Genomic DNA, 110,313 nt, shown 5'->3' with positions numbered 1-110,313 from the left:
GTCTAAACTATGAATATTTATATATGAATATCAAAAACTCGATTTATTGTCTACCAGTTGATCGGCTACGAATTGGATACGCAGGCATGCCATTTGATTTGGTCAACTGCTTAACAATTATAAGATTGTGTTATCATCAATCATGTTATGTAGCGTTAATTCAGAATTTTGTGCAAAATATGGCATCTTATCCGTTTAGTTGTCGGAAACGTAGCTTGGGGACACGTACTGAAATTTATTATTGCATATAAATCGAGCATTCCCCTTGAAAGGAACGACAACTCTTGGTAACAGTAGTTGCAACCGCCATTGATGCTGTGAGCAGTAAGAACAAACGATGGAAAATATGACGATCTATTGTGATTGACCACTCAAAGTAAGTAAGTGAATTTAATAATAGGAAACAAATGCTTGTGTTTTACATTGTATGTACCAACAATGCAGTATGTATTCTGCAAAACCATTGTACTATTGTCCTAGATACTGTTAGGCGTTGCCTTTTGCCACTTTTCGGGACTTATTGGAATGTTAGCGTGAACATACCTGTCATCGCAGCCTGTCTCCTGTGGTCAGACAGCTCTGATTTACCCTTCATATGAAGATTGTGCCACATTTTCTCCACGTCTTCCACCGAACGCCTTGACACATGACGAGGCGTTTATTTCGTCTGTGATTTTTCGCCATGTCTCCCTCTTCCTCAGGGTAGTTACCCCGGCCCCAAACTTTGCCCGTAGCACACCCTTGTTATCCTCAACAAGTTTAGTCAAATAGAGGCACTCGTCCGCACTCCAGTTTGTTTTTCTCTTTTTGCTTAGTGTCTGTAGCCATTTTCAATTAGTTTTAGTACACTTTGTAACAAGTGGTTTACAATCAGCGTACTTGAGTTTTAAGGATTTTGGTTTGTGGGTTAATTGCTGCATTTTAGACTTTATAGTTTGTTGGGTTTTTTTGTGTTTTTTTGTTGTTGTTTTTTTTATTTTTTTTTTAATTTATTTATTTAACACAAACTTCTCCGAGACACAAAGATTATGGTTCTTTGTATATGAATGAAGTTTGATCAAAGGTATGAAACTGAAATAAAGGTTTTTTTCTAAAGCAATAACAGTGACATTGACCTTGACCCTACAACCATGAAACACAACCTGGTCCGATATGTCATGATCCTTTATATTTGAATGTCGTTTCATTAAAACCCCTTCAGGAATGAAGCCGTCAGAGTACTGAGTTACGTATGTACAGACGCACAAGACGAACGAAGAGGAAACATTTTGTAAGTAATTAATATATACATGGAGTTATTAATGACAAAGATTTTATTGAATAAACAATATAACAATGAATAATTTTGGCAAAGAAACATTGCGATGTGGTTGTGTTTATTTCCCAGATGTCGCACAGTTGACGTGCGATGGATAGTCACAGTTGAGGGAGTTGGGGTTGAACAAGGTACCTGGAGAACAGCGCTCGTGGAATGCCAAACCTGCTGCGCACTCGTAGAAAAAGGAACAGCTATCGGGATCGGCGTGAAGACCAAGTGATTTCCCGGCACAGAACTTCACTGAAAGGCAATAATGTAAGCGATTTAAGCAAACATAAAATTGTATGGTTTATCACTTGATATCGAACATTTAACAGAGCTGGACATACAAATTTATATAATGATTAATATGTGTATTCAATGTTTTACATATACAGTGTTTTATAGGCGAAGTATTTAACAAGCGAAAGTCTTGTAGATATATCGATGCGTGTTTGACATAGCATGCAGTGTTTAACAGGCTTATACAGAGCTTTTATTGTTTCATAAGAGAAAAATACTTTAAAGTCGATAACTTGTTAAGCAGACACTTGCACGGCAATGCAAAATACACAAGAAGCAGAAAGCGAAATTTATGCCAGTTAAACAAGGAGCTGTGTATTCTTCAGGCATTACCTGGCGGAATGGGTTGGTGGTGGTGGTGGTGGTGGTGACCTTGTGTCGTCTGGGCTTGAGTTGGTACTGCTGTGGTAGGTGCTGTGTGGAGCAGATTAAGCAAAATGTTTATGGAGCACAAAGCAGAAGCTAGTTAAGCTTTGGTTTAGGTAAAGTATTGCTTTACGTCCTATAAAGAGCTAAGGTCATTTAACGACGGTTTTGTCTGAATGAGAGACTCTTATTTGTGGTGAATGTGTTTGTTTGTGGAGGCTGTGGCATGTTTGTGATTGCCTCCTTTTGATAGCGTGACACTGATATCACTTTATAATGCTAACTGACTGAAAACTACTGCTATAGACACCCAATAGAACCCAACACCCGGTCACATTATACTGAAAACAAGTCGTGCTAAACGCTGAACAGGAAAAACAGCTACCATTAATAAACGCTGGTATGCCCCGAGGATAGAACCTAAAGCCTACCTCACAGGAGCGAACAACTGCTGTCAGTATGATGTGACCTGATTGGTTGTTCTGCTGGATGTCTGTGAGGTAGCACTGTAAAGTCGATATCATTTGTTGTGCTATCACAAAGGAAACAAACGTGAACATACCGCAGCCTCTCCAAAACACATACATGTATCTCGATCACACGGGAGCCCGTTAGAATGGCTGTTGATAAGACGTTAAACAATACAAATCATTCGCGGGATCACTAAACTTCATGTTGTCTTCTTCGATTCTAAAAACAGTGGCTTCCAACACCTTTCTTTGATATAATCACCATATTATTAAACCAGCGAAGATCGAGAGATTTACATGCTAACACATAATATCTTATTTCTTTATATATAATGTATGATTTAAAAAAGAAAGAAAAAATGTAAACTTGATCTACTTTACAACAATTGCGAAACAAGTTATATCAACTTGTATTAATCACGCTTGTTAGCCCGGATGGAAACGCGTGAGAGGTCTTGCTGTGGAAAGAAACCGGAGTAACCGGGGAAAACCCAATTGGTCAGGCAGATGACCCAATACATTTTCGATGAAAGGCAATTGTGTTACGAGGGCTGATTGATACGGTGTGAGCCTCATATTGAAGGATTTGAATTTTGCCGGGCATATTGTATTATATTTAACATAATCCCCTTCAGTATCTATAAACTTTTCCCAGCGGTGTTTAAGGGTCTCAATACCACTTTTATAGAACTCCTTTTCTTGGCTGTTCAGAAAGTCATCCACTGCATGTATGACGTCATCATCGGACTTATATATAGTCAGAGAATAATAGGACTTAAAAAGAGTATCCTTGAGTACCACTTTCAAAACGAGGCTCACAAAATATCAATGATCCCTCGTACCACTGTGCCACACGACCATTAATAAAGAATATGTTTGAACATTTGCACAAAGTAACATGCGTCTAGATCGTTCTCCTACGTTTGAAGTTAGTTAATGTTATTACTTAGATGATGGTGGCTGTTCGAATCGCTCTGCATCCGTCCGTATAAACCGCTATTATTGACCATGGCCATTCAAGTTTCAGTCTTATAGGAAAGGCAAAATGGCCGACAGGCGGCCACCTTGGATATTGAAATTAAAGTTTAGTATCGCTACTTCTTTTAAGGTACTTGAGGTTCATTTCTCAATGTTCAATATAGGTTTTCCTCTGTATCTATTTGTGTCTATAAAACCAAATGACCGAAAGGCGACTATCTTGTATTTTGACAATTGAAGATTTCTATCGCTATTTATTGAAATGTACAGGACTGATACCTCTTAACATCACATGTATGTTCTCCTTGGTAATTAGTTGTGCACAGTCAGTTTTTAGTCTGATTAGAAAAAAACGAAATGGCCAACATGCAGCCGTCTTGGATTTTGACGGTTTATGTTTTTATATCTTTCCTAGATCATACTAAGATAAAAAGAGTAAAGCGGAGAAAAGCTCGGTCTTACATATAACCTGTCAAGATAATTTAATGATGAGGGCCTATATCCCTTTGGGATCACTAGTAATAATATACATTGGATACAAGGTTGTTTACATTATTGTATGCTATACAAGGAATGTATGGAGCGCTTACCTGGCGTGGAGGTCGACTGAGAACTAGTTGCCGGCGGATTGGTAGGCTGAAGTGTTACAACTGGTTGTGAGGTTTGGGACGGCTGTGTGGACGCCTGATTTACATTGCATTGTACATTGCTTGGTGTATCGCAAAACAGTGTAGAAGGATTAAACTGGAGACCGGGTGTACATGCAACTTCAAATGCAGCGCCACCGGCACATATGAAGTACTTCGAACAGTCGGTGGGACTGGGGTAAAACCCGGTGCCCTGAGAAGCACAGTTGAAGTGATTTGTAGTAGATATTGTGTGATGAACGCTAGGACCTGTTGATATAGCATCAAAAGCAAACAGTTGATTGTGATTCGAAAAACATTGCAAATCAGGTGTTGTGTTTGTGTCCAGTCGCATTATCTGATATATATATTCGAACTCGCAACACCAAAGTTCATATCAGGACGGACTTTTGGTCACTTACGCTATGCAATGAGTTACAAATTCTTTTCCTGTTAATGTACGTGTAATAAATGGATTATTTTGTTAATATATCGTCAGCCATTGTATATACATACCGGATGTCACTGGGGCGTTAGTTTGGGGTGCTGACGTTTGCGGTGCTGGCGTTTGGGGGGCCGGTGTTTGTGGCGCTGGCGTTTGCGGTGCTGGTGTTTGCGGCGCAGGCGTTTGCGGTGCTGGCGTTTGCGGTGCTGACGTTTGCGGTGCTGGCGTTTGCGGTGCAGACGTTTGCGGTGCTGGCGTTTTCGGTGCTGGAGTATGCGATGCAGGAGTTTGTGATGATGACGTTTGCGGCGCAGCCGTTTGCGGTGATGGCGTTTGCGGTGCAGGAGTTTGCGGTGCTGGCGTTTGTGGTGCTGGAGTTTGCGGTGATGGCGTTTGCGGTGCAGCAGTTTGCGGTGCTGGAGTTTGTGATGATGACGTTTGCGGCGCAGCCGTTTGCGGTGATGGCGTTTGCGGTGCAGGAGTTTGCGGTGCTGGCGTTTGTGGTGCTGGCGTTTGTGGTGATGGCGTTTGCGGTGATGGCGTTTGCGGTGCAGCAGTTTGCGGTGATGGCGTTTGTGGTGCTGGAGTTTGCGGTGCAGGTGTTTGCGGTGATGGCGTTTGCGGTGCAGGAGTTTGTGGCGATTGCGTTTGTGGTGCTGGAGTCTGGGGTTTTGGCGTTTGGGGTGCTGGAGTTTGCGGTGCAGGAGTCTGCGGTGCAGGCGTTTGCGGTGCTGCCGTTTGCGGTGCTGGCGTTTGAGGTGCAGGCGTTTGAGGTGCAAGAGTTTGGGGTACTGGACTTGATGGGGCTGGCGGTGCAGCAGTTGACATCAGAGGATTAGGAGAGTTAGTTACAAAAGCCGGTTGTGTGCTCAAAGGAGCAATTGTTGGTGCAGGACTGTGGAAATTGCAAGACATAAATCGGGTTAACATTCTTGTATGCCGGTTAATATTTGATATCTGGTAAAGTTTCATTTCATTACAGGTCCATGTCACTCAAGGTTTGTCATAAAGATATGTCGATAGGAACTAATCAATTTTCTTTCAATGTTATGGCTTTCATGCCAAGATGACTTACTTGGTTACCACCGCTCCTGGGACGGCCCTTGTCAACTCATCGTTAATGGCGTTCATAAGCGGATATTTGCCTTCTCCGCATGATCCCATGAAATCGTCAAGGTCCAGATCCCACACCATAATTCCACCATAGTGCTCTTGTTTCACTAAATCTACCTGTTATACATGTCAAAGAAACCCGTAAACTCCTGAAGTATTTATTACTCAACAACGATACAACTAGGTACATGTCATATTTGCAGAGGATCAATTCATATGTTGAATAAAACATTATTATAACATAAACATAATCCATGTCGCCTGTCATCGAAGGACTGTGACGGCGGATTCGTCGAGCGGATCCGCAGCGAACTCGCTGCTAGCACCCCGCGAACACCCTGCGAACATCCCAGGGCTTAAAATGTTCCGCTCCCGCACGGTTTGAGTACCAAATCACCCTCCCAGTACTGTAAGAGTTGTAAATATAGTCATTACCTTCTTACGGAGACTTTCCTGGTCATCAAAGGCTATCCACTGGTTGCCCTGGACGATGTATGGCACTTCCTGTCCTTGTATTATGTGTTTCTGTGTTTGGTTGATCAATTTACAGACCTGAAGGAAACACAAAAGCAAAGTAACACAGAATTGAAATTGCAATCAAAGCGGAAGTCAAACAGATCCCTACAAGAAGATTAGCCGTGGACAAAAAAACGGCGGAAATCTTTTTGCTAAAGAAGAATAACAATAGGTCACCCGATTTTGTAGGGGCTGCCTAATAGTTCACCCCACATAGTTTGAGCAGCCTTATATATATAAATTGGGTTTTTTTTAAGGAGTAGTCTGAAGCGCGTTATCCATTATTTTGTCGCTACTTTTAAGAATTGTTCTTCCCTTCATCTTTGTTGTAGATTATCAACTTTGACACTTATCGAAGATCAATATGAGTGGCATGTGGTCATTTCAAATTTATTATCGTTATCACATTTTCTCGAAAGTGCTTTATGATCCTTCACAAATTTGTGTTGGTTTTCTCTTTGGTCTCTTGTCTTTTTTAATGAATTATGAGGCAGATCGGGAACCAAATGGGCCGCCATTTTGAATTTTAACCGTTGGAGTTTGTTATTACTAATTCTTAAGACGCATCTGAATGATTTTCTCAAAATCCATAGGTAGGTTCTCATAAAAGGTCTCTTGATCAAAGCATGATCGATCTTTAGGCTGCCTTAGAAAACAAAAGTCGCCTTTAGGTCATGATGAGTTTTGATTTTAAGATTGGGTTTGGCATCGCTATTTCGGTATATTCTCCATGTTACCTTCTCATTTTTATGTCGACTCCCCTGGAATCCTGCTTTGCAAAGTGATATTGACACTGATCAGAAGACAATATAGGACAGGACAACATTAAAAATTTTAAATTAAGTTCTTCGTGAATCTTTCTGAAATTTCATATGAACATTCTCCTCATTTTCAAAAGTTTAAGAGGAAAGAAGAGAAAAAATATGTCGTATAGATAACTCATAGTGGGCGCAAAGATCCCTCTCTGATCTCTTGTTGAAAAAAAATCGATATATGAAATGCCTCCACTATGCCTTAAAATCAAAATAATGTCTGCAAACTATATTTCATTTAACGTATGCCTACTTTGTTTTTAATTGAAATATTTCATGTTTGACTAACCACAAATTCCATGACCTTATGTCTACTCTAAATTACCAGATGAGTTGTATGAAACGTTCCCAGATGTTCATAAGATTGAATTTTTCCAACCACTTTTCATTAGCAATAAAAATAAAAACTTCAATAAAGTTAACTGCTTGACGTTACAAAAATAATGTTACCAGAGTCGAAATGTCCTTATTTTAATTTGTTTTAAGACATGTCTGAAGGAAAAATGTTGAGAAATTTTATACCGTTAGTTTTAAATATATATATGTAATGTTGTACAAGTATACGATTCTCTTGTAAATGTTTGGTATATGTTGGACTTTCACCTCATAGTATGCCAGGGTGCCTCTCGTTATGGTATACCTCCCACCGTTTCCTGGTCCCTGAATTGGAGCGTTCACGCCAGTGTTACTAGTGTTACTCAGTGTGAAGGTACGAGCATACAGAGGCATTCCGATGTTAAGCATACTCCTCGGTGTTCCTCTTCTCACATATTCATTGGCAGCCCATTCCTGATAAAACAAATCTTAATTATTGTCACGTGAAGTTTTTGTGCGCAACAACATATCATACTACCGTCCATACTATATTTTTATCACATCAAAGTTGAATGTAAATCTTTATTTTGAGGATCATGTTCGATGGTATTTTGACCACCATTTAATCCAACATACCACATTTAGGGTGGCGTCATTTCCAGTATCCATTGGGCCTGCCTTTAGTGGACTGTTGTGACCGGTGTGGTTCTCAAACGGACCATGGAAGTCGTATGCCATTAAGTTGATCATATCGAGATACCTACATAAAGGAGTAAGCATTTTATTTCTGCTGTGTGAGTGCATATAAACGATAAATAAATTTAGCTGTATACACATGTACTTCTTCTTTGTTTGTCTATTTTACAAGTCCAGAAATGTGGGAAGAGATCAATAATGATCCCATTTGATAGTTCTATTCGACACATAATAACACACAGACACCCCGCCGCTCAGATAATGTTTTTTGATAAATGATTACATACAAATTAATTGGAGCATGGAATGAGGGGTTTCACTTACTTCACGAGCTGGGGCAGGTCGTACGCCTTTTCAATTTTGTCCTTGCCCGCTGCTGTAGCTGCCGAGAGAATCAAACGAGGCTTGCCACTTGCTTGCGCGTCAGCGTCGAATGCTTCGCGTGTTGCCTGAATAGAGAAAAGCAATACAAGAAGAAAACGTTGAGTTGGGATTCTGAGCCTTACCTTAACTTCTCTTCACCATGGATGAGAACTCTACGCGACTAAATGTCTAATTCAAAAATAAGGGATAAACAACTCAAATCGGGTTTTTTTTATTAATTTTTTTGTCTTAATAATATTAATAAATTGATGCAAAAATTGCATTGAATTGAGATTTGTTTGTTTATATTGTGTATAGTCCTATCAAAAGGTAGGACAATACAACTCATTTTATGTGCGAGGTGCTTGCGTGTGAGAAACGTGTGTTTTGGAAAGCTGTAGAATATTTTGTCCCCTTTGTGATAGCGCAGAATTGATTCCGATTCAATAGTGCTACCTCACTTAATTATACTGCCAAAAACACCTAGCAGGACACCCCACCTGGATATGTTTTGCTGACAACGGGCGAACCAGTTATTCTATTCCATTTTATAGACTCTGGTATGTTTCGATCAGGGAAGAGAATCCACAGCCTTCATGGTCATATGAGGACGGATGTCAAGGAGAAACTTACAGTAAGAAAACAAAGCACAGAAAGACATAGCAGTCAGGAGAGAAAAGAAGGATTTCAGATCCCAAGTGTTACCATTGGGACAGAATATTTATTTTGGCCTCCTCTACAACGTCCCCTTAATGTTTCTTTCATACAAAATGGCCTAACCTTAACGAGGGAGACAAAATTTTGTTTGTCATGAGGAGGGCTCCCTCTAAATGTCGGATACTCCCAGTCGAAATCAAGGCCGTCAAAATCATGTGTTCGGAGGAATTTGACTGCATCAGTAGCAAAGTCCTGACGAGTTCGATCAGAGGCTGCTATGCTTGAGAAAGGTCTAGATCCAAGTTTCCAGCCTCCGACCGATAGCATAGTTTTGACGGTCGGGTTCAGTTTCTTCATGTCATTAAACCTCTCGTACCTGCAAATACATATAAACATGTGCTATCAGTTGGGTCAGGAAAGGGTATAGAGTACGAAAACAGAATCATTATGAACATTTTTTCTGGTAACTTGAACTCGGATTTTGACCTTCCAATACTTTCCAAAATGTATAACCATCGGGGTGTCGTTTTTTACTTACATGCCTGTAGACCAGGGTGTACTCTCATCGTTCCATTCGAATGCTTTCAAGTGATTATTGTTGAGAGTTGCAAACGCATAAATGATATGAGTACAGAGACTGGAATTGATGTTCTCTGGGAAAAATTTAGCAGGTTTTTGTCTGTACTGTGCCCAGTTAGCATGATAACATACTCGGCGGTATCCGTTGGTGACCGCTGAAATACAAAACAAAATGCTTATTATCTATCGGAAGACTTCTCGTCGACGGTGGGTGATATGATGGTGGACTTTTAATAGCAAAACAAATGAGTGTTAAACCGAAGACCAGTTGTGCACGCAACTTTGCCACGTCGTCATTTCTATGTCTTTATATCAAATAGCGCAGCCTTGCTGATCGTTGAAAAGATGTGCGACTGACCATGCTCTATTAGATATGTCATAGCAAAGTTGCCATCAACCCTTAACATCTGGTCCCCACCAAAAGATTATCAAGACACTGTCATCAAAATTCTTTCTAAACTATCCTCTGTAGAAAATCTTTGAGAAAAGAATAATTCTTATTCCCAAGCTTCTAGGTAAACACCATGAGCTTTAACATGCAAAAAGCTGCAGTCATTCATCATCTAAGCAACTATCATTAAATAATGTTCATATCATTTTCTTTTAAGAGGAGTATTATCATAAATTGGGTATACTTTCATGCTTCTTATAAATTATTATTTTCCCTCTGATTAACGCATACCTTATTGACATAGTGTCACACAAATGCTGATAGATCGCGCCACAATCACAACTGATTTTAAACTTCTGCAACTAAAGTTTTATTATCACAGTGCCAAAATCAAGGGAATCAATATGAGGACAAAAACTCAATTAAAGCCACTATCAGTGAATGGACCCCTTGGTACAGAGACATTATCCAACAGAGTTGTCCCTGCCCGTCTAAGGGAGGTCGATACCTAATAAGGCATTATTTATTATCGAAGCGTGAAGGACCACCATCAGTGTAACGCATATAATGAACCATTTACCGTCAAAACACTTTTTATTAGATTGTATTGATTTACAAACTAGAGAATTTCTATATCAGCATAGCAAGACTAAAACTTTTCGAAACTGTTAACATATACAAAATTTTGAATTATCTAAAAGCTGTTGGTGTCTACCACAATATATTAGTAACAATAGCCACAATTATGCTTTTTATAAAACATTAATGCAAGTATTTATTTGCGGCAAAGTCTTGGTTTTTTTTTTTTTTTTTTTTTGTTATTTTTATCTATACATACTTTGTTTGATCGTTCGTTTTATGCTTATTTCTACTCAGTACTTTTGGCCCTTATAACCTTTATTGTGGATAAGAATGTATAACTAAAACTAATATTTTTTTAGGAGGCCTCCAACCATGCATTTAATATTCTACTCGCCCTTTATGGATTTTCAGTTGTTGTTGTTGTTGTTGTTATATGTCCGTATTCTCTATTGTTTTCGGGGTTTTTATTATTATTATTATTACAAGCTAACCGGTAATAGGTATGTATATATAAAAGTATTTAAAATGTTGCCACATCCATCCACTTAAAGAATAAATATAAAAAGATATTGTGTGACCAGTAGCATCAGATTCTAATACATTTTCATCTAGGGAAGGCATGGTCTTACGTTGATATGTGCAGTATTTTTCAATCTATAGTTATATTATCTTTAACATTATAATATCACTGCAAGAAGGTAGAAAATTGTAGTAATCAAGACTAATCTGCCGTGGATAATATAAACATTTATTATGAAGTGTTTACGAAAGGATATGATCGTAACGTGGACCTGTGGTAAGGGTCAGCTAATCATGAGGAAAGTCGGATCAGACCAGTCAATTTTAAACAAAGTTGCACTGTACATGAGAAGTACAAATATTCTTAATAGAAAAATCCCGCGGATAAGCAATTAGATCCACTATGGTTGAAAAGATGAATTATTCATACGACCATATCTGTAACAATCTGTAAAACGAAAGTAGGTCTATCTCAACTAGGTAAAGCAAATACTGCTTTTTTCGCAATAACTGTCCGTTTTACTTGATACGATAGCTATGAACAAAATCAGCGTTACCTTCCGTTGCATCTAAGCACTTTAGTGTCTCAAAAAATGCGAACAAAATCCGGTATAATGTTCAATCATCTTCTGTTCTTATTATCGTCATGCATATTTTCCGGGTCACGTTCTAATAGCATGTGGGCTTCCGGTTACGTCATCAAATTCATTTCCCGCGAATTTATTGGGAACTCTAAATTACCACTTAAAATGAACTGAAGTGAAAGAAATAAAAAATGTAAAGATAAAAATATTGTTATCAGTATTTAGTGCAACATTAAATGTTCATTATAAATAATTGCTACGATTCGCTAACCAAAAGCACAAATAATTGAATTCAAATCATTTTAAAATCCGTATTTCGTTTCTATTATGAACCTAAATTTTTTATCACAAGATCGTTTAGAAGCTTTGCAATACTGACTCTTTCAAACGCACAGATGCTTTGATTTGAGCAAAGATGGCGACCTGAAGGTGTGAGGCGGTTTGGATTGGAATTAAAATGCGTATAATTCGGCAAGTAAACATCGTACAATGTCCCCGTGTGGTCAGATCATCTAATTTTGTCATTATGTATTCAGAACTGTTGTTGTTTAGTCGCTACGGTCATTAACATAAACATTCGGATTATTATATAAATACTTATTTTATTGTATTTGATATTTTGTACGGCCAATTGACCTTGGCAGTCATCAACGAATTCACAAAAACAACTAACTTCAGCAATAGCTTCACACCTTCCCATCGACATTTTCGAATACTAAATCTATACATACCGGATGTAGTAGGCACAGATGCTGCAATCGCTGTAGTGTTTGTATTGGTCACAGCTGTCGCCACTGGAGGACCATTACTTACAGCCGGCTGTGTGCTCACAGGTGTAAGTGTAGTGGCAGTAGAGTTTGTTGCCGGGCTAAGGAAATTTCCAAATCAGAAACATATCTTGGTTTGCATAAAGTTGATTCATGGATTTAAGGATGTCAAGATTAAAACAAATAATTACAGGTGCATGTCAATTAAAAAAAATAGTTTTGAATGTCATTCGCCAAAGTGACTTACCTGCTCGGTTTTGTTAACTCGTCATTAATGGCATTCAAAAGTGGGTATTTGCCTTCTCCACATGATCCACTAAAATCATCGAGGGCAAGATCCCAGACCATAACACCGCCATAGTGCTCTTGTTTTACAAAATCAACCTGTTATAAAAATAAATATGTGTCATAACCCAAAGTAGTAGTTAATCAACCAATTTGATATAGCCAGATTCAGATTCCAGTATTTTTGGGTGGATCGAACCAGGTTAAATAAATTAATACTGTCATTACCTTCTTACGCAGACTTTCCTTGTCGTCGTAGCCAACCCACTGGTTACCCTCTACGAGGTAAGGTACTTCCTCTCCTTGTATCATATTTTCTGTGACTTAGCAATCATTTTACATATCTGAAGGAAATAAATATTAACTTTGAAATGGATAATTTGCTAGTTTGTTGGAAACTCTCGTTGATCATTCAATGTAACTTGTAAATAATAACGATGATCTATGTTCGAGACAAACATGAATTAAGGAATTCCATTCTTGGTGAGCAAAAAGCCTGAGGGTGCAAGACATTTTGCTATTAAGTAGAGCCTATCGTCGAGACGATGCCCTTTTGTCACCAATCGCGTTTGAAATAACTAAACATGAATCGCACAAAGTTTTATCTCCGAAAGATCCTCTTCTAAAATTATGCAAGAACTATTACTTAATATATGGTTGAAGTTCACCTCATAGTATGCCAAAAATCCACTCTCTCCGGTATACCTCCCAGCAGTGCCTCCTCCTCGGACGGGAGCGTTCAGACCTGTGTTACTAGTGCTACTCAATGTGAAGGAGCGACCGTATAGAGGCATTCCGATGTTGAGCATACTCTTCGGTGTTCCTCTTCTCACATATTCATGGGCAGCCCATTCCTAATAAGGAAGAATTGCTTCAATTATTAAAACATTCAGATTGTATTCGCAACAATATAGAGTATATTACTATCGAATAAAAATATGTTCATCAGACGTCGAATGTTCATATTTAATTTTAAGGACACCATGTAAGAACATACTTCTGCCGAATAATACTCCAGTGGTCAAATTGTCTTTATATTTGAGAACACCATGTTAAATGTTTTCGCTTTTTCATCCACCGATTAATGTTACATACCACATTAAGGGTGGCGTCCTCTCCTGTATCCATTGGGCCTGCCTTTAGTGGACTGTTGTGACCGGTGTGGTTCTCAAACGAACCGTGGAGGTCGTAAGTCATCAGGTTGATCATATCCAGATACCTATGGAATTGTGGAATAAACACAAATAAACTAGAACTGTCGCCAGGATGGCTGACTAATACCCCTGCAATCTGCAATGGTGAAATGGAACTGTTCATTAGAGGCTTACTAAGATAACCCAGTAATATAGTGACCAGTTGCCATAGCAACCATAATTTAAAAAAAGAAGAAAGTGGCATGCACATCTACACATGATCCTCTATATTGGTGTGAGGTTTCATTGGAATCGGCCCTTCGGTTTAGGAGAAGTTGTCCGGACAAACTTAAAGTTATGGTTCTTATCGGAAAACCTGTTTATAGTGACCAGTTGCCATAGCAACCATAGTTTTGAGAAAAATAAAGTGGCATGCACATCTAAACATGGTCCTCTATATTTATGTGAAGTTTCATTGAAATCGGCCCATCGGTTTAGGAGGAGTTGTCCGGACAAAATGCGTCTACAGACAGACGGACGGACGGACAGACAACCTGATTCCAATTAACCCCCCAAACTTCGTTGCGGGGGTATAACATCTTAATGAATAAGGTACAGCATATTATTTTTAAACTGCACCGTTTTTTCCCTTCTTGACTTTTTCGCCAAACGATAAGCAACAAGAAAGGAAGTCGAGAAAATCTGGATTTGGTATTAGTTTCTGCTGTTTAACGTCCTATCAACAGCTATGGTTATTTAAGGAGGACTGTCTGTGAGATTGACGCGTGTGTGTTTTTGGAAGCTACGCTATCTTCGCGTTTGTCTCTTTGTGATTATGCGAAACTCATGTCTACTTTGAAGTGATTCCTCTTTGAATCATACTGCCTGAAAAGTCCAGCAGCACAACTAAAAAAGTCAGATTGTAATGGAGCAAATATTAAAATGTTACATTCATTCTTTCATCAGTAACATAACGCTTGCCATCTTGCGATCTCAAAGGATTCCACAAAAGAGAAAAGTGCACCACACCTTTTAATGCTATGAATCGAGAAATATTTTTTGCTTTGTGAATTCTAATGTTTGTTATTTTGTATATTGACTAGGAGTATCGCGATAATTTTCAGAAAAATGCATAATGAAGTTATGTTCTCTTATTTGGATTAGAAAACAACACATAACAGATACAAAGAAAGTAAAGGCAGGACTTACTTCACGAGCTGGGGAAGATCGTATGCAGTTTCGATTTTTGACTTGCCTGCTCCTGTAGCTGCTGAGAGAATCAAACGGGGCTTTCCACTAGTTTGTGCGTCTGTATCGAATAGTTCACGTGTTGTCTGTACAAAGAAAAACAATAGAATGTAATACGTAATATTTTTAAAAAAAAAGTGACAAAAAACAAGAAACCAAAATTCAGAATTGAAAAAATACAAAATCGAATCTCTACTATAGAAAATAGTACTTCCTCCCCAACCATAATGGTAGAGAAGACGAATCGACATCACGGCAGTGGATGCTAGAGCCTCTGTTACAAACTTTATATTGTCACTTCATCAATAAACCATGCATGAAAATAGTGATATGATTTGTGCATGTAGGATGGCCTGACCTTAACGAGAGATACAAAGTTTTGTTTGTCTTCAGGAGGGCTCCCTCTATTAGCCGGATATTCCCAGTCGAAATCAAGTCCATCAAAGTCGTGAGTTCGGAGAAATTTGACTGCATCAGTGGCGAAATCCCGGCGAGTGTGATCAGAGGCTGCTATTCTTGTGAAAGGTGCAGATCCAAGGTTCCACCCTCCTACAGCTAGTAAAGTCTTTACGGTTGGGTTCTGTTTCTTCAGTGCATTGAATCGTTCATACCTGCAAGTGCAATTAGATATTTCATACCTGCAAGTACACATACTATTGACAGCTGATTACATTTGGTCAGATGATTCTAAACCAAATCCGTCGAATTCCATATAGTGCTGTAAACTGTCTTACACTGAAACAAGATTTGCATTGCCTTATGAGTGGTTTGTTGGCATTCGATACAGTAAATGTTTAATTTAGGGGACAGTCTTTGTTATGTTTATATTTGCTTTATTATGGTAGCGTGTAACTTAGGCGGCTTAAAAGTGCTATCACTCTGAAATAGACAGCCTAAGTCACCTAAGTATATTACTTCGTTAGCGCACAAAATTCAACGAACAGATCTTAAATCGCTGTCAAGAGCAAAGCAAAGCAAAAACTGCATCTAGGACTGTTATTCGTACAAACCATATGCAAGAGAGCAATCGTTTTCAAACAGGACACCGACAATGTACACGTTCAATATTAATTTGGTTGATTTATGTATCAAAATGTGGAATTGGGGGAGCCAAAAAAGAATTTTACGTCAAGAATAGTACCTCCAGCAATATGGGAAACACGTTGCGGATGTGGACAAAACTATTAAGTAAAATTGGGTGTGCATCGGACCGTATGGTTTGCTGCCTACTACTTACATGCCCGTAGACCATGGTGTGCTCTCGTCGTTCCATTCGAATGCTTTGAGATGATTATTGTTGAGAGTTGCAAAAGCATAGATGACATGGGTACAGAGACTGGCGTTGATGCTCTCGGGGTAGAACTTAGCTGGGTTGTTTCTGTACTGTGACCAATTAGAATGGTAACAAACACGGCGATAGGAGTTGTTTGTCCCTGAAATACAAACAAATCCATCTCAGTGGTATTTTGTTGGTTAACATGAAGAAGGAAACGACACTAAGAACGACATCATAGAGTAGCCTGAGTAAGAGCCGGTACTTTGAGAGACACAGTTGAAAAGATTTGTAGTGGTTATCGCACGACGAATGATATGACCCGTTAATATCTAAAAATGTGGTACAAGCCATTAATATAAAAACTGGTTTTAAGAATGAACTACATAACACGAGGAAATGGTTAATTTATTAGCAGATACTTGAACTTTTAAAAGTGTCGTTTGAATATTTTTAAATATAATATAATGATTTTTTAATTAGGTAACATTATCATATTTGAGTAAGTTATAGAGAATAATATTATCCTGTACCAGAACACTGTCATTTTATATCATTAATTACAAAAAAAAGTTAAGCCGGGATTTGAAAGACACACATTATGTCTTAGATCTTAGGTTTCAAATCAATATTGCTTTTTTTATAAGATTATTACGCGGAAAAGTGTGTAAGAGGGAAATGAAAAGTTGAGAAATATTATTATCGCATGCTTCACAGGGTAATCTGGTGTTTTCTAGGGAAAAATAAATAGAATCTTTCACCCCTTGGGGTGAGACAGGAGAATCTCAACCCGAGGGGAAGATTCTTAAGTTGCCAAACACGAGGCTTACCCTCTTATGCATCTAATATTGACGTTACATCAATGCAAGGGAAAGTTGACGTGACGTGATTGAATTTTCGACGTGACGTCTTGGCATGGTTGACGTGACGAAATACAATTGTTAAGAACGTGAAAGTAGTACATGTAGCTTGTCGTTTCCCTAGGATTAGATAAGAAATTCTCATACCCTGGACAGGGATATCCGCAGTTTTACCGGGGTGAAATTTTCTTATCTCACCCTAGGGAAAAGACAAGCTACACGTGCTCTTTGAACGTGCTCTTGTTCTCGATAGGGTGATGTCACTATGACCTGACCCGGAAACATTTGAATGTTAAATATCAATATTATTCGGAAAAGAAATTGAAATAAGTATTTATTATTAGAGTTAACTGAGTGTTTGGTGTTCTTTTTGACACGCTTATCGGAACTGTATTTTGTATGAAACAACATCGTAAGGTGTAAAGCGTCTGCTGTAGCCTTAAATCACAAGTCATCCGCCGTCTATGTGTTGTTGTTGTTTACATATACGTTTGGATTTGGTTCACTATACGATTGGGCAACAAGGTAAGAGAAAACTAATCACTCAAACAATTTTGGGATGAGATAGGGGGGGATCTCACCCCAAAAGGATAAAAGATTATATTAGCCTCACCCTGGGAAAAATGCGGATATCCCTGTCAAGGATAAAAGAAAAAAAATCTCGACCCGGTAAAACTGCAGCTATCTCTGTCAAGGGTAGGCTAAGAGAAAAATCGATCTCACACAGGGGTACAGATAGTCGGCTATATGATGCACACTTACGTAACGTCCTCATCTCACGTTGAGTAATTAATTTGTAGATGATGACATCATTAATTTTGACACACATTCCAAGGAGGATTGAAGATGGCGCGATAAACCTGTCTCGATATTGGCTAGTGGCAACTAACCAAAGAAGATATAACCTGATCCGAAATAAAGTACAATATCAGTTGCCTCTGTTTTTCATTGGCTATCAACTACCCATAATTATAGGAATGTTTTAAAGGCTTTAACGCCCTCGAAAAAACCAGGGTCAAATGAGGAAGAAAGTCAAAGCGATCCTATAGAAGAAAACGAAGACAGCAAGGAGGAAATAAAGAAAAGTTTTAAGTTTCAAGTTGTTGCAATGGTGTAAGAAGATCAATCTTGGTCTCTTTAATGTACTCTTAATAGAACACACAAAACAGTTACAAAATAGAAAAATCATCACTGCATTTGAAGCAGCATTATGAAGTCAACATCAGTTTCGTATCACAAGGAGACAAATGCATATCAAAGCCTCTCAAAATCACGCACATGTCATGCAAGCATGTCGCACAAGGGAAGGCCGTTATTGAATGACAATACCAATAGGTAAATGATGATAACATGTTGAACAAGCAAAATATCACACCTTCGGAATCTTATCTTACATCAATATGAGTATAACATCAGTCACCGTAAAAGAGCAAGAAATTAATGGTATACGCATCAATTTTTCATAGAGCTTAATTCGAAAATGTACTAATTTGAGCATAAACATTTGATATGAACATGAAGTTCAGATGAGATTATATCAGTCATTGCATATACATACCGGAATTGGGTTGTAACTGTGAAGAAGTCACAGTGGCGTTTGCTTGGGGTGAAGCAGTTGTCACATTAATGCCCGGTTGACCCACAGGTGCAATTGCAGTGACGGAAACGTTTGTCGCGGGGCTGAGGAATTTCATAAAATAGAAACGTTATAATATTATGAGTGAATACATAATATCGATCGATCAATTACAAAAATATTACTATGGGGAAATAGTGTGACTTACGTGGTTACCGCTGCTACTGGTAAAGCCCTTGTCAACTCGTCATTAATGGCGTTCAAAAGCGGGTATTTGCCTTCTCCACATGATCCACTGAAATCGTCGAGGGCCAGATCCCAGACCATAACACCGCCGTATTGCTCTTGTTTCACAAAATCTACCTGTTGTAAATGATACTCGTTAGTTCCCACAGGGGTAGCAATTCAAGTAATGTTGAAGATAATTCTTGTTTAAAATGCCACAGACTTTGCGAAGTACAATATGACCGCATATGGTCTCTTTGGCAGTATGCTTCATTGAGGTAACACTATAAATTACCCTCAAACATCGGTGAATGGTCTCCTTGCTAGATATTCAATCGCAGAAACGAGGTTGCCCTTACATAACGAATTCCTACTTATTGAAACGTGGTTACGTACCCCAGCCTCAATACATCGCATGCAATAATTAACCATTTACCTTTCAAAACTTTTTATCTATGGAAAAGTTTCAATCACAAAATTCGAGTAACCATAGCCATTTTTTTCTTTCAAACGATACGTGAATGTTCCAATATATATTTACGAATTTACGTTCCGTTGAATTAATATTTTGTTTTGACCATTTTAACTTTTCGGGGACTTTCCTTACTTACATTGATAGGAGTCAAATGGGAGTTGAATATTACATTGATTGAGAATATTACAATTATTACATTACCTTCTTACGGAGACTTTCCTTGTCGTCGTAGCCAACCCACTGGTTACCATCTACGAGGTATGGTACTTCCTCTCCTTGTATCATATTTTTCTGTGACTTAGCAATCATTTTACAAATCTGAAGTGAAGAAATATTACCTTTGAGATTGATAATTAGCTATACATGTAGTAAGTAAGGGGGTAAATAACGTTAGATTTATCTAAGGAAGCAAGATAAACACTTTAGGAAGAGACCAAAAATTATAAGAAAAAAAAACAAAAAAAAACAACTTGTTAGCAATGTAAAAGTGATAAATTTCGTAAGTATGATCAATTTTTCGGGAGTGTTTTATCTCCTCGCGACGAACTCGAGGAGGGAATATATGTTCCAATCGTACATATGTGATTTTGTATGTACCTTTGTATGTAACTCTTATCTACCTAATTTTGAAAAGGATTTTGACCATACTTCATATAATGGTAAGTAAAGACTTTAATTCAAACGAGTTAGGATAGGGCTTATTAATTGCAGGATAATTAAGCAAGTGTAAACGAGGAGATTTGTATCGCTTGCTATAAAGGCCCCTTATCATATTATTTACAGAACGAAGGAATAGTTTACCTCGTAGTATGCAAGGAATCCACTCTCTCCGGTATACCTCCCAGCAGTGCCTCCTCCTCGGACGGGAGCGTTCAGACCTGTGTTACTAGTGCTACTCAATGTGAAGGAGCGACCGTATAGAGGCATTCCGATGTTGAGCATACTCTTCGGTGTTCCTCTTCTCACATATTCACGAGCAGCCCATTCCTAATAACGAATAATTGCTTCAAATATTGATACATGTAGTTTAGAAACAACATAGTGTTTGTGACTGTTGAATAGTATGGGAAAAAATCATATTTATTTCACTGGCGTCAAATATTAATCTTCATTTTTTAGGGCACTATGTAAGGTTTTTTTTCACCGATTAATGCAACATACCACGTTTAAGGTAGCGTCATCTCCCGTATCCATTGGGCCTGCCTTTAGTGGACTGTTGTGACCGGTGTGGTTCTCAAACGAACCGTGGAGGTCGTATGTCATCAGGTTGATCATATCCAGATACCTATATAATTGCGGAATAAAAAAAATAAAATTATACCTTGATTAATAAAATACAGTATAAATAAGTATTCTAAAACTGCACCATACAGGTGTTTTGTCCTTCTTGACTCATCAGTGATTGTCGTGTTTGCGCCAAAATATATGAACCAAGATTGGAAGTCGAGATAGTCAGGATTTGGATTTGAATGGGAATGTTCCACGTACTGGCAACAGTTATACTGTTATCAATTTCATTGCGCTTGCCATTTAGCAAGATCAAAGAATTCCAAAAAAGACGAAAATGCACCGCACCCTTTAATACCAGGAATAATGATTTTTTTTATTTTTAATTTTTTTTTTGTCCGTGTGTATTCCCACCTTTGTTCTTTTGTATATTAACTGGGAGTATCCCCGAGGCGAGAACGGTATAATTTTCAAATGTTGTGTGTTAAACAGGGGGTTCGGACCAAAGGTAAACTCACAAATACGAGTTCGTTGCGAATTACGGTTTTAATCTACACCTTAAGCGATCACAAACGTAAAACCATATACATATAGTTGTAATATTGATGAAATTATCGCGTAAAGCCGAAAACATCTCTCGGCATTAAATCCATAGTCTTCTCCAAAATAACAATTTTTATGAAAATGCATAAAAAGTTGGATTTTTTTCGGTTAAGAGAATAAAGGCAGGACTTACTTCACGAGCTGGGGAAGATCGTATGCAGTTTCAATTTTTGATTTTCCTGCTCCTGTAGCTGCTGAGAGAATCAAACGGGGTTTTCCACTAGTTTGTGCGTCTGTATCGAATAGTTCACGTGTTGTCTGTACAAAGAAAAACAATAGAATGTCTTTATATAAAAAGTGACAGAAAATAAGAAACCAGATTTCAGATTTAAGAAATAGCAAATCGCATATCTATTGTAGATATAAAAGAGCTTCCTCCCAAACCATAATTGTAGAGGAACGTCTGTCAGACAATGGTAGAAAAGAAGAATATACATCATGAGAGTGGATGCTAGAGCCTATGATACAAACTTTTATATTGTCACTTCATCAATAATTCATGCATGGAAATAGTGATATGATGTGTGCATGTAGGATGGCCTGACCTTAACGAGAGATACAAAGTTTTGTTTGTCTTCAGGGGGGCTCCCTCTATTAGCCGGATATTCCCAGTCGAAATCAAGTCCATCAAAGTCGTGAGTTCGGAGAAATTTGACTGCATCGGTGGCGAAATCCCGGCGAGTGTGATCAGAGGCTGCTATTCTTGTGAAAGGTGCAGATCCAAGGTTCCACCCTCCTACAGCTAGTAAAGTCTTTACGGTTGGGTTCTGTTTCTTCATTGCATTAAATCGTTCATACCTGCAATTACAATTATTTTTTCATACTTGCAAGTACACATACTATGGACAGCTGATTTATGTCGGTCAGATGATGATATTCTATACCAAATCATTCGAATACGATATAGTGCTGTATACTATCTTACATTGAAACAAGATGTTCATCGCCTTATGAGTGGCTAGTTGGCATGCGATAAGGTCAATGTTTAATTATCAGGAGTTCCTTAAGTAGTCTCCATAATGTAGGATCTACGGACACAACAAAATACGGACAAACCAAGTTCCAAATAAGTTGTTCAAAATGTATGTGGAGACAAAAATCGAATACCGAAATAAAAAAAAAAAGCCCCATAACTTTTTTCAAAAATAGTCAAATTCAATTTCTTTCAAAGAAATGCAATTTAATATCGTGGCTATAAAGCCTACCGAGTTTCAAAGAACTCGTTTGAAACATGTAGATCTCCCGACAAATAAATCCAATCCTGAAATAAACAAGGAGCAATAACTTTTGCAAAATTAGTCGAATCAAAAGTTTTTTCGTGAAAACACAACTATATATATACATTGGTCGATAAAGGTACATCTCCGGACAAACGAAAGTTTACGACGTGTCATGATAATCCCGTCAAACTTGACGGCGTACAAAAAAGAATGTATAAATGTAACAAGAATGTTACAGAGCAGCTAGGGGTTCTTCGCCGCTAACAGGCAAAATTCACAAAGCAATTATATACTGTAAACAGGTATGTGTAGATGCAATACGAATAGCATCTTATTCATAGTGAATGGGACTAGTTTAATTTGCATTGTTTAACGTACTATCAACAGTAATGGTCATTTACAAATGATGTGTTTGGCGAGTGTGTACGTATTTTGGGGACAGACTTTGTTATGTTTACATTTGCTTACTTATGGTAGCGTGTAACTAGGGCGACTTAAAGTGCTACCACTCTGAAATAGACCGCCTAAGTCACCCAAGTATATTACTTCGTTAATGCACAAATTTCAACTAATGGATCTTAAAGCACCATCAAGAGCCATGCAAAGAAAAGACTGCATCAAGGGCTGTAACTCTAACAAGACATATGCAAGAGAGCCATCCAGCATTTTCAAACAGGACACCGACAATGTACCCGTTTCAAATTTATTTGGTTGATTTCTGTATCAAAATGTGGAATTGGGAGCGCAAAAAAAGAATTTGACGTCAAGAACAGTACCTCCACCAATATGGAAACACGTTGCGGCTGTTAACAAAAATATTAAGTATAACGTTGGTGTGCATTTGACCGTATAGTTTGCTGTCTACTACTTACATGCCTGTGGACCATGGTGTGCTCTCGTCGTTCCATTCGAATGCTTTCAGGTGATTGTTATTGAGAGTTGCAAATGCATAGATGATATGGGTACAGAGACTGGCGTTGATGCTCTCGGGGTAGAACTTAGCTGGGTTGTTTCTGTACTGTGACCAGTTAGAATGGTAACAAACACGGCGATAGGAGTTGTTTGTCCCTGAAATACAAACAAATCCATCTCAGTGGTATTGTGTTGGTTAACATGAAGAAGGAAACGACACTGAGAACGACATCATAGAGTAGCCTGAGTAAGAGCCGGTACTTTGAGAGACACAGTTGAAAAGATTTGTAGTGGTTATCGCACAATGAATGATAAGACCCGTTAATACCTAAAAATGTGGTACAAGCCATTAATCTAAAAACTGGTTTTAAGAATGAACTACATAACACGAGGAAATGGTTAATTTATTAGCAGATACTTGAACTTTTAAAAGTGTGGTTTGAATATTTTTAAATAGAATATAATGATTTTTTAATTAGATAACATTATCATATTTGAGTATGTTATAGAGAATAATATTATCCTGTACCAGAACACTGTCATTTTATATCATTAATTACAAAAAAAAAGTTAAGCCGGGATTTGAAAAGACACACATTATGTCTTAGATCTTAGATTTCAAACCAATATTGCTTTTTTTATAAGATTATTACGCGGAAACGTGTGTAAGAGGGAAATGAAAAGTTGAGAAATATTATTATCGCATGCTTCACAGGGTAATCTGGCGTTTGCTAGGGAAAAATAAATAGAATCTTTCACCCCTTGGGGTGAGACAGGAGAATCTCAACCCGAGTGGAAGATTCTTAAGTTGCCAAACACGAGGCTTACCCTCTTATGTATCAAATATTCACGTTACATCAATGCAAGGAAAAGTTGACGTGACGTGATTATATTGTCGACGTGACGTCTTGGTGTGGTTGACGTGACGAAATACAATTGTTAAGAACGTGAAAGTAGTACATGTAGCTTGTCGTTTCCCTAGGATTAGATAAGAAATTCTCATACCCTGGACAGGGATATCCGCAGTTTTACCGGGGTGAAATTTTCTTATCTCACCCTAGGGAAAAGACAAGCTACACGTGCTCTTTGAACGTGCTCTTGTTCTCGATAGGGTGATGTCACTATGACCGGACCCGGAACATTTGAATGTTAAATATCAATATTATTCGGAAAAGAAATTGAAATAAGTATTTATTATTAGAGTTAACTGAGTGTTTGGTGTTTGACACGCTTATCGGAACTGTATTTTGTATGAAACAACATCGTAAGGTGTAAAGCGTCAGCTGTAGCCTTAAATCACAAGTCATCCGCCGTCTATGTGTTGTTGTTGTTTACATATACGTTTGGATTTGGTTCACTATACGATTGGGCAACAAGGTAAGAGAAAAAAATCACTCAAACAATTTTGGGATGAGATAGGGGGGATCTCACCCCAAAAGGATAAAAGATTATATTAGCCTCACCCCGGTAAAGCTGCAGCTATCTCTGTCAAGGGTAGGCTAAGAGAAAAATCGATCTCACACAGGGGTACAGACAGCCGGCTATATGATGCATACTTACGTAACGTCATCATCTCACGTTGAGTAATTAATTTGTAGATGATGACATCATTAATTTTGACACACATTCCAAGGAGGATTGAAGATGGCGCGATAAACCTGTCTCGATATTGGCAAGTGGCAACTAACCAAAGAAGACATAACCTTATCCGAAATAAAGTACAATATCAGTTGCCTCTGTTTTTTATTGGCTATCAACTACCCATAATTATAGGAATGTTTTAAAGGGTTTAGCGCCCTCGCAAAAACCAGGGTCATATGAAGAAGAGAGTCAAAGCGATCCTATTGAAGAAAACGAAGACAGCAAGGAGGAAATAAAGAAAAGTTTTAAGTTTCAAGTTGTTGCAATGGGGTAAGAAGATCAATCTTGGTCTCTTTAATGTACTCTTAATAGAACACACACAAAAGTTACAAAATAGAAAAATCATCACTGCATTTGAAGTAGCATTATGAAGTCAACATCAGTTTCGTATCACAAGGAGACAAATGCATATCAAAGCCTCTCAAAATCACGCACATGTCATGCAAGCATGTCGCACAAGGGAAGGCCGTTATTGAATGACAATACCAATAGGTAAATGATGGTAAAATGTTAAACAAGCAAAATATCACACCTTCGGAATCTTATCTTACATCAATATGAGTATAACATCAGTCACCGTAAAAGAGCAAGAAATTAATGGTATACGCATCAATTTTTCATAGAGCTTAATTCGAAAATGTACTAATTTGAGCATAAACATTTGATATAAACATGAAGTTCAGATGAGATTATATCAGTCATTGTATATACATACCGGAATTGGGTTGTAACTGTGAAGAAGTCACTGTGGCGTTTGCTTGGGGTGAAGCAGTTGTCACATTAATGCCCGGTTGACCCACAGGTGCAATTGCAGTGACGGAAACGTTTGTCGCGGGGCTGAGGAATTTCATCAAATAGAAACGTTATAATATTATGAGTGAATACATAATATCGATCGATCAATTACAAAAATATTACTATTGGAAAATAGTGTGACTTACGTGGTTACCGCTGCTACTGGTAAAGCCCTTGTCAACTCGTCATTAATGGCGTTCAAAAGCGGGTATTTGCCTTCTCCACATGATCCACTGAAATCGTCGAGGGCTAGATCCCAGACCATAACACCGCCGTATTGCTCTTGTTTCACAAAATCTACCTGTTGTAAATGATACTCGTTAGTTCCCACAGTAGTAGCAATTCAAGTAATGTTGAAGATAACTCTTGTTTAAAATGCCACAGACTTTGCGAAGTACAATATGACCGCATATGGTCTATTTGGCAGTATGCTTCATTGAGGTAACACTATAAATTACCCTCAAACATCGGTGAATGGTCTCCTTGCTAGATATTCAATCGCAGAAACGAGGTTGCCCTTACATAACGAATTCCTACTTATTGAAACGTGGGTACACCAGCCTCAATACATCGCATGCAATAATTAACCATTTACCTTTCAAAACTTTTTATCTATCGAAAAGTTTTAATCACAAAATTCGAGTAACCATAGCCACATTTTTCGTTTCAAACGATACGTGAATGTTCCAATATATATTTACGAATTTACGTTCCGTTGAATTAATATTTTGTTTTGACCATTTTAACTTTTCGGGGACTTATAACCTTTTTATTGTTACTAGGAATAATCCTTAACTAACTTACATTGTTAGGACTCAAATGGGAGTTGAATATTAAATTGATTGAAAATATTACAAGTATTACATTACCTTCTTGCGCAGACTTTCCTTGTCGTCGTAGCCTACCCACTGGTTACCATCTACGAGGTATGGTACTTCCTCTCCTTGTATCATATTTTTCTGTGACTTAGCAATCATTTTACAAATCTGAAGTGAAGCAATATTACCTTTGAGATTGATAATTAGCTATACATGTAGTAAGTAAGGGGGTAAATAACGTTAGATTTATCTAAGGAAGCAAGATAAACAGTTTAGGAAGAGACCAAAAATTATAAGAAAAAAAAACAAAAACAAAAAACTTGTTAGCAATGTGAAAGTGATAAATTTCGTAAGTATGATCAATTTTTCGGGAGTGTTTTATCTCCTCGCGACGAACTCGAGGAGGGAATAGATGTTCCGATCGTACATATGTGATTTTGTATGTACCTTTGTATGTAACTCTTAACTACCTAATTTTAAATGATTTTGACCATACTTCATATAATGGTAAGTAAAGACTTTAATTCAAACGAGTTAGGATAGGGCTTATTAATTGCAGGATAATTAAGCAAGTGTAAACGAGGAGATTTGTATCGCTTGCTATAAAGGCCCCTTATCATATTATTTACATAACGAAAGAATAGTTTACCTCGTAGTATGCAAGGAATCCACTCTCTCCGGTATACCTCCCAGCAGTGCCTCCTCCTCGGACGGGAGCGTTCAGACCTGTGTTACTAGTGCTACTCAATGTGAAGGAGCGACCGTATAGAGGCATTCCGATGTTGAGCATACTCTTCGGTGTTCCTCTTCTCACATATTCACGAGCAGCCCATTCCTAATAACGAATAATTGCTTCAAATATTGATACATGTAGTTTACATGCGAAACAACATAGTGTTTGTGACTGTTGAAAAGCATGGGAAAAAATCATATATATTTCACTGGCGTCAAATATTAATCTTCATTTTTTAGGGCACCATGTAAGGTTTTTTTTCACCGATTAATGCAACATACCACGTTTAAGGTGGCGTCATCTCCCGTATCCATTGGGCCTGCCTTTAGTGGACTGTTGTGACCGGTGTGGTTCTCAAACGAACCGTGGAGGTCGTATGTCATCAGGTTGATCATATCCAGATACCTATATAATTGCGGAATAAAAAAAAATAGAATTATATCTTGATAAATAAAATACAGTATAAATAAGTATTCTAAAACTGCACCATACAGGTGTTTTGTTCTTCTTGACTCATCAGTGATTGTCGTGTTTGCGCCAAAATATATGAACCAAGATTGGAAGTCGAGACAGTCAGGATTTGGATTTGAATGGGAATGTTCAACGTACTGGCAACAGTTATACTGTTATCAATTTCATTGCGCTTGCCATTTAGCAAGATCAAAGAATTCCACAAAAGACGAAAATGCACCGCACCTTTTAATACCAGGAATCATGATTTTTTTTTGATTTTTTTTTTTTTTTTGTCCGTGTGTATTCTCACCTTTGTTCTTTTGTATATTTACTGGGAGTATCCCCGAGGCGAGAACGGTATAATTTTTCAAATGTTGTGTGTTAAACAGGGGGTTCGGACCAAAGGTAAACTCACAAATACGAGTTCGTTGCGAATTACGGTTTTAATCTACACCTTAAGCGATCACAAACGTAAAACCATATACATATAGTTGTAATATTGATGAAATTATCGCGTAAAGCCGAAATCATCTCTCGGCATTAAATCCATAGTCTTCTCCAAAATAACAATTTTTATGAAAATGCATAAAAAGTTGGATTTTTTTCGGTTAAGAGAATAAAGGCAGGACTTACTTAACGAGCTGGGGAAGATCGTATGCAGTTTCAATTTTTGATTTTCCTGCTCCTGTAGCTGCTGAGAGAATCAAACGGGGTTTTCCACTAGTTTGTGCGTCTGTATCGAATAGTTCACGTGTTGTCTGTACAAAGAAAAACAATAGAATGTCTTTATATAAAAAGTGACAGAAAATAAGAAACCAGATTTCAGATTTAAAAAATAGCAAATCGAATATCTATTGTAGATATAAAAAGAGCTTCCTCCCAAACCATAATTGTAGAGGAACGTCTGTCACACAATGGTAGAAAAGAAGAATATACATCATGAGAGTGGATGCTAGAGCCTATGATACAAACTTTTATATTGTCACTTCATCAATAATTCATGCATGGAAATAGTGATATGATGTGTGCATGTAGGATGGACTGACCTTAACGAGAGATACAAAGTTTTGTTTGTCTTCAGGGGGGCTCCCTCTATTAGCCGGATATTCCCAGTCGAAATCAAGTCCATCAAAGTCGTGAGTTCGGAGAAATTTGACTGCATCGGTGGCGAAATCCCGGCGAGTGTGATCAGAGGCTGCTATTCTTGTGAAAGGTGCAGATCCAAGGTTCCACCCTCCTACAGCTAGTAAGGTCTTTACGGTTGGGTTCTGTTTCTTCATTGCATTGAATCGTTCATACCTACAAGTACAATTGAAGCTTTCATACCTGCAAGTACACATACTATGGACAGCTGATTTATGTTGGTCAGATGATGATATTTTAAACCATTTATGTCGAATGCCATATAGTGCTGTATACTTTCTTAAATTGAAACAAGATGTTCATCGCCTTATGCGAGGTAAGTTTGCATGCGATAAAGTCAATGTTTAATTATCCGGAGTTCCTAAAGTAGTCTCCATAATGTAGGATCTACGGACAAAACAAAATACGGACATACCAAGTTCCAAATAAATTGTTCAAAATGTAGGTGGGGACAAAAATCGAATACCGAAATAAAAACCAAGCCCCATGACTTTTTTCAAAAATAGTCGAATTAAATTTCTTTCAAAGAAACGCAATTGAATATTGTGGCTATCAAGCCTACCGAGTTTCAAAGAACTCGTTTGAAACATGTAGATCTCCCGACAAATAAAGCCAATCCCGAAATAAACAAGAACCAATTACGTTTGCATCAAAAGTCGAATCAAACAAAAGTTTTCGACATTGGTCGATGAAGGTACATCTCCGGACAAACGAAAGTTTACGACGTGTCATAATAATCCCGTCAAACTTGACGGCGTACAAAAAAGAATGTATCAATGTAACAAGAATGTTACAGAGCAGCTAGGGGTTCTTCGCCGCTAACAGGCAAAATTGACAAAGCAAATCTATATTGTAAACAGGTATGTGTAGATGCAATACGAATAGCATCTTATTCATAGTGAATGGGACTAGTTTAATTTGCATTGTTTAACGTACTATCAACAGACTTTGTTATGTTTACATTTGCTTACTTAAGGTAGCGTGTAACTAGGGCGACTTAAAAGTGCTACCACTCTGAAATAGACCGCCTAAGTCACCCAAGTATATTACTTCGTTAATGCACAAATTTCAACTAATGGATCTTAAAGCATCATCAAGAGCCATGCAAAGAAAAGACTGCATCAAGGGCTGTAACTCTAACAAGACATATGCAAGAGAGCCATCCAGCATTTTCAAACAGGACACCGACAATGTACCCGTTTCAAATTTATTTGGTTGATTTCTGTATCAAAATGTGGAATTGGGAGCGCAAAAAAAGAATTTGACGTCAAGAACAGTACCTCCACCAATATGGGAAACACGTTGCGGCTGTGGACAAAAATATTAAGTATAACGTTGGTGTGCATTTGACCGTATAGTTTGCTGTCTACTACTTACATGCCTGTGGACCATGGTGTGCTCTCGTCGTTCCATTCGAATGCTTTCAGGTGATTGTTGTTGAGAGTTGCAAAAGCATAGATGATATGGGTACAAAGACTGGCGTTGATGCTCTCGGGGTAGAACTTAGCTGGGTTGTTTCTGTACTGTGACCAATTAGAATGGTAACAAACACGGCGATAGGAGTTGTTTGTCCCTGAAATACAAACAAATCCATCTCAGTGGTATTTTCTTATTTTGTTGGTTAACCTGAAGAAGGGTTGTAAACGACACTTCGAACGACAGCATAGAGCAGTTGGGTCCTGATTTAAAGCCAGTACTCTGAGAGGCACAGTTGAAAAGATTTGTAGTGGTTATCGCACGATGAATGATAAGACCCGTTAATACCTGAAAATGTGATGCGAGCCATTAATCTAAAAAATAAACTACATATGATTTATTAGCAGATACACGAACTTTTAAAAGTGTCGTTTGAATAATTTTAAATGGAATATAATGATTTTTTCCCATTGGAATACATTATAATATTTTAGTCTGCTCTAGAAGATAATATTATCCTGTACCAGGACACTGGCATTTAATATCATTACATTTTTTTTTAATCTTATTTTTTTTTTATTTTTGAAGATTTTTTAATAATTTTTCATAATTAGTTAAAATTCAGCAGTATCTTGAAGATGATATATAAATGATCTACAATGTAGCTTTAAAAAAACTGGTATGTACTGTATTGATGAAAGAAAGAGCGAGAGATTGAAGAAATTAAACAAAAGAAATAAGAAAGTCAGTGTGGAGAAAGAATTGTTGAGTAAGAGGAAGAAGGGTAAATGAGGATTTGACAATGGACTTGATGTATTAAATAAGAAATAAGTGAATCTGTATCTCAGAGTTCATTGGTAATATCTTTAACTTTTATTGTTGTATTAACGCCGATCATCATATTTCCAGGGACTTTGATGAGATAAGTCAACTATAGAAATACCAAAGGGTAATAACCCTTCCTTAAAAGCACCACTAAGTCATAAAAATTTTTACTAAGTTTTTACCAGTTAAAATAGAAAATTATTCATTTAATATTAGTTTTTTTTGTGATACTTTTTACTTGTGAAAAATAATCCAAACATTTACCATGATAAGAAACCATGTGGAGGAACCAGCTACATTAGTATCTCATAGAATTCCGAAAATAGAATGAAACTTCTAAACATTTTTATAATTAATGTAGCAACAAATAGTTTTCCCCATTTTTTCCAGCCCTCATTAAAGATGTAAAGATAACTTTCCCCTTTACTGGTTGCAATATATCGAAGAGTGTAGTATGCTTCTTTAATGTAATTTTTCAAACCTGATATAGACGGACTCTTTTCCTAACATCTTGTGCTATATAAATATTGCTTGATAATTAAGATAATTAAATCATCAACATTGTGTTTTCCTTCATAAATCAAAAGATAAAAGACTATTTATTAAAATTAAAGGGAATGAATAATAAATCTAACAAAAATTCAAAATTTGTCAAAAATAGCTGTACTTTTTCACATTCCCATAACGCATGAACTACTGTTTCATTCTCAGTATTACAATGGTAACAGAATGGACTATCAACTAGGCCTTTTTTATAGAGATATGAATTTGTAGTTAGACTATATTGATTTATTCTTAACTGAAGCCTTTGTAATTTTGTATTTTTAGAAATTTTGAAAGGTGTTGAATATATCTTTCTCCATATCTTTTCATCAAAATCAAACAATGCTTCCCATTTCCTTTTCCCAGTAGATATATCATTATTTTTACACAGACAGTTATAAAATACTCTTGCTCCTCTTTTCTGTTTGAAAAAAAATCTAAGTTGGCAGGTATGTAAGGTCATTTTATGAATTCAGTAGATATATCTTCTTTGGATAAATTCTTTTTATAGCACTTATGACACCTTGATAAAGTTGAGAAAGTTGGTACGAATATTGAATTTCTCCATAAATTCTGTATAGCTGTTAAATCTAAAATTGCTATTTTCTTTGATTAAATCATTAATTATTAACACTCCTTTCCTATAGCAATCCATATAGAAAATGCTCCTATTTTATATTGTTACTGAATTATGATACCAAATAGGTTACATTCTATCTTCTTAGAAAGCTTACTCCAACTTAATAGAACATCTTCCTAAAATAAATTCTTACTTTTGACATTTGAAAAACCACAACTTGCTAAAATATCTGTATTACTGAATGTATTTAAAATTGCCTGCTATTTCCCTTTACTTGCAAACAATCGTCGAATCCATGTAAGCTTTAATGAATCAATAAAAGATTGTAAGTGTATCATTTTCAGACCCCCATTTATTATAATTAATTACAAAAAAGGTTAAGCGGTGATTTGAAAAGGCACACATGATTTATTAGATCTCAGCTTTCAAATTAATATTGCCTTTTCATCAGATTATTAGGGGAAAGAGTGTAAAAGGGGAATGAAATGTACAGAAATATTATTCTCACATACTTCACAGGGATATCCGGCGGTTACTAGGGAAAAGATACATTGATCTCGTACAGTGGGGTAAAGACAGCCAGCATGCGCTATATGTCGTCATCATTTCAATAACCAATTCGTAGATGATGACGTCATCAATTTTGACACACATTTCAAGGAGGATTGAAGATGGCGCGATGAAAAACTTTCAGAAAAAACTTACATTTGCTTGCAAGTATGTAAGAAAATAATCAAACATCGGTCTGTTCCGCGAACAAGGATATCACAACCCTCTGAAAGAGTTTGGCTGCCCAACACTCGGCAAGTTTCGTACTGACTGTGCTATATATATCCACGGAACAGACCCATGTTAGATTATATTAGTCTTACTTATAACCAATAAAAACTTCAATAGTGGTCGCCGAGATCCCTCTGGGGGACCTCTTGATACGAATTGTGATAAGTTTAAAGAAATAGATACTAAATAATTCTTGATACTGATGCAATAGTCCGTACACAATGAACCTGTCTTCATATTGCCAAGTTGTAACTAATCAAACAGGACATACATAATGTAAACCTGGTCCGACATAAAGTACAATATCAGTTGCCTCTGTTTTTTATTTGTTATCAACTGTCCACAATTAGAGGCATTTTTTAAAGGCTTTAACGTCCTCGAAACAACCAGAGTCCTATCAGGAAGAGTGTCAAGGTGATCTTATAGAAGAAAATAAAGACCGGAAGGGGGAAATAAAGAACAAATCTAAGTTTCAAGGTTGCAATGTGGTTAGAAGATCAATCTTGGTATCTTCAATGTCCTCTAAAAAGAACACAAAAAAGTTACAAAATAGAATGTCCATCACTGCATTTGAGGTAGCATTATAAAGTCAACATCAGTTACGTATCAAGAGGAGACAAACGAATATCAAAGCTTCACAAAATCACACACACACACACCATACATGCATGTCGCACAGGGAGACCGTCCTTATATGACCATAGATGATGATAAAACGTTGAACAAGCAAAAAATCACACTTTCCCAATCTCATTCTACATCAATATGAGTATAATATCTGTAACCTTAAAGGGCAGGCAATTGTATGTGGTTCCTAGACACATTATAAAATTAATGGTAGATGTCATTATATGCATTAATTTTTCATAGAACATAATTCGAAAATTTATAAATTTGAACGTAAACATTTCATATAAACATGAAGTTCGGATGAGATATTATCAGTCATTTTATCTACATACCGGAATTGGGTTGTACATTTGAAGAAGTCACTGTGGCGTTTCCTTGGGGTGACGCAGTTGTCACACCAACGGCCGGTTGACCCACAGGTGCAAGTGTAGTGACGGAAACGTTTGTTGCGGGGCTGAGGAATTCCATAAAATAGAAACGTTATCATATCATAAGGGAATAAAAACGACCGATTACAGAAATATATCGATCGGAAAATAGTGTGACTTACGTGGTTACCGCCGCAACTGGTAAAGCCCTTGTCAACTCGTCATTAATGGCGTTCAAAAGCGGGTATTTGCCTTCTCCACATGATCCACTGAAATCGTCGAGGGCCAGATCCCAGACCATAACACCGCCATATTGCTCTTGTTTCACAAAATCTACCTGTTATAAATGATACTCGTTAGTTCCCACAGTAGTAGCAATTCAAGTAATGTTGACGATAACTCTTGTTTAAAATGCCACACACTTTGCTAAGTGCTCCTGCTTAGCACTCAGCATTTTGGGAGTTGGGACAACTGGTTCGCTCTTCGTCAGTATAATAAGGTGTCTTTGGCATTATGCTTCAGTTATTAACACTATAAAGTCGGCATGGGTTCCTTGCTATCACCAGGAAACAATAAATTACCCTCAAACATCGATGAATGGTCTCCTTGCTATAGATACAATCACAGAGACGAGGTTGTCCTTATAAAGCGAATTCCTACTTACTGAAACGTGAGTTCACTTATCTATCGAAAACTCTTAATCACAAAATTCGAGTAACCATTGCCACGTTTTTCGTTTCAAACTATACCTGAGTATTCCAATTTATATATTTAGGCTTTTACTATCCGTTGAATGAATGTTTTGTTTTTGATCATTTTTACTTAGCCTTTTTCAGGGACCAATAACCTTTTTTTTGTTGATAGGCAGAAATTTAAATAACTTTAATTGCTGGGAATCAAATAGGGAGTTGAATATAACATTGGCTACAATTATTACATTACCTTCTTACGGAGACTTTCCTTGTCGTCGTAGCCTACCCACTGGTTACCATCTACGAGGTAAGGTACTTCCTCTCCTTGTATCATATTTTTCTGTGACTTAGCAATCATTTTACATATCTGAAGGAAATAAACATTTACTTTGTGGTGGATAATTAAACATACATGCTAGTATGGGGTAAATATAGTAAGCTCCACTAACATACAGCTAAATAACGCTATATTTATCTTATTTAGGTGAACAAGTCAACAGTTTAGAAAAAGACCGAAAAGATTAACAAAAATATGTTGGCAAAGTGACAAATTCCTAAGTATGATAGATTTTAAGATACTTCCCCAGTTAGGACATTGAAAATATGACTTGAAGCATTTTATCTTCTTCAGACGAAGTCGAAGAGGGTATAAATATTCCATTCGCACATATGTGAACTTTTATGTACTTTTGCATGTTAACCTTGTGTCAGCGCTAGCGACTTACATATTCAGCGGTATTCAATCAAACTTCATACATGACTTTAATTCGAACGATTTGGCATAAGGGGCTATTAATTGCAGGTTAATTCAGCAAGTATACACGAGGGGATTTATACCGCTTGCTTATACTACAAAGATCCCTACCCATATTATTTGCATAACGCTGGAATATTTTACCTCGTAGTATGCAAGGAAGCCACTCTCTCTGGTATACCTCCCAGCAGTGCCTCCTGCTCGGATGGGAGCGTTCAGACCTGTGTTACTAGTGCTACTCAATGTGAAGGAGCGACCGTATAAGGGCATTCCGATGTTAAGCATACTTTTCGGTGTTCCTCTTTTCACATATTCATGAGCAGCCCATTCCTAATAACGAAGAATTGCTTCAATTATCCCAACATCCAGTTTGTATTCGCAACAACATAGAGTATATTACTGTCGAATAAAACAAAAGAAATATGTTCATTACATCAGGCGTCAAATGTTTATATTTATTTTTAAGGACACCATGTAGGATTTATTTACGAATGCTGATTGATATATTTTGAGACTCATATTGAAGAATTTGAATTTTGCCGGACATATTGTATTATTTTTCAAAATAATCCCCTTCAGTATCTATACACTTTTGCCAGCGGTGTTTAAGGACCTCAATGTCACTTTTATATAACTATTCTTTTTGGCTGTTCAGAAAATCTGATGGAGCAAGATCAGGTGAATAAGACGAATGTTCAATCAATTTGAAGCCTCAATCGTGAATGGTAGCCAAGGAAATGACTGACCTGTTAATAGGAGCATTGTCCTGATGGAATAACACACTTTTAGTGAGCTTACCGTAGCGCCTTAGTTTAATGTTTCCCCGTAACTGCCTCAGAAGTGAAGCATAGTATGTGCCATTGAATGTTTGTCCCTTTTGGAGAAAATCTATCAGCAGAATACCATCTGCATCCCAGAAAACCGAGGCCATAACCTTCCCCAGCTGATTGAACAGTTTTTGCCTTCTTTGTCGGGGAAGGGGTTCCATTGTTTCGATTGTTGTTTGGCCTCAAGGGTAAAATAATGGACCCATGTTTCACACATAGTGACAAATCTCTGAAGAAAGATTGCAGAATCTTCGCAAAAAGGGTTATGATAAGCACTCGACAACGTGTGCCTTGTGTGCTTCTGATCAACTGCCAGAAGTCTTGGTACCCATCAGGCCGAAAGCTTTCTCATTGCAAGATCCTCGATAATAACGGAATGTATGCTTTCCTGCGGAATGCCAACTCTACTCCTTAATGTTCCTACCATATCATTATGGATATCCTTATGTGGTAAACCTTTTCATGGAAATATTGGATCACTGCTTTTTCACCGATTTTGTTCATTTCGCAAAAGCCGCTTGTCTTGTTTACTTAAGAGTGCTACCTCGTCGATATAAACTAACCAAATGTGACCAGCCCTTGGGTACACGGCCCTATATAGTCATAGAATAGTAGGAGTTAAAAAGAACATCCTTGAGTACCCCCTTCAATATGAGGCGCAAAACATATCAATTATCTCTCGTATTTTTATTTTTTATTTCTTTCATCCACCGATTAATGTAACATACCACATTAAGGGTGGCGTCCTCTCCCGTATCCATTGGGCCTGCCTTAAGTGGACTGTTGTGACCGGTGTGGTTCTCAAACGAACCATGGAGGTCGTAAGTCATCAGGTTGATCATATCCAGATACCTATAAAATAGTGGAATAAACACAAATAATTAACATCTTGATAAATAAGATACAGTATTAATAATTGTTCTAAAACTGTACCATACAGGTGTTATGTCCTAGACAGTGATGCTTTTGCGCCAAAAGATATTAACCAAGAATGGAAGTCGAACAAATTTGGAATTGAATTTGAATTGTATTGATTGCTTCACATACTATCTACAGCAAATATTTTAATGTGTATTGTGTGCGAGATGGATATGTGTATCATACATGTGTGTACGGGTTTTTTGAGGCTGCATAGTGTTCGTGTTTGGCTCCTTGTGAAATTCATGTTGACATTTTAGTGATCCCTTATTGAAGCATACTGCCTAAGACATACAGTTGGACAACTCAAACGGTCAGATTGTAAATGTTTAAATGTTAAATGCTATACTTTCATCAATTCCATAGCGCTTGCCATATAACGATCTCAAAGAATTAAAACCAACGACGAAAATGCACCGCACCCAAAGAAAAGTCACAAATACGAGTTCGTATTACGGTTCAATGTACGTCTTAAATTTATCACAAACGTAAAAGCATATACACATTAGCCGTTATATTAATGCATTGATCGCATAATGCTTTAAGCATTCAACGGCATTGGATTTATATTCATTCCAAAATGCCAATTTTTAGGAAATACATAAAAAAGCTGGAGGGTTTTTTGGTAAAGAAAATAAAGTCAGGGCTTACTTCACGAGCTGGGGAAGATCGTATGCAGTTTCAATTTTTGATTTTCCTGCTCCTGTAGCTGCTGAGAGAATCAAACGGGGTTTTCCACTAGTTTGTGCGTCTGTATCGAATATTTCACGTGTTGTCTGTACAAAAAGATACAATAACATATATATATAGCTAAGAAACACAAATGACGAAGGAAGACAACTTTTTGACTCGTGCCCTGACCGGGCCTCGAACTCAATCGCCTAGCCAGAAATACCCGCAGCCTATACCGCTGCGCTACATCGGCGTTCTTAAAAAAAAGATACCGATACCCAGACGTGATCATTTTGGAAGTCGTCTATAAGATGATATAGAATACCTGGATCGCAATGTATTGACATACATGGATACGAATTGTACATATATTATATATATTTCTCTCGGTACAACTACGACAGGAAATTCAAATCTTTATCTTCGGATCACCAACACAGAGTGTATATGATACATTGTGCTAATAAATATATCTATATATATATTAGAAAATGAAGGAAAAACAATCAAAAATCAAAATCTCAAATTTAAGAAATCGAAAAATCAAACCATCACTTCGGAAATATAAATACTTTTTCCCCAACCATAACGGTAGAGGAACATTTCTCCCACCATGGTAGAAATCGACATCATGAGAGTCGATGCTAGAGCTTCTGATTAAACATTTATATTGACATTGCATCAATAAGTATTGCATGAAATTAGTAATATGATGGTTTAATGCAGGATGGCCTGACCTTAACGAGAGATACAAAGTTTTGTTTGTCTTCAGGAGGGCTCCCTCTATTAGCCGGATATTCCCAGTCGAAATCAAGGCCGTCAAAGTCATGTGTTCGGAGGAATTTGACTGCATCAGTGGCAAAGTCCCTGCGAGTTTGATCGGATGCTGCTATCCTTGTGAAAGGTGCGGATCCCATGTTCCAGCCTCCTACCGCTAGCAAAGTCTTTACGCTTGGGTTCTGTTGCTTCATCGCATTAAATCGCTCGTACCTGAAAATATCATAGATGTGAGCTGCTTATTTCGATATTTTAACCTTGATAGGATACAATTATATGCTCTTTCTTCGATTCTACTTACATGCCTTTGGACCATGGTGTGCTTTCGTCGTTCCATTCGAATGCCTTCAAGTGATTTCCGTTGAGCTTTGCAAATGCATAAATGACGTGAGTACACAGACTGGAGTTGATATTCTCTGGGTAGAACTTAGCTGGGTTTGTCCTGTACTGTGACCAGTTAGAATGGTAACACACGCGGCGGTAGGCATTGGTAGCCACTGAAATACAAACCAAACCAAAGCGACTTGTATTAAAAACATACCTTATTAGCAATTTAGAAACATTTAAAATGGTAGAGCCTTAATGAATGAAACCTCATCATCAATATGCTTCGTTTTATTCGGCTCTTCACAGAAACTAAGGCACCAAATTGTTTATTCATATGATTATTGGTGCATAGAATGCGAATTAAAGATAGAATTTGATTGGGAATTGCAAGAGACCGACAGTTTAATAACATTCATTATTATCAGTAATGGAATTTGAAAGAAAGTATTTATAAGGTATGTTATTCACCGCCATTTACTAACCTGCTAATGCAACCACAAAACACAGGAGTCGAAACATCTGCAAAGATGGGATAAAGATGCATTATCATTTTGCCATGTATGTGACTATTTCAAAACCTCTCTTAGCACATTTCACAACGAAATGAATTCTAGACGGTCGTACCATGAAATATATTCAATAAAGTACAAGACCAAAGTTTAAGTCCCGTTATGTGATATAGCAAATGGTTATCAAAATGACGAAACCGTTATACAGAAATTCTGATAAAAATGACAAAGCATGAGAATCCAGCACATGTTTTTAGATTGAAATGTTAAGGACAAGAAAATCAAAGCGTTATCCATTCCCAAAATATCGGGCGCGTGGCATTTGATGTCGTGGCCAGGTACAGAACCCAAAGCTTTTTTCAATCAATGCTGATCTTAAAGCCAAAGGTGTGTCAATATATATCATAAAAAACGAAAAGCTTTTGAAAAAATGCATGCCAAATATAGTTCGCTTCTATGAATCGCGGAAGCAATATATCCATACGTTCACTTAATCTCTAGCATCTTACCAGGAAGACAAAAATAGTCAATGAAATTTCATATTAATTGGTTCTTCGTGTATATTACTATGTAATGGGGTTTCATGTTTTCGAGTGGATAAAGACCGTGCTGTCTAACTACTTTCACTATTTTTTCTGTACAATAAAAATTGTAAATGGTCAAGGTAAAAGGTTCGCAGAGAATCGGCAATTTCAAGGCGTACTCAAGTGGATATTCGGTACATTTCCCGCAGAGGCTGGCTAGTGTTAATACATGACGATATAGAGCCCCGTTTGATAAACCGCCAACGAAATGTTACTTTATCAAAAAGAAAACAATAAACCCTATTGTTTTCTATTATATTGTTTTATGGCCCATCAACAAAACTTATACTTTTACTGTAGCGACGAGGAGTGAAAATATAAGATTTTGCAGTAAAAATGTGAGCTTTTTAGTGAAAATATAATTTTCTCGTTTTTGATCAATCAGAGCGAACCTTTGTATTCACCTCATTAAAACTTGCCGATTTTACCAGTCGAAGCGAAGAGAGATGGATTGGTCATTTTGCTGTATTTCTGAAATATTCATACTAGTTTTGACAAAATACTCACTTGACGTTAGGTTTTCATGCACAGATTCTCCGATATCAGCAGAAAACGTTTAAATTCCAAGTTTTCAAGTTTTATTTAAAACTTTAGGCCAGAAATTGCGCTGATCAGTCCTTTCAAAACGGCACCGTCAAGTTGACGTGAAGTAACGTCACAAAGAGATGAATTCATGACTTATGTTACTGATTCCTGCATTTTTTGACACTATGAAGTTGATGATTTTTGCATACATACATATATCGAGGAACCTGTCACTGTTCATACAATATATGCATATCACCGTTCCACCTTCGTATCTGGGTTTGAACTATACATTATACTTAGACTATCTATTTATATTAATAATGTGTTACACTGTGTAAAACCCACCTACTTAAACACCATTTATTCGATTTTGCATCATTTAAAATATTATGACACTTAGACCTTCGAAGTTTCCAACAATTGAATCAAGATTCTTGATTCTTTTGGGAAAACACACCAAGAAAACATGTTTACAAATCCTACAAAAAGAAATTTGTTGAAAAATGGGGGGGGGGGGGGGGGGGGGGTGGTGGATAAAAAGGGCAATAACTTTTGCAAAAACAGTTAAGTTGGAATTCTTTTCAGAGACACACAACTTCAAAACGTGATCATAAGACATCCAAGTTTCAAAGAGAATCGACAAAAACTGCAAGAGGAGATTGCCGAACAAAAGGAGGACTACGATGGACGGATAGACACCCGGTTACCATATTTCTCCAAGAATCAAAAAAGAAAAAGAAAAAAAAGAGTAAAAAGTCAGTATTAAGCAATTTGCAAGATGTTCAAGATCGTTCCAGGCGTTTTAACATTATTCATGTTCGATTCCTAAATATATATATATATATATATATATCAACCAAGATAGCTATCACACAATTTGTTTCAGCAAGAACAGAAGCGGAGAAAGAATACACCTTCAAGGACAAATACTAGTATGAAGAGAAAAGAAAAAAACTGAGTCGCCTCTAACGAGTTTGTAACGGGGGCAACAGCTTTTTTTTTATAAAAATCAAAAAAAAAATGTTTAGAGTATTATTGCTTTATCAATTATTTTCCCCTTCAGCACCTACATTTACAAAAAAATTAAAATACTATCAAATACGTCTTAAAACATACCTGTATGTTATTGGTGAAAACATACCTGTATGTTGTTGGAGAAAAAGTACCTGTATGCTACTGGTGAAAACATACATGTATGCTATTGGAGAAAACATATCTGTATGCTATTGGAGAAAACATACCTGTATGCTATTTGAGAAAACATACCTGTATGCTACTGGAGAAAACATACCTGTATGCTATTGGAGAAAATATACCTGTGCGCTAATTGTGAAAACATAACTGTATTCTATTGTAAAAAACAAACCTGTATGCTATTGGAGAAAACATTTCTGTATGCTATTAGAGAAAATATACATGTATGCTATTGGAGTAAGCAAAGGTAGTGGTAGACATCTGTATTTAAATCATATTATCAGTGTTAAGTTAGTTTTTATATTGCTAACACCTCGTCACCATCTAATACCGTCCGTCTTTTTTGGAGAGGAAAAAGGAAATGTTGTTATGGAATATGATATTGTACTGAGTTCAACATTCAAATGTATTTATGGAAGACACATTTTTCTGAGCTTTGATGGAAAAAAAACAACGGAGGTTTTCTTCAGAATGTCTTTCAATAACCGAGATATCTTAATGAACAGTGGCGGAAACCGTTACATGTTTAATGCCCTGACAACGTGCACTTGCGTTGTCCTTGGATCGGTGCTATCTCGATATAAATGTCAAAGGTCAAATAAGTACACATTTCATATCAATAACCGTTAAAGGTATCTTTATACAAACTGTTGTATACCTGTCTACCTTTATGATAGTTTCTTTTCCATGTAAAACTGTAACCTTCATTTTCGGGTTTAAAGGCCAATTGGGTGTAATAATAACTAATGCCTAATAAACTAGAAGGTGAGACATGTGCCTTTTTTATCTAAAAAAATCTAGATCTTGCCGGATTTTGTAAAATTGAAAACAGTCACCTACCATAAAAAATATATGCTAACACAAGCATACAACATAATATCAATGTTCTTTCCGTGCTTTTCATGCCTATATACTTAATTTACTTAAACACTACTGACCCTTTGAACTTGAACTTGCCCATATATTCCCCACGCATTACGTCTATCTGTCACATGGCCTTTACGGTCAAGGTCAGATAGATATCCGATATGTTTATGATTGCAGTATTTAAATGGAACAATATGTGGAGTCATACGGCAGTGCTTTCACCGAGTTTATGTTGCAAAAGGTGGTACCCCTGGACTCTTACCTGTGTAAGACCTACTTATGAAGAAGTTAAGGTCTGTCTCTAATACCACAGGAAATCAGTGACATATGTTCACTCTCAACACAGAGAAAAGGACGGCCAATATCAACTTCGTTGCGACCATTCCACAAGAAAAGATTACAATGTCGTTATATTTGTTCATAACACAATGAAATAAACTCGCAACATATATTTAATTTACTTAATTTTGTCTTTTCATCCTGTAAACCTTTCCGGAAAAGTGAATCCCGGCCACGACTCAGAAAAGTGATTCTTTATCAAATTCAATTTGCATTCGATATTTTTTAGCAATAAGCGTTTTTGTTCAAATGTTATGAATTGAAAATTATCTGTAAACTATACGCGGATATCTTTGTCCAAAATCCTACCTTGCCTACAGGACGTAAGAACCTAAATCGAGGCGAATACATTTGGGTTCTTATCTTTAATCTTCTTTCTCCACAATTTTTTTCTGCTTTCTGTCTCTTTTGACTGATATGATAGTTATGCTGAGACTTATGAGATCAAAATCGTACTATTGTTCCATTGTTTATTGTTCCACTAGAAAGTCATATCTAAAAATATAAGACACTGTACATCACCTTGATATGAGACTCGAAACCACACCTTATGCGAGTCTCTACGTTGAGGCAGTGCACAACCTCTGTACAATAAACTTTCATCAAACTCTGTCTATTCCCTTGTATTTGAAATGTATGCTAGCACAATCACATTCTTTGGAACAATGGGCAATCTTTTGTGGCTTTAAAATTACCGATATTTGACCTTTCTCGTCATGACACAATTAAATCTGACACTGACTGTAATATCTTCATCCTTCATCCCTCATTCTACCGTCAAAATACAGTGGCTTTCAATCATTCTACATTGATTGGTATAAGGAAGATAATAAGAAAGCGACAGTCATGGTTACGATTAATCGCCTTAGAACACCGGCTTTTAAATGGTGTTTAAATATTCTCAGCAGTAACCCACGCGCTTTCTACTTTATCCTTGAACACATGAAAACTAACGATGTACAAAGAGCAATTAACGTTGAATGTTGACCTTGCCCGTCACATGATGGGCCATACATGAAAAACATAGTCCCTCTTATTGAAGCGTGAGGACCAGGCTCTGAACCATTCACCGTTAACATTTTGATATGATTGCATTGATCTACAACAATCGGTTTCTATAAAATCATAGCACACGCACACATGTACGCATTACATGCATGCATCATGCACACAGGGGAGGGCACCATCCTTAAATGACCTTAACTTTTGATGAATGCTAAACAATAAAAGCATACTACATTTACTTCAATATACGTCAATGTAGGAGAAAAGCATACTACATTTACTTGAATATACGTCACCGTATGAGAAACGCATAACGACTTCAATATTCGTCACTATATGAAAAAAACATAACGACTTCAATATTCGTCGATATACGAGAAAAGCATAACGACTTCAATATTTGTCACCGTATGAGAAAAGCATACCTCACTGCGGAGAAAACAATCACATGCATGTACAGTAGTTCAATATACGTTATATTTTCAGTACAGTAGTTCAACGCTAATTACCTCTTCAAAATAGTTACTGTTCGCCTCGTTATTTCCTGATGTATTTAAGAATGTGCCCTTGACATTGCCTCAGTCCAAATCTCAAATCGATTGATGCACATGAGAAAAGCTATTTTTCCTGGCCGAGACATACCAGAGGTTTACAAATGTTTTTACTTTTCCTTCTAGGACATTCAAAAATAAAACTTAGTCTAACCATACACGAACATAAAATCAATTACCTATCAATCAATACGTCATTGTATACACCGTAAAATCCTCCAGGTCCTTTCCTTAAGATGTTGTTTTAGTATTTTTTTTGTAGTATACTTAATGATTGAGTATTTACAATGACATTCTATCAAAACAGAGGCTTCATCATGTCCTCGTTGTTTGACATATGGGACCAATCCTACTTACATCTATGGTCTCCACATCCACTTTTTCCCGTGAAAAGGTGACACACACGATTTGTTCCCTCCCTGGAACAGAGTATGATGTCTTATCTTCGAACGCCTTAAATATAGCTGTCGGTGCTATCAAATGTTGACCTGGTTTTTATGGAGTCACTGGGTCTTTCTTTGCCCCAATAATTACTTCAATTGCTCCACTTTACAGCTAGAAGTATACCTTCGAGTTTGATGTAACCATTTATCTGTTGTTGGCTGTATATTCCCATTGAAATAGCAATATTATCATTTCCAACAACGGATTTTAAACTTCATTTTACCGATCGTAAACATTTGTACCTAAATTTTCAATATCACAGTGACAATAACAATGGAGGCAATATGTAGACAACAAACTAAACTTTATTAAAGCAACTATCAGTGAATGAGTGTCTTTGCTACAAAGACAATCGCCATAATCAGGTTTGTGTTTTGGTGTTTAACGCCCTTCCGACAGCAAGGGTCATAGGCGACATATATAGAACATATTTATCCAGTTGAAGATTGTTCTCACTTCTTTCTAAACTGTCCTCTTTATAACATTGAAAGGCAACCCTTTTCAACTCTCTAGCAGCTCTGAGTGATCATATGCTGCAGAATACACAATTATTTTTATTTGGTTCTTTTGATGTGGATATAATTTTAAACAAATCCGTTCTTGGCTTGGTTCAGAGACTCATTGTCGATACCAGACGATTTTCTTGACTCAATACTTGAAATTGTAAATTTACCATAACTGTTTTTTCTTCACTTTTATGAATATAGCACAGGCTATTGATTGTGAATGGACTGTTTTTTGTCTGTTGTTATTTTTTTAAGTGATTAAAAAGTATGATCAGTCAATATCATCATTCAATTTCCCGCTTGAATTTAGTAATATACATGTACTGGAATCTCTTTGCAGTTATTAGTTATAGCATTCATATTTATTTTCGTTATGTACATTATGTTGTATATATATATCATAAGGAGAGGGCTTTTATAGGCTTGTCCTGTTGCCCAATTCCCTTTGTCTGTACCATCTTGACAATGAAATATTCTTCAATCAAAAAAATATATAGAACAAAATAGACCACAGAAAGACAAAGTCGTGAGGAAAGGAAGGAAGGATTTGAGATCCCAAGTGTTGCAATGGGAACAAAAGATTTATTTAGGTGTACCAATGTCCCCTGAAAGAAAGACGAGGACGAAATTCCCAATTCTTCAGGAGGATAACTTTAAGTCGTCTGTTGCTATGGCCGTTTAAGGATGGCTTCTTCTGTGTTGCGAGATACATTCGTGTTGTGTATGTGTGTTGGGAGAGTTAAATATATTAGTCCCTCCTTTTGATGCCGATTTTATAGTTCTACATACTGCTGAAGACACCAAGTAGGTCCCAAGTTACACTCGGTCACATTAAACAGCCTCAAGATATGAGTAACTTCATCCAAAATATCATTTTAAGTAACAACTTATTTTAACATATTTCCTCTGTTTCGATTGATAAATTCTTGCCCACCATTTATTGGCCCTAATGATGTGTTAAGTGTCAATATTCTATTTAGAATATAATGCTGTCCTCTTAACAGCTATGGCTGTTTAAGGGCGGTATCCCCTGTAGGACAGCTGGCAACTAAGCTGTTAGTTAAGTGTGATGTTTCAATTTCCCAATTGCTAATTTTGTGATGATTACATATCCAAATTAATTCGATTTTCGAAATAAACAACATAAGGATTCGAGATATGTAGTTGATGCCTTGGGAAGACCTTGGAAAAGTCAAAATTATGATCTCATTTGGAAATAAGGTAGGCCCATTCAACGGTAACAAACAATAAATTTACGTGACAAGTTATTGAAAAAGAAAGTTATCAAAGATCAGATATATATTCATGGCTCAGATCAAAACAGTAAACTAAATGAAAATCTTTACAACCGCACTAACAAAACATGTATGACAGGTAGGGATTGGATAGCTCAAACTCACACGTAGTTGGAAAAGTCCGCTTGTACACTCTATGACGCTACTTACAATAGTGTAAAGTCATCATTTATATTGACTTGCTGAGTGTTGACCCAACACACCAAGTGAAAACAACAGACATTTGATGAAGAAAACACTATCAATATCAAAACATTGTTTCATGTGCTGGTTTTTCACATAATATAACAGTTAGATATCAACACGCCAGAAAAAAAGTCCCCTGTTTAATTTCAGTATACTGGATTTTCTTTGCAATGTTTTTTAAATGTAATAACTTATATTAACACGAATTATTATTTTTTTTTTTTTTTTTTTTTTTTTGCACTCAGAACTGAGAATATATATTTGTTTTCGACTTTCAGCTTGCACAAATTATATTTTTCCATTAAACATGTTTTTCTCTGTTTTACACTCATTTAAATGGACACACATTTGCATATAACAAAAAAAACTCATCTTACACACTTTATAATACATGTACAACTCGCTTTTACAAGGACAACAAATTGATATACATCATTTAGACGGAGACAAGAACACGAAACCAAACCACCATACCGAAAACATTCTATTCATACTTATAATGACAAAACCCGACTCTCTGGCTTCAAACATTGCACACATGCAGACAAAAACAAAAACAAAACAAAACTTGTACAAACATATTTTGAGCAATCTTCGATATATGTATAAACAATACAAATGAAAGAAGGATAACACAAATAGTTGAAACAGACTATAGACATAATGTAAAAAATGTAAACATTGTAGACCCAATGCCGAGCACACTGACTGATATTCTCTATATAGTACACATTCTTACAATCATACTGACAACTTGGAATAAACCAATTTCGAACTTTTTTTTTTAGTCATATCATAATAAATTGTTTTAAGTTCTGCATTAGCTGATGTCTTCATTCTCTTTTTGTTCTCATCATTGTGCTTGATATTTTTATTCTTTTTTTTTATTCGTATTAATCAATTCATTATGTTTTATATCATACAACAATTTCCATATTTGATACATGAACATGTCTGATATTTCATTTACTTCACTAAAATACTGTTTTACACAAAATTGTGTAACAATGACATTTTTTGGTAATACTTAAGATAAAGCTTCCTACTCAATTCGTATTTAAAAAGTTTAACTATATCCACATATTTAGTTCTTGTTTCACTGAGGTGATACCATTTGTATATAACAAACCCTATAAGTGATAAAAGGCTGTTGATATCGTTATAGGCTGTATAAACAATTTTGTACCCAATAACTATATACCTTAAATTCCTTAGATCGATAGTATAACCAAGTCTAATTAGCGATTGATTAACGTGATGCCAAAGTGGGTCAATACCACAACATTCAATAAAATAATGATTATAATCATCCTTCGTTTTACAAATTTCACAATTTTCATGTAACTTAATTTTCCATCTCTTTAGTAAAACACCATTTGGAATAATATTATGGAGTAACTTCCAACGAAATATTTTCTCTTCATTTTCTATTGTTAAAAAAAAATATAAAACGAAACAGATTTTTAAAAGTGTAATTATATGTTTCATTGATATTGAAGCATTCTATCCATTTATCAAAGTTATGGGAAGAATACGCTTTTGTATCTCGTAATATCGCATACAAATCATGATTACTTATTTTAACTAATGGCATATTGCCATTTTTATTTCTTTTGTACAGACAAAACCAACCGATCTGTACAACTGACTTTGATTTTTCTTTTCGTAGTGCATCTAACCAAATTCGCGGCATAGCACGCTTTATAGCCGATATTTCAGCGATCCAATTTCTTTTACATCTTAATTTCTGATAAATAAGCTTATCATCTATTTCGCCATTATCACCAATAATGTCATTTATGTATATCAAATCGGAGTCAATCCAATTCATGTAGTACAGAGCTTTACCTTTAAATGTGACATATTTATTTCCCCAAATCACTTGTTGTTTTATCTCCCTATAATTTTTCTTCACTCTGTTGTCTATCTGCATACTATACCAAGCGCTTAGTAAGTCTATATAAAAATGTGTTATTTCATGTTTCTTCGGCAACAGTTTTACGGAACCTGTATTCATTTTAAAAATTAAATTTCTTTTTCCAAACTGTTCGAAATAAAAACGTGGAATTATTTTCCATGTAGCTTCATTTTCATCTATTAGACGTTTTATCCATGAAATACGTAACACGTTGACATGACATTCAATATCTCTTATATTTAATCCGCCTTTTTCAAAATCGCCGATCATTATTTTTCGTTTTACCCTATCGGGTTTTCCATCCCATATAAAATTGAATATCATCCTTTCTAAAATTGTAATTGTATCCTTATCTATTCCAATTGTACCAGCCAAAAAAGTTATCTTTGGTATGACTAAACTTTGAATGATTATTGATTTCCCAATGAGTGTTAGTTTTCTTTTCTTCCAATTTTTAAGTAAAAGTTCAATACTAGTTATCTTCTCTTTCCAACGAAGATTGGAACAAACTTTACTATTTTTACCAAAATATACCCCAAGGGATTTTACTAACTTTACCCATTTTATCCCAGCGTAGTTTTCGTCTTTATCTTTATTACTTCCGACAAAGATTCCTTCTGTTTTTTCCTTATTTAATTTCAATCCAGACACTGATCCGAACTCTTCGACCAAGTTCAATGCCTTTTTAACATCATGGTACCTCATGAACAGCGTCGTATCGTCAGCTAGCTGAGATACCTTTATGTTTCTATTATTTATTTTAACACCATTTATGTCTTATATTATTATTATTATATTTGATATTATTTGACCATGACGCGATGAATAGGTTTCACAATTCTTTTCCTGACTGATTTGATTAAGAATGTGATAAAAATTATTAAGCATGGGTCTGTTTACTCTCTTTTCAAAGAGGCTAAATTTATTGAATAAATAAAACATGATTATCATCAGTAACCATACAGGAATGCAAACTTAAATAAAAGAATGAAACTGTCTTCCTATTTCCTGTCCTTTTGTATTCATATACTTCTTGCTGTACACCTTTGTTTCAGTCCCTCGACAGCCTTGCACAGCACTCATGAATAGCATTGATTCACAATAACTGTCGTCAGTTAAAAGTTACCAATAGCTGCCCGCAGAGGCCATTTTACCTTTGAACTTGGTTTGGAGATACGAGTTATTGAGGCGTGGCAGTTAGGGTAACCGTTATTGCAGTAGTTTGAATAATAATAGCATTACAAATGTTCACTCAAAAATGAAATTCGTCATGGGGCAAGTTTATGTTATATGGATCTTGTAAATCGTTGCAAAATATTAGTACACTTTTGTCCCAACTTGGTTCTTATCTGATTCTGACAATACCACATACCTCGAACGATGTTGTCGCATGATACCCATACTATATTTAGGATGTTGTGTTTTCATATACGTTTGTTTACAAATATTCGACGACGCGTGGAAAAGTAGTTTCGTTGAACTTCTGGTAATGAATGCCAGCGCGTGCTGTCTGTCATACATGAGGGTACGACCAAAAAATCATGAAAAGGCATATATGACAAATATGACAAATCTGTGTATGATTAGGTAATAACATGTCTACATCCTAGCTTTAAATGCACCTGCGTTCTGAGTGTAACATTAGTGTAGACAGGTCAGTCCAGGTGTAACATAAGTGTAGACACAAGTCAGTCCGGGTGTAACATTAGTGAAGTCACAAGTCAGTCCTGGTGTAACATTAGTGTAGACACAAGTCGTTCCTGTGTAACATTAGTGAAGTCACAAGTCAGTCCTGGTGTAATATTAGTGTAGACAAGTCAGTCCTGGTGTAACATTAGTGTAGACACAAGTCAGTCCTGGTGTAACATTAGTGTAGACACAAGTCAGTCCTGGTGTAACATTAGTGTAGACACAAGCCAGTCCTGGTGTAACATTAGTGTAGACACAAGCCAGTCCTGGTGTAACATAGGTTTAGACAAGTCAGTCCTGGTGTAACAATAGTGTAGACACAGGTCAGTCCTGGTGTAACATTAGTGTAGACCGGTCAGTCGTGGTGTAACAATAGTATAGACACAGGTCAGTCCTGGTGTAACATTAGTGTAGACCGGTCAGTCGTGGTTTAACATTAGTGTAGACACAAGTCAGTCCTGTGTAACATTAGTGTAAACACAAGTCAGTCCTTGTGAAACATTAGTGTAGACACAAATCAGTTCTGTTGTAACATTTGTTTAGACAAGTCAGTTCAGGTGTTAAAGTAGTGAAGACACAAATCCTTCGTCCGTGGACCGTTCATCCGAAAATATTTTTTTTTTCGCATTTTCTTGGAAAGTCCTTGAAGAACCTCTTAGATATGATATGTGGATCCCCTCTTGTCTCTTGTTGTGTATGTTGATTTTTTAGATTTTTGACATGTGAAGTTCGTTATCCCTATCTCTCAAAGTTCCTCATTTGCAGGCTTTCTAATATAGGTCCTTATCTATGCCTTCTCAATTTTAAGACTAATGAGAGAAACAATGGCCAATATACAGCTATCTCCAATTTTAACTGTAGAAATGCTACTGCTATTTCTCTTAAATGTCCTACACAGAATTCCCTTATTTTCAAAGGATTAAGAGGAAACGGAGAAAAATAGAAAAGTAGAAAAAAAAACACCCGTGTAACATAAAACCAATATTTAATAATTCAATGGTTGGTGCCAACACCACTCTGTGATCTCCTGTAGACACAAGCATAACCTGTTGCATTAGTAACTGATGATGGAATATTTTATATCTTGTGAAATTTTCCCAACTGTTCACTTATCAGGAAAATTGTTCATTATTATCATTTTCGGCCAATCAACACTAAAAAGGGTCATTAGGAACAATAAATATGAATACAAATGGGAATGAAACGGAACAATATCAAGGAAACCTATTGGTACACTCTCATATGGTTTTAAATTATCTCTGTAGTTATGGTTAATCATATATTATGTACCAACCGACAGCTTTGATTTATTTATTAGCTCACTTAGTCCAAAGAACAAGTGAGCTTACGCCATAGCGTGACGTTTGTCGTCCGACAACTTTTCATTAAAATCCCTACTAGTCATAATTTACTGAATGAATATCGACCAAATTTGTTCAAAAGCATCGTTTGAGGAAGGAAACTTTTTCTTTTAAAGTCATAAACGAGTGAAAGGATTTGATTCAAAGTTGGCAGCATAAATGGTGTTATGCTGTTATAGAAAGTATCTCTTTTAGAATGTTGATTACTATGAAAGGAACAGAAACCTTTATCTGCCCAAAACAAATGAAAAACAAATTATTGGTCATATTAAAAAGAAACTTTAATAATCAACACAATCACTTCTTTTTAGCCAACATAGTGCGCACAGCTGGGCACTTTGCTTCTGAAGTCACATGCCTGAATGTTCACGTTGAAACTGAGACCTGGAGGACACGGCTGTCGGAAAGCTAGGCCGAATGAACATTGGTAGAAAAACTTACAGTCTTGTGGATCGAGAAAGTACCCGTCGGTTTTTCCAACACATACACTGTTGATGTTGAGTTTTGCTTCAACGAAACATTAGCATTAGTTACTATCACACGTCTACGTAAATTGTCACATAAGGCAATTAACAATTGACAAATAACAAAACCTTATTCTTACAACAGAAAACAATCATATACCAGAATATATGTACCATCACCAATCGCTAGAACAGGGTAATTTGTATGGCTACCTGGGTAAATTATATGGTTACCTGGATAAATTGTATGGTTACCTGGTGTTTTTGTAGTTTGCGAGCCAGTAATTGGTGCGTTTGTTGGCTGTGGAGTGACAACTGGTTGTGATGTTTGGAGCGGCATGCTCGTTGATGGTGAGTTTGTAATGGGAGACATCGTTGAAATGACCGGCTTCTGTGTCACTGCCGGTGGTTGTGAAGAAGGTGGCTGACTTATATTACAGTGAACATTTCTTGGCCAGTCACAAAATGAGGTGGACGGGTTAAACAAAAGTCCTGGTGTGCATGCTACTTCAAATGCTGACCCACCGGCGCAGATAAAGTACTTTGAACAGTCACTGGGACTAGGGTAAAAACTGGGATTTCTTCCTGAACATTTGAAGTTGTTTGAGGTGGAGACTGTATGAGGAGCTATGAGTATTTAAAACAGCAAAGTAATACTTGTGAGATTTGTTAGTGCTTGCATACAATCAATATACAATATATCATTTAAAATGATGACACCAGTTTGTTCAAAGTATAAGAAAGCTACAAATATGCCCAAAAGCCCAGGAATCAAGGACACTATATTAAGTCATTTAATGAGCAAAGCAGTTTTCATGTCAACATCAATAGTGACTATGTGTATAGTCCGACTAGAATGACCTGTCGTCTTGAACTTTGGTTAGCATATTGATTACAGACGAATCGATAATCATATAGGGAAAATAGGTCCATTGCATACGTGTAAAAGGCCGTACATTATATATATATATATGTATTAGATGATACATATCATCTAATAGACAACTTCCACTATGATCATTTCTGGATATCTGGCCGACCATTACTGCGCAATTGAAACTTTTTTTGAAGCGGTATAAGCTGCGGGTGTTTTTTTCTGGCTAGGCGATTGGGTGACATAGATCAGGGCACGAGTCATAAAGTTGTCTTTCTTCGTCAGTTGTGTTACTATGTTATATATCAAATAATTAGCACAATGTATCATATACACTATGTGTTGGTGATCCGAAGGTAAAGATATGAATTTCCTGTCGTAGTTGTACTGTAATAAATTATGATAATACGTGTACAACTCGTATCCATGTATGTAAATACATTGCGATCCAGGTATTCATATCATCTGATAGACGACTTCCACTATGATCGTATCATTATATCGGGCCGACCATCACTGCGTCACGTGTATGCAAAGGAGATTATAATGTTGGATTCTTTCATAGGCGGGGATATTCAAAAGTTCGTAACTTTTTTGTTTCATTACGAACATTTTTCACGTTATAATTTTTTTTATTTGTAGGTCTAAAATCGGCATACATATATGGACTTTGTGTCATTTATTTTCGAAATAATAACAAGTTATTACACTCTGTCGAAGTTATAAGCATCTTTGATTATAATGCATATTTTCAGCCCAATCACTATCCGCTGTACTACATTTGTATGTTGGTCGCCCCAAATCGCTTGTAGTTTGTGAAGGTTTTGCATACAATTTGTGATATCAAATCATACATACTATTTTGCAGCAAAGTTACTCAACGTGTACACGTGCATTATGTACTCGATGCACCAAAACATCGATACACAGGTTGACATATCTGAGCACAAACAGGCCTGCCTACTTTAATTATTCCACGAAAAGGTCAATGCGACAGGTCATTCTTGTCAGGCTATAAGGTCGTGTGACTTACCGGATGTTGTTGTCTGAGGGCCGGAAGTGACATGGACAGGAGTATTTGTTTGGGGTATAACAGCCACTGGTGTGGTATGAACGGGTGACAGCGTTGCAACTGTTGGCCGAGTGGTCACGGGTGCATGTGTCTGTGGGCTGAACCGAATTACATGTCACATATAAAGCAAACCAGAATATTTTTTCTACAGAATCAGTCATCGAATTACCAGCAATAATTTAAAACATCGTAGTCCGTAAAATCACTAATTAAATTAAAACAATGGTTTGGAAACCTCATATCAATAATTTAAGATTATATTCAATGACTATATATGGTGATGTTCATACATAACCATGTCTTGACTTATCAGTAGCGTTGTGCCTGAATATCAATATACGTGGGGGTACTCAAGGATGTTCTGTTCCCTGACGACTATATAGGGCTGTGTACCCAAGGACTGGTCTCATTTGGTTACTTTATATCGAGGAGGTAGCACTCTAAAGTAAACAAGACAAGCGGATTTTGCAAAATGGTCAAAATCGATGAAAGAGCAGTGATCCAATTTGCATTAAAAAGGTTTTGGTTGCAACACAAGGGAAAGATGCCCCTTCATATGATACAGTGAAAAGGTGGGTGGCGGAATGTAAGCGCGGCCGACAGAGCCTTGAGGATGACCCCCGTCTTTGAAGGCCTGTCAATGGTCAATAAATTTCATAATATTGTTGTGACTGACAAACGCGTCACAGAAAGATATATAGCCAGTAGAGTTTGAATTTCACAGGAAAGAGTACATTCCATTCTGACCGAGGATCTTGCAATGAGTTTTCGGCCCGATGGGTACCAAGATTTCTGACAGTTGATCAGAAGCACACCAGGCACACATTATCGTGAATAATTTTAACCTTTTTGGGTAAGGTCCTGCCAACTTGCTTCAAATATTTGTCACTATGGATGAAACCTGGGTCCATTTATTCTACCCCAGAGGCCAAACGACAATCAAAACAATGGAAGCCCCCTGGCCCTTCCCCGCCAAGGAAGGCAAATATTGTTCCATCAATTGGGAAGGTTATGGCCTCGGTTTTCTGGGATGCAGATGGCATTCAACTGTTTGATTATCACCAAAAGGGACAAAGAATCAATGGCACATACTAGGCTTCAATTCTGAAGCACCCATGGAAAAATATTAAACTTAAGTGCCGCAGAAAGCTCACTAATGATGTGTTATTCCATCAGGACAATGCTCCTGTTCACAATTCTGTCATTACCATGGCTGTCATTCACGATTGTAGATTTAATTTGATTGAGTATCCGCCTTATTTACCTGATCTCACTCCATCAGACTTTCATCTATTTCCAAAACTAAAAACAGCTGTTTCAGGCACCAACTTTCAATCCGATGATGACGTCATATATACAGTGGATGACTTTCTGAACAGTCAAACAAATGAGTTCTATATAAGTGGCATTGAGGCCCTTAAACACCGCTGGCAAAAGTACATAGGTACTGAAGCGGATTATGTTGAATTAGTAATAAAATAGATAAGATATCTTTCATAGCTAGAAGGGTGTTTAAATGAAGTTATTTGCTAAAATGTCTACAATTTTCTTTTGAAGACATAGAATTGTTAGAATCAAATACTCTATGGTCCTAAATTAGCTTGCTTAGATATTGGATGAAGCGGTTTAATTGTACTGCTCTTTGTTGAAATCATATTTTAATGTTGCTCAAAGATCTGCAGACTTGAAAATTTGGTTTGATGAATTTCAAATATATATGGTTTTGGTTTCTTGAATAGCATTTTGATTGGATACCAAATAGACTACCCGTATAAAACAAATACAGCTGGCCCTGCGAAGCCCTCGCGTTCTACATGGCGACTATCTCCTCCAGACACCCTGTCACACATCAGGCAGAATTGAACCTGTGAAGTCAACATTTACAGCAGAGTAACTTACCCGGTGATGATAACTCCTGACCCTGCCAATTCGTCATTAATTGCGGTCAAAAGAGGATACTTTCCTTGTCCACATGATCCACTGAAATCGTCTAAAGATAGATCCCAAACCATAACACCACCAAACTGCTCCTGTTTCACGAAGTCTACCTAAGTTTAAAGAAAACAAGCTTAATATATTAACTCGATTGATATTTTGTTAGAACATAAATGCATTTTCATAACATTATAAACATTATTGTTATATCGTAAATACAGTTTTTGCTACAAATTAAAGAAACAAGTAAAATGAACAAATTTACCTTTTTAATGAGACTTTGCTGGTCATCATAGCCTACCCATTGGTTGCCCTGGACAATGTAAGGTACTTCCTGCCCCTGTATGATGTGTTTCTGGGAATTGGGGATCATTTTACAGATCTGAAGGAAAACAATGAAATTTCTTAGTTGTAAGATGGTTATAAAGAAATTGCTGCAACATCTTTATCGTCATATTCTGTACTGGTTAACTGTATTGCATTGTAACAGTGTCCACCATTTATATTTTGGATCTTATCTTTTCTATTCTTTCTAAACTTTCTTCTGCCTAGTGTCTCCCTTCATACTTTCATTCATATAATATACAAATATATGAAGTGGTGTCTTACTGGTGATCTTCGGCAGTATACTTCAGTGAGGTAGCACTATAATGACAGCATCAGTCACAAAGAGGCAAACACATTAAACAAACCGCAGCCTCCAAAAAACATGCGCTCCACATGTGTACATAGTGATTGTAAGGTCACTTAAATGGGTCCCTGAAGAACTTCTGTGTCTTTCATTTAAGGAACATAATAGAGACCATATTCTGTCCCCATTGCAACCCCATCCTCCTTTGACATTAGCTGTTAAGAGGATGCAAAACCCCTAAAACAAAGAAGTATTATCTACTTGATCGAACACTTTGGGACAATGGAAAATCCTAAAAGATTTTTTTTATTACCAAACGTTGACCTTTCCCTTCATGAAACAATTGAATTTGACACTGACTATATCGTAGGGTGGTCGGGTGTCACAGTGGTAACACACTTGCCTTTCACCTGGGTTGCGGGGGTTTGATTCCTCGACAAGGCGGACTTTCCCCGTGTACTTCGGTTTCCTCCCACAACACAACCCTTGCTTCCTCTCGTTCAACAAGCGTGATTAATACAAGTTGATATACCTTGTTACGCAATTGTTATGAGATGAATAAAGTTTACATTTACACCGTTCGTTTATCCTTATTAGGCCTACAATCTAACTGATGGTCCTAAGGATGATCATAAGGTAGCTGCAGGTTACGATAGATACAGCCGTGTGATGCCAAATGAAGCTTACAGCTGTATCCTCTGCAGAAGGCCATGCTGGCTACCTACGTTTAACGCCGCTTTTATATAATTTACGTCTAGAATCCTCATGACCTTACTAAATATCGAAAGGCCCAAAGATACAGTCCTAGCTACAGACATCTCTGGTTTACCACACGTTTCTAAAGTAAGGTTGAGCTTAGCATAACAGATGTAATTATATACTGACAATTCATGTAGCGGTTCGTGGTGCAGAGATATTTACATATTAGTCTTGTTGAATATCATCAAAACTATCATAGTTCATAATTTCACCCTACAGATATAGGCATTAGCCTGTCGCCCATTACCCAATGATTTCACCAATACAATCTTTGTGAATTAATATGCTATCTACTAAATCATTGACTATTATCACACGGAAAATACTTATTTTACATTATTTTGCCTCAAAAAATACATAGCGCATTCCTCCTGAAGTGAAATACTAGCTTTAGTGCAATGAACAATTTAATGATAAACACATATTATTACTACAACCTGGCGTATAGTTTCTTTAACGACACTACATGTCTATAATTTCTACTCGAAACTGTTAAAATATCCAAAATTTTGAACTTTTTGAAAGTTGCTTGTTTGTTCCGTAAGAGATCACAAATCCCAACCACATTTCTCATTTCTGAGTGTACAAACACATTACAGCATATTCCATTGTTCGATGTTGTCTCGTTTAATAACAATGTGTTGGCTTTAACCTCTTAGTGTTAATAGGTTGTGAAGAATGTAATAATGATAATCTACTTCAAAATGTATCACACTGTTTCTTACCTCATAGTAAGCCAAGAAGCCTGCTTCCATTGTGTAGTGCCCGGCATTGCCTCCTCCCCGAGCTGGCGCATTTACACCATTGTTGTTAGGATCCTTCAGTGTAAAAGAACGGCCGTACAGAGCCATTCCGATGTTCAGCATGCTCTTCGGTACTCCTTTTCTTACATATTCATGGGCAGCCCATTCCTGCGGAGGTACAATTGAACTATTTGAAAATGTCAGCATACGGGTAAGGTTGTCTATTTTTTAAAAGAATCGCCAATACGACAACAAATGTTTACGCGTAATAGCTATCAATACTAAAGACAAGTTGATCAGTTCAGTCTTTAATTATCTTAAGAGTTATTTGCCCCTTAACAAAAACAAAAAACAAGATCAGAATATACCAATAGCATGATATATAGGCATTGTTTAAATGGACCAGTCGATATGAACATTTATATTCTCTAACCTATTTATACTGCAAACATAGTCATCTTACCATATTCAGGGTGGCGTCATTGCCCGTTTCCGTTGGGCTTGCTTTTAGTGGACTGTTGTGACCGGTGTGGTCTTCGAACGCGCCATGGAGGTCATAGGTCATCAAGTTCATCATATCAAGATACCTAAGTAAGCGAATCGTTTGTTATGAAATAAAGTTATATAAGTTGAACCCCGAAATATCTAAACTATATTTCATTTAAAGAAATTGATAGTTCATAATTGTTTCATAATTGATAGTTTGTAGACTGAATGTATTGCTACTGTCAGCACTGATGTATGTTAGTGCAAAATTGTTTTTGTGTTCGATGTTCCTTGAAGGAGGTCATCGCCCGCGTTATCTAACATCGAAAAACTTCCAAATTTCACAATTTTGCCTCTAGATGTCCGTTCTTTACTTTTATCGACCTTATTGACCATAATAATGTCCAACACAGCGAATGACGAGTGTTGTGAATTTTTTTGCACCGCAACCGATCCCTGGCAAGTTTCTAGTACCAAGACTATGAACTTAATTTTTCTTTGAACGGCGGCTTTATCCAAGATTATGTTTTTGTGGGGGGGTTTTCAGAAAATATAAAAACAAATGATTATTTTCAGTTTAATGGTGGACTATGTTGTTTAAATCAGCCGAGAGGCAAAATACAAGATAAGAACATGTTTCAAGTCAAATTGAACTAGTTAAAGTAGAGCCAAACTGATTTTAACCGTATATACCGCTGATTCATCCTTCTAGAACTCGTCGGTGATGCTTAGGGGCCTTAATGTTGATAACTTCGAGGAGACCGAAAATAATATAAAAGTCTTAATTTGGAGGTGGAAAAAACTCATTATTTCATTAATTTCATAATTTCAATACTGGATTTCAAGAGAACATTTTTGTACTGCAATATGGGATCAGGAAGGCTTAAATGGAAGCCTAATTAGGATGTTATATTGACAGCTGCTGATTTAGATAGGAAATTCTTATTGATGTAAACAGGAGCTCAGTCTTATGTGGAATTTTGTAAGGGACAGAAATAATCTTCTAAATTTGCATTTGTTTGAAATTTCATCAGAACATTGTAATTTGCCTTGGAGGGGATCAATTCAATAGGTCTGTTGTTATTTTAAGAAAGCGATATATTTTATCTACGTCGATTAATCTTTCTTTTGTACTTCTACAATAAAAATACAGTGACAATCAATCATTCTACACTGTTAGTTCTGAGGACAATCATAAGGTGGACGCAGCCATGACCGCGACAAACTCAGTCTGAGGATGTCGGCTTTTAAATGATGCTCCAATACTTTCTACAGAAACCCACTCTATCTACCTAACGTTTTACCCTATCAAAGCTACCGATATACCGAAAGATGTTATGTACTCTGATCCTTTCTACTTGACGAAGAGAGGCTTGGCGACAGCAATCTGGAAAATATCTCTATACGAAGGAAACTAATTTTACTACAAAATATTATCTCAAATTCCCATGTTTTATTCTGCTGGTTCCTGGAAAACCCGGTAATGAAAACGCATATAGCCCCGAAAAAATCATTCCCACCAACTATTAAAGAGGCTTGCCCGCAGAGAGATCAGAAAAATTGGCTAATAGAAAAAGATTTTTTACACATGACAGATTGTTGAAATTGTTGAGTTTTTCATTTTATTTTCCTTATAAAACGCTGAAAAGTGATATTAAAACCTCATTTTTTAAATATTATTTATTTAATCGCAACCCGCAATAAGTCCCCGCTATAAAGTGGAGTCTAATTTGATTGACACATCAAAGAAACAAGCACGTGCACAGTGCCGCACAGTGATAACTTCAAAGGCAGCAGCGATTTACAAAGAAGATTTGCCGTTATATTCCATACATTTCCCTCTCAGGTTAATACATATTCTGTAATTGTTTTCAAGAAATAAAGTCGGAAAGCCTCTAATTTTGTCACATAGAAACGTGTACTGAAGTTTATTTAGTAATCGGAGATGTGCCGTTTACCGGTCCGTCTGCGGGTAAGCCTCTTTAAATTTGAATCCGTTTTTTTTTTTTTGTTTTTTTTTTTTAATAAACCGATCTCTATTCTATTCAAAAAATTCGAAGTATCTTAAAGCTTTTGGTCTGTATCACAATATTTGAGTAACAGTAGCCATTTTTTTAAATTTTACGTGAGTGTATCAATATCTATTACATTTTTACGTTTCGTTTGTTTTAAAGTTGTTTCGTTTTTGCCCATTTTTACTCGGCATTTTTTGGCCCTGATGACATTTATATTGAAGAATCCTAATTAATTAATAACTAACTAAATCGAACCTGTTTGCATAAACAAAATTATGAACCATCTGAAAGCCGTTGATATATAGCACAAGATATGAACAACAATATATACATTCAACTTTAATTTATATGTATATACCAACATATTTGACATATTTTTTTGTTTGATTTTGTTTCGTTAAATGTCTTTTTTGTTGGCCCTTATGACCTTTTAAGTGTTGATGAACGGTTAAAAACAGAACAATCAAAAATACATCTGATAATAATAATAATAAACTGTATTGAATTCAGAACGATTTTTTGCAGTTAGCCTTTCCAGCGAGCAAAAAATACTCATCTTACGTTTTTAGAAAACCAACAATTTGATTGGTCGGCAGTATAACGAATTCCTTGATGCGGTCATGTCTGGAAAGTTTTTATCATGTACGTTCAATTTCAAACGCAATGCTGATCTTCTACTGATAATGATATTGCGAATTTTAAGTCACTTGGAAAAACGAAAAGAATTGATATACTTTAATTTTATCTATTTATGCTATGTAAGGTAGCACACCACAGTAAGACAGCCTGGCCATGGGCAATTTTTTTGTTAAGCAAATAACTCCTGTATTATGATATGTATAAAAAATGAAAAAATAAATGTACACTATAATTGGTATATCCAGTATGAAGTAGTACATACAGGCTTCACATTTATTAAAACAAAAATCAATAAATTGGTTCCGGATTTTAAATATCCGGATTTTCCGAACGTGTGTTTACACAGGAAATTTAGTTTCGCCTACAGCGCAAAATGGAAGCCCACAGAAAAGGTAAGATAGCGGAAAAACTTAATTTACAACATATGTCCAATCAAGATTAATTCTGTCTTTGGGATAGAGATATTTAATTTTAAATAGGTTTCAGAAAAAAAATTGTGTAGAGAATTGTGCCATTTTGGGTCAAATATCATAATATTTTGCAATTTTTGAGAATTTTTTAAGCTGTTACCATGGTATTCACAGCTCTAAAAATCACAGAAAATATCAGTTTACTTATCCTTCAGAGCTCTATTAAAATTGCAAATGTTGTACAGATTTCAAATATATATACTTTATTAGAGGTTATATGTAAGGTTAACTGGCAATGTTTACATATCTAAAGCATGTGCCATATTTTTCAGAATTTGGCATTTTTACTGTACACTGCTACCTAAGCATTGTGAAACATGACACTTACGTCCAAAGTAACCTCAGATTGATAAAAATTAATGAATGAAAGTTTTTTATATGACAATATTAATTTATTTCGTTTTATATCATCCAGCTTGATTCGTAACGTCAAATTAGATTTCCTAACAATTTTGCCGGAAATGACCTTAAATGTGTAACCGGAAAAAATACTCCATCAAAACGTGACCCGGAAGTAACTTTCTCGATAAGCACAGAACAATAAATAGCACACGGTTTTCGAACATTTTACCATTGAAATCGTTTGTGTAGAGGCACCAGTGTCCTAAATACATCAAAAGATAGCATTCATTCTATCCATAGCTATCACATAGAAGTACTAACATTTATGCGAAAAGTGCCAATGTAAGATGTTTGCTTGCCTACTTCCATTTTAGTTTTCATACTTCTGAACTGCTTGAAGTGGTGTAGGCTTATATGCATAGATATTATATAATGTAAGAAGGATACCAGTCTACTGAAATGAATAGATTCGTGTGTTGACTTCTGATGTGAATTTCGAAAAATATTTAGGGTCACCTTTATAGGAGAAAAATGTTGAATTTCAGATGGAATAAATACCTACAAATTTGCGTAAAGCTGCTCGTATGATATACCAAAGTGTTTGTCTTGACATGTTGTTTTTCAAAATCGCTAATAATTTGCTACGGATACTGACAGTTTCTTCTGCAGAGTTAATTGGTGGTTTGATGTAACAGGGGAGTTAATTGGTGGTTTGATGTAACAGGAGAGTTAATTGGTGGTTTGATGTAACAGGGGAGTTAATTGGTGGTTTGATGTAACAGGGGAGTTAATTGGTGGTTTGATGTAACAGGGGAGTTAATTGGTGGTTTGATGTAACAGGGGAGCTAATTGGTGGTTTGATGTAACAGGGGAGTTAATTGGTGGTTTGATGTAACAGGGGAGTTAATTGGTGGTTTGATGTAACAGGAGAGTTAATTGGTAGTTTGATGTAACAGGAGAGTTAATTGGTAGTTTGATGTAACAGGGGAGTTAATTGGTGGTTTGATGTAACAGGGGAGTTAATTGGTGGTTTGATGTAACAGGGGAGTTAATTGGTGGTTTGATGTAACAGGGGAGTTAATTGGTAGTTTGATGTAACAGGGGAGTTAATTGGTGGTTTGATGTAACAGGAGAGTTAATTGGTGGTTTGATGTAACAGGGGAGTTAATTGGTGGTTTGATGTAACAGGGGAGTTAATTGGTAGTTTGATGTAACAGGGGAGTTAATTGGTGGTTTGATGTAACAGGGGAGTTAATTGGTGGTTTGATGTAACAGGGGAGTTAATTGGTAGTTTGATGTAACAGGGGAGTTAATTGGTGGTTTGATGAAACAGGGAATAAGTCATACAAGTAAGCAAACCTCAACTATAATCATGCCGTCATGTTCACAAGTCTGTAAAGCACAGAATATACCTTATATAAATGATCCCATTCCGCAATCATAAGACATCTGACCCAGTAAGACGGATGTTCTCAAGATAAATCAGTCCTTTTTCAGAAATTTGCATCTTTCACTTCAAACTCAGAGGTTGAACGATTTTTCCTACAAACAGTCTTGTTGCTATGCTCATAGTTCTGAATTGAGTCTTGTAAGAACATTTTCGATGTTTGAAATGCCTCCCTATATGCCATATATGTGCGATATTATTCAGATCACCATTTGCATTTCCAGTTCAAAGTAGAATCAGTGTTACACGAACGTAAAAGTCAAATCCGGTCAAACTAATGCAATGCTCCTATTTTATGCTATAGACACGGCTTGGTTATTTGTTACAATATATTTAATGCAAATAAGCTAATTGCGTTCCCCTGTAACAAGCATTTTGCGCATGATTTGTTGAAATTTACAAACTGCTAAATAAATATAGGCTTGTAAAATATCACTGGATTTACTATTTAGATACTCCTTAATAATCAAGTTCAAGACATACAAATGTATAATCTAAAAATAGTGACTGCCAGAACGACTACCATAGAATTATAAGGTACATGTAACTATCTAACATTACCAGTTTACTGTTCATGTGGAAGAATGAGGTCAGTTATGTATATTACTGTTATGAAGTATGAGCTCACACAGTTGATTATCGTTCATAACACTTTTAGTTAATTAAAAAAAGAAACCAAATTTCTCTTTTGTCCAACACCCTATTCTGACAGATACATCACATATATATGTGTGTATATGTAAAGGTCAGATCAGTGGATATTTCCCTTTAGCCTAGTTTTAGGATATAGTTCAAACACCAGTCTTTGAGTACCAGTCAACTTCCTTCCCTCCGACTTATATATCCATTTAATCTAGTGGTAGACATCAAGTCCAGATAGCGAAAGGTCACCAGTTTGAGTCCTAGAATTGGTTTTACCTATCCCATGAGCTTCACTTGGATAAAATCCGATCTCCATGGATCGGTGGTCAATAGCCTGACTAATTCAGACGCGTAATCAACCTTATTTCATATTGTTCTGATGTTAATAGATTTAACGACACCAGACATTCATAAAACAGCTGGCAAAATGTCAAAATAATTCGGGCTCATACTGTAACTTAAATTTTTAGGGTGTTTATCTACATGTACAGGGTCATTGGTTCGAGTCCTGGGCTTTTCGATTCATTTTCCTCTTCTGTTACTTTTGGCATCCATCTGAATATAACTGTACCAGCAGAAAGTGGTATCTAGGCCCTAAATCAAATGTGAGACCAGAAAAAAAAATCTTATTTTGCATAAAAGATGTTTCCTAGCTTTATTATATTGAGTGACACCGACGCCCAGTGTTACCGCTTAAGGTACAACATGCAGTACCAATATTATCTATTTTGCATACATCATTTATTCAATTAGATACTGATGTATATTCTAGTTTTATTATGTGCAAATATACATTGAAACACATTTGAATATATTACTAATTCATGTACCTCTTCTGAACTTCACTTAAAAGCAGCCACACATCTCATTAATTCCATTAGATATACAGTCTCGTAATATAAATCATCTTTATGGTACACAAAGTAATCTTTCGTTGCTTATCTGCTGATTGTTATTCAACATATTTTGATCATCTCCTATGTTGTTGATAAATATTCTATGTTGGCAAAATAGAAATTAGATTTCAACCTTTCTTTATCTTTATCCCAGAATAAGATTTTTCCTACTAACCTTCCTATAAGGATTAATGCCGAATCGACGCCTAATTCCAATACCAGCCTTTGACTTTTCGACTCTTAAAATATGTCTTCCGTTGTGTTGGGGACAGAGGAAATTCTGGTTATATAAACTTGAACTTGGGCAGACCCTTGACGTTAAATGACTCAAATTTTCGATGGGCCGTAAAACAATACAATACCTAAATTCTACCTGTCTTTAAAACCAACTCACCTTAAACAATACAGAAATATGTAATTTAAGTCAAATGCGATGTAAAAATTTTGTGACATACTTGATTAGCTGGGGGATATCGTAACCCGAGTCGATCTTCGCCTTGCCTGCACCCACAGCAGCGGTCAACAAAAGTCGCGTCTGACCAGACGCAGCGGCATCAGCATTGAAAGTCTGACGTATTGTCTGGAAATATATCAATACATGAAATATAGTTTTCGATGATACTGGACAAGCTGCATCTATGTTATTGTATATTATTCATTTTGTCGTTTATATCACATCATTCACAGTTTATCGTTCGCCGAGGGACTTGTTTCCATCACCAGTTCATTCTACGTTTGGAGTAGATTGTTTCTTTCTACAAAACTGTCCAATAAACAAAAGGTTTTTTTCTATTTCTAGTCAAAGTACAATAACTTAGGAAACAATGATATAAAACAAAACAACTACAAATGAAAGATACAGAGATAGAAATTTAAAAATAAATCCATCTGAAATGAATATATATCAAATTACTATGAAATCTTTACTAAGGGGATGTTTGTCCCTGGAAACACACTTGATTATACATTTAATTTGTGGTAAATTGTGTTCTTAACGGTATTTTTAACAATATGTTTTGTTTATGTTGACAACGCTTTCATGATTAATGTGGATGTGTAGTCAGGTTATATAATGTTCTTCCTAAACATAATAGGTTACAGCCTTATACAAGATGAGACGTTTGCGAATATGTAATGACAAGAATATCTATGGATCTGTAAGACAAAACAATACTTCTAAAAGCCACGATGTCTATGGATATGTAAGGCCAAAAATGTTAATCGGATTTTAAAACAATAAATCAGGAAATCAAGAAATTTGATTGAGCACTTAATATCTCCAGGACTTGTTAAATCACACCCTCTATTTCTCGTGAAAACGGCAGAAACGATAGCAAAGTTATTTACCATCTCGATTACACCAAGTTCAGATAACCGGGATTTTTAAAAGGGCGGGCAACTGCGAATCTAAAAATCACAGACCAATGTATTTGACATCGGCTGTTTGGTTTGGATTTTGTATTGTTTAGCGTCTCATCAATAAAACATACACGCACACACACACTTACGTCCTTACATACATACATACTCATACATACATATTGATCACATAAAACATACTATATTTATAGGAGTAACAAGGGAAAAGACACAGGAGTTATTATAGAACAGTCTTTATCTTTGATTAACACATCAGTAGATAAGTTTGTAAAAACACATCCTACGTTACACTAATACGGCGAACTTTTCATTTATTCAACGAATTCAACTTTACTGTATAAGACACTGGTCCGAGTACATCTGACTGAGGCTGTATAACGAAGGCCGCCTAATCAGTTACCCGGATATAGTGACATGTCATACTCTGATCGGGTAAAAAGGCTCGGATTACCAACACTGGCCATCAGAAGAGTCAGAGGAGATATGGTAAATAAAAGTTTGTGAACAAACATGTTTTTGCCAAACTTGTAATATTGTTTAGTTTTAGTAGCACTTAATATAGTAGTATTAATTGATTGTAATGACGTCACATGTTATATATGTATGCAAGTAAGTAGGCTCCGCCCATTCCCTTGTTAGGGAAACAGTACATCCGGGTCATGCGTGATAGGTCAAATGTCATTGGTCAATAGGACCGAGTTTAGCCCCTGTTCAGCTTCCCTGATCCCCATATCATTCCTGGAAAAAATTTTCACAACGCCATTTTGATTCAGAGACAAAATTTAAAGTCTTCTATAAAATTCAGAAGCAAATACATTTTCATCTTGATAAATCGAAAGCGAAAGTTCCAACTGCACGTGCAGCCAAGGTTGCAAAAGTTTTGGGAATAGCTTTAATTTCAAAACCCATCCCCTTCCCGCCCTTGACACTCTTGTTTTGTTGACTATGACTTTTGATTACCAGCGGCCGACTTTGTGCCGCTCACCTTTGCTATTTACATTCTATTTTCTTAAGTTCATCTGAAGAAATATACATAATTAATTCATACTAGAATATCATAGGCCACTTAAAAAGATAAGTGTGCCATTTTCCGCCATATTCTGTATTTTGTGTTGTTATTTTATACGCAAACAGAGCTTCGCAGCATTAGGACAATCATAGACTGGTTACATGTACTTCAATGTTTATTCAGTTTACATTGCAAGGCAGAGCAAAAAGGTATTTTTTTTAATAGCGATCAGTTTCTGCGATAGTGCGGCAGTTTGATTCCTTCAAATATAGAGCGACATTTTGATTGATCTCACTATTGTTTTAATTGTATAATTATTTCCGGAGTGGATAAACTTAATTGATCATTTCTATACCATAGGATATGACTAACCATAGCTATATTCATATTTTTAAAGTTTGTATGTTATTGTTCCAATATATTAATGCGTATTTCGTTTCGTTTCGTTTCTTTGATTTTTAAATACTTATTTTGTTAACCTGTATTGGTCCTTCGTGATAAGGGATGATGGATCGTTAAGAATATAATAATAATTACATTAGTTAATGAGCAATAACATGACAGCTAAAATGCACACTTATACAGGTTAGACATCTGTGAAAACTAACTTGAAGGACAGAAAAAAAAAAGATGATGTTTATGAATATCTAACAACATTACACACGGAATACAAACGTACACAAGATTAGAGGTTTAGGAATATATAACCAACATAACACGGAATACAAACTTACACAACATTAGGGGTTTAGGATATATAACAACATTACACACGGAATACAAACTTACACACGGAATACAAACTTACACACGGAATACAAACTTACACAACATTAGAGGTTTATGAATATATAACAACATTACACACGGAATACAAACTTACACACGGAATACAAACTTACACACGGAATACAAACTTACACACGGAATACAAACTTACACACGGAATACAAACTTACTGACGGAATACAAACTTACACACGGAATACAAACTTACACACGGAATACAAACTTACACACGGAATACAAACTTACACAACATTACACATGGAATACAAACTTACACACGGAATACAAACTTACACACGGAATACAAACTTACACACGGAATACAAACTTACACAACATTAGAGGTTTAGGAATATATAACAACATAACACACGGAATACAAACTTACACACGGAATACAAACTTACACACGGAATACAAACTTAAACACGGAATACAAACTTACACACGGAATACAAACTTACACAACATTAGAGGTTTATGAATATATAACAACATTACACAAGGAATACAAACTTACACAACATTAGAGGTTTAGAAATATATTACAACTTTACAGACGGAATACAAACTTACACACGGAATACAAACTTACACAGAAAAGATTTGATTGCATCTTTGACTTTGCTGAACACTATTACGCAAACACAGGATACATGCGTTTATGAATAAAAACAAGCATTTCACTGATAAGCGGAGAGATACAGATTGATAAAAACTACGGGCAAGATTTATATTTTATGATCCTCCAGCGTTATTAATATCATTCTCATAAATGCATACCTCTACAAACTACTCGATATGTGTAACTCATCGCTGGTTTACAAAAAAACGATACCCGAATAAACAACAAGAAAATAGCTGCGGAAAAGTACTAATGGGACGGATGTGTTATTCTATCAACAGACCTTGACGAGATCAACGAAGTTTTGTTTGTCTTGGGGAGGACTTCCTCTGTTGGCTGGATATTCCCAGTCAAGGTCAAGGCCGTCAAAATTGTGTTTCCGCAGGAATGTGACTGTATCTGTAGCAAAGTCTCGTCGATTTGCATCGGTAGATACCATCCTGGTAAAGGGTGCTGTCCCCATACTCCAGCCTCCTACCGCTAGTAGAGTCTTCAATGATGGGTTCTGTTGTTTGAGGTTATTAAACCGCTCGTACCTGACAGGTGAATTTACGAATATAGTAAAATAAGTGAAGAAGCAGGATTTCACATGTTACAAAATATAATGGGATATTACATGTCATTACCGATATGCTGAAATTGTTTGACTCTTTAGTGTCAACAAGATGCCCAGAGGACCGGTATCGCTCACCTTGATAATTCAGTGAGTACGGCAATAAACAACCATTTAAGTGGATCCTGAAGAATTTAGGGGCATTAAAGAGGCCAAGATATATTTTCTGTCCCCTTAAATCTCCTCACTACTCTGACTTTCTGTGCATTGATTTCTTATTATATGTGTCTCCTTGACAAGGGCCGTGGTGGCCGAGTGGTTAAGGTGGTTTTTCTCCGGGAACTCCGGCTTTCCTCCACCTCCAAAACCTGGCACGTCCTTAAATGACCATGATAATAGGACGTTAAACAAAAAAGACACACAAAAAAACAAAAACCGTCCTCATATGACCCTAGCTATTGCGAGGACGCTTAACCCCTAAAAACAGTTGTTATGTTTCGCCTATTGAGACCCGTTCTCTTAGGCCCATTGGAAGCAAGACCAACCGTTTATAAAAAAAAAAAAGGATGATTACCTCAAGTGGTAATGTTATTTTTGCTGGGTTACTTGACATATAGGAATACATAGTAATGACAAAACCATATTGAGCCATTATCACTTCCACCAAATGATTTCCAACCATTTGTGGCTACTTTTCAACATCAAAATAAATGGAATCAATATATAGACAAAGAACACTCGATTTAAGCAACTAGTGGTGAATGGTCACCTTGCTATAGTGACAGTCGCAGAGAGGAGGTTGTCCTTGCCAGTATTAGGATGGGTCATAATTATATATTTATATTTCCACTCAATTCAGACTCAATGAACCTACCACAGTTAACTCGAGTCATTTTTCAATGAACTATATCAAGTCCGGCGTAGGAATACATTTGTCGAGCTTGGACTATATTTTTTTAATTCCTTTTCAAAAGTGATCATATTTATATGAAATAAATTCCTTTAAAACTAATATTTGTTTTAATTCGCTATTTAGTTTGTTTACGAAAGAAATCCTAAAAGTATTAACCATATGTAGACGAAGAGTGATGACGTACATTTCGGTAAGTTCTGTAGTAGACTTGCACAAGTCCCTATTTGTCAAAGACAAAATATTGTACAAAATATCAAAAAATATAAATATAAGGATTGAATAAAGTTATGTTGAGGTGTATGGGGGTATAAACCTCAATAAGGTCTTGAGACAAATTTTATGAACTGCGAAGCAGTTCATGATAAATTTGTCTCAAGACCTATTGAGGTTCATTATTCAATCCTTAAATAACGCATTCTAACTTATTGACAGACCAACCTCAGTGTATCTTATGCAATGAACTATTTACCGTCAAACACACCTGATAGGTTTGTATTGATCTGAAACCTTCAATAGCTAGTTTATATAACAATATAACGTGTTTAAAGATTCTTTTTGAAATTGTTAACAGATATAATATTTTGAACTCTATGAAAGCAATTGGTCAATACCCACAGTAGAATAATTTACTATATTTCCCCTATTAGGTCCTCGTTAAGTACATTTTAAAGCATTTACTGTATATCCCCGATTAGGTCCCGTTGGTCAGTACCATCATTCGTATTTTTTATTTCAACGAACAAGTGATGCTTCCATTCAAATATAAGTGATATGCATTGCTAGTTGGAGAAAAATAGTTTATAATAATGAAATCAAACTGCCTACCCTCCCCCCTCCCCCCACCCACCCCCCAAACCCCCACCACCAACTTCATTATAAATGGTAATAGGATGTTAACAACAGCAAACCAAACCGCCGCCCAATATTTGGATTTTGTTTTAGTCCCGACCATATATGGATGCTTCCTGTCAAAAATAAGTTAAAATCCAATGAGCGGTTGAAAAAAGTATTTTGACAAAATTGTTGACGTACGGACGGAAGCCACGGTATGTCATAAGCTCACCTTAGTCCTTCGGACCAGATGAGGGGGAAACAAGAAGGATAGAGACGTACACCGGATGGTGCCCTGAGGGTCGTGATGACATAATATATATATTGAATAATAAACAGGAACACATTTTATGTACGTCATGTATTTGTTATCCCATTATTCACGTACAAGCCTTTTGACCACGGAGTACTTTCGTCGTTCCACTCGTAGGCCTTCAAGTGATTTCCGTTGAGGTTTGCAAATGCATAGACGATATGTGTACATAGAGAAGCGTCGATGTTTTCTGGAAAGAATTTACCTGGCTTTTGTCTGTACTGTGACCAGTTAGTATGGTAACAAACGCGGCGATAGGCGCCTATAGGCACTGAAATGATAATAATAATATGTATGTCAGTCATTGGTTTTGTTCATTTTGTATTCCAACGTCCTATCAACAGCTATAGTTGTCTAAGGACTGCCTGTCTACGGCAGTATGCTTTATTGGGGTCGCACTTCATTTATTACATAGGGGAGGTCATCATTAAATTACCAAAGCTGTTGATAGAACATTAAACAATACAAAACCAATTCAAACCCTCCTCGTAAATTGGACATTGCATTCAAATCAGGTTAAACATCACCTGTCGCCATTTGGAAACTAGCTTAGTGACTTAATGTTATCGATGATGAAGCATACCCTTTAGGCTTGTTTTCCTACATCTGATGTTTAGCGATCGGTTCTGTATATATCATATGATAGAGGAATGCCACGTGGTCGGCTAAGTGATTCTTAACTACTTTTGTATCACAGAGACGACTGTATATTAAGAATATTACATTGTAACATTTTAGTTTGAGTTTGGTGTGTTTCTGTTTGTTAACATCCTTTAAATTTGTTTGGCCCAATGACTTCAATTATCGTTTTTGTCGGTGTTCAATAAGTAACGATGAAATCATGATAAAAGGGTACTCTCTGACACCAGTTACCTGTCAATACTGCCAACAGACACAGGAGTCGTAGCATCTGCAACAAATATACAATCAATTAATATGTGATATGTTCACTTATTGACAAAAATTATAATACATAAAAGTGGGTCTTGAAGAATCATGTATTTTCTTCTGTGTACTTTAGAGGACATTGAAGAGGGGAAAAAATCTGCTGCCTCTAGTTCAACACTTAATCATATCCCTTCTTTCCTCTTCTACTCTTCATTTCCTTTCTTTGTTTCTCCTTGACACGTCCTCATGATCAGTTGACCCTGGTTGTTGACGTTTCCTTGAAACCCGTCCTCATATGACCCTGGTTGTCTGCGTTTCCTAGACACCCGTCCTGATATTACCCTGATTGTTGGTGTCTCCTTGACACGTCCTCGGTTGACCCTGGTTGTTGACGTTTCCTTGACACGTCCTCGTTTGACCTTGGTTGTTGGCGTTTCCTTGACGCGTCCTCGTTTGAACCTGGTTGTTGACGTTTCCTTGACACCCGTCCTGATATTACCCTGATTGTTGTTGTCTCCTTGACACGTCCTCAGTTGACCCTGGTTGTTGACGTTTCCTTGACATGTCCTCGTGTGACCCTGGTTGTTGACGTTTCCTTGACATGTCCTCGTGTGACCCTATTTGTTGGCGTTCTCTTGACACGTCCTCGGTTGACCCTGGTTGTTGACGTTTCATTAACATGTCCTCGTGTGACCCTAGTTGTTGGCGTTTCCTTGACACGTACTTATATGGCCGTGTCCGTCCTCAACTAGACATCAGTTTCGCGCTTTCACAAGGAGACAAAAAATAACATACCGCAGCCTCCCACAACACACTCTCACTACACACATGCATCTTGCACACTGGGGAGGCCGTCTTTAAATCCCCTTAGCTGTCAAACAATACAAAACCTAACCAAACCAAACATCTTTGAGAGAATGGTTACATGTCGTGAAAGCGTTCATGACTATTCCCTACGATAACCACTCTTGGACTAATAGCTAAAATAAATGTCGGAATTTACCAATCGAATTGGAAAAAAAGTATATTTTTGGAAGTGTTAATCAACCTGCCCCTGACTACCCTAACTGTTACCAAGGAACAGCACTGACATGAACAGTCGAATCTTAAACGCGAACAGCGGATATAAGCATTATACAAACGACACACGTGAATTGGAGCAGGACGTTATGAACGGGACAAAACGTGGTGTCGGGTTCAAAAGTACTCTGTAAAGCGTATCAATCAATAAAAAAAAGGATATTTAAGTTCTTAGCCAGCAGAAAATATCCATCCATGAAAACATTCTGTTTAGTGTTTGTCATTTACTACGAGACAGATGAGAAATCATCATTAACTCGAAGTATCAGGCGATCGACATGCGGATGTGAATAAACGGTTATTGCTACTTGTTGTGATACTTACGGTTTCTGACGTTCTCTTTAGGAAGCACTGATATTTGGTGACCGTTTTATGTTCCCTCCCTGTCTGTCACTGTTCATTTATCGTTATCAGCGCCTACACGTGATCCCCAATTGAACCTCACACACGTGATCACACACGTGGCCTCACAGGAACCAGTCTAATTATCGAAAGCAAAAACCCATGTTCTACATGTCAGCTGTGTTGTCCCCTTAATATTCCCAGCCTTTTACATGTACCTTTGTATTTTATAGATAACAAGACTCGCTTGTTTGTCCGATCCTATAGGTTATCAAACAGGCTAGGGTGTATGTGTCCTAAGAAGTACCAATCTTAAAGAGGCATACATGGACCTACTCCGATTGATTATATATAATGCATATACTATACATATTGGCATTGGTATTGTCTGGCAAGATCTACGCAAAACGTCCGTGTACTTAGTTTCGATGTCGAGTTCTTGAATGACGCATTTAAAACTTGATACATTTGTAATTCACTAGAAAGCAAATGCCTCTTCCTCATTTTACTTTGATGAATATATGTCCTACCTTATTTCTTACATACCATAGAAAATGTCCTTACAAATTTCGACACAGTCAAATCCTTCGGAGCCATAGGGTTTTATATTTACAAGAAATGGTATCCTTTCTACAGAAACAATTAAAACAACTATTGGTGAATGGTATCATTTCTACAGATAATTAAAACAATAATTGGTGAATGGTATCATTTCTACAGACAATTAAAACAACTATTGGTGAATGGTATCATTTCTACAGAAACAAATAAAACAACTATTGGTGAATGGTATCCTTTTTACAGAGACAATTAAAACAATTATTGGTGAATGGTATCCTTTCTACAGACAATTAAAACAACTATTGGTGAATGGTATCCTTTCTACAGACAATTAAAACAACTATTGGTGAATGGTATCATTTCTACAGAAACAATTAAAACAACTATTGGTGAATGGTATCCTTTCTACAGAGACAATTAAAACAATTATTGGTGAATGGTATCCTTTCTACAGACAATTAAAACAACTATTGGTGAATGGTATCCTTTCTACAGAGGCAATTGAAGACCATCCTCAGTGCTTCTCGTGCAATGAACAATTTACAGTTAAGCACTTTTTATTGGATTGGATGGATCTACAACCTACATGAAAAAGTTTCTATAAGAGCATGGAAGTTTAAATCTTCTTTTCGAAACTGTTAACATACAATTTTTTGAACTATCTAAAAGCTGTCGGTCTTTATCACAAAATATGGGCAACCATAACCACATTTATAATTTTCAACTACATCCGTGAGGGTACCAATGTATATTTTACATATTTAAACTATTCCGTTTGTTATATGTTGTTTTGGTTTTGCTCACAATGTTTTGCCCTGATGTCATTGACCATCATATCTTTTATTTATAAATTCCTATATCTACAGTGAAAATTTAGAAAAACGAAGCCATTCTACACTGATAGTTCTTAGGACGGTCATAAGGTAGCCACAGCTATGGTTGCGATAGATCCAGCTTTGGGAAATCTCCTTCCAAAAGATGCTTCAATATTCTCTACAGAACCCCATTGAATACAACAAGGCAAATGATGTACCGAAAGCTTTTATCCTTTCTGACTCTATATGTTTTACAGAGTCATAGAAACATAAATCTGGAAATATCTATAGACAGACAGACATTCTTTATTTCCTCTGGTTATAGATTTACATCAATCATGCCATATGTTTAAATCAAATCAAAATAACAGAGTATATACATAATCATAGAAGAGTATTCATTTCTGAAATCATTGCAGGCACCAGATCCGCAACATTCATCATCATCAAAGCCCACTTTTCGCGGTCCAAGCAAACAGACATTGTCTTTCTTCTGGTAAGTGATCAAATGTTACGTAATCAGAGACGTCTAAAACGTTTACTAAAAACTCTAACAATATATCGCGACTTTAGAATAGTGATCCTATTGTATTTTGCTTCGTTCCTAGACATACATGAATACCAGGTAATGAAAAAGCAGATCGCGCCGCGGAGGCGGCATCATCACTCCCTAACTCATTTAAACGTCATTTGTCAGATTTTAAACCATTTGTAACTGTTTTTTAAATATCACGGTGGCAAAATGTCAGTATGTAGACAACAAATTACACTCGATTACCGGTGAACAGACTCCTTGCGATAGAAATTCTCCGAGACACTTTCAAGAATACGGGTAACGCAAAATTTATGAAAAATAACATTTTGATCGTGCTATCTATGTATGTCCCTAGTTCGGACTAAGGTCCATCTTTATGTTCCTCTGTAGTCATATGTACAAATTTATCCACTTTTACTGATAAAATTTTACCGCGTTTCACTGATATATTTAACTACGAAAGAGGATGAATGTCTACCGCGTTTCACTTACATGATTGTTTATCTAACTACAACAGGGGGTAAAAGTATGCGGTCTTACACTGTTGTCCAAACCGCCCGGTACACATTTAAATGAAGAAGAACATAAATGTGTACCATAACCTAAACCGCCCGGTACACATTTGATATAGTATCAGACTTCTAGTTTCCTTTGTGAACTTTTATTCAACCAAACTTTTCCCAAACAAGGACACACACATAGTGTTGAAACATACCACTTAAATGGGCAACCCTTCGTTCATACTTCAGAAACACGCATTTCTATTGATGAAATCTATGTCCGAACGATGATTATGTGAGTGTTAGTGCCTACAAGTAATGAAATTGACGCCGAAATGTATATCAAAAAGGCGTATTGTAGACAAATACTTATGTCTTTGCGGTAATTAATGATACTTTGGGTCGAATTAAGAATTTTCTGGACTCAATATTCGAAGAACTTTAATTTACCTTTAGACTAAAACTACTGCATTAATGTAAAGAGTATAACTTTAACTACTTAAAAAAAAAATTGTCCATTAAGTTTAATTTTGACTACCTTAACTTTATACAAACGAAGGAATGGTCCTTTAACCGATATTCCGACTGCCCACTGACGTCATCATGTCGCTATCACAATCTGTTCTGAGTGAACTTTAAACCTTGTAATATTGCATTGTCTTATATACAAAGACCAAAAGTTGAGGCTAAGTGTTTAATATTTACATGAAACGAGGAAATCCATCGACTACCAACCGATACGGGTATATAACCAATGTATTGGTGTATAGAAGTATACTGTCATAAGAGAGGCGTTACGCTGTAGACAGTATGGAATAAAATAAACACGGATCTTGTAAGTATGACATTGACTAGGAGGAGTCAAATAGGATGTAAACCAGTAACAAAGTTCTGTCTTTATAACGCAATAACGTTTTGAACAAATTATAGTCTTTTACTATGAGCTTTATGAAAAAAAAAGATAATGTTCTGCAAAATGCAGCAATTATTTGCAAATGTGAAATAAAACCGAATTTGTGATTAAATATATATTGCCGACAAATTGAAATAAAAGATTTCATATGAAGCACTAAAAGAAAACACAGATGTGGAAAACTCCGATAAAATCCATATCATCATATCACTTCTCATTTCACACATATCGGGTAAAATTAAATTTCCGCCAGTATCGTGGCTTTCTGCTAGGAGTGAGAATGTTCAAATGAAATCCCTAATCAAAATATTCCGTTTAATCATTTATGAAAAACAGAAAACGCCCGAAAGGTTGTTTAAATATCTTTATAAAAAAATACACAACTCATTAAAAACACGTCTAGTTAATTCTAACTGACTATCAACTATTAAACACTTCCAGTGGGAATGTCAACAAGTCCGTATTTCATTAGATAGTCTTAAGAGATCTACTAGATTTGTTTTATTCTATTTGACTTCAAATCTAAAAATTTAAATAATTGCAAAGTTGATAAAGAAATTCTGCATCATATAAAAAAGTATATTTATATAATAAGATGCCTCCACATCTCTCTCAACATCAATGAACTTATTGGTGCATTAAAAAAAATTATGTTTTATTGGTAAAAGTCATTGGGAAGCCGCAAGAAAAATGAATTGAAAAAGATAAAAAAAAAAAAAAAAAAAACTACGGGAAAATGTATCGATTTATTATATTATTATCAAGCTAGAGAGTTAGGCAGTAACTATGAACAGCTGATTAATTTTGTCAGAAGTCAGCATTGTTACGGCATTGAAGAGAACTATACTATAATAATTTAATTTTGCTTGTAACAAGCATTTTCATTGGCTCAAAAAATTATGTTATCATCTCATAACATAAAAAAAATAAACTGTGACGTCAGCGGAGTAATCGTTGTTCACGGGATTTTGTATTTATCGATGCGTTTTTAAATATCTGGAGCAAAATAAAAATGTTAAACTTAATGAAAATGTTTCTTATCGTTGTTAATTAAATTATAAGGGTTAACTGTAATATTTTTTTTACATTATTGAGCAATAACACAAAAAACTGGGGCGTACTCTTTTCAATTATCATACTTTCTGTCATAATTTACAGACTTGTATTCCATTATTTGTCACATGAATGTGTTTGACAAATCTAAATAATACTGTAAGTTAATAACAAAAGAAGACGATGTGGACATTGGTGTCTTCTGCCTCATTGTCCCCGCTGTATGTATAATGTTAGTTATATTTACGTGTCATTTCGCGACCGGAGATATTTTGTGTGGATGAGACTTTGACCAATGGAATCGCCAAAAAATGAGATAAGAGACTGCTTCGTCATAACCGTCTTTAAAACAAACAGGAACTCCGTCAACAGCGTCCTCTTAACAGGGTGAAGATTAGCTTCCCGAAACTAACACCTTTATCAGCACGCCCTTGATTTGGGATATAAGGTATCTTCCTTACAAGAAACATTTGCGGAAATGCAATCGTTCTATTTCCCGTTACTTTCATACTTCGCTCATCAACATATATTATTGGTCCTCAGGGTAACAACGAGTTAATGTAATCAAGCTTCGTCATCAGGGTAACAACGAGTTAATGTAATCAAGCTTCGTCCTCAGGGTAACAACGAGTTAATGTAATCAAGCTTCGTCCTCAGGGTAACAACGAGTTAATGTAATCAAGCTTCGTCCTCAGGGTAACAACGAGTTAATGTAATCAAGCTTCGTCCTCAGGGTAACAACGAGTTAATGTAATCAAGCTTCGTCCTCAGGGTAACAACGAGTTAATGTAATCAAGCTTCGTCCTCAGGGTAACAACGAGTTAATGTAATCAGGCTTCGTCCTCAGGGTAACAACGAGTTAATGTAATCAGGCTTCGTCCTCAGGGTAACAACGAGTTAATGTAATCAAGCTTCGTCCTAAGAGTAACAAATAGGCATCGTCACCAAGCTTCAAGAGTAATACGGGTCCCTCCGTTGCTCTGTTTTTTTATGAATTATCACACCACTACATTTCTTTTTTATCTTTTGTGCATTTGAGTCGGAAAGAAGAGTTTGATGCGCCTTGAAAAGTAAGACTGGCATTTGTTATTTTTACTGACATGACATTTTTTACAGGATTTTTTACAGGATTCTGTCTGTCTGGGGCATGTAGTAGAGACACAGTAATCATTTTTGTACAATTTTGTTTTCCGTTTGGTCTTAAAAATGAATATGCATAACTAGGGACCATGGGAAGCATACGCAAGAGCTGAAAAATATCAATTAAACAGGAGTAACCAACTTCAACCTAAAAAATAGCGATAACAATTATTGTTTACGGAAGGACCAGTACTTTCTGAGATATAGCGTACAATCATTGTTTACGGAATGACCAGTACTTTCTGTTAAATAGCGATAACAATGATTGTTTACGGAATTACCAACACTTTCTAAGATAATAGCGATAACAGTGATTTTTGGCGGAATAACCAATACTTTCTGAGAAATAGCGATAACAATGATTGTTTACGGAATGACCAATACTTTCTAAGATAATAGTGATAACAATGATTGTTTACGGAATAACCAATACTTTCTGAGAAATAGCGATAACAATGATTGTTTACGGAAGGACCAGTACTTTCTAAGATAATAGCGATAACAATGATTGTTTACGGAATGACCAATACTTTCTAAGATAATAGCGATAACAATGATTTTTTTACGGAATGACCAATACTTTCTAAGATAATAGTGATAACAATGATTGTTTACGGAATGACCAATACTTTCTAAGATAATAGTGATAGCAATGATTGTTTACGGAATGACCAATACTTTCTAAGATAATAGTGATAACAATGATTGTTTACGGAATGACCAATACTTTCTAAGATAATAGCGATAACAATGATTGTTTACGGAATGACCAATACTTTCTAAGATAATAGCGATAACAATGATTTTTTTACGGAATGACCAATACTTTCTAAGATAATAGTGATAACAATGATTGTTTACGGAATGACCAATACTTTCTAAGATAATAGTGATAGCAATGATTGTTTACGGAATGACCAATACTTTCTAAGATAATAGTGATAACAATGATTGTTTACGGAATGACCAATACTTTCTAAGATAATAGCGATAACAATGATTGTTTACGGAATGACCAATACTTTCTAAGATAATAGCGATAACAATGATTTTTTTACGGAATGACCAATACTTTCTAAGATAATAGTGAAAACAATGATTGTTTACGGAATGACCAATACTTTCTAAGATAATAGTGATAGCAATGATTGTTTACGGAATGACCAATATTTTCTAAGATAATAGTGATAACAATGATTGTTTACGGAATGACCAATACTTTCTAAGATAATAGTGATAGCAATGATTGTTTACGGAATGACCAATACTTTCTAAGATAATAGCGATAACAATGATTTTTTTTACGGAATAACCAATACTTTCTGAGAAATAGCGATAACAATGATTGTTTACGGAATGACCAAAGACCATAAACGATTAGAACCGTCAATATCATCAGATGAAGGGCTAAAATGGTAGTTACTACTCCTACTCAATGTCCTGCATCGTACGATAGGGACGACCGGTTCGCCCGTTATCAGTGTGATGTGACCGGGTGGAGTGTCCTGCTGGATGTCTCTGGTGGTATCCTTCAGTAAGGCATCACTATAAAGTCGATACAGTATCGTACTACCAGAAGGAAACACACACAAATGAACCTCAGCATCATTACAGCATGCATGTATCTTATTCACATGGGAAGCCATCCTATGTAACCATAGCTGTTGATTGGACGTTAAACAATAGTAAATCAAACCATTGTTATTTACTTTTCTTGAAACGAGGCTTAAGAAATTAAGAAGATTTTTTTTCTTATTGTTTTTTTTTCTGCTATACTTTTATAATAAGTTACAAAAATAATCAAGGTATGTCCCTTCCTGTGTTTGTTTGTGTACGTAAAGTGAGATATTGAATTCCTTTTAAATCTATGTCAATGCGTCAGAAACTACATTCTTTTGTTATACCTCTTGAAACGCGTTTGTGGGACCATTAAATTGCCTTTGTCCGTTCGTCCGTGCGTCTGTATTAACCTATTCATTGCGTCGAAATACTTTCATCGCCTAAAGGAGACATTTTCTTTTTTCCCCAATAATTCAGCATTAAATCTCACTGAATGAACGGGAATTATAACAGTTTTGAATTTCGGATCGACTTGCGAGGTGCACCCCACAAGCCCACAGACAAAGCACTACACTCCCATAACTGGTCATAAAGGTATGGTCAGTTTCTTTAGCGGAGCACGAGGGATATTGACGACTACGTCTTCTTGTTGAATAGATGTGTTGAAATGAAAATCTGAGCCATGGTAAAATAAACGTTTTATTTTTGTAAGTAACTCCAACGGAAAGTAGCGATATTTTACATTGAATATTTAAATTACACAGCACCCTGTGTGGGTCAACAAGACGGTACGACCCGGGGTCAGTGTTCACCAGCCCCTCCTGCGACCTCCGCCTCCTCCTCTTTGTTGGGTATGAATCGATTCCTGTTGGTCCTGCATTTGCCATCCGAGCGCCCTCTGTCGGTAAATTTCCTTTTTGGCGGCAGCCTGTTGGGCTTGGTCCTGCTTGGCGTTGGTGATGAGCTCTTTATACCCGTGGCGCGCGTGAAGACCGTCCAGAGCGGCGTTCATCAAAGGGTAGGGAACACCACACGAGCCGCGGTAGTCGTCCATATCTAAAGTCCAAATCATCACTCCACCCAGAAAGTTGTTGAAAACGATACGAGCCTGCAACACAAACAAACAAAATACAGTTGTATAAACTATAATATTTGCATTCATCACCAGGTGAAATAACAAAATAAGGGTCTAATTTGCATAAAACGAAAAAAGATAATACAGTAGAAGCCGCCCTCACGGATCTGTTCTGTATGGTATAATACCTACCTATTGTTTGATACTCTCGGGTTGTCGCCCTCACGGATCTGTACTGTATGGTATAATACCTACCTTTTGTTTGATACTCTCGGGTTGTCGCCCTCACGGATCTGTACTGTATGGTATAATACCTACCTTTTGTTTGATACTCTCGGTGTGGTCGCCCTCACGGATCTGTACTGTATGGTATAATACCTACCTTTTGTTTGATACTCTCGGGGTTGTCGCCCTCACGGATCTGTACTGTATGGTATAATACCTACCTTTTGTTTGATACTCTCGGGTTGTCGCCCTCACGGATCTGTTCTGTATGGTATAATACCTACCTTTTGTTTGATACTCTCGGGGTTGTCGCCCTCACGGATCTGTACTGTATGGTATAATACCTACCTTTTGTTTGATACTCTCGGGTTGTCGCCCTCACGGATCTGTTCTGTATGGTATAATACCTACCTTTTGTTTGATACTCTCGGGTTGTCGCCCTCACGGATCTGTTCTGTATGGTATAATACCTACCTTTTGTTTGATACTCTCGGGGTTGTCGCCCTCACGGATCTGTACTGTATGGTATAATACCTACCTTTTGTTTGATACTCTCGGGTTGTCGCCCTCACGGATCTGTTCTGTATGGTATAATACCTACCTTTTGTTTGATACTCTCGGGTTGTCGCCCTCACGGATCTGTTCTGTATGGTATAATACCTACCTTTTGTTTGATACTCTCGGGGTTGTCGCCCTCACGGATCTGTACTGTATGGTATAATACCTACCTTTTGTTTGATACTCTCGGGTTGTCGCCCTCACGGATCTGTTCTGTATGGTATAATACCTACCTTTTGTTTGATACTCTCGGGTTGTCGCCCTCACGGATCTGTTCTGTATGGTATAATACCTACCTTTTGTTTGATACTCTCGGGGTTGTCGCCCTCACGGATCTGTACTGTATGGTATAATACCTACCTTTTGTTTGATACTCTCGGGGTTGTCGCCCTCACGGATCTGTACTGTATGGTATAATACCTACCTTTTGTTTGATACTCTCGGATAGTGGCCGCCCTCACGGATCTGTACTGTATGGTATAATACCTACCTTTTGTTTGATACTCTCGGATAGTGGCCGCCCTCACGGATCTGTTCTGTATGGTATAATACCTACCTTTTGTTTGATACTCTCGGGGTTGTCGCCCTCACGGATCTGTACTGTATGGTATAATACCTACCTTTTGTTTGATACTCTCCGGGTTGTCGCCCTCACGGATCTGTACTGTATGGTATAATACCTACCTTTTGTTTGATACTCTCCGGGTTGTCGCCCTCACGGATCTGTACTGTATGGTATAATACCTACCTTTTGTTTGATACTCTCGGATAGTGGCCGCCCTCACGGATCTGTTCTGTATGGTATAATACCTACCTTTTGTTTGATACTCTCGGGGTTGTCGCCCTCACGGATCTGTTCTGTATGGTATAATACCTACCTTTTGTTTGATACTCTCGGGGTTGTCGTACCCGATCCACTCGTTGTTGATGACTACGTAAGGAACACGCTTATCGGCGATCATCATTTCCTTGGCTCCATTTTTGATTAGGTGGCAAAGCTGCAAAGTTTAACATCACGTTTTATTTTATTTCAATGATACTCCTTTAATCGAAGGATAGCATCACGATTCAGTTAAACTACATTGTATAATAACGATACTCACTAGAAAAAACACTTTTTACTCGTTATACAAACTCATTGTAATCCACTAGTTGTGTGGACTTACAATACGTCATACATACACAACACATACACTACATCATACATACACAACACATACACTACATCATACATACACAACACATACATCATACATACACAACACATACACTACATCATACATACACAACACATACATCATACATACACAACACATACAATACATCATACATACACAACACATACATCATACATACACAACACATACAATACATCATACATACACAACACATACACTACATCATACATACACAACACATACAATACATCATACATACACGACACACACATCATACATACACAACACATACACTACATCATACATACACAACACATACATCATACATACACAACACATACACTACATCATACATACACAACACATACATCATACATACACAACACATACAATACATCATACATACACAACACATACATCATACATACACAACACATACAATACATCATACATACACAACACATACATCATACATACACAACACATACATCATACATACACAACACATACATCATACATACACAACACATACAATACATCATACATACACAACACATACATCATACATACACAACACATACAATACATCATACATACACAACACATACACTACATCATACATACACAACACATACATCATACATACACAACACATACACTACATCATACATACACAACACATACATCATACATACACAACACATACATACAACAACACAACAAACACATAGCATCACAACACATACATCATACAATACACAACAACACATAACACACACATCAGACAACACAACACACACAAACACAACCAACACACACACAACACACACAGTACATACACAACACAGACACTACATACAAACAACACAAACAACACAACAGCAACGACAACAAACAGACATCAGACAACAAACACAACACACACATGACAGACACAACACAACAGACATACAGACACAACACAACAACCAACAGAACAAGACAACGAACAACATCACATGACAACATACACAGACAGACACAACACAACACAGCATGACACAACAAGACACACACAACAACACAACACAGTACACAACAACACAACACAAACAACACGATACAGACACAAACACACCAAGACACAGACAGACACAACACATACAAACACAACAATCAGACATACACACACAACAGACAAAACACAACACAACAATACAGACACAACACACAACAATACACAACAAGACATACAATACATCAACAAGACAACACAACATACACAGACAACACAACACACAGACACAACAGACACAACACAACACAACAAACAGCAACACACACACAACAACAGACAAACACAGACTACAACAGACACAACATACAACACAACAGTACAAACAACACAACACAGACACATACAACAACAACAACAACAACACACTACAGCACAACAAACAGACAACAACACAGACAGCAGACAGACACAACACAGACACAACAGCAGACAGACACAACACAGACACGACAGAACAGACACAACACAACACACAGCAACAACAACAAACACACAGACACAACACAAACAGACACATATACAACACACACAACAGCAGACAGACACAACACAAACAACACAGACAGACACAACACAACAAACACAGACAACAACCAGACACACAACAACCAGACACAACAGTCAGACAGACACAACAACACACAACACTACAGACACAACAACAACACAGCATACAAAACTACAACACACTATACAAACACAACATACAGACAAACTACACAAATACATACACAACACATCATACATAGACATACACATAACATACACAACAATACACAACATCACAACACAACACTACAACAACACAACAACACTAACATCATACATACACAACAACACACACATACACACACAAACACTACACAACATACACAACAGCAGTACACAAATCAACACACACACAACACAACACAGCATACATACACAACACATACACACATCATACAGACACAACACATACAACAGACAGCCACATGACACAACACAGACAAACATTCAACATACACAACAAGACAGCAGACAGAACAACAACAGACACACACAACAGACACACAACACAACAGACAGTCAGACAGACACAACACGACACAACATCAGACAACACAACACAACAGACACAACAACACAACACACAACACACCGACACAACAGACAGAACATACAACACAAACACAGACACACATGACAACACAACACAACCAACAGCAGTACAGACCATACAACAACAACACAAAAACACAACACAACAACACAGAGCAGTACACAACACAGAACACAACAGTACACAACACAACACATACACAAACAGCAGACAACACAACAAACAAGACAAGCACACAACAAACACAAACATCACAACACAGACCACATCAACAACACACAACAACACAGCATACATACACAACAACAACCAGACAGACACAAACACACAATCAGACAAGACACAACACAGACATATAACATATACACAACACAGACATATAACATACACAACACAGACATACACAGACAACCAACACACAAACAACAACACATACAACACAACACAACAACAGCACGACAACACGACACACATCAGACACAACAACACAACACACAGACACAACACATCACATACATACACACACACAACACACATACACACACACAACACATACACAAACAACACATACAGCAACAGTACACACCAAAACACACACATACAGACACAACACACCAACAACACACACATCAGACAACACAACACAACACACATCAACAATACATCGACATACAACACAAACACTCACAGTACACACACAGACACTGACACAACAGACACAACAACCATCATCATACAAACAACAACAACATACACATACACAACATACACAACCATACACAACAGTACGACACAACACAAACATACAGTCAACACAAGACACAGACAGACACAACACAACACAACAGCAGACAGACACAACACAAAGCAACAACAACACAGACAAGACAGCAGACAGACACAACACAGAGCAGACAGACACAACACAGACACAAGCATGACACAACACAGCAGACAGCATACAACACACAGAACACAGACAGGACAGACCAACAACACAAGACATAACAACACAGACAAGACACACAACACAGACAACAGACACAACAAACAACAAGAACAACAGCACACAAACAGACAGACAGACACACAACACAGACATACACAGACAGACACAACACAGACACGACAGCAACACACAACCAAGACAGCAGACAGACACAACACAGACACGACAGTCAAGACACACACAGACAGCAGACAGACACAAACACAGACACGACAGCAGACAGACACAACACAGACAGCAGACAGACACAACACAGACACAACAGACAAACAACAGCAGAACAGACAACAACACAGACAACGACACAGACAACACAACACAGACCATGACAGACACAAACACAATACATCATACATACACATACAAACAAGATACAGGACACAACACAACACGACATCAACAGACACAAACACAGACACAGACACAGATACAACATAACACAGAACGAAGCAGACAAGAACAAATACACAGAACAGACACATGACAGACACAACACATATGCAGACAGACAAAACAACAGACAGACTAGAGACAGACACAAACACAATTTGAACAACACAACACAGACACGACAGAAGAACATACACAACACATACATCATACATACACAACACATACACAACACATACAATACATCATACATACACAACACATACACTACATCATACATACAAAACACATACACTACATCATACATACACAACACACACATCATACATACAAACACATACACGAAAGAATACATACACAACACATACATCTACATACACAAACACATACACTACATTCATACTACACAACACATACAATACATCATACATACACAACACACACAGCATACATACACAAGCACATACATCCATCCTACACAACACATACAAATACATCATAAATACATCATACATACACAACACATAAACTATCATCATACTACACAACACATAACATCATACATACACAACACATACACTACATCATACATACACAACACATACAATACATCATACATACACAACACATACACTACATCATACATACACAACACATACATCATACATACGCAACACATATGCTTACATATAATTAAACATGATTGGTGTTATAAGATGAATGATCGACAAAAATATTTGATATTACAATACCTTATGGCTATTTTTCCAAAGTAACCTTTATATTAATTATAGACCATGGTGTAACTAGACATGAAAATTGGAAAAATACATGAAAAAAAAAAACATAGGAAGAAAACAAACACAAAAACAACTATAAATTGTTTTGCCAATAATTTGACAGGCTTTTCACCTACAGGTGACTGACCTGAGATATGGGGTAGCCGTCTCCCTCATCAGCACCTGGACCGACGGTCGGTGCCCCAGCCTGGGTGTAGTTTCTGTTGACTAGTGTGAAGGAACGACCGTACATTGGTAAACCAAGTACGATCTTATGACGTGGTACTCCCTTGTTAACCCAGTAACGACTTAGGTTGTTCTGAAACAACATACGTGTTACTAGACTTCATTTAGAACATGTCATGTCAACAGTGTACAAGATAATACAATATGGCAGCAGGGTACATCATTGACTATTGCATGAACTTCAATAAAAGTCATTTGAACTCATTGAAAACATCGAAAACGAATTAAGAAGCTAACTTTCATGGAGTCTTAAATAAATGGACGCGTCAAATATACAAAAAAAGTTGTCTACCGCAAGAATTATGACGCCAGAAAAAAAGTAGACATATAATATATACAGAGTAACAAGAATTCTGACGCCAGAAAAAAAATATATATATATATAATATAAACAGAGTAACATAAATTCTGACGTCACTCTTGTTTATTATATCGCACTTTGTACGTAGATTTCTGTACGTACCACATTATTGGGATCGTGAGCACTGTAAAGTGCGCTGTGGTGATTGGCGACATTTGGATCGTTCCAGTGACCATAGAAGTCAAACATTTTCATGTTGATCCAGTTCACCCATCTAAAGATAATTAAAGGGACAAATAAAACAATGATATTGTTAACATTTGGTATCACACAAGGATAAAACGGTCAATTGTATTCATCTGAAATATATGGTGTTCCGTTAGGGCCAAATTTCCAATATCGCTCCTTCGCTCCTTCGACCTAAACGCGAAGGAGCGAAAATACGATGGCGAAGGAGCGAAATCACGATGGCGAAGAAGCGATGGAACTTTGCTCCTTCGGCATCGTGTTTTCGCTCCTTCGCGTTTAGGTCGAAGGAGCGAAGGAGCGATATTGGAAATTTGGCCCTAACGGAACACCATAGAAATAGCATCTGAACCCAATAACACGTATATAAGTACACGTGTACATCTAAACACATAGTTATACGTACGAAACAGCAGGTCAGGTTCGTGACCAGATAAGACAATATTTAGCCATCAAATTTGAAATATAAATCAACACAGTGTATATGTTTGATACAAAAGGCTATTGTAGGGGAACCCAGAATAGAGGAGAATATGGCTAAGAAACTTTCCTGTCTGAAATCTCTTTGTCCAGAAATTTTATCTGGTGTTCCGTTACTTCAATTAACCGGAATAAGACAGTCCTCTACCCCTGTATGAACTGTTGATAGATAACGAAATCTGTACTGAAACTCAGCTAAACACGAGGACACATTGTCATGCCTGACACAAACACAAAGAATTAATTGTGCTTTCAGGTATCCTAATTGTTAAGTAATAATTTACAAGTGATGACCTACTAAAATAAGACATAATATGTCGGGGTCGGGGAATGTCGTGTTAATATAATTGTATTATTCAATTGCTATTAACTGTGATTAATGTGTCCCAAAGAATCAGTATATATAATTATACGTTAAATTACTTTGACTTTTGTCTCAGTAAAGGTAGAGACTGGTACAGACATAATAACTACATTAGAAATCTAATGTATAAGACAGTGTTTGACATCCATGTAAACTGCATCGCAATATACTGAAGATTGAAGCGTGTTGTCAAACTGACATAACCGTGAACATTCATTAGTCGATGTGCAATAACTAAGCTATGCAAAACTAATATCTCAATTGCTGTAATTTGTTTTTACAACTATTCTTATTGTTTATCATAACCCTGATTTACCATACAATGTCTCACTGTTTATTCTAACTCTGATTTACCGTACAATGTCTCACTGTTTATTCTAACTCTGATTTACCGTACAATGTCTCACTGTTTATTCTAACCCTGATTTACCATACAATGTCTCACTGTTTATTTTAACCCTGATTTACCATACAATGTCTCACTGTTTATTCTCACCCTGATTTACCGTACAATGTCTCACTGTTTATTCTAACCCTGATTTACCGTACAATGTCTCACTGTTTATTCTCACCCTGATTTACCGTACAATGTCTCACTGTTTATTCTAACCCTGATTTACCATACAATGTCTCACTGTTTATTCTAACCCTGATTTACCGTACAATGTCTCACTGTTTATTCTAACCCTGATTTACCATACAATGTCTCACTGTTTATTCTCACCCTGATTTACCGTACAATGTCTCACTGTTTATTCTACCCCTGATTTACCGTACAATGTCTCACTGTTTATTCTAACCCTGATTTACCGTACAATGTCTCACTGTTTATTCTAACTCTGATTTACCGTACAATGTCTCACTGTTTATTCTAACCCTGATTTACCGTACAATGTCTCACTGTTTATTCTAACCCTGATTTACCATACAATGTCTCACTGTTTATTCTAACCCTGATTTACCGTACAATGTCTCACTGTTTATTCTAACCCTGATTTACCGTACAATGTCTCACTGTTTATTCTAACTCTGATTTACCGTACAATGTCTCACTGTTTATTCTAACCATAATTTACCGTAAAATATCTCACTGTTTATTTTAACCCTGATTTACCGTACAATGTCTCACTGTTTATTCTAACCCTGATTTACTGTACAATGTCTCACTGTTTATTCTAACCCTGATTTACCATACAATGTCTCACTGTTTATTCTACCCCTGATTTACCGTACAATGTCTCACTGTTTATTCTAACCCTGATTTACCGTACAATGTCTCACTGTTTATTCTAACCCTGATTTACCGTACAATGTCTCACTGTTTATACTAACCCTGATTTACTGTACAATGTCTCACTGTTTATTCTAACCCTGATTTACCGTACAATGTCTCACTGTTTATTCTAACCCTGATTTACCGTAAAATGTCTCACTGTTTATTCTACCCCTGATTTACCGTACAATGTCTCACTGTTTATTCTACCCCTGATTTACCGTACAATGTCTCACTGTTTATTCTAACCCTGATTTACCGTACAATATCTCACTCTTTATTCTGCCCCTGATTTACCGTACAATGTCTCACTGTTTATTCTAACCCTGATTTACCGTACAATGTCTCACTGTTTATTCTAACCATAATTTACTGTACAATATCTCACTGTTTATTCTAACTCTGATTTACCGTACAATGTCTCACTGTTTATTCTAACCCTGATTTACCGTACAATGTCTCACTGTTTATTCTAACTCTGATTTACCGTGCAATGTCTCACTGTTTATTCTCACCCTGATTTACCTCACAATGTCTCACTGTTTATTCTAACTCTGATTTACCGTACAATGTCTCACTCTTTATTCGAACCCTGATTTACCATACAATGTCTCACTGTTTATTCTCACCCTGATTTACCGTACAATGTCTCACTGTTTATTCTAACCCTGATTTACCGTACAATATCTCACTCTTTATTCTGCCCCTGATTTACCGTACAATGTCTCACTGTTTATTCTAACCCTGATTTACCGTACAATGTCTCACTGTTTATTCTAACCATAATTTACTGTACAATGTCTCACTGTTTATTCTAACCATAATTTACTGTACAATGTCTCACTGTTTATTCTAACCATAATTTACTGTACAATGTCTCACTGTTTATTTTAACCCTGATTTACCGTACAATGTCTCACTGTTTATTCTAATCCTGATTTACCGTACAATGTTATATGGAGAGCAAATAAGATACACATCAGTAAGCTCGGTATTGAAGCTACAAGATTAATGAACCGTAATCCAAAGTGTAGAGGTCTCTAGATCAATTTTGAACATCGCATACAAATTCAAATATCAGGGGTCACTTTGTTGTATACCACTGGTAACAACAGACATCCGTGGTTAGGCCAAAAGGATTCTTGGTACTACGTGACTCGGATATCAAAATAGTTGCTTAAGATAATTATTTAATCGGTTATTGTTACCATCGTAAATGTGTTCTTATAACTAAACATGTGGTAATCATTGAGCCTAGAGTTGTTATCACTGTAGAAGGAGTTGTTATCATTGTGCCTAGTGATGTTATCTTTGTACCTAGAGATGTAATCAGTGTACATGGAGTCGTTATCATTGTACCTGGAGTTGTTATCATAAAACCCAGATTTGTTATTAAACCGGAGGTTTAATATTTACCAGGATTTGTGATTATTTAACCTTATTATTATCATTGTACCTAGAGTTGTTATCATTGTACCTTGAGTTGTTATCATTGTACCTAGAGTTGTTATCATTGTACCTAGAGTTGTTATCATTGTACCTAGAGTTATTATCATTGTACCTAGAGTTGTTACCATTGTCCCTAGAGTTGTTATCATTGTACCTAGAGTTGTTATCATTGTACCTAGAGTTGTTATCATTGTACCTAGAGTTATTATCATTGTACCTAGAGTTGTTACCATTGTACCTAGAGTTATTATCATTGTACCTCGAGTTATTATCATTGTACCTAGAGTTGTTACCATTGTACCTAGAGTTATTATCATTGTACCTAGAGTTGATGTAGCTGTCTTTGCATCAGGGAACGAAGTTGACGTCATTGTAACGTGTTGGCATTACGTCAGGGAACCAAGTTGATGTCGTTGTAACGTGTTGGTATTACGTCAGGGAACCAAGTTGATGTCATTGTAACGTGTTGGTATGACGTCAGGCGACGAAGTTTGTGTCCTTGTTGCGGTATTGTTATTGCGTTTGTTGATGACGTTGTCAACAGAATAAATCTCGTACGGAATATCATGCAGTTACTATCAATGATACTAAAACATTAAGCTTTTGTTATCATAATATATAGGACATAAACTACAAACTCCAGTTGGTTAACCCAGATGATGGCGCGCAAGAGAAAATTTGGCGTGGTCGGGCAGATGACACTCGTACTTTCTAACGTCAAATCGGGAAATCATACCCCGGTTGACAATATAAAAGGAGAGTAATGGTTTACCACTGAGCCTTGTGCCTTGGAAGGGGTAAGGTGTAAGCTTGTGTGAGCTCGTATAAGCTCGATACTCAGGCCATACATGTTACCAATGTATGTGGATTACTTATAACAGTTGTTGCTGGTTGTATATTATTTTTAAGCACAGCATAGAGGGTAACAATAACATTACCTTAATTGTATAACCCCAATTTGATTGATATTAGCTTTACTTCATACACATTTTACAAACACATGATGACGTTCGGATGACATTTATACCGCCGTCTGTACGACTGACTCACGTTTTCCATGGCTCCAGTGTTAATTGATCTACTTTGATGTAGACTCTCACAACGCTCCGTGACAATTGTGATGGATGTAAGACACGTGCTTACGTCTCTCATTTAAATTAAATATATATATATTTTGCAATTAAAATTTTAATGTGACATCAACATGCTTAATATATATAAAAAAAAAAAGTATTAATTTTCATAACAGCAAAACCTGTACCGCGTTCCTAACTTAATTCAGCATATATTAACATATTATCATGCTGTTATGAATTGATATAGTGAATCGAGCCACTAGAGAATTAGATTCATATCAAATTACTATCTACGGATGCTGTATAGGAATGGTTTGCAGACAGTAGGAAGGATGGTTGCTGCTAATATTTACCTAAGAAACACTTAAAATTCACATTATAATCAACCATAACATTATTTTATCAACATCAGACTTTACACCCTATCATCAAGGTTATGGGAAATATTAAAGGGACAATTTAGTCAAGTTTGTTTACTTTTTTATCATTTCACAAATTATTTCATGAAAGTGTACTTCAGTTCTCCTTATGAACTATCCTTGGTCATATATTGATACAAGTTTATGTTTTCCGTGCGTATTTTTTAATTAATTGTAAGGGGGATCATAAGCGTATAACCATACGATTTATATGCAAATGAGCAAGTCGTCTCTACACACTTTGTATACATGTGTGCAAGCACAGCCCCGTCTCGTGACTGTAAACAACATTGATTTGCATTTGAAGCTGTTAGCGGATATTTTAACTATAGATTGCGGGTCTCGTACCAAAAGTAGACAGTGAATGGATAAACAAAATATATGGAGAATTACTGTAAGGTCATGAATATAACAGATGTGAGTTTTTCGAACGGTTGCGACAACAATGAAGAAGTTCATACAGTTGCGAGCGAGTTTGCCGAGACTACAGGTGCCTGACTCGTTTTATAAAATAATAACATATAAGAATACATATAAATGAGAAAGGTTCTGAACTCCCCCAGGCTTGAAATCTGATGTATTTATTTCTAAATACCGTAGCTTCGGTTGTATTGGGTGGATTTTTTCGAAGTAGGCCTTAAATTGAAGAAAAATGGTCAATCTTTAAAATAAGCCATAACATGTTGTCGATTTCTCAATATTAGTTTACGAAATCGGGAGTGAAACTTCAAAGTTCTCTCGATTTTGTTTACTCGGACAAGTTGACGTATCGGGGTCACCACACTTTGACTCTATTGGACATAGCTTTAAATACGAAGTCCACGGGTTAATCAAGAGGTACGCTTCATCAGATCACCGAATACAACCATTACATACACTTACTTTATGTATTCGAGCACCCTATCGACGGCCCCGTGACTTTTTATGCATACTGATAGCAGATTTTCCCCTTGAGTAGCCATGTTGTGCCAGCCGCGGTAAATTCAAACAAGCATTCTGATTGGTTAAACACATTTCTATTTTTATAAAACGAGTCAGGCACCTGTGCCTGATGTACCTTCGTTTTTACCTTTGTATACGTGTGTGTGTGACGTGGTGTATTGTGTTTGTCCATCATGTGTTGACTGTACTTGACTAATCATGACTGACCACGGATAGCTCGTGGGACTCGCTTTGTTTTCCCGCGCTCTTTCCTTCTTTCTTTCCTTTCTGCTCTCTCCCGGCACTTCTCAGCTGGCCGTGGAGCGAACCACATCTGACAGGTCCATGATACATAATTACTATATATTTTATACTGGGTCCCCCAGCACCACATGCAGGGTGAGTAAGTAGTTTTAGCTTCATGATTATTGCTTATATCCTATAAATTATTGGAGTAGCATATCTAATTTATATTATCCAGTCTAATTATCTTTATTTCCGTCCGGGTCAGAACGTTTTGTTGTTAGTTCTTGCTGCTAAGATGTGTGGTGCATTCGTTTGTATAATGTTTTATTACTTTTATCCATGTCTTATTACAGGGGATTTATTCTATCCCAGAAACTCAGCAATACCAAATAAAGTATTGAAACTCTGACAATGTGTTGAGTCTTGGCAATTTGGATGACGGAAGGAACCCGATAAAACCCTTATACCTTCACATTGGCTCCCATGTTTGCTTCTGTCATCGAACGCACCCATTGTGATATTCCTAATGATGGTACAGACGGGATTGTGCGTGTACGTGAACAAGAAACACGTGTGATTTATATCTTTTCATGGACCGAATTATCCCCAGGACTGTGCCCCCAGGACTGGCATGGATTCTCGTAATGGTGAGCGATACTAGTACTAGAGACATTGACAATTTATTTGCGTGTTGCCGTTCCCAGGCGAAGATCTATGTGCTGTGATAATTGACATTTTATATTTGTTTATTGTGTGGAATTGATATAACTTTACTACCTTAGTCTACCTTGTGATTGATTATACCATTTTTGCTGAATTTTTAGGTTTTTGTTTGCTTGATTGACCTTGTTTTGTACTTCCGGGAAATATTTCAATTTTCTTGATTGATCAGGTTTCTGCATAAACGTTGTTGTATTTCGATATTTTCAACCCTAGGATTATTTTTTTATTATTTATTATTGATAAATATGTTTGTCTAGGCCCGATTAAGTTGTGGTACTATTTACATGGTATTTTTGTTGTTTTTTTTTGTTTTTTTTTGTTTATTTTTTTTGCTGTTTCGCTGTAATTCATATTACTTAGTTGTTTTTCCCCACACATAGGCCACCTTGTTTCTTTTTCATTGCTCATTTGTTTTCTCTAGTAATCATCAGTACCTATCATTTCAATTCTATTTTCTTAGACATTTATATACTGACATTTGACTTGTGACTTTATTACTTTATCATTTGTTTGGATTGACTAAATGTTCTTGTGTGATTTGTGTTCACCGTTTTTTACTTGATTCGTGATTGATTATACTTTGCGCAAATTGATTCGCGTGGGTTTATTAACATATATTGGCCAAACTCGCGTTATTTGGGGTTGCTGAGACTACACTTACCGCTACTCCGTTCATAAGAATATGATATAACAAATTGTGTTGTCTTGTTTCTTATAGAGGTCATTATAGAGGTACAGTACAATACAATTACATGGTGGTGGTAAGTAACCTGTGTGTACTCTTTGTTTATTTTTATTACTTCACCTTGAGCATTATGGAACTCAGCCCCGAGGAAACTGCAGAGGCTACTGCTTTGTTTAGGGCATTTCAGAACCTAGGTGCTAGGCCTAGTGACCAGACTCTATTAGGGATTGGATACTTGAGTACGCCTCCCAGCAGAAGGAACCGGAGACAGAGGAAAAGGTTGACACTAAGGCCTTAGATATGGCGGTGATGGCCGCATCATTATCCTCGTCGTCCAGGCCTAGGCTCTCTACATTTGCTGGGGACCCACCACTGTCCAAAAGTGATGTTACCTATGAACAGTGGAGATACGAAGTTAAATGCCACATGACAGAGTCACGTCATTCCATGCAGAGCATTTGTGAAGCAATGCGGATTTCCCTTAAAGGTGAGCCCAAGAATATTTTGATGAGACTGAAGCCAGATGCCAGTTTGTATACTATTCTGGAGAAGATGGAGTCAGTGTATGACAGGAATGAGACGACAGAGACGCTACTCGGAACCTTTTACAGCTCTAAGCAGAAGGAAGGTGAGTCTGTCAGCGCTTGGGGACTCCGGTTAGAAGACATGTTATGCAAGGCTATAGAGAAAACTGGGTATTCAGACGCGAAGATAAACTCTATGCTCCGTTCTGTATTTTACGAGGGATTATTACCTGCCCTGAAGGATGTCAGTGGTCATAAGTTTGATTCTATTTCCGATTTTGATCAACTCAGACAAGCCATTAGACGGATTGAATTCAGTAGAGGTTTTGAAGGTAAGGAACAGGTTGACAAGCCTAAAGACCCTAAGCAGGCCCAGGTTAGGATGATGTCAGGGAACTCCGATATTGAAGAGTTGAAGGAGATGGTAGCACAACTCACCACAAGGTTTGAGAAGTCGGAGCAGGACCGTAAGGGTAAAAATGGAAATGGTAAACATGGACGTGGACGAGGACGAGGGAGGGGTAATGGCAAGACTCACTTCTACGGTAATGGACCACCTAACGGAAATGGGAGACCAGCTCATAGTGATGGACAGCAACGACCATTTGTACCTGAACCACCTGTCCAGTATCAAGAATACCAACAGCGGGATGAGCCCCAGTGTTTTAGATGTGGGCAGTATGGCCATCTACAGCTTGGATTCCGTGTTCGTTTGGACCATCAGCGTAGACATTTAAACTAGACAGGACCTGTATGAGGAGGTTGTCTGCAGGTCTGGATATACAACCTCAAAATATGGAATCGAGGGGGATTCCAGATGAGGGACCACCTGGTCTTACAGAGAGGTGCAACATAGCAGATCTTTTTATAGAAGGAAAACCTGCCAAGGCACTTTTGGACACAAGGGCTACGGTATCGAGTGTCGCTGAGGAATTCTACAAAACCAATCTTGGTCATCTACCTCTTCATAAACTGAAGGATGACGCACTCAAGATTGAGGTGGCTGGGGGAGAACTTTTACCATATCTAGGCTATATAGAGGTAGACATCCAGGTCGATCGGTTGAATAGAGAGGATGGGACCAAATGCTTGCTGTTGGTTATACCCGATTACGACTTCAATCGTAAAGTACCTGTATTACTTGGAACCAACATACTCACGCATTTTATGAAGAGGTGTGAAGAATGGTTCGGACCAAGGTATCTGCAGGAGGCACCTCTCACCACGCCTTGGTACCTGTCATTTAGATGCATATCATTGCAGGAGAAGCAACTTAGGCATAACAGCTACTGCTTAGCTGTTTTGAAAAGCTCGGAGAGGGGGAACGTAGTGATACCACCAAACCGACAGGTTGACATTAGCTGCCGTGTTGATAAGGAGATACCTTATCCTGAGGTGTGTGCAGTGATACACGCCGCACCCAACTCAGTCCTTACAGATGATTTGGATATCTCTCCAGGGGTATTTACATACAAGTACGGGAGAAATAGAGTCGTTAACATCAACATATCCAATATCACGACCCGGACAGTCGTTGTGCCACCACGCGCATTAGTTTGCCAGCTGCAACCTGTTACCGTGTGCAGTTTGTTGACCCCAAAGGACGCGGATAGAGAAGGGAACCAAACAACAGATGTACTGGAGCAAGTTACTTTCTCTCCGATCCTGGATGACGCTTACCTACGCCAAGGCAAGGAGGTAATCGGGGAATACCTAGATGTTTTCTCTCAAGGAAAATTGGACTTGGGGCACACCAAGGCAGTTAAATACCGTATAGAGTTAGACGATGACCGCCCTTTCAAACAGCGCCATCGAAGGATACCACCTGGGATGGTACAGGAGGTTAGGGACCACCTCCAACAGCTTTTAGCTTGCGGGGTTATCAGAAAGTCGTACTCCCCTTGGGCATCCGGAGTGGTGTTGGCACGCAAGAAGGATGGGAAGCTGCGGATGTGCATTGATTACCGGCAATTGAACAATAGGACTATTAAGGACTCGTACGCCCTACCACGGATTGAGGAAATCCTGGACTCCTTGTCCGGTGCCAAGTACTTCTCCGTGCTAGATATGAAGAGCGGGTACCATCAAGTTGAAGTCGAGGAAGAACACAAAGAGAGAACCGCCTTTACCGTTGGACCCCTAGGGTTCTACGAGTACAATAGGTTGCCGTTTGGATTAGCCAACGCACCCGCAACGTATCAACGGTTGATGGAACAGTGTCTTGGGGAACTTCATATGGTCGACTGCTTCATATATTTAGATGACGTAATAATTTTCGCAAAGACTTTTGAAGAACACCTGGAGAAGCTGACCAGAGTGTTGGATAGGCTACGTCTTCACGGGATTAAGCTATCACCGAAGAAATGCAACTTCTTTCAGCAGCGGGTGAAATATCTCGGTTTTATTGTGAGCGAGAAGGGGATAGAGGCTGACCCTGAGAAAATTTCTAAGGTGACATCGTGGAAAACACCAACCTGCCCGGAGGATGTACGCCGCTTTTTAGGGTTCGCGGGGTATTATAGAAAATTCATCAAGGATTTCGCGAAGATCGCCAGACCTCTTACTGACCTTATGCCCGCCCCAAAGAAAGCTAAGAAGGGGCCGATAAGAAGACTTGGGTCTGGGGAGAGAATCAGGAGATTGCTTTTACCCTGCTTAAAGACGCCCTTTCTTCACCACCAGTACTGGCTTATCCTGATTATAGGAAACCTTTTGAGCTTCATACCGACGCAAGTCAACAGGGACTTGGTGCCGTTTTATATCAACAGCATGAAGATGGACACAAGGTCCTTGCCTACGCCAGCAGGGGTTTGTCTCACTCAGAGAGGAATTATCCAGCCCATAAACTAGAGTTCCTGGCACTGAAGTGGGCGGTAACGGAGAAATTTCGTGATTACTTGTATCAACATAAGTTCACGGTACTTACGGACAACAATCCCTTGACCTACGTACTAACCAGTGCTAAATTGGATGCCACCGGACATAGATGGTTGGCAGCCCTGTCGGCGTACGATTTCACCATCAGGTACAGGCCTGGGAAGTCCAACATCGATGTCGATATCCTGTCAAGGCTACCCACAAAGGAGGAGTTTGAGCGGTTATCTGTACCGAGGGAGTCTGTGGTAGCTGTATGCCAGATGACGCAGGCACAGCCCCACGCCAACAGTTTGCAGCTGAACGCTACTACTCCGGCGCCTGTCACGCCCGATCTGGATGACATAATTCAACAAGATTTGAAGACTGCCCAGGAAAGGGATCCAGTATTGGGACCATGTCTGGAGGTCATATCCAGTGGCCGTAAGCCCACCAAGGAGACCATGCCTTTGGCAGCTTGGGACCGCAACTATACCGTCAGTATAGTTCGTTAAAAGTCGAGCAGAGAATCTTGTACCTTGTGAGAGGTTAAAAGTGACGAGGGACAGAAGAAACAACTGGTTCTACCATGTGAGTTAGTCAACTTCGTCCTCCACAGCTTGCACAACCAGATGGGACATCTTGGGATTAGCCGTACCACCTCGCTATGCAGAGATAGATTCTACTGGCCGTCCATAAGGGTGGATATCGAGCAATGGGTCGCCGGTTGTCCAAGGTGTCTTCGAAGGAAAACTCCTACCAACGAGTGAGCCCCTATGGTATCCATATCAACTACCCAACCTTTGGAACTAGTCAGTATGGATTTCCTGACATTGGAACCATCAAAAGGGAATTACCAGCACATCTTAGTGATAACTGACCACTTCACCAGGTATGCTGTAGCGGTGCCGACTAAGAATTAAACATCCAAAACCACAGCCGATGCCTTCTTCAATCACTTTATTGTCCATTATGGGATGCCGCAAAGGATACACTCCGATCAGGGTGCTAACTTCCAGAGTAACCTCATGAAGGACTTGTACAAGCTTGCTGGGATCGACCAATCGCGGACCACCCCGTACCACCCTCAAGGGAATGGCCAATGCGAGCGATTTAATAGAACTCTGTTGAGCATGCTCGGTACCCTGGAGAAGGATCAGAAGAAAGACTGGAAGGCGTACGTCGCATCACTAGTGCATGCCTACAATGCCACCAGGAACGACGTCACAGGGTTTTCACCATTCTACCTGATGTTTGGGAGGGAGCCCCGCCTACCCATAGATCTGGCCTTTAACATCGGGAGGGATATCGGAGAATCAGTCTCCTCCACCAAGTATGTTGAAGATCTGAGGAAGAGGCTCCATTCATCGTACGATATAGCCATATCCACATCACTCCAGCGCAACAACGTCAGAAGGGTGGTTATGACCGACGGGTGCGTGGAGCGTGTCTCAGCATTGGAGATCGCGTCCTCGTGAAAATTGTAGCTTTTGAGGGCAAGCACAAGCTAGCCGATAAATGAGAGGAGGAGGTGTATACTGTGCTCGAACAGCCAAATGCGGATATGCCAGTCTATGTGGTGAGGAAGGAGAATGGGGAAGGCAGGAAAAGGACACTTCACCGGAACCTCCTTTTACCCGTGGGATTCCTTGACAGCTCTTCTAAGCCCGACAACGTGACACAACCGAAACCGAAGCCAAGACCGGTACCCAAACCCCGTCTCAGGCGCCAGCTTCCACCGCCACAGAGCCCATCTGTGGATGACCGAACTGGGAGCGAGGCCAGTGATAGCGACGGAGAAGGTGGTTACTGGGTGACGGTACCTCCAATGATACAGGATCCACCCGACACTCCTGAGAGTGTTGATGAAGGGGATGCTGAGTATACCGACCGCGAGTCGACAACGGTCGGAACCACTGTAGGATCTGAAGCCGACGAAATTGGAGTCGAGGCTAAAGAATCTGAAGCCAGTGGAGCGGAGGTGGACGACCATCGGACCACTGCTATTGATATACTCTTCTCCAACAATATAAATCTAATTAAAAATTCTTCAGTGAAAACACCAATATGCAGTGATCATTCAATTGTTCATTTTACTTGTTCAAATTCTGTATTTAAACATAAAGCCTACAAGAAAAAAATATTAATTTATGATGATGCAGATTTTGATCAAATAAACACAAACATAAATAACATTAATTGGGATATATTAGCAAATAATTTGGACTCTAATGAATTTAATAACCATCTAACGGATATCATAAACAAACAAATAGATGAATGTATCCCCAGTAAAATTATAACCATACGTCCGAATGACAAACCCTGGATGAGAACCAATATAAGGCAAAAAATCAGACAACGCAACAGATTACACCATAAAGCTAAAAATAATAACTCTGAAATAGATTGGGCTAATTTTAGACATACAAGGAATGAAATTGTAGATCTAATAAGGGATGCCAAAAGAAATTACTATGATAATTTGCAAAAATCTTTACATGATAAATCTATTCCTGCTAACAAGTGGTGGAAAATAGCTAAGTCAGTAATGAACTGTAATAATATATCTAATAGTTTACCTCCGCTATGTGATAATAACACTGTTATCCATCATCCATTTGATAAAGCTGAATGCTTAAACAATTATTTTTGCTCAATATCTACATCCACTCCTAACCTTGAACCCCCTGATCCACCTGATAATAACTTTCCATTTAGAATAGAAAATATCACTATCACTGAACAAGATATTAAAGATCAACTATTAACACTTAATGATAAAAAACCTCCTGGTCCTGATAACATTATACCAAAAATAATCAAACAATTAACCCCATCTCTAATACATCCTCTAACATTACTCTGCAATAAAACTCTTGAATCAGGTATTATACCATATTCTTGGAAAACAGCTAACATAAATGCAATTTACAAAGGGAAGGGATCAAATAGTGATGTTTCCAACTATAGACCTATATCTATCACACCATGTTTTAGTAAAATAATTGAAAAAGTTATTTTTAAATATTTGTTTAACTATATGAAAGACTGTGATATAATTACAAAGCACCAGTCAGGTTTTTTACCAAAAGACTCCACTATTAACCAATTATTAGAAATATATGATACTATTGTAAGTAACTTGGATAAAAATAATGAAATTAGATTTATCTTCTGTGATATCAGCAAAGCCTTTGATAGAGTATGGCATGAAGGCCTACTTTATAAACTAGAAACTTATGGTATTAAGGGGAAAGTACTACAGTGGTTTAAGAATTATCTCTCTGACAGGAAGCAAAGAGTCTCAACAGAAGGATTTTACTCAACATTCAAAAATATAAACGCAGGTGTCCCTCAAGGCTCTGTACTTGGTCCCTTTTTATTCTTAATATACATCAACGACATAACCGACTGTGTTCAAAGTAAAATTAAACTCTTCGCTGATGATACTTCACTGTATGAAATAATTAACGATAACCATATTGAAATAGCTGGAAAACTAACTAATGATTTAGATAATATAGATACATGGGCAAAAAATTGGGATATAAACTTCAATCCGTTAAAAACAGAATCAGTACTTTTTTCCAGAAAAAGGGAGATAAACAACCCTGATATCCTATTTGCTAATGATACAATCAACTGTGTCTTGGATCACAAACACTTAGGACTAACTTTTAGTAGCGACGGTAAATGGAACCATCATATAACAAATATCCACGATAAAGCATACAAAAGAATGAACATATTAAGATTACTAAAACATAAAGTTGATAGAAAAAGCCTTTTGACTATCTATATCTCGTATATAAGACCAATTTTAGAATACGGTGATGTAATCTGGGATAACTGTACAAACCAAAATAAAAACTACTTAGAATCAATCCAAGTAGAAGCGCTGAGAATAATAACAGGATTAAGAAGGGGGACATCTCATGATAAATTATATACTGAAACTGGCATTGAAACTCTTGAATGTAGAAGAAAGAACCATAAACTTATATTAATGTACAAAATACTGAACAAAGAAACACCAAAATACCTTGCAGACATTGTTGAACAACACATTAATGATAACACATGTACACATGTTAGATATCCACTCAGGAATAATCGACTATTCAATCCTCCATTTTGTAGGACGGAAAATTACTCAAATAGCTTTTTCCCATCAACACTGAATGAATTTAACCAGCTAGATAGAGAAGTATTAAATGCTAGTTCATTGAACAAATTCAAAACACTTATTAAATCTACAGGTAATAATAATAATAATAATAATAATAATAATAACATATTAGAGATAACTGATACTTTCAAGTATTACGGACTAAGAAAATATAACATACTACTCTGTCAACTAAGAAATAAAGCCTCAAACCTAAACTCTGATCTTCACAAAGATCATCTAGCTGAGTCTGCAGCATGTGCATGTAACTATGAAGATGAAAATATACACCACTTTATGTTTGAATGTCCCATATTTATTGATGCTAGACAACTTCTAATTCAGAACTTAGCACAAATAAACCATTTAGATGATCACAACCATTATAATGCTAGTACTCTTCTAAAAGGATGTAGTTTATGTAACACTAATGTCAACATAAATATTCTAAAATTTGTAACACAATATATACAAGAAACTGGAAGATTTAACATATAATCTAACATGCAATATATATCCCACCCATGCCACACACTCCCACACACAAACACATATATTTTTATCAATTAGTAAAATTCATAGTAATTTAGTTATGCATATGTTATATATGACAATTCTATATTGATTCTGGGTAAATCTCAATTATATATATATGTAGCATATACAGTACCCTGCAAGCAATATAACATTATGCAAATGGGCAAGATTGGACTGGATGGAAGTTGTCATAGTATTATTAAGTTATATAAAGTAACAAATTTCCTAAAATAATTAAGGCTAGATTGATAACACTTTTGACTACTCCAGTTTTTTTTGTTTTTTTTTTTTTTTTTTTTATGTAATATGTATTAGCAAAAATGTGTATAACATAGTTGTTGATGAATTCTCATACATCTTTTAGGGTGACTGGTCAATGTGTTTTAACACGGGGACTTTATAGGACCTGCAGCCCAAGGAAGTAATGTATGAAAATTCTATCAACAAATATGGTGTACAGACAATACCTAAATTCATATAATTTGACTCAATTTATACACACCAAAAAAAATCTACCTGGAGTGATATATACTTCATTATTTAAATTATACTCTAATCTACTGTTAATTTATGATTTGGCAATTGTATGTATCAACTACGTAAATTAATATATATATTCATATATATGTTCCTGTTAATATATATAAAATTATGTATACTACTTCTGTTATATTCGAGATTAAAAAATTGTTACCTGTATATATGTTTATATGGAGATGACTTAAATAGGCTATGCCTGATGTCAGATCCATTTGTCGAATTAAATGACAATAAAATGTGTTGAAATTGAAATTGAATCGGACCGCAGTTCAAGATGACCAGTCAGCAGACGAGCCCTCTGTTAGAAGGTCAACTCGAGAGCGACGTAAACCAGAGCGGTTCCGGGATTTCGTTATGGCAACGGAGAGAAATTGGAAACTAAAGGCTGACTACCTAAGATCCCTCGCCCCAGAGGGTTTGTTTGTCCCTGGTGCGGAAACGCTCCTGGCAGCCGTTATCAAACTAGTTGTAGAGTAATTTTCTTATATGTAACCAATAGGTTTGTTAAGTTAGTTTTTTTGGGTTCAATCTTCATTTTTAGGTTTACATGCTTAACATGTTGAGGGCAACATATCTCACAACAGAGGGGTGTGTGTAGCATATACGTATTCCGTGAATCCGCGATCCGATCCGTAAACCAATCCGTGATCCGTTTCGGTGTATTTGTGATCACCTGATGTACCTTCGTTTTTACCTTTGTATACGTGTATGTGACGTGGTGTATTGTGTTTGTCCATCATGTGTTGACTGTACTTGACTAATCGTGACTGACCACGGATAGCTCGTGGGACTCGCTTTGTTTTCCCGCGCTCTTTCCTTCTTTCTTTCCTTTCTGCTCTCTCCCGGCACTTCTCAGCTGGCCGTGGAGCGAACCACATCTGACAGGTCCATGATACATAATTACTATATATTTTATACTGGGTCCCCCAGCACCACATGCAGGGTGAGTAAGTAGTTTTAGCTTTATGATTATTACTTATATCCTATAAATTATTGGAGTAGCATATCTAATTTATATTATCCAGTCTAATTATCTTTATTTCCGTCCGGGTCAGAACGTTTTGTTGTTAGTTCTTGCTGCTAAGATGTGTGGTGCATTCGTTTGTATAATGTTTTATTAGTTTTATCCATGTCTTATTACAGGGGATTTATTCTACCCCAGAAACTCCGCAATACCAAATAAAGTATTGAAACTCTGACAATGTGTTGAGTCTTGGCAATTTGGATGACGGAAGGAACCCGATAAAACCCTCATACCTTCACCAATATAAGTATTGAACAGTGGTTTTAATGTTGTTATAGTCGATATGGCAGCAAGATGTATGGTGGGCAAATGGCATGGGAACCCGTTAGGGTTCACATCCTACATTTGCCCACCATACATCTTGCTGCCATATCGACTATAATAACATTAAAACCACTGTTCATTGCTTAAATATCAGTTATACATGTATTGACTTTAACTTGAAGCTTATCTTTTAACGTTACACAAATAGCTACTGTAATAGTACATGTAACTGTTTCTCATTCCTTAGTCTACGGTATTTACAGTTAGATTTTTGAAGTTAACGTGACGGGTTTTTTCACCAAATAATCCAAGAATATTTTTACCTATGTGTCTTTGCCGCCGATTTTAGTGTTTTTTCTATGTATGTTAACTATAATATTTTGTAGATCTGCATCCGAAATACAGTCAAACGTTTCCTATCAAGCCCGAAAGTAGTTTTGTCTGCCATGTTGTTTACAACAGCCCGATGGCCGACAATACTCTTGTGTGATTGGTCAAAAATACTGAAGACCCGAAGACTTCCTTGTTACTATTTTTAGACCAGGTTATCAATTTGCGATGTTAATCATTTTGTCAAGGCCGGTCGGAGACCCCATCAGGAAACGGCAAAAATCAGTCATATCCTTTACATAGTCCGAGCTTCTCTATTATTGTCAATCATTCGGGTAATCCGAAGATTTTTGATATTTTATCGGTCTTTTGGTATATATGGATCGATTAACATCAGAAACCCTACCAAGGGAAAAGAGGGGGGAAAGCCCATCAACCCACAGTGCGGCTCTTCGTTATATGTTTGCAATAAAACCATGTTATTTAAAGTCTCGTCTTGTCCTGATTGCCCTATGTCGCGAGATCTCGATAGTTCATGTGAACATGGCCATTAAAAATATGTCTGCGACATGTTTGAAAGTATTAAAAGTTGGATGGATTGACTTTCTGTGTGGGGCGACATGTATGCCTGTATGGTCGGATTCGTAGAAAAGATGATTGATGTATGACCCTGGTAAATACTAGCCGCAATATACCGCTCAGCTAGAGAGATCTTTTTAGCTCGATCGGTTGAGCGTAAGACTAGTAAGCCAGAGGTCCCGGGTTCGATCCCTAGCGGAGGCAGTGATTTAAATTTAATTAATCCTGCGCTCTGTTACATTCGCGCCCATGTAGATAATATACCGTACACGGGTTACAGATGTTTCGACATATATCAATTTTCCATCTCATATGACGATTATTCATGAGTGCCAATAAAAATCTTGTTGGAAGGTAACCCACACAATATGGCTCAGATGTTCTTTACCTTGAGTATCTCGGCAGGTCGTATGAAATGGTGGCCCTCTCCACTGTCGGATCTACAGAGATGGTTAAGATAAGGGTACTCTTGTCATCAGGTTCCTCTTCGTGCTCGAACTCCCACTGGAGTAGCTGATGAGAAAAACAAACAACATCGTTACAATATTATAAGTGTCATTATATTTCACCTTTCTCTAAAAGTCCTTTAATAATCTGAGTACGTAATTACCTTCACTATTTAGATCTCAACATTTTGTGGTAACACGTTACAGTCATTCGATACTCGATCACCTATACACGTGTAGTAACACACCCGGAACAGTTACCCTCGGATACCCATGGTAACACATCCGGAACACTTACCCTCGGATACCCGTGGCAACACACATAGAACACTTACCCTCGGATTTACCCCCCGCATATCCATGGTAATAAACATTGAACACTTACCCCCGGATATCCATGGTAACACATACGGAACAGTTACCCTCGGATACTCATGGCAACAAACCTTGAACAATAACCCTCGGATACCCGAGATAACAATCCTGGAACACTTCCCTCGGGTACCCGAGATAACAAACCTGGAACACTTACCCCCGGATACCCATGGCAACACATCCGGAACAGTTACCCTCGGATACCCATAGTAACACACCCTGAACACTTACCCCCGGATACCCATGGTAACAAACACGAACACTTACCCCCGGATATCCATGGTAATAAACACGGAACACTTACCCCCGGATATCCATGGTAACAAACACGAACACTTACCCCCGGATATCCATGGTAACGAACACGAACACTTACCCTTAGGAATCTGTAGTAACGCTGTACATCCTCTGGTGGACTACCTCGAGTTGCTGGGAACTGCCAATCGATATCCAGACCGTCGAAGTCGTGTTTTCGGAGATAATTAATTGCCTCCTCTGCGAAGTGCTGCATGTTTGCCTCAGAGGACACTGTCTTAGAGAAAAGTTTACTATCAGTGGCCCAACCTCCAACTGATAACATCATCACCAGATCTTCGTTCTTGGAACGCATGCTGTGGAACCTCCGGAACCTAGAAATAAACATTTTGTTACAGGAATACAGACACCCGTCATCATCAGTTATCACAGGAGTACAGACTCCCGTCATCATCAGTCGTCACATCAATACAGACACCCGTCATCATCAGTTATCACAGGAGTACAGACACCCGTCATCATCAGTCGTCACATCAATACAGACACCCGTCATCATCAGTTATCACAGGAGTACAGACAACCGTCACCATCAGTTGTAACATTAATACAGACACCCGTCACCATCAGTTGTAACATCAATACAGACACCCGTCATCATCAGTTGTAACATCAATACAGACACCCGTCATCATCAGTTGTAACATCAATACAGACACCAATCATGGTCAGTTGTAACATCAATACAGACACCAATCATCATCAGTTGTAACATCAATACAGACACCAATCATCATCAGTTGTAACATCATTACAGACACCAATCATCATCAGTTGTAACATCAATACAGACACCAATCATCATCAGTTGTAATATCATTACAGACACCCGTCATCATCAGTTGTAACATCAATACAGACACCAATCATCATCAGTTGTCACATCAATACAGACACCCGTCATCATCAGTTGTCACATCAATACAGACACCAATCATCATCAGTTGTCACATCAATACAGACACCAATCATCATCAGTTGTAACATCAATACAGACACCCGTCATCATCAGTTGTAACATCAATACAGACACCCGTCATCATCAGTTGTAACATCAATACAGACACCCGTCATCATCAGTTGTAACATCAATACAGAAACCCGTCATCATCAGTTGTCACATCAATACAGACACCAATCATCATCAGTTGTAACATCAATACAGACACCCGTCATCATCAGTTGTAATATCATTACAGACACCCGTCATCATCAGTTGTAACATCAATACAGACACCAATCATCATCAGTTGTACA

At 37.1% G+C, this 110,313-nt stretch overlaps 3 protein-coding genes across 3 annotated transcripts in view; all 3 read right to left on the bottom strand.

Moving 5' to 3' along the window:
- Positions 1–1,295: 1,295 nt before the first annotated feature.
- On the bottom strand, positions 1,296–45,109 carry LOC117326882. The gene is given in 46 exon segments (XM_033883681.1): positions 1,296–1,558; positions 1,934–2,014; positions 4,005–4,310; positions 4,557–5,380; positions 5,561–5,715; positions 6,034–6,150; positions 7,530–7,715; positions 7,878–8,001; positions 8,262–8,386; positions 9,081–9,333; positions 9,496–9,691; positions 12,344–12,480; positions 12,627–12,763; positions 12,893–12,981; positions 12,984–13,008; positions 13,333–13,518; positions 13,760–13,883; positions 15,007–15,131; positions 15,404–15,656; positions 16,283–16,478; positions 18,737–18,858; positions 18,963–19,117; positions 19,656–19,772; positions 20,256–20,441; positions 20,616–20,739; positions 21,418–21,542; positions 21,830–22,082; positions 23,377–23,572; positions 25,773–25,894; positions 25,999–26,153; positions 26,722–26,838; positions 27,320–27,505; positions 27,685–27,808; positions 28,490–28,614; positions 28,903–29,155; positions 30,377–30,572; positions 34,106–34,227; positions 34,324–34,478; positions 35,084–35,200; positions 35,732–35,917; positions 37,143–37,266; positions 37,984–38,108; positions 38,742–38,994; positions 39,083–39,278; positions 39,591–39,627; positions 45,043–45,109. Coding segments are annotated over 45 exon segments (7,692 nt in total). The 5' UTR covers positions 45,043–45,109; the 3' UTR covers positions 1,296–1,376.
- A 7,234-nt stretch (positions 45,110–52,343) lies between these two features.
- Positions 52,344–74,305, bottom strand: LOC117326891 (chitinase-3-like protein 1). Its single transcript, XM_033883692.1, has 12 exons — positions 74,205–74,305; positions 72,786–72,822; positions 71,988–72,183; positions 69,586–69,838; positions 65,955–66,079; positions 59,026–59,149; positions 58,545–58,730; positions 56,695–56,811; positions 56,394–56,542; positions 54,456–54,592; positions 52,804–53,175; positions 52,344–52,591 (listed from the first exon to the last, which is right to left on the bottom strand). Exons 2-12 carry the CDS (start codon positions 72,820–72,822, stop codon positions 52,392–52,394), a joined length of 1,896 nt encoding a protein of 631 aa, XP_033739583.1. The 5' UTR covers positions 74,205–74,305; the 3' UTR covers positions 52,344–52,391.
- Positions 74,306–81,985: 7,680 nt separating this feature from the next.
- The window catches only part of LOC117326900 (putative chitinase 1), an 81,822-nt gene continuing 53,494 nt past the window's right edge, over positions 81,986–110,313 (bottom strand). Inside the window, exons 7-9 of the mRNA XM_033883704.1 lie at positions 88,821–88,991; positions 84,036–84,155; positions 81,986–82,407 (exon numbers count right to left, since the gene is read on the bottom strand). Coding sequence (XP_033739595.1) covers positions 82,108–82,407; positions 84,036–84,155; positions 88,821–88,991 — 591 coding nt within the window. The 3' untranslated portion in view covers positions 81,986–82,107. The remainder of the gene's footprint in view (positions 82,408–84,035; positions 84,156–88,820; positions 88,992–110,313) is intronic.

The sequence above is a fragment of the Pecten maximus genome, chromosome 1, assembly GCF_902652985.1.
Source record: "Pecten maximus chromosome 1, xPecMax1.1, whole genome shotgun sequence".
NCBI lineage: Eukaryota > Metazoa > Mollusca > Bivalvia > Pectinida > Pectinidae > Pecten > Pecten maximus.
This window is presented reverse-complemented; position numbering and strand designations above follow the sequence as displayed.

Coding starts and splice junctions, on each gene's coding strand:
- LOC117326891 (XM_033883692.1), bottom strand. CDS start 72,822: ATGCTACGACTCCTGTGTCTGTTGGCAGTATTGACAG. Junction 72,184..72,785: donor TCTGTTGGCAGTATTGACAG/GTAACTGGTGTC, acceptor TTATCATTTCAG/TGCCTATAGGCGCCTATCGC. Junction 56,543..56,694: donor AGCAAAGTCTCATTAAAAAG/GTAAATTTGTTC, acceptor CTTTAAACTTAG/GTAGACTTCGTGAAACAGGA.